The sequence below is a fragment of the Mytilus californianus genome, unplaced genomic scaffold (assembly GCF_021869535.1).
Source record: "Mytilus californianus isolate M0D057914Y unplaced genomic scaffold, xbMytCali1.0.p SCAF_14, whole genome shotgun sequence".
Taxonomy (NCBI): domain Eukaryota; kingdom Metazoa; phylum Mollusca; class Bivalvia; order Mytilida; family Mytilidae; genus Mytilus; species Mytilus californianus.
In genome coordinates, this window is record NW_026262626.1 from 5,366,267 (window position 1) to 5,510,445 (window position 144,179).

The 144,179-nt window shown below is 33.3% G+C and overlaps 5 protein-coding genes and 1 long non-coding RNA gene across 8 annotated transcripts; 4 read left to right on the plus strand and 2 right to left on the minus strand.

The window, feature by feature from the left end:
- The first annotated feature begins 2,874 nt into the window (after positions 1-2,874).
- On the plus strand, positions 2,875-11,445 carry LOC127724072 (uncharacterized). 2 transcript variants are annotated; one of them, XM_052230918.1, is made up of 6 exons: positions 2,875-3,308; positions 4,473-4,595; positions 5,517-6,017; positions 7,268-7,425; positions 9,165-9,331; positions 10,362-11,445. In XM_052230918.1, exons 2-6 carry the CDS (start codon positions 4,568-4,570, stop codon positions 11,428-11,430), a joined length of 1,923 nt encoding a protein of 640 aa, XP_052086878.1. In that variant the 5' UTR covers positions 2,875-3,308; positions 4,473-4,567; the 3' UTR covers positions 11,431-11,445. The 2 variants fall into 2 exon arrangements, with proteins under 2 accessions (XP_052086878.1, XP_052086879.1); XM_052230919.1 differs by lacking the exon at positions 2,875-3,308 and having other exon boundaries at positions 4,522-4,595; positions 5,522-6,017.
- A 10,696-nt stretch (positions 11,446-22,141) lies between these two features.
- On the minus strand, positions 22,142-39,895 carry LOC127724075 (myosin heavy chain, striated muscle-like). Its single transcript, XM_052230923.1, has 26 exons — positions 39,624-39,895; positions 36,905-37,048; positions 36,478-36,662; positions 36,085-36,202; positions 35,791-35,883; positions 35,476-35,539; positions 35,058-35,260; positions 34,253-34,654; positions 33,573-33,920; positions 33,162-33,356; positions 32,787-32,874; positions 31,991-32,366; positions 31,202-31,667; positions 30,211-30,566; positions 29,772-29,919; positions 28,972-29,550; positions 28,476-28,672; positions 27,930-28,062; positions 27,356-27,572; positions 26,381-26,621; positions 25,697-26,150; positions 25,052-25,291; positions 24,456-24,656; positions 23,380-23,559; positions 23,047-23,085; positions 22,142-22,435 (listed from the first exon to the last, which is right to left on the minus strand). Exons 1-25 carry the CDS (start codon positions 39,822-39,824, stop codon positions 23,080-23,082), a joined length of 5,835 nt encoding a protein of 1,944 aa, XP_052086883.1. The 5' UTR covers positions 39,825-39,895; the 3' UTR covers positions 22,142-22,435; positions 23,047-23,079.
- On the minus strand, positions 22,142-74,068 carry LOC127724074 (myosin heavy chain, striated muscle-like). 2 transcript variants are annotated; one of them, XR_007992317.1, is made up of 27 exons: positions 73,792-74,068; positions 72,200-72,343; positions 71,773-71,957; positions 71,381-71,498; positions 71,087-71,179; positions 70,775-70,838; positions 70,361-70,563; positions 69,558-69,959; positions 68,902-69,249; positions 68,491-68,685; positions 68,136-68,223; positions 67,320-67,695; positions 66,537-67,002; positions 65,883-66,238; positions 65,412-65,559; positions 64,629-65,207; positions 64,110-64,306; positions 63,585-63,717; positions 63,020-63,236; positions 62,522-62,762; positions 61,836-62,289; positions 61,089-61,328; positions 60,660-60,860; positions 59,469-59,648; positions 58,969-59,011; positions 58,327-58,563; positions 22,142-22,200 (listed from the first exon to the last, which is right to left on the minus strand). XR_007992317.1 is itself a non-coding variant. In XM_052230922.1 (26 exons), exons 1-25 carry the CDS (start codon positions 73,990-73,992, stop codon positions 59,006-59,008), a joined length of 5,835 nt encoding a protein of 1,944 aa, XP_052086882.1. In that variant the 5' UTR covers positions 73,993-74,068; the 3' UTR covers positions 58,270-58,563; positions 58,969-59,005. The 2 variants fall into 2 exon arrangements, 1 of the variants encoding a protein (XP_052086882.1); XM_052230922.1 differs by lacking the exon at positions 22,142-22,200 and having other exon boundaries at positions 58,270-58,563.
- LOC127724076 (uncharacterized) lies at positions 42,681-46,919 on the plus strand. Its single transcript, XR_007992318.1, has 2 exons — positions 42,681-42,958; positions 46,292-46,919. It is a non-coding gene; the product is annotated as an uncharacterized LOC127724076 (long non-coding RNA).
- Positions 74,069-92,232: 18,164 nt separating the features above from the next.
- LOC127724077 (uncharacterized) lies at positions 92,233-103,921 on the plus strand. Its single transcript, XM_052230925.1, has 8 exons — positions 92,233-92,330; positions 93,707-93,838; positions 96,244-96,673; positions 96,890-97,194; positions 99,833-100,022; positions 100,706-100,900; positions 101,658-101,930; positions 102,169-103,921. The coding sequence occupies exons 3-8, from the start codon at positions 96,259-96,261 to the stop codon at positions 102,447-102,449; spliced, it is 1,659 nt and encodes a 552-aa protein (XP_052086885.1). The 5' UTR covers positions 92,233-92,330; positions 93,707-93,838; positions 96,244-96,258; the 3' UTR covers positions 102,450-103,921.
- A 20,158-nt stretch (positions 103,922-124,079) lies between these two features.
- On the plus strand, positions 124,080-140,492 carry LOC127724083 (protein yellow-like). The gene is made up of 2 exons (XM_052230934.1): positions 124,080-124,122; positions 139,323-140,492. Exon 2 carries the CDS (start codon positions 139,394-139,396, stop codon positions 140,483-140,485), a length of 1,092 nt encoding a protein of 363 aa, XP_052086894.1. The 5' UTR covers positions 124,080-124,122; positions 139,323-139,393; the 3' UTR covers positions 140,486-140,492.
- Positions 140,493-144,179: the final 3,687 nt, after the last annotated feature.

The following is a 144,179-nucleotide window of genomic DNA, read 5'->3' on the forward strand; positions in this document are numbered from 1 at the left end:
CACTTCGAAGGCTCGACAAAAAATGATGGTTTCTTTAAAAATAAAACTAGCTATTAGTCTTTGATATTTAAAAAAAAAAAAAAGGGAATAGACAACCTGGGACCAAGAAACTGTATTATTCATGCAAGTCCCAGATGCGAAAAATTGTCATTAAATAAATAGATAAATAAATAAATAAATAAACTGTAAACTGTTTTTTGGCTATTTTCTTGCAAAGTATTATAGATTTGAAGAAAATGTTAGTGGAAATAGATCAGCCATATATATATAGTCAACACATATGTTAAGATAACTTTATTGGAAATCAACTCCTTAACATTAATAATAAATTGTCCATAAATAATGATTTTTCTCCCTTTCTGCGTTTTTGGTTTTATTCTAAGAACTATTCAAGTGTGGACACAGATCAGTGTGGATAGTATGCTTGGATGTTTGACAGTGTTTTCTAACAAAAAGAGTTCTCCGTTTTTCCCATAGGGTTCTATGTTAAACTGTGTTCCACAGTGACAGCCATCCTGTACCAAACACTAAAAATCATCAGTGTCTTTTATTTCATATTTAGTTTTAATGTTCAAGACTGTAATGGATGAGACACTAATATATGGATTACCTATGATTCTGATAAAATATGTTCCACAACTTTGATTTTGAATAGCAACAAAAACTCAAAATTAGGAGAGGAACACATTAGGTCATTTCTGCATGATGTGATTTTAATATGCGAGATGGTATCTGAGAACCTGCATGCATGTACTTCTTGTATGATTCTTTTTATGTTCCTTTGTGGTGGCCATTTCTTACTTGGGGTTGTCCACAAAAACTGTAAATTAGTTGAGGATCTTCCCAGTATCATTAGTAAAAGATTTCATTTAAATGTCGAAATTGTTTCTTAGAAGATATCTAATGTTTTTTTTTTATATCCAATGGTTTGAAGTAATAACAATACAACCAAATTGGGAATGGGAAGAGAAAGCAGATGAAAGATGCAGTAGATATTGTTAAATACTTAAATAAATACAACACATAAATCAATGTATGAGCTTTTTCAAAATTCATTTGAATATATAAGCCCCTACCTGTCATATATATAATAGGCATCCGACCCTACCTGCAATTATAAGAGGGTAATATTTCACATGTAAGTTAAAGTCCTGTCGCAGTATTACTGTATAAGGTTTCAAAACCTAATAAGAAACTTTAGTGGAAATCATCTTTTCATTTATAGACATTAATGATTTTGCAATTTTCTAGTCTCCTTCGATTAATTCGATATACTTTTATTTCCTCTGGCAGTGAGACAAATTCCAACCAAACAAGATCAGTCATTTTATTATTATTTTTATGATGTTCTCCTTTACTCAAAGGGGAGCGATAATCGACATACATTTTAAATCTAATCTTTTTCTCATATATACAGTTTTTTTATTTGCCATGTGCCAAAGGTTGGCAAAACATTTTATAAGAAAGATTTTCAAATATATCTTAATCCTGTTTTTTTCATGATTTTCTTCAGGTCTCTCTTCATCTTATGAGTTTTAATTTGTCTGCCTATTTTAAATATTAACATTTTAATGTAATATTTCTTGTAACAAAGTTCTTGTAAATGTTACATACATGACATACAAATTTATATTACTGATCTTTATTTTGAAATTTCATATGCTATTTTTTGTTCTAGTCTCAGCTTTGTAATCATGCCAAGAATATTGCTGAATAAAATAGTTTAGCTTATTGTCAACTGCAAATAAGACAGTTCAGGGACTAAACTTGGGAATTTCAAGCTGGGAGCCCAAACCAGATATTTCATAATTAGTTTCTACATGTTCAACTGAAATTTACCAGAAAGTTTAGGGGCCCAGCTCAAAATCTAGGAGCCATGGGCGACTGGGCTCCCTTTAAGTTTTGTACCTGAGACTGCATGACCAAATTAGATGCATGTTACATTGACACATTTTGTGTTTAATTAACCAGTTACATGCACATCAATGATTGTTGTTTCTTGCTGAGAGAAAATTACTTTTTAAGTTGTTTTTTCAATAGTTCACCAATTTCACAAAAATGTTTATATCGTTTGATAGTTCATAATTTCACCAAAATGAATAACTTAAAACCAGTGACGGATCAGGGGGGAGGGGTGGGTGGGGGTCCAGGGGTTGGAAACCCCCTTTTTTTTGACGATCAATGCATTTGAATGGGGACATATGGTTGGACCCCCCCCCCCCCCCCCCCCCCCCCTTTTCTCCTGGGTTGGAAACCCCCTTTTTTTTGACGATCAATGCATTTGAATGGGGACATATGGTTGGACCCCCCCCCTTTTCTCCTGGGTTGGGAACCATCCCTTTAAAAAATGGCTGGATCCGCCCCTGAAAACCATCACTGGTTGAAGTATTTCTCCCAAATTTATGACTTAATGATATGGCTCTCCTAAGTCATACAAACATTTTTAGAAAATGTATTTTTTTCATCAACAGCCCGTTTAGAAAGCAAAAGGTCATTAAGCATAGATTTAAGTTTATTGGATTGCGCTGCAATGTGTATTTTTTTAATACTACAAATGTTACCTGCACGTGTAAATTTCCACTTCTTTATAGTAGTTTGACACTGAATTGATTTTGTAGGAAAGTTTTACTATTACATAAAAATTATGTTTGAACATATTAGCACTATTAATCAGGTAAAATAAAGCTAAATATAGATACATAACAAATGAAATGCACAAAATGTCACACTTTTTGTTACATACAATCCTTTAAAATGTCAAAGATTAAAAATTGTAACTATATGATCTTCATTTCTCAGTGAAAATAATTTACATTGTAGTTCATTTTTTTTTACACAAGCTAGATCAATAAGCTTAAAGATCTTTAGATATCATCATCACGTCCAATCAAAATATTTATATTGTTTTATATGTAAAATGAAGATCCTATAGTTATTTATACAGTAATAAAATTGTTAAATATTATAATAGACTAAAACAGCCAAACCAGCTCTTAAAAATATTCCCATCTACCACTCTATAGGATTACTGTGTTTGTTGTCTCCCTTTTCGCATGTTTTAGCATTTTGCATGGACAAATGCTTGGTTTATTGTTATTATCAAATCAACACATAGACGATCAAAGATCACCATCCATAATCTTGTGTTCTCTGTATAAATGTAATATTACTCTGCTCCTTTGAGTGTTATGACAGATGAAAGTACACAAAAACTGGAAGGGAAAGAAACCAGTGGAAAATATTGAAAGTTCAATATCCAGGACGATCATTTCTCTTACTCTGCCATGTCTACCGAGTGTCATTATACGGTAAGAATCTTGACTCCAAGACTGATGCGAGGATGAACCTTGTGGAGTTTAAGGATAAACAGATACTAATGTCACAGGAAGGAACGGACACAAGCTGGATGATAGGACAAAAAGTCTCTTTAATGACTTTATGTCAAATGAAGATCCTTAGTAACATTCAAAATTCATATGGTTTATGTCAAATGAAGATCCTATAGTTAACAATACAATAATCAAATTGTACATACTTTAATAGAAAAGAAGGAGTACTATTGTGAAAATACAAAGATGGTACCCATTTAAGGCAGCGCTCTAATTTATTGAGCCAAAGAAAATCGTCCCTAACTCAACCAGTTAGACTACCTTTGAATCTCCAGTTATACAATATTACTTTGGTTGAAGAATAAGGAATAATAACGGTCTCAAATGCAGTTTTGCTGGCAACATGAATAGACAAATAATACACATCGCTATTTGGAAATCTGCGCCGGTTGACCCGAGAATCTGTGCTGCTTGAACTTAATTGACGTCAAACAACAATCACTTTTCCATTGTGGCGTCACTTATTTTCTATTGTGACGTCAAAATTTACGGGAACTTTTGTGATGTCCAGTAATGGCGGACAAATAGCGATAAGGGAGCTACCATTTGATTTTTATGGGGGGGCTAGGATGAAAAATTTTGTCCTGCATTTTTTTTTTAATTGTAATCTCTGTCCTGCTTTTTTATTTTTCACTCTATTCGGTCCTGTCTTTTTTTTTAAAGTTTATCTTGACTTTTTTTTTTTTGCAAGTGTCTCATCCTGCCTTTTTTTTTTTTACTCAAAACTCCTGTCCTGCCTATTTTTTCAAATTTCATCCTTTGATAACATGGTAATGCCTGATGGGTTTTTCTACTGTTGAAAAGAGAATGACATTTGACCACATTTACACCAATGAAAAAGTTGGAGTTAGATCCAATAGTATTAAATTTTTCTGAATCTCAGTATGCTCATTATTATGTATCTGAACAAATGTAGTTAATGAAACAATTTTCCTTATATTTCAAATCATCCTTGAAAATATATGTGCTTTCAGTCTTCCCTGAAATATGAAAATTTTTAGAACATTGGTTATATATACAACATTACATGTTCATAATTTTCTGATATGGATTACCTGTAAATCATCCTTTTCTATTTTTCAGGTCTTGTTTATGTTATGAGTTAGACCATTATGTGCTGACCCAATGATATCCCAAACCTGAAGATATTAATGCCAACTTGATAAGAATAGGATAACATGGATCATACTTATAGTGTTAAATCAGGTATAATCCTTGTATAATTGACTATATGGTATTGGTTTTGCTCATTGTGGAAGGACATACAGTAACCTATAGTTGCTTACAAGCACATCATTTGAACTCTGGTGAATAGTTGTCTCATTGGCAATCATACCACATCTCCTTGTTTTTATATTGATAGCAGAATTATCAGGAAAGAATATCATTTTTGAGACCAATAATAACAAAGGATGTAACAATTTTACAGATTTTTGAATTTGTATATTTTTTCATTTTATCTTTTTCCAGAGTCATTTAGAGTAGGCCTATTCGATTTTATTAAAAAAGAAATTTGTGTTATATGTTAATGAGACAGCAACTCAATAGCAAGTAAAAAGAACCAAAAGGAATCTAAAGGTCAACATGAGGTCTTCAACATTAGACATAAGTGTCTTATACAATATGTCAAGCTCTAAAACTTAGTCTGAAAAGATTGCGTGAAACTATTAAAGCGTAGACTATCAAATGTCTGCTATAAACGCCAAATTCTATTTAGGACAAATATTTTTTCCTTTTGACCAAATATGCTCTATAATACAACCTCTACTACTAGTATTTATTTTGAATCAAAGGTTTTTCTGTTGATTCATTCTTATATGTGGGGTACCAATTTTCATGGATGATGAAGGTCAAGATGAGCCACAGATTTGAGCCTTTACCTTATTCCTTAATGGCTTATAAACTTTTTATGTTTGTAAATTTGTCAAAACAATGAAATCAAGTATCCATGAAAATTGGTAACCACAAAAATGATTCAATCTATGGTATTTGTTAAGGTAACGGCAAACTAAAAGTTTAAAAAATAGATTTGGTTTTTTTATGAAAGCATATATGTATATTTGAAATCTCCCTTCCTTAGTATTCTAAGATCAATTGATTTGAGCTTTCGTATAAATATTATTTTAGTGCAGATATCTCCAAACGAGTGGACATCTGAAGGTTTTCACCAACTAGACCAGATCATTGTAGACTTCATGCAACAACAGGACATCACTGGTGGGTCTCTTGCAATCTGTTTCCATGGAAAGCTCATATACACACAAGGATATGGTGTAGCTAATTCTGGACTAAAAGCACTGTCAACATCATTATTTAGACTAGCAAGTATTAGCAAGACCATCACGGCAGTGGGGATTCTAAAGTTAGTAGAAGATGGGAAATTGAAACTGGACCAGAAGATCTTTGGTCAGAATGGTATTTTGAAAAAATATAAACCTTCTGGTAAAGGTGATAAAAAACTGTTGAAAATAACTGTGAGACACTTACTACAGCATTCTGGTGGATGGGACAGGGACCAAGTTGGAGATGCTGTGTTTTGGAAGTTGCCTAAGAAAAAGAGGGTGGATCCATATAGTGACGAAGCACTCATTAAATATATGTTGTCATGGAAATTACAATTTACACCTGGTATATACATTTACAGTTTAAAGTTTAGGTCAATATACAGTTGTCTCATTGAAAAATCCATTAATGCCTATTAGTGTCATATGACGTGGATGTAATTGGATAGGTAACCATACAGCCTTCTAGTTTTCTTTATGAATAGACGACTTTCGAATTTGTGCACTTTCTCATATATTTCCTATGTCACAATGCTTTTGTTATCACGTCCCAGTAAGAATCAATTGTTTGATGACATCGTTTCTGCCGATGGACCTTTGATCAACCGGTGTAACAGATTCATAAAAAAACAACTCCAGGTTGGTGTGGGTAATCATTATAAGTTAATTTTAATTTAACTGAAGAAGGGCACTAGATTTTCAAAGACTTATTGGAACATTGTTGAAGGGTTAAGTTGTTGTCTTAATTTGTTGATTGTTTGTTCATTAATGTAATTTTTATTCCTTAATATATTTATGAACACTAGAGGTTTTACATTTTTGACTCTGATATTGGAACAAATGGGAAATGCATATCTATTACAAGTAAAGTACCAGTAATTTATTTTCTTTACATTCCTGCATCAGAAACCCTCTTTACTTTATTATTTGAAAACTTAAAAAAAGATAAAAACATTAGGACAATACCAGAAAATTTAGGGTTGAATAATATAAATCCACCAGAAACATGTAAATTGTCATAAAAAACCTTACCGGTAATTTTTCAATATTTGTCATCATTTGTCTTATTTATCTGGTCCGTCTGTCAAAGCACTGGCTTCATGGCAGATGATACAACAAAGGACAAGTTGAAGTATTTAAACATTGTTTCTCATATTCTAAGCTGATTTATACATTCCTGGATTGATTATATTTTTGTAATCAAGTGTGGTCAGATTGATCTCAATTGTTCAATTGTTGGGATTCAATTATGACCTCAAATTTTCTTGCCTACCTCAGATTTTGATATTGTGACATCATGTAAAAAGGCGACCATGCCTGATTACGTCACCTTGAAAGAACACATTTTTTTAAAGATTATTGAACAAAGAAAGATAAAGATTGCCTACATATCATCTTAAAGTCTTTAGAGAAACAGCTGATTCCAGAATCTATCTCGTGCAATATCATATTTCTCCACCCTCAACAGTTAAATTTAAATTTTTTAAAAAGCTCGGCAAGTCTCACATTTTTAATTTGAAAATTTTACTGTCTCGAGTGGAGAAATATTGTAAAACACTAAATACAGTGGTAGAATCTATATGTATACTTTTTCAGGTAAAAGACATGCATATTCCAATCTTGGATACTTGATCCTTGGTAAAGTGATGGAAGCAGTGACTGGCATGCCATACATAAACTATATCCAAGAAATTTGTAGATCATTCAATGTACTACCAGGATATGCTAAACAGATTGATTCTTATCCTTTGGAGGCAAGTTTTTATATTTTGTTTAATTTGTGTTTACCTTTTGTAATAATTCTTTTTGTGTTTTTCACATGATAAAATCATTACACAAACCTGATGTAATTTGTTCAATGGAAATTTACCTGAAGTAACCCTTATCTTAAAAGAAATAAAATAAATTCAGTCATGATTAGTAAAGCAGACGAGACCTTCCAGGGTGATCAAGTTTGTTTTATTTATCTGGATACATGTAACTAGTAATTATTCTGATTATATGTATTACCGGTACTGGTGTCTTGTAAAATATGAATAAACTCATCAGAGATACCGGAGACTAATCATTTTGTACGCCAGATGGTTTCATCTATAAATGACTCATCATATTTCTCTCTTCATGGTATCCAATATAAAATTTCAGTTAAAAGTATGACAAATTAGATTATGAACAGTTTTATAATGATGCAATATAATGGATTCTTCAAAACTATAAGTGTCTAATGCTAACATAAATGGCTTGCATCTTTTTTATATTCTACAGTTATTAATATCAATTGCCTCTAAAAGAATTTCATGTTACATCTTATTATTATGAGAAGTATTAGCATGATTATCAAAGGAAATTGTTAATAATATTGGTTAGCAACAAAATCCTCCAAGGACTTCTATGTGGGTCTTGATGAGAGCCTTCAATTTTTTTAGCCATTTTTCCCAATCCTTTTATTTTAACCACCCAATTATTGTCTATTCTTTATAATGTTTGTGTATTTTTGTCTATTCTTTATTTTTGGCCAAGCTATAATATTTTTTCCTTTATTCTGCAAACCCCATCCAGACCCTCTTCTATAGAATTATTTCACTGGTAAATATGGATATTATTTGAGATAAAAGAAATATATATTGCATGATCATGTTACCATAGACAATATTCATCAATATTGATGTATTAAGGTAAATTAACTGTATACCACCATTTTGGATTTTAAAATAGCAATACACAATCTGTCAAGTTATTTGCTTAAATCTGCAAATATTTAGACAGATTGGCAATTAATGTGTTAGACTGTTCGTTTTAATTAAGATTTGTTGCATTATTTAGACTGTTTTAACAAATATTAAATATGTGTTTTTGTTCTTTTCAATTTTTCAACATAGCCATATAAGAGGAGATAATTCTTATAATAATTTTTTTCATACTGGAATGATAGTGAAATTTTTCATTTTTTACTTTCAGCAAAAAAACAAGTTCTGTGACACAATTTTTCCTTTTTACTTTCTCAAGGCACATTATAAAACCTTTCATCTCATATTTTTTTTCAAAATTCTGTCTCATAGATTTCTTTTTAATCACAAAAAAGTGTTTGTCCATGAATATAAATCTATGCAAAATTGGTCAATTTTGGATGACATGTAGCTTGAAAAATAGCATGGTGATGCATACATTTGATTATATTTTTAAAAAAACATAGCAAAATCTCCATTTTGGCAAAGTATAAGAAAATTCAATCTGAGCAAATATATACTGATGATCCACCTTTAATAATACATTTATTGTGTGACAAAATTTTTAACATGTTGTAAACATTGCTATCGTAATAGGAAATTGTATTCATGAATATTACACACTTTAGATTCTACAAGTATTGAATACTTTTTACAAAGGGACATAACTGAAAGAAAAAATTTTAGGCATGAAATTTTGTGACTATGCCAAATGTGTTGAATAAGATTTTGATTTGCAGATGAATAAATTTAAAATGTATTTACAGGTAAAATATTTTAACAACCGTGAGAATATATTGGAGCCATCTGTGTTTGAAGAAGAAGGGTCTGTGCCAGCTCAGTATGGTGGATTCAAGATGGAAGGAACCGAATCCTATGGTGGTTTAGTTATGTCTGTTGTAGAACTATTGGCGCTATTTAATCAAATTAACAGGTATTGTGAAAGAATTACAATCAAAACTATCTTATCTTACACTCAATTTTACTCCTTTATGCAGACAGATATATCCATAATTCCTTGTGATACTTTTCAAACGATTGTAGCTGTCTAAGCACTCAGGCTCTAGAGTTTCATTGAAGGATTTCCAGTTTTTGAAGATGTTCTTCAGTAAAAATTTAGAACGGAGAAACAAAATTTAATTCATAAAGTCTTGAAAAACAAGTTTTAAAAATAGTATGAATAATGGTGTCATACCAATACAAACCTCATTTAAGCATCCAGGGGATGTGATGGATGAGGATTATTATCTGAATAAGCCGTAAGGTTTCAAGGGTTTAAATTCTCTCCCTAGTAATGTGGACCCTCCCATATGGAACAAATCTTTACTTTAAATAAGTATGTGGCAGGAGCATGCTCTGGGTTATATATTACCCGGATGTTTTTATTTGAATTAGTTCTTTAAATAGAAAGGCATGTGGCTACCTTGTTGACACAAATTCCCAATCAAACAGGGGATATGCTGGAGGCTATATGATAGAGAATATACATGTCTTAATTTTTTTTATTCCATTAATAGTAAAAAAAAATTCTGTTAGAAATCTTCGTGCTCAAATCACAGCATTATGCTCTGTCTGTCAATTAATATGTCTAGTCATCCATTAGTACATCTGTTCGTCTGTCTATTTAAGTTGTAGTCACATCAACTTGAAACTTAATAATAATACACATGTTCATTTTAATTCAAAATTGTTAGAATATAAGGTTTTGACCGAAATTTCGTGGTATATTGAACATGGAAATGAGATAGTGTGAGCAGAACATTGTGTCTTATGAACACATAATCTTTTTTTAATACATTTTTCTGAAATTTGACTGTCTGGTCCTCCTAATTGTTCTGTGGGCACTTTACCCCCTTCTCATTCCATTTTACCCCACCCCACTGCATTTATTGCTAGAAATTAAAGAGGCTGTCTTCAAAATGTAAATCTGTTATATCAACATTTTTTTCAATATATTCTTGCAGTGGAGATAGACCATTAGTAGCAGAAGAATGTTTCAGACTTATGATTGAAAGGCCAAGTTATGAATTGGGAGACCAGTGGTATGGGTTAGGACTTGATGTTCAAAATAATGGACTAAGTTGGGGTCATACAGGAGCCATGGAAGGAACATCAACAACTGTTCATTGTCATAAATCTGGACTAAGCTGGGCCTTGTTTTTCAACACTTGGGCCAAAGACATGGACCTAGATGGACTTATGAAGTATGGGCTGTCCAAAATTTTACATCTACCACTATGGACCAAGTCTCTTTCAAATAATGAATATGTTGTTCATTCAGAGGAGCAAATTGTTTATTTATTGTTACCTTTGTATAACTTACAGAGTTATGTAAAGTCTTTCACAGGTTATTACTTGTCACAGGTGGACATTACTGAATATAAAGATTCACTGTGTGTGAACGCTATCTGGAAAAAATCAACGAGCAGGCATCTAGTTTTTATCAACAAAAATATAGGAAATATTCATGATTTGGTTCAAGACTGTAATTTATGTAATGCATATGTTTATATGTTGGAGTCGTATTGTTATGAAAATGACATTTATTATATCATTGGATTAAGAGAAAGTTATAAAGAGGTACAGCAAGAGATTTGTGTAAACTTAAATGCTGCCAAACATCTTATTAGAATGAAAAAAATGAAAAATAGTGGCTTTACAATGAGAGCCCAATCAGTTGCAGGAAAACTTGATAATTTATTTGTTTCATCTGTATTTGACAAAGAAAACAAATTAAATTTTGTATCCTGGTTGCAGATAACTATGGAAAACTTTGTTTTTGAACTTGGAAAAAATTCTAGAAAAAACTTAGCTCCTGTGTATGTTAACTGTTTTTCTATTGGTGGAGAACCATTTGTTTCAGCCATCTGGATTCCAGGAGAGAAAAAGCAATATTTACAAAGACATGATGTATCCATATATGGATTTTTATATGAGCTACAAGAAAGTGTTAAAAATCAGGTGTCTTTAGAAAAAATATGCAGTTATTATAATGATGGAGTTCTTAATTTTCTTGCAGTTTGGTCACAATAAAATTTAAAACAATTGGATTGGTATCGATGCAATGTTAGTTTAAACAATATTTATTCTGATAAATCATCACATCACACTATAATTCACTTGAAATAAATATCTGGGATTCAAACCATGTTAAATAAACTTCTGCCTGTTATAAGTTGTAAACATGTTTCAAAATTTATAAATTTTTGCAAAGGGAGACAATTCTTTGGTAGGATTGACTCTGTTAACTGTCAATGCAAACTGTATGGAAGAAGCAGTTCTGGATGCATGAAAGCTTGAAAGAATTTACATTTCATAACCACATGTCATAACCACATACTTTGCAATCCTTTATTACCATATTTGCAATTACACAATCAAAATTATTGCCATTTTTCACACAACACACAATTGTATTAATAGAAACATGTAAAAAGGTACACAACTGTTGTAATTGAGCCTTAATTTGCTTGTGAATGCAGCGACTTATTTTGTCCTACATAAAAGCTACCCTTTTTAAAAAAAAATTGTAAACAACATCAGTAATTTGAAAATGGACTGCCAGTATTTTTTCACTGAAAGGGACAAAATCGGAAGTTTCTAATCACAGAGTTTGAATAATGAATTTCACACATTTTACAATTGTCATACATACATCTTTTACATATAATTGATTTTCAGTGCTTGTGAAGATCATTTTAATGCACTATTACAAATTTTGTATGTTTTTGAACTATTTTTCATCTAGGGCCTCTATCTCCAAAATGTATTAATTTGTAATTTGTATGTGAACGTGAATACATATTGTTTTGATTTGCTTACGACAGAATTTTTGTTTTGGTTAAGAATTTATTTTTCCTTTTTTTTTATTGGGAGGGGGGAGGGGGGATAAATATGCTGAAAATTGTAAATAAAATAAGACTTAATACTTAATTAGCATAAATTTTTATACTCATGATTTCCTTAAAGACACCATAACAATTAAAAATCCATAATTATACTGTAATGGCTAACAAATATTGCCATAATTTACAATGTGCATACTAAAAATGATTAAAAATGAATCAAACTACATATATACACTGGTACCTACATTTAAATGACACATATGTTCCAACTTTGATAAATCCATTGAAAGTAAGGTCCAAAAAATATGTCAACTTTTATTTGAAATACTTGTTTAGTAAAAATGTATGCTGATGATAGGAAATAAAAGAAGCAAGGAAATCTCAACTCTGAGTTAAGGTAGATGATAGGAAATAAAAGAAGCAAGGAAATCTCAACTCTGAGTTAAGGTAAAATATGTTTATTGAGAAATTCCTAGTAGGTTCTTGCATTGCTTGAAGTAAAGGTTAAAGGTTGTCACACCGAGTTCCAACATATAATACTCATCCAACGTTTCTGTGTAACATTATCAAAGGATCTAACCTACATTATTTAGTGTTTATGCTTAAAGAAGTAATGAAATGAAATTCCTATGTTGGAAAAGATTGATAACACTTTTTCTTAGACGTTATTTTTACCACCACCCCCCACCACCCCCCCCCCCCCCCCCTTTTATTTTACCATTGCAAATTTATCTCTCCTCTCAAATGTCACAGCATCAATGCTATTTAAACAATTTTATCAAACAATAATGCTCCAAAGAGTATCTGAAATCAAATACATGTTGGAAAAAATATTACACACTTTTGACAAGCCATGGTATTGTGACAGAAACACTCCCCCTTTTACAATGACCCTTTCACCCTTTTAAGTCAGAATTTGAAATCATGAAATTAATTGGAGCTACTTAAACAAGTAATTGTGCTCTGAAAAGTATCTGGAATCAAAAGCTTCTTTTCATAGCAGTGGTATTTTAAATCTTTACCATGTAAAATGTATCCCCATTAAGGTGTCACAATTTTAAATCTAGTTATTTAAACAATCGTTTTAATGTAATAATGCTCCTAAAAGTTATAAAGTAAATAATGCTCCAAAAAGTTATAAACTAAATAATGCTCCAAAAAGTTATAAACTAAATAATGCTCAATAAAGATTTGTTTAAAAAGCTATCATTACACCTTTTCTTTACAATGTTTTTTCAACCCCACTACCGATCAAATTTGACCCCCTTAGATGTCAGGATTTTAAGTCATAATCGTAATTCTACCTACCTAAGTCTACCTAAGTGTTTCCAAACGCAGGAGATCAGCTTGCTCCTCTATATTTGGCTCTATTTCACTGTCACTATCACTGTTGATTACTGTGCTACCTCCGATCGTGAAGTTGTAATCTACTGTGTAGTCATAAATCATAGGATGTTCTTTCCAATATTTATCTAGTCTTCGTTCGAATGTTTTAACGTTTTTGGCAGTAACAATTGTCTCAGGAAAACTGTTCCAGACTTCCACTACTCTGTTGGTAAAATAGTACTTTCTAACATCCAGCCTACTCCTGTTCTTGACTAACTTCAAAGAATGCCCTCTTGTTGTTGAACCACTACTTAATGTGAAAATACCACTTGATGCCCTTTCATCATAGATGTTATTGAGAATCTTGTACGTCTCGATCATGTCGCCTCGTAGTCTACGACATCTAAGTGTTGGTAATTTCAGGAGTTTTAATCTGTCTTCGTATGATAGATCTTTCAAGTTTGGAAGCATTTTTGTAGCCCGTCTTTGTACGTTTTCAACTGATTCAATATCCTTTTTCTTATATGGACTCCAAACACTGCTGGCATACTCAAGATGGGGTCTAGCTAGTGCTTTGAATAGTAAACAGAAACTCTTGTAGTCTAAGTACTTAAATGACCTTCGAATTAGTCCTACTAATTGGTTGGCTTTGTTAACCTGTGTTTGTATATGCTTGTCAAATTTAAGCTTAGAATCTATGTTTACACCTACATCTTTCTCACATTCCACAGTTTCTAAAGTTGTTTCTGCACCATCATATGTTGGCATCTTGTATCTCCCATCTTGGTTCTTCGTTTGTTTCGTGGATATTGGCAGCACTTTACATTTATCAGGGTGGAACCGTAACAGCCATTTCTCACTCCATCTGAACAGCTTATCTATGTCTTGTTGAACTATGTCTATATCATTTGGGGTTTGTATTTCTCTATATAATTTTGCATCGTCTGCGAACATAAATACCTCAGAGTCCACACATAAGGGTAAATCGTTTATAAAAAGAACAAACAGTATTGGTCCGAGAACTGACCCTTGTGGTATGCCACTAGTTACATTATGCCACTGTGAGTAATTTCCATTAACTTGTACTCTTTGCTTTCTACCATGTAAGAAGCTCTGGACCCAGTTACATGTTTGGTTACTAATTCCATATGATCTTAGCTTGTTAATTAAACGCTTATGTGGTCTGGAACCTTGTCGAAGGCCTTCATAAAATCAGTATAGATAGCGTCAATAGATCCTCCATTATCTAGAATTTCAGTCCAATGGTCTAGTACTTTTAATAGTTGTAATCCTGTTGATCGTCCCCCGATAAATCCAAATTGTCTATCACTAAATAGGCCGTATTTGTTCATAGGGTCAACAGTTCTCTTTCTTATTAATTTTTCCATGATCTTACATATAATACTTGTAAGGCTAACTGGTCTGTAGTTCGACGCAAGCTTTTTATCTCCCTTTTTAAACAACGCTGTTATCTGACCAATTTTCCAGCCTTCTGGTACAATACCGGATGAAAATGAACTATTGAAAATGATACAAAGTGGAATGTCGATTATATCTGCAAGTTCATATAAAACTTTAGGATGTACCTGGTCAGGCCCTGGTGACTTTGATGTATTTAGGTTTTTTAGTAATTTGTTAATTTCTTTTGGTTTAAAGACTTCATCACTAGACGATTCATCGTACTTAATATCTTTTAGAAAAGTTTCATCCTCATCATCTTCTTTAGTGAATACACTTGTGAAAAATTCGGCAAGTATTTCAGCCTTATCAGTATCATTGCTTGCAATAAACGTTTTGCCATCTCTTTTATCGTGAAGTTCAGAAATACCACTTTTCGACTTTCTCTTTGAGTTAATATATGACCAAAAATTTTTACAATTTGTCTTTGCTGATTCAGCAATGTCTTTTTCACGGTTTTTACGTTCTCTAATTACAGTTGATTTTGCCTTGTTCCTAGCTTTAGTATACTCCCTATAACTATCATTGTCTTTCTTATTTGAATACTTTTCCCATGCTCTATGTTTTTTTCCTTATTACTCTTCTAGCTTCTACACTTAAAGGTTCTTTATTATACTTCTTTTTCGATATTTTCTTTTTAGGAATATGGTTGTTCATTGCTATTTGTAATCTATCCATAAAAGCACTAACCTTTTCTTCAGTGTTTTTGTCTGCTAATAATTCTTCCCAATTAACATTTAAATCTTGACGTAACATTTCAAAGTCTGCTTTAAAATAATTAAACTTTTCCAACTTAGATACTTCTTGTTTAATATAACATTTATACTCAAAAACTAAAAACGTTGTGATCACTATGCCCTACTGGCTCTTGATATTCTATATTGTTAATAAAATCTTTATCATTTACCAATACTAAATCTAATAGTGATGGTTCCTGGTATATGCGATATCTCGTAGGTTGATCTACCATTTGTTGGAAGAAGCAGTCTCTTATACATTCTAAAAAGTTTTCACTTACACTATCTTTGGCGGACCAACTTTCCCAATTTATAGACGGAAAATTAAAATCTCCAGTTAGAAGTATATGTGTATATTTTTCTTCTAAGTTACTTATTTTCAATAATAGTTCATTTAATAATCTATGATTCTCTTCTGTTGATGACGGACTTTTGTATATACATCCTACTAAAAGTTTATCATTATTCATTAGATTAATCTTAGCACATGTGAATTCCTTAAAGTCGTATTTAAAAGTTATCTCTACTGCTTGCAGCTCTTGCTTGATGTACATTATTATACCTCGACCATTATTTGGTGGAAAATTTTCTGGGAAATTGATATAAATTCTTTATGAAATCCGAAGCGATTTACTGAATTTACCTTTGTCTTTAACGCTCAGTTCCGGCTAAACATTTGAAAGCCAGAGATGCGTAACTTGATACGCTGCAACGTTAGAAGCTATATGACCAAATGGACCTAAACAGAATAGCCAAATTCGTCTACGGTCAAATTTGACTGAGGGAGTTGGAGCCTTAGTTTCTTAATAATTTTCTTTATTAATGAACTGGAAATTTTAAATAAGTATATGTTGAATGTAGGACAGAAAGTTACAGGACAAAAAGTCACAGACAAAAAGGCAGGACAAAAAGTCACTGGACTAAAAGTCACAATTCAGTTTTGAGATATTTTTCTTTGAATAAGATAACACTTATTTAAAAAAATATTTTTGTATTTTTCTTGAACTATTATATATAAAGCAACTTTGATATTAAAATGTATTTAATAAATATCAATAATGATCAAAATAATTGTTAAGAAAACAAAATGGCAAAGTGGCTTGATACTTTTAAAAACGGCTTCTTCTTCTTCTTTCGTAATTCCCTCCTGTTTAGGAGCACTCGGATGAGACCGATAAATTATAAGAGTATCTGTACATTAAAACACAATAAATCCTCTGTAAAATATGAATGAACAGTATCCTCCACCATAATATCTAGTGCATATACAACAGGTCGTGAGTTTATATATAAACATTTATATAGGGACTTTAAAAGTAATGTAATGTTAAAATGGCAAGAGACAGAAATAAATTACATGTTCGTTAGGCTTGGGAATCATAATTTTAAAAGTAAGTGTTTTATAAATGCAATATTCAAATCAGAAGCATGACTAACTTTGATGTTTAGTAGTATTATTTAAATAGGCTTAACGTTAGTTTAAAATGCCAAGAGATAATATAATTAGCATGTTCGTTTAGCTTGGGAATCATAATTTTCAAGGTAAGTGTTCTTATTAGATGTAATTTATAAAATCTAAATCATGACTGTGATGTTCATGGTGCCAAGAAATATATTCTTTGCTTGATTAAAATTCGATAAATTTTCATTTTACAAGGCTAATGAACAATTTCCTAAACTGTAAATTGAATATATATGTAATAAACTTGACAAAATCAAGATTTTTCTCTTATATATTCAAACAATTGTTTACAAATCATTTGTGACTTTCTGTCCTCTGTGACATTCTGTCCGTTTACCGTAGCGGAGGGGGCATTAAGTTTTACCCTTGTCCGTCTGTACGTCCGTCCGTACGTCCCAAAGTTGGTTTCCGTTCTCTAACTTAAGTTTGCCTCAACCAAATGATATGAAACTTATTCACAATACTTATTACCACAAAACTCAGATCAAGTACAAATTTGGGTAGCGTCACTTTTACCGTTCTTCAGTTATGCCCCTTTATAACTTTATATGATATGCAAACTGGTGCATCATCTGTGTCCCATGGACACATTCCTCATTTATAACATAAACATTTGGATCAAAATACCAAACGAAACCGGCAGCTACTTTTTGACTTGGCAGCCGTTTCCTGGAAGCTGCGTTGTGTATGACTACCAGTTTTATGATAATCTGTCATCCTGATAACAACAAAAACCTGGCTAGTAAATATATTAAGGGTATTCCAACTTATAAAACCACAATACTGGTGATGTATATTGGTACAAGTGCTAAAATGGTTTTATTGTTAAAAAGACTGGAATGTTGAAATTTTTCGAAAGTAGTAAGAGAGAGAAGATATGTTTACATTGAGAAATTAAGAAAAAAAAAAAGAAATCTTTAAATGTTGAAGTTACAATATAGTAGTGCTGTTCAAGTTCCATTATCGGCGTCAACAATTTGATAAAGCTTGAGATTATGTTAGTTAAAGGGGAACGACTTATGGCCGTTAGTCATGATATTTGGTATGCAGTTGTGTTATTATTGGCACATCTCATTCCCATGGAGATTATTTGGCCCTGTCCCCTCACTCACGTCCTATTGATTTTGAAACATTTGCAAGGTTAGCGATTAAAATTAGTTATTGTATATGCAGTTGAAAAAAACATTAGCATGTGTAGATTGTCTTGCGCCGTCAACTCAGTCATGGTCTATGCCGTGACTTGATTAATTTGCATAGTTAACTTATTTAACTCTGTAATTATGTCAGTCTAAGATCAATTACAACTAATGGTAAAACCCACATCTCTTTTTACTCACACTGAGATGAAATCAGATTGCAAATAATCACATGACAAACAATTGAAGATTCCCGAGGCAGATCTTCCAAGTAAAGTATACTGGACCAACATCGAAGCATCAACAGTTAATTCTCACATTTTTTTTTGTAAGAGCTTCTGATGAAGATCTGCAAAAATAATATTTGCTATTTTCGTTTGTACCTCATTTGGTCTCTGGTGGAGATTTGTCTCATTGGCAATAATACCACATCTTCATTTTTTAGCTCACCTAGCCTAAAAGTCAAGTGAGCTTTTCTCATCACTTGGCGTCTGTCGTCCGTCATCGTCGTCGTCCGTCGTTAACAATCATCATTAGGGTATCTTGTTTAAAAAATATGTCTGGTGACCCTGCCTGCATGCCAACCAAAAAGGCCGACATGGCTAAAAACAGAACATAGTGTTAAAATGCAAGTTTGGTCTATTATCTTGAAAACCGCTAGCCTATGAATGGAGAAAATCTGTCAGGTGCAAAAATGTTCAGAATGATGAGATCTACATATTGTACGGTTACTTCAAATCTTTTAGACGACTTCTTACAGGTGTTATTTCCCTTCAATGACGAATTTTACCAATTTTTCATGTTTGCCTAATATCTGAAAAACTATGATAAATAGAGAAAAACTTTATATACCAACAATGGTCAACAAGACAATATCTAAAAATAAGTCCCATGGTCAAAACCATCAGACGACTCCTTAATGGAGTTATTGCCCTTTAAAAGACGATTTTTATATTTTTTTGTGCTTTTTTGCCTAATATCTGAAAACAAACTTTTATAGATAGATAGATACTTAAATATGCAAAAGTGATCAGCAAGCCAAAATCAACAAATTATTTTACAATCTTGAAATTGCCTGACGACCCCATATTGGAGTTATTGCCCTTCGATAATGATTTTTAACATTTTTAAGCCTTTCTGCCTATATTTTAATATTTTAAAAACAATAATAGATAGATAGAAACTTAAAATGATCAGCAATACTTGATCTATAAATAAGTCAAATAACCAAAATCATCAGTCGACCCTTGAAGGAGTACTTGTTCTTTAGTGGCGATTTTTACCAATATTTACGTTTTTACCTACTATCTTGAAAACTATTACAGATTGATAGCCACTTAAACCAGCAAAAATGATCTGCAAGACAAGCTTTACAAATAACATCAACCATCTAAGTAAAATTGGTTTACTCTTTATAGGAGTGATTGCCTTAATTGTTTTGTTTTGTTTATTGTTTTTTATGTTTAGGACAAAAACTAAAGAAAAAAGAGAAAAACAGAAAAAATATCGGCAATACACAATCAAAAAAACAAAAAGATTTCTGTCATGAATTCTATTCTAGTCCACAATGTTGCAGAGAGTCCATTGTTGAAGATGATCATAGACTTAGGTGAGCGACACAGGCTCTTTAGAGCCTCTAGTTTCATATTGTACACCATTTGACTATTCTTGTCGGTAATTTTGCGGGGGCAATAGTTTCGTATAACACCCCTACCCTACGAAAAAATATAATGACACCTTACAGTTTATACTGTTCTGGGTGGGGTTTGTAGAATAGAGAATAATGGGCAAAAGGGGCAAACGGTAAAAATATAAAGCGTAGAGAAAAATAGACTTAAAAGTACAGAATAGAGAATAATGGGTTGCTGACATATAAGACTTAAAAGTACAGAATAGAGAATAATGGGTTGCTGACATATAAGACTTAAAAGTACAGAATAGAGAATAATGGATTGCTGACATATAAGACTTAAAAGTACAGAATAGAGAATAATGGATTGCTGACATATAAGACTTAAAAGTACAGAATAGAGAATAATGGATTGCTGACATATAAGACTTAAAAGTACAGAATAGAGAATAATGGATTGCTGACATATAAGGAATAGAGAATAATGGCCAAAATAAATAAAGAATAGAGAAAATGGTCGTAAACATTAAAGAGTAAAGAAATGAAGGGAAACAATCCAGACCCACGTTTATTCCGTTGGGGGATGCCATATTGAACTTTTTCTTCGGACACGTTTATGTCGACTAGCTTGTGACAATTGGCCGAGACGGACTTAACTACTACTTGCAGGTCAGATTGATTTGATTGATTAATTGATTGATTGATTGGTGATTGCCTTACGCCGTATCTTATCAAAAAGGCTATATCGCGGCGAGGATTATTTTCCAGGTCAGCTTGTGACAGCTAGTCAGACTGGCTATTTAATACCCCCATCACACTAAGACCACGATCCCGCTACGACCTCAGAAATTGTGAAAAGTTTTAGAAGTCGTAGTAAGATCGTTGAGGTCGTAGTAAGAACGTGCCAAGTCTTCATGATCCGACCAACTTTGAACATGCTCAAAACATTCGTAGTGCAGTCGTGGCCAAAACTAGTCGTAGTAAGGACGTAGTAAGATCGCGATGCATGGGAGTAGAAGCATCGCATTGGAAACGTGGTGCAATAAGGGAAGCCAATGGAAAATATTTCGCTGCGACCTTAAGCCCCCATCACACTAGACCAAGACCATGAAGATCACACTACGATCTATAAAAAAAAATAAGATCGCAGTGATATCGTGGTATGGTCGGCTTGAATATTCAATATTTCATAGTTTTCACGTTCAAACCATGACCTTGCTACGATCCTTATAATATCCTGCTACGACAATAACAAGTTCTAGTTACGATCTTGTCGCGCTCTTGCTACGTCTGACAAGACCTTACCACGACCAACATGATCTCTGTACGCTTCTACCAAGACCTTCCCGATCGCATTACGATCTTAATACGAGTCTACTACGATCGAACCACGACTCCACTACGTTTCCACAACGTTGACACTACGCTTTTCGTCCCTATGCGAAATGCGATCGAGAAGGTCTTGGTAGAAGCGTACAGAGATCATGTAGGTCGTGGTAACAAGAGCGCGACAAGATCGTAACTAGAACGTGTTAATGTCGTAGCAGAATCGTAGCAGGATCCTATAAGGATCGTATTTTTATATTAACTGTATCCTATATTGCATCACAATTCATCAGTTTGTACCTCCACACGAAAGGAAGTATAATCAATAAATCATCATTCATTTTTCGCAAAAAATATCATTATTTATACATCAGAGGTTTATATAGAGCACAGGAGAACATCCCCTGTTTTTAGTGGTGTTCGTATTGCTCAGTCTTTAGTTTTCTATGTTTTGTTTTGTATACTGTTGTTTGTCTTTTTGTCTTTTTACACAGGAGATCATCGCCGGTTTTAGGTGAGGTTCAAGTTGTTCAGTCTTTTGTTGTCTGTATTTTTTTTTTGTATACTCGTCTGTTGTTTGCCTTTCGGTCTTTTTTTCGTTTTTTTTCCCCAAGGCTTTGTCAGTTTATTTTCGACTTATGAAATTGAGAATGGAAATGGGGAATGTGTCAAAGAGACAACAACCCGACCATAAAACAGACAACAGCAGAAGGTCACCAACAGGTCTTCAATGCAGCGAATGTCCCTTTGGTATCTTTCGCCTCTTTTTAAATTGTTGATTCATTAAATATTAAATCAGGTTGTTTGACAAAACACAGCAGTTTTATCATGTATATTTATTTGCAGGAATAACAAAAAAAATATCGTTGTAACACAAATCCTAGAAAGGTCATACAGACACTAATTACATATTTACATGCCAGTGATCGCTATAAAACTAGACTCATGAATGGAATAAATAAATAAATAAATAATCCAATAAGTTAAAAAGTTCAATTATACAAGTTCTCATTAAAAACGTTCATTCCACATGTAACTACATAACAGTCTTCTTCAATCACTCCCTGGCTGAGTCACAGGATAAAGGGTAAATTAAAGTTGTCTCCCGTCCTAGTCTGAAAAAAGAAGAAAAATTATAAAAAAAAAAGCACTGATTTGTAATGTAAATACAATTATTTCGATATTAATGTACGATATGGATAAAAGGAGATGTATATATAGGTATGCTTTTATAGCTGCCTATGAGGTGTGGGTTTTGCTCATTGTTGAAGGCCCTACGGTGGGTGACCTATAGTTGTTAACGTCTATGTCATTTGGTCTCTGGTGAAGAGTTGTCTCATTGGAAATTCTACCACATCTTCTTATTGATACTAGTATATAAAAAAGACGGCAAACCAACAACACAAAAAAATGCAATAAGGTTTTTTTTTCTCATCTGTTTCTGGAAGAACCTTACATCAGGTAAGTCAGTCATAAGTTAACATAAAGAGAAATCAAATTTTTAAAGCATTTGTGGATATCAAACCAAGAGCTTAAACAGAACTGCACAAAACCGTCAATCAACTTTGCAGTGTTCAGTTGTTTATTCACCAAACACAAGTGTTATTTTTTCATATATTGTTTAACAATAACTAAGCATCTGTAGTACTTCTATTGGCGTGTAAAGGCTAAGTTGCTTTATAATTGGTCAAATCAACGTCATTGTCAATTAATATTTCACAGTTACCTTTATTCTCCATATGTCACTGCTGCATCTTGATTACTTCTGTAAAAGAAGAACGGAATGTAACAATTTGATAAAAAAAAATCACGACAAATTCACCACTCTCCAGTTTTATATAAGTCATTTCATGTGGAGCCAAACATTTTATGTATAAATGCAACAACAATCAATGTTAATAATAGCCATGCTATTGTTTCGAAATGTTTAACTTCAGTCATTGGTAATAATTATCTTCTTTTCGATTCCATGATCGAATGTTTATTGCATATTTATGGACGGGTAACTTTTTGAATTTAACAATATTCAAAGATAAAATAAACTAAAAATACTACTTACTGATGGGCTCATTCTTCGAATAGATACACTTTTGATTGTTCTAGTACTGGAAACTGAGCTACGGTTTTTGGAACGAAGTTTTGTCAGGGAGGTTTCTGAACTCTCTGCACGCTCTTCGGCATCTTCAACTTCGCTTTGGGCTTTGCGGTATTTAGACAGATTAATTGCAGCAATTTCTTCCTGAAATTGAAGAGTAAATGTAAAAGTAAAAATCTATTAATCATGTATTCATGTTGCACTTTATAACCTATGAATGTAATCAAGGAGGTTATATAATCTCCTTGATGTAATATAACCGATCCGACAATTGATACCAGATGACCATTAATTAGCCATGATGGTGAATACACTAATTGTTCTATGTTAGTAACAATCAAGCAGCCACATGCGTTAATGTAGATACAATAATTAGTTACCAGATAATTAATTGATGTCCAATATACTTATTATATATATCATCAGTACCACAGTATGTGCTTGTACTGCATAACGTACTTGTATAAACATTGCCTTTTGAGGACCACACTGCACGATCATCAATCAGTAATGACTGACCTTTTTTTCCGAAACACTTTGTGTTTCTGTGTTGTCGTGCTTTCGCACCTTTCTTGTGTGCAAAGAGACACTTGCATAGCATATCATTTATATATTATATGAAAAAGAGAGGCGAAAGATACCAAAGGGACATTCATCAGTCGAAAATAAACTGACAACGTCATGGCTAAAAAAGAAAAAGACCAACAGACAAACAGACGAACAACAGTACATAAAACTCAACATAAAAAACTAAACTTTGAGCAACAAGAACCCCAACAAAAACTTGGGGGGATCTCAGGTGTTCCTGAAGGGTATGCAGATCCTGCTCCACATGTTGCACCCGTCGTGTTGCTCTGAAAGTTTGTCTTAAAAACCATTACGTTGCATGGCAAAAAAACTAGAAACAACGAAAAGACAATCAAGTCTTCAAAACTCTGCCAATAAAACAAAAGACTGAGCAACACGATCTCCACCAAAAAACTGAATTTGATCCCAGGTACCCCGGAAGGCCTACAAGGGTAAGCAGATAAATAACTTACAGCTTCCTCGACTTGACGTTTGTATGTCTTGACTTTGGATTGAAGTTTGTCCATCATGTCCTGAAGTCTTTCTTGCATCTTGCGGTCTTCATCACATTGGAAGGCCAGTTCCTTCATTCTGCGGTCAGCCTTGCGCATGTTTTTCTGTGTTTCAGCATGGCGACGTTGTTCATTGTCCAATTCGCTCTCCAGATCACGGACCTGATGAAGAAATAATCATCATAATAATTTACCCCATTCCAATTGTGTTAACATTATTTTTAATAGCGGTGAAGTATTGCAATCTTTTTTTTTCTAAGAATTACAATATTAAAGAAAACGACTTGTTATATTGTAAAATGAAAACAAAATTATGTTGATGAACAGGGGCGGATCCAGGATTTTTGAAGGGGCGTAATTCCATAAAACAGATTATAATATAAAAATGTTTTGGCAGATTTTATGTTAAGAAATCATATAAATCGTGAAAAACATGATATAATTATGTTTTGAGGCGATCAAAGGGGGAGGCGTACGTACTCTACGCCCCCTGGATGAATTATTCCTGGATACAAGATTCATAATATCCTCCTTTTTGCTAATGAAATGTGACTTACTCTCTGTTCCAATTTGGCGATGACTTTTCTACCTCCTTTCACACCACCTGACTCGGCCTCGTCGACACGGACATGTAATTCCTTGATGGTTATTTCCAAAGTCTTTCTGATTCTCTCGACCTGAGAACTGTGTTCCTGTTCAGCTCTGAGTTCATCAGCAATTCTTGCGGTATCCATAAGGGCTCTCTTAGCACGGTCGTCAGCAGCCTTGATCTCGCTTTGAAGTTCATCAAAATCAGCCTAATCAAGCAAGTAAATGAAACATATGAAGTAAATACATTGTTTGGTCGAATTCGAATGTAATTTTAGACCTCAAGCATAATTGTCTTAGAAGTTTTAATTTGAATATTGAATATCGCTCACTTATTATATTATGATTTACTTTGATTTGCATTTATTATAAACCTTTCTATTTTGTACGAGGTAAACCACTTTTGTCTTTTGAAATAATTAAATAAAATAGTAATATTAAATTTTACATTCTAAAATAGTGATATTATATTTTGCATTCCAAAATTAATAGCAAAATTACATTTTACATTCCAAAATTAGTTATGTTATGTTTTATATTACAAAATAGTTATATCAATTTAACATTCCGAAATTACTGGCTTGTATTTTAGATATAAATACAAAAGTCCTTACAGACATGGCTTGCATATCTCCCTCGACCTTTCTCTTCTGAGCTTGTGCTGAACTGACTTGAGCGGCCAATTCGTTGATGCGATCTTGTGCCTCATAGAGTTCACCTTCAGCCACCTTTCTTGCTCTCTCTGACTGTTCAAGAGCTGACCTGACTTCATCGATTTCGCTGATTAGAACGTTGCATCGTCTCTCAGTCAGAACGTAAGATTCACGTGACTCATCACGTACGTGTGTTTCTGATTCAACCTTTCTATGGAGTTCTTGAATTTGAAGGACATATCTCTTAACATTCTTTTCAACCTCGGCCTTAGCTCTGGTTGCTGAATCTAGTGCCATCTCGAGTTCGTTGATGTCTTGTTCAAGCTTCTTTCTGATTCTGTGGGCCTCAGCTTTGCCCTTAGCCTCTGCCTCCAGACTGATTTGCATGGATTCAAGAGCTCTCTGATGATTGCGTCTGCAATTAAGCAGTTAATATGCATTAAAGATATGAAATATTCTTTAATAGCTAGTTTAAAAGCATAAAATATCCAATTTCGATATTAGTTTAAAAATGGCAAATCGAAAAAGTTCATAATATTAAAAACTTTTTATCATGAATTATCAAAAGAAACTACTCTTATGACAAAAAGTCGGAAATTCAGAGCAACATTTTTTTTATATATCAGATTTTTTTTAATGACATACCGAGTATTTTCAAATTCTTCCTCTTTCTCTTGGATTCTTCTGTCAATATCTTGTCGGACGGTAGAAATTTCCAGTTGAACACGCATGACCTTAGCCTCTTCCTGTTCCAAAGAGGACTCGGCTTCTTCCAAAGCAGCTTGGAGCTCTTCTTTCTCCATCTCTAGACGTCTCTTAGCCTTCTCGATCTCGTGGGAGCTTCGGCCACCATCACTTAGTTGGTCAGTCACCTCTCGGATTTCATCTGTAAGCATATAAGTTATACCCATTATAATCTTCTATACTTTTGCATATATTCTAAGAATTGGTTAAAGGACTAATCGGGTACGAAATGAAATAATAAAAACAAACGTCTGGAGCTGGCATGTCAGTAACTGCTAGTAGTCCTTTGTTAATTTATGTTATCATTGTCATTTTGCTTAGTTTCGTCTGTTACTTATTCTAACATCGGACTCGGACTTCCTTTAAACTGAGTTTTACTGTGCGTATTGCTATGTGTTTGTTTATTCTACATTGGCTAGAGGTATTGGGGGAGGGTTGCGATCTCACAAAACATGTTTAACCTCGCCGCATTTTTGCGCCTGTCCCAAGTCAGGAACCTCTGGCCTTTGTTAGTCTTGTTTTTTTTTTTTATTTAATTTTGGTTCATCTATGTTTCGGAGTTTAGTGTGACGTCCATCTTCTCTGAAATAATACATATTTTGTTAAGGGGCCAGCTGAAGCCTGCCTCCGGGTGCGGGATTTTCTCGATGTGTTGAAGACCCATTGGTGGCCTTGGGCTGTTTTCTGCTCTTTGGTCGGGTTGGTGTCTCTTTGACACATTCCCCGTTTCCATTCGCAAATGTATTACAAATATGCATAAATCAATGAACATTCAAGTATGAAATTAGAGTTTGTGATTAAAATTCAAAAGATGCTTACTCCATTGATAGATTAATCATAATATATTAATAATAGAGGTGCATTCGTATAACTTACCAGCAAGATTTTTGTTTTCTCTTCTCAGAGACTCAATTGTGTTATAGGACTCTTCATACTGAGATTTAATTCTAAAGAGTTCAGCAGAGTAACTGCGGGCCTCGTTATGAGCAGTATCAACCTCGATTTGGAGTTCCTTAACTTTAACAGTCCATTCTTGGATTGTCCTGTCAAACTGTCTTTGCTTCTTTTCTACAGTGCTGGAGCTAACATTTGACTGTAAAGGTAAAATTAAAATACAAATGATTTAACAAAACGTATCCATCCATTTGATTTCAAAATAACAGTCAATTATCAAGTATCGATATAACACATTTTTGAGCTGATGCGTAAAGAAAGCAAATATCAATCGATCAATCAATCAATTATCAAGTACAAATGTATATGCATATAGAAATAAGAATATGTGGTATAATTGCCAGTGAGACAACTATAGGTCAACCTACGCCCTTCAAAAATGAAGAAAACCCCTACCGTAAAGTAAGCTACGAAAAAACATGTTTATTTTATCAATTTTTGTATTTTGCTTCTGTTAAAAGAAATATTTTACTGAAATCTTTGCACTTATACTTACACGTTCAACCTCAATAAGGAGGTCGTCAAGTTCTCCTTGCAGCCTGTTTTTAGCCTTCTCCAATCCACTAGCTTTAACATTGGCCACCTCAGCAGCCTGTTCAGCTTCTGCCAATCTTGCAGCAAGTTTGCGTCTGAAAGGACATAAATCTTAAATGAATAATGTTCGCTTGAGAAGGGATTGTATTTCTCTATATTTTTTTTCGAGGAAAATAATAATTAACAACAGACTGTTTCTCTATAGTTCTTTCAAATGACAAATAAACAAAATGCATGACTGCTTCCATGACAGTATTAGAAAATGTTATTACAATGAAGCAAGATGGCTGTCACTGTGGAACACAGTTTGATATAAGGCTCTATAAGTGAAACTGAGAAAAAGATCAGAAAGCATCTGATAGGGCACAACAATACAACTCAGTGGAGAAAACAATGTCAAAGATGCTAACATTTATAAAACAATTACTATCCACACTGATCTGTGTCCACACTTGTTACAATAAAATAAAAACGAAACTCATTCGTCCTATTAATTAAAAATACCTACTTTGCATCTTCTAAATCGTCTGTTTTTGAGGCACCCTCACTCTCGTATTTAGATCTCCATTGTTGTGTTTCGTTCTTTGCTCTTGAGAGTTGGCGTTGGAGATCACTCTTTGCCTCCTGCTCTTCTTCAAATGCTTCCCGAACTGCATCATTGTCAGCACTCAAGTTTCTAATCTCACTCTGGAATTTCTGGCGCATCTATATGAATAATAAGTTTCATAAGTTACCAGCAAATATTCAAAATAAAATCAACCATTCTAAAGTAAAACAACACAATTCTAGCCGCAAGTAGATTGTGAGTTCAGATAAAGTTTGAAAAGTAGAAAAATACTGTAAAAGAAAGCAAGGTTGACAGTTATTATTTGTAATAAATAAACTCATCATAGATACCAGGCTTCAAATTTTGAAGCAAAATAGCCAATCTTAAGCACCCATTTGTATGGTGACATGAAAAATGACATAATTTCCATGTTTTATACATGTAATTAAAAACTTACCCTTGTTTCATCTTCAAGTGAACGTCTGGATTCTTCCAATTGGTGGGTAAGGGAAGTTTTGTCCTTGGTCAAAGTGCCAATGACATGTTCAGCATCTTCCAGTTGTCGATTGACTTCAGAAACTTCACTCTGAAGTCTGGATTTTTGTGTATTGATTTCAACAATGGTTCTCTGGGTTTCTTCCACTCTGCTGTTCATTTCAAAGATTTGGGTTTCCATCTGTTTGGCAACCTTGTCTGACACGCCCTTATTTTTCATGGAATGAGAGACTTGACTTTGGATGTCATCAAGTTCGCGTTTAAGATCTTTTTTCTCCTTTTCTAATCTTGATTTCAGTTTGTTCAATTGGTCGATCTGGTCAGCCATCTCGTTGGCAGATTCTTGTTGTTTCTTTCTAAACTGAGCAACTTGAGACTCATTTTGTAGTGTCATTTCCTCCATTTCACGGCGGAGTCTTATCAATTCTTGTTCACGTTTCTTGTTGAGGTCAACTTGGGCCTGAGTAGCACCGCCTTGTTCTTCCAGTTGAGAACTGAGCTCGTCCAATTCCCTAGACAGTTCAGAGCGTTGTTTCTCAACCTAAAACGAAGGAATATTGGTAAAATATAAAGGCATGCTCTGATGAATAGATAACGTATCTTAAAGATAAGACTTTTATTTACTTCTTTGAAGAAACGAATGACAATCTGTTTTTGTATCACATGGATAGAAATATACCTATTCAAAATGAATAATTTAATTTGAACCCCTGACTCAAAACATGATAACTATAATAATGTTAGAATTCCATAGTGACATACTTTAGCTCTTGTAGCTCTCTCGGCCTCCAATTCTTCTTCCAGTTCCTCAATGATTTGTTGTAGATCCTTAACTTTCCTATTTTGTTGGGCATTAACTCCTTCACAGTCCTCGATTCTTGAATTCAAACTGTTGATCTCGACATCCTTCCTAAAATTTAAAATAATGGCACAATCATATAAAATCTAGAAACAGAACTAAAACCAAACTTATTTGAAATTAAATTTTATTCCGAAAAAAGACCAAACCAGAGTCATACACTAGAATGCCGATTTTACTGTATGAATAGCAGGGCCCAAAAATGTATAAATACGTGTGAAGGTAGAAAGAATAACCGATCTTTGCTTAAGGCAACCTTCGCCTAAGGGTAAGGGTTTGGGACCTTATATACTATTATTATCATCATTGAAATGTAGGTAACAAAATATATTATGTACAAACCTCCTGTTGGCTTCTTCCATTTCTCTCTTGACACCTTCAAGTTCGTCTACAACTTCTTGTGTTGCCTTCAAGTCCTGTTCAACCTTACGCTTAGCTTTCTCAACATCACCTCTGATTTTCTTTTCTCTCTCTAAGTTATCTTCGAACTCGTCAAGAGTCTGTTCAAGTTTTGTTTTCAGTTTGTTCAGATGATTGACTTTGTCTTCTTCCTTCTGGAGATCTTCCATTGTCTTTTTGTTAACCTCTTCCAAGTGTTTCTTTTCTTTATTCATTTTGCCAATTTTTTCATCTTGCTGTGCCATCTCACCTTGAAGAGTCTTGATTTGGCTTTCTTTGTGAGTATTATCTTGTTCAGCCTGTTAAAAAAATTCAATATACGAATCAATATACTAATCGGACCAAGAAAGCTGAATCATTAGATATCAGCAAAGACAAAAACAGTAATGAATTTTCGGAGTTATATTAAGAAAGCCTTCTCATGCCTTCATACTGCAAAGTATGCTATTTTCTACATTGCTAGAGGTATAGGAGGGTTGAGATCTCACAAAACATGTTTAACTTCACCGCATTTTGCGCCTGCCCCAAGTCATTAGTCTCTGGCCTTTGTTAGTCTCGTATGTTTTTTTTTTAATTTTAGTTCATTTATAAGTTTCGGAGTTTAGCGTGACGTCCATTTTCACTAAACTAGTACACATTTTTGTTTAGGGGCCAGCTGAAGCCCGCTTCCGGTGCGGGATTTTCTCGCTGTGTTGAAGACCCATTGGTGGCCTTGGGCTGTTTTCTACTCTTTGGTCGGATTGTTGTCTCTTTGACACATTCCCTATTTCCATTCCCAATTTCATTTTCAATAATTCACTATTTATTGTTCCGTTGGTTGATATAGTCGAGATTTTTTTTTTTGCCAGGTTATATGGAATACCCCTTTTTTTCAAATTTGCATTGGAGTTAGGTATTTTTGTTAAATCATTTTAGGAATATAAATCATGGTTACCTTGGTCAAGGATGTTTCGAGATCTTCCATGTCTCTCTTCAGCTCGGAATTTTCACCTTCCATTTTCTTCTTCAAACCTTCTAGCTCAGCAGCAGCATCTTCCTCATCAAGCAGACGTTCGTCCATCTCTTTCATTTGTGATTCGAATTCAGCCTTCTGTTGGATAAGTTGTTCTACTCTTTGTTCAAGGTCGATGACATTATCTTGCTCAGATTGCAGTTGTAAGTACATGTCATTCTTCTGTTCCAACAATTCAACGTTCTTAATTTCAAGTTCTTTCTTGACCTTTTCAACCTTGGAAAGATCCTCTGCCATTTTGTTCATCTCTTCGAGTTTCTTCTGCATTTCTTCCTCCTCACGGGCAATGTTCAACATAGGTTTGACCTTGGCATACATTTTCCACCAGGTCCAGTTGCGGAGCAATAACCATTTTCTGATGTTACGCTGGATGACAGACAGACCAACTCTGATATAAAAGAAAGTATGTGTGTTAAGTGTTTTGTGAAAAATTGAAAATAGGGTAGACAGGAAGGTAAGGATATTTTGTTGATAACATTTTTGTCTTAAATGTGTCAATAAAAACTGTAGGTATTTTGTAAAAAGCAGACACAGAAAACTTATCGAAGCATTAACATATTTTTGATGACTTTCATTACAATCTTTTTAACTTCAAAATACTAATTATAAAGAAAGAAATAGTTTAAAATAATGATTTAATAAACATTTGTATGCCAGTATTTTCTTTTATTTCAATGATTAAAATGATATAATACAACCGTTAGTACTAACCTCTGATCCTGCAGTTTCTTGTAGGCCTTCCTGATCAAAAAGGCTCTGACGTGGGCTTGCATCATGGAAATGATTGCACCTAGACGTTCATCACGCATGCCTTCTAGGTTTCCAAGAACACCGGCTTTGAAGAAGACCTTAGTACCCCCAAGTTTGTATTCTGCTGGATCAAGCTGCAAAGCCAATAGTACTTTTTCTGTGACAACTTTTCCGTCAACAAATCCTTGTGGAACGGCACTTGCAGCGAGAATTGAGTATCTTTGTTTGAACTCGGCATATATTATTCTGCTTGGGAATCCTTTACGGCAGATACGGATACCTTCGAGTACACCGTTACATTGAAGCTGGTTCAATACCAAAGAAGCGTCAATAAGACCTGGAAAGAATTCAAAATACAAGTGTTAGCTTTCCAAAAAAAAAAGCGCAAAACGCTATATGGTAATAATCTAAATAATTATTAAATTCCCCACTGAGAAAATTTAAGCATTTTCTGAAAATATTTCAACGTTACTTTATTATATCTTGTCATGAAATTCATTAAATACGTATACATGATAATTTTCTGTATCAGTATTTTTTTTTTAATTATTCTTATACTTAATGCAGTTTGACTCTGATATTTTTGAATATTAGTTTGCCGGGTGTAGGACGTAAAAGCACCAATTGATATGACCATTTAAGATAATCGACACAGATTTGGAATAACTGGTTAAGAACTGATTTTTCGTTGCTATAACTTTGGTTGCTAGGCAATCAATAACCACGTTAAATGGTATATTGTGTGGTACACACTAACCTGGCTGTTTCAATTCGTTTGGAATGATACATCTGACGAAATGAGGATGGGTAGCGTACAAGTTCTTCATCAATTTGTTCAAAGATTCCTGTGAAAATGAAATTGATATTGTCAAAAAACTATAATGCTATTTCAAACAAGTTGAAAATATTTTATCAAGATATTTTATCTCATAAAAAAAAAAAATGGCTAAATTTCAAGTGTTTTTGGATGGTTTTGATTTATAATCAGATCTAAATAGATGACTTAATAGTACAAATAAGTATAAAATTCTGATTGTAAAATAACATATACAAATAAAAGATCTCCAATCAATATTTGACATTTCAAAATTAAGGAGTGAATTGCGCACACCATTCATATAGACTGACTTACCCTGTGTACGGCGGAGATGGTCTGGAAAGCAGATGACTTCTTCTTCTTCTTGGGTCCACCAGCTCCTTCAGCGGGTGTTTCTGCTGCAAAGAGGGTCTGGACTAAGTGCTCCTTTGATTGTTGCAACAATGCTACTACAGTTTCGTTGATTGGATCCTTGTTTTTGTCCAACCATCCCTTGAGGTTGTATGGTACCTTTGATATTAGAGATAAAATAATAACTTTATTTCAATAAATGTATCAACTGAAGATAGAAAAGAAGACAGATATATTTTGTTCTCCATAAAATTAGTATGTCATTAAATTTTGATTTTCTTTTTTATATATACATGTAAATGGTATGTCATTTAACGTTCTCATTAAAGGTTTTGCAGCTTCACAGAAATGTTTTGTTACTATTTTTATACTTACAACTCCGGCGTAATGGTGGAGTTCAAAGTCGCCATTCTTGCCCTTGGATGCCTTTCCTGGTTTTGTGAAGTTGGGTGATTTACCCATGTGCTGGCCAAACATCATTTCTTTCAAGGACTTGTCATCAGCCTTAGGGAACATGCACTGTTCTTCAAGGATGGACAAGATACCCATAGGCTTCTCGATGAGATCGATGCAGGCTTGCAAATCCATACCAAAGTTGATAAACTCCCATTGGATTCCTTCTTTCTTATACTCTTCTTGCTCCAGTACAAACATGGTGTAGTTAAAGAACTGTTGAAGTCTCTCATTGGTGTAGTTAATACACAACTGTTCGAATGTGTTGAACTGCAAAAAAAAGTAAATTCATAAAATACTTTCGTATATGCAACCGTCTTCCATTTCATTTCATTTAATAATCAAGATGTAGACTAGAAATAAAAAAGCTTTTCTTTTGATATATTTGGTTATCTTTTTAGTATTTCATGATGTTGTTAATATATCCTTTACTTTCTATGTTACTATATGGACACAATACAAATAGCACGACATACTTTTCATAAAACCCGTTCCATTTTAGTTTACTTCAATCTGTAATGATTTGTTGCTGTGAATATCAAATTTAGATTTAAAAATTTTTTGAAAATATGATAAACATCACAAAACAATAAAACACTTACATCAAAGATTTCAAAACCTGCAATATCCAGTACACCAATATAGTAGTTTCTCTTAGCTTTAGTATCAAGACTGGTGTTGACTCTCTTCACTAGCCAGTTGAACAGACGATCATACAAAGATTTAGACATAGCACTGACGGAGTTCACGACTTGATCTTTGGTACGAGACTGGGCGACGACCTCTGTGCCGACCTTGATCTTTGGCTTGACAAGAGATTTAATGAAATCGTTTGAATTAACTCCTAGGAGGAATGAAACTTTTTCAGCCTCGGTGGTGCCGTCAGGTTCAGCTTGTTCGCCTCTCTGTTTGAATTTCATTTCACCCATGTGCAATATAGCGGCGGTACACTTGTAACAACTCTTCTTCTCCTCACCTGTGAAGCCCAGAATGTCGAAAGCTTCCTGAACAAAAAAGAATGGAAGTTTAAATGTTTTGAGCCATATTCCATTTCTTTATAATTTCCTGATTATGCAAAAATTGGCATGGAGGAAATTGCTTCAAAACATTACCCTATGCTATATGATGCTTATAAGAACAAGTTCTGAGAAACCATTTCAATTTGTAAAAGTATATTGGGTAAGACATTGAATAAACTCATGTTCTATGAATGATCCCCCGTAATTTGCTTGTATTTCAGATCAATAACAGTGGAAGATAAATTTACGAAAAAAAACTCTTCATTTACTGAACTACATATAAGCCTGCTATCCAATTTGAATGTATAGATCTTATAAATAATCTTGAAACTATCCGCGGTAAGAATAAAAGCGCATCGGTTTTGAGAAGTATTATTTATGTACTCACGTCCATAGCCTTCATTTCCTCTGTATCATTAATGGAGTCTACTGTAAGAGCACCTTGGTTGATAAATGTATAAAGAGCTGGATCTGGAGTAACCAACATCATTTCATGATTATCTGCCATGGCGGGTGTCAACAGTTGGTAGAAAACGTGGTAGTTTCTCTCGGCAGATAAACAGAAGGTGACACGGGACTTCTCCAGCAGATCTATTGGAGAAAAAAAATAAGTTAGTGTTACAGAACAGGTTAATGTAAAACTACTTTAGAATAAGTATAACCAGCATACTTAAGAAAGCTGTCTTAAATGGCTTATGTCCAATTTATGTTTTCTAAACCATTCTAAATTTATTAAGGAATAACAACATGAAATTTTCTGATTTTTTTTATATAACAAAGTATTTCAGAAACAATTAATTACTTACAAGTTTCAATATCAGCTCCAGCAATTTTACCATCAGGACCAAAGTGAATTCGGATAAACTTTCCCTGTAAAATAGAAAAAAGATTTCTTTTCAAACACAATTTCAGCATCTCGCAAATCAATTTAAACCTAGTAGAAAGGAAAAAACTTTATCAAGTACTCTTAATTTTTAGACACAGAATTCACTGCATGTTTTGGATAAAAGCATGAAAGGATAAATATACATATCACTTTTATTTATAGGTACTATACGATTTTTAAAGTTTCAAAGTCGATAATAACAAATTCACACTGCATGAATTTCGAAAATACTTACGAATCTAGATGAGTTGTTATTTCTGGTAGTCTTGGCATTACCGTAGGCTTCAAGTACAGGGTTAGCCTGTATAATCTGATCTTCTAATGAACCCTTCAAATATACAAGCACATCGTTTAATGTATAATGAACACAAATCTCAATTCAAAAATTGAAAGATCAAAACGAATTAGATGCTTATTAAATTCCATTTAAAAATTGTCTCATTTTACTGTATTTAATGTGCAACACTTTTAACACATTTACATTTCAAACTGACAAATAATATGAATGATAGCATGTATGACTATTCACCTTCTTGGAGGCTGCTGATGCTTCCTCATCAGATTTCTTTCCAAGAGAGGCAGCGACCTTGGCGAAGTACATGATAACTTTTTTGGTGTTTTCTGTCTTTCCGGCACCAGATTCACCTCTGTAAGGGAAAGTGATTTGAATGACATGAAATGGATTTTGTTTTATTCAGAGCTAGAAATCATTTTATGGGAAGTAGAAGGGAGAATTAAGAAAAATTAACAAATGGCCGTTTATGTACACGAAAAAGACCTCATTCAACAAAAAAGATTTGAAATCTTCACATAAGAGTTTTATTTTCAGCTGTACTTTACTATATTTTATTTGTAATACATCAATGATTTTAAGGCTAACCAAATGACAAAAGGTACAGAAAAATATAGTTTTAGAACTTACGTTATCAAACAAGACTGGTTTTCACGATCTTGCACCATGGACTGGTAAGCATTATCAGCAACAGAGAACAGATGGGGAGGCATCTCAGTCTTCCTCTTTCCCTTGAATTTAGCAACAACGCTGTCTGTGTAGATTGGGAGACGTCTGTAGGGATTGACGGCAATACAAAAGAGTCCAGAGTAAGTCTGTAATTCATAGATAAAATATTATGATTTTTATTTAAAGTATATTTTACCCATATATATATCCACGGATTCATTCCTTTTATTTCAATATTCAAATGGCCATTACGTATGAAAAAGAAATTCGCAGATTTTTACATATTTTGTCATTGAAATTAATTAACAGTTAAAAATTAATATAAAATGCAGCAGGAAAGAATTTATAACGACAATTTTCTGGCATACTCATAAATTTGCAAACTTACGTAAATAAGTGAGTTTGAATATCTAGCTCTAAGATTGTGAAGTACAGAAGCTTCGTTCAGAAATGTCATGTTTGCCATATCTTCAATCATTTCATATTTTGGTGGATTCATCTGTTGGAGGTCATCTTTCTTAACTGTTCTGTCCTGTAAAGAAGGGAAACAACACTGGTTAATATAATTTGTAGTACCATGGTAAATTGTTGGTTGGATGAGTAACGTCTAGTGGCAAATATTACATGTATCTTCAAGACAATAATAATTTAAAGTGGTAGAATCATGAATATTAGCGCATTACGTCTTATTCCAGAGTCTAGTATAGACATATCACATCTTCTTATTTTTATAATTCCAATTTAATTTATCGTGTGTAATTATCTTCAAGCAGTTAGCATTTTATGTTACAGCGAAAAATGCACATTTTCTTAACATCAAATCTCATCCAAACAATTAAAAAATATGTGAAAAAAACGTATGCGTATTAAAGTATTAAAGTTTTTTGGACCTTTTTTTGGCTAAAAAACATAAAATAAGTGTAAAATGCATTTTATAGTTAAAGTGTAGGGGTTGGACATTTTTGGTGTCGTATTCTCTCCATTAATTGTCCATTATAAAATGATTGGATGGATCCAAAGCTATGTACTAATTAATACATTTGATGTGGGATTTGTCAGTAAAAAATAGACATGGAAAATTCTCGTTTGTTGTATGGTTGGTTAGCATAACCTCACAGATTTCTTGTTGTAAACAAGATATACGGTTATTCAATGAAATTTACAATACGACCGACACGAAGAAAGACAAACAAGAAATTTTTATTCAAATGTTTGGTTGAAATGTTCAACCAACAAGGGAAGTGAGGGGTTCCAAATCAACCAAAGTCTACGAATGAGTCGGAAATGACAATGAAGTTGTGAATGACGGTCGACACATGGAGAAATATAGGCCACACCCAGCAGGCAGGTTGCAGTCGTGCCTTGAAAAAAGTATTCAGTATATCAGTTCGGCGAAACAGACATTCCGGTCAGATATGGGATTCACATGCAACCCCCCCCCCCCCCCCCCCCCCCAAAAAAAAATTACGCCCGTTTTTTATTCATCATGTTCATTTAATGCTAAATAATTTCGTTGAAAATTTTTTTTTCTAGTAGCAAAAAAGTGGACAAGATTATTGTTTTCAATCCAGATACGGTCAGAATTTTTGTTTAAGGCAAAAATCAGGGTCAGAATTTTTTCTCTCAAATATCTCAGACTGCCCCCTCAAATCAAATGGTCCGTACCTTAGACTTTAAATCTATATCTAGAGCTTACTGACTGGGGATCACTATTCAGCAATGTTATTAATGGGCTGGGGCGTGTGGGGTTAAACATGTTTTCGTAGGTAAATAATATTGCTGTGGAACTTTTTTTTTCATGAGAGTGTAATAGAGTATTACTTTCTGTTGCCGGGTGGAATTGTGAAATAGAAGTCAATACGTTCTTGCTCAATACTTTGTCGCTTTGAAGGCGTCATGCTTATCATCCTCAGCCTAAGCAATGTGTTACTGTAATTTGCATTTCAAAATGACTGAGTGAGGTTTTTTTCGACGTACTGGTCAACTCCACCGTAGCGAATCACATTACTTTGACATAATCAATAATATATTACAGTAAATACGAGCGAAAAATATCTTTATAAGTAAAGAATTGTCGCATGAAAATTAAATACACGGGAAATGGCAAAGTTCGCGAATTCTAGTCTGATTAATCATTTCACAAAAATAAATGCAAGCAAAAGGGGGGCGTACGCCCTCTACACCCCCCCTCTGGATCCGCCACTAGATACTGTGTGTGATTAAAAGATAGATAAGCTAGCATCAGTCATACTTGATACTGTGTGTGACCAAAAGATAGATTAGCATGAATCAGTAATACTTGATAAGTTTTTGGGTTTTTTTTTTACATGTAATTTCATTTTCACTCCAAACAAAAGATAATAGATATAAGAAGATGTGGTATGAGTGCCAATGAGACAAATCTCCATCCAAGTCAAAATTTATAAAAGTAAACCATTATAGTTCACAGTACGGTCTTCAACACGGTGCCTTGGCTCACACCGAGCAGTAAGCTATAAAGGGCCCCAAAAATTACTAGTGTAAAACCATTCAAACGATAAGCATGGTAATATGATCTTATTCGCTGGTTATTTTTTTTTACATCGTCCTTTTTAATGCTAACTTTAATCTTATCAGAACTTCAAAATTATGAATTACAAATAGGATGGAGATTTCAAAGTTTTTTAAATGAATATTTACTAAAATAAGTCTAAATTGAGCATCAGTACGTTTCATAATTAAAGACAAATTGAATACTATCTTTATGATTACATGATTATGTAGATGGTACATTTCTTGGGCTTAAGTGTCTTACGTCGGAACAAAATCCAATAACAAGCAATTAAAAAAGGCATCCAATGATCAAATCTTGAGTATCCTTTTGATAGGTATGATTAGAAAACTTATACCTTTTTTCTGCATCTGTATATAAAAATAGATAATGTGCACTCTTTAATAAGTTCGAAATAATATTTAAGTCTAATTAAGCGTTAATGAAAATAAACTTTAGTCAGTTGTGGAATATTAATCCGAATAATTCTGTCACCCTACGCAAGTAGGAGAGATCGATTACAAGGAGGGGCTGAATTATTCGGGTTAGTGGGATATATAAGAATAAAAGACTGTACCTGGTTAGAGTCGATACATTTCACTGTAATATCATCTCCTTTTGTGGACTGAATTTCAGCCTTAACAAATCCTTCTTTGTCGTCGGGAATCCAGCACATTTTCTTGCCATCGAATTCCTTGGTTTGTTGTGCCATTAACTTCTTCCTATCCACCATTAAGTATGGATAGTCAGGATCCTTGGGGTCAATTTGAGACGCCATCTTGATATAGCGAAAATGTAAAGGAGACTCTATATACTCTGGACAAGTCCGTTTAGAATTGCCGACACAGCTCTAGCTCTGCAATAGAATAGCTCTAAATTTGAAGGATTGGTTAGAAGAAAATAGTAAACTCTTAGGGTGTTAATAGATTAATTCTCTGTCTATCAGCCGCTGGAGTTTATAGAAAAACGAGTTTTCTCCAAGGGGTATCACCAAGGAAAGCAGTCATTTCAAAATGGTATATAACATTCGTTCATTAGTTGTCCTTTCTAATTTAGATGCAAGGAAAAATAGAAATATTAAAACTTCGGATTCCCGTGATTAGATTTAACATTTCTATTCGGTATTTATGACAAAGACATTGCATCTTGACAATACTTAAGCTTCAACATTTTAGGTATATGGTACACACTAGAAAGTGGAAAGGAATGAAGGGAAACACGCTGTAATACTTACAATTCTACAAACCAAAAGCTGTTCAGATAAGAGTTTCTGGAGTTTTTATCCTAAACTTACTTTACTCATTAATTCTCTTCTATCTGATTGGCTGATCATTGTCAATGTCGGTTTTTGGAAAGCGATGATAATAATACATGGCCAAATTATGCAACGGGGTGCTAATTACCTCCAGATATTGATGTTTCATCTGGCACTCAATCATTGATCATATAACTATTCTAATATTAGTATGCAACCGTGTAACATTATGTACTCTGGCTGTCGTATTTTTGGGGATATTATTTGTTTTTAATGTATTCCACTTGATTGACGTTTGAGCTTTGCATAGTTTAAACGCAATTTGATTAAAATACAAATAGTTGGACAGATGCTCTGTATTTAATTCGGATTTAGTTGACATGTTTAAGGAGACGTGATACAATTTTTTCTTCTTCAATAAATTGATAAATATAATTAATTTCATGCTTACGTCACAGCTGAAGATTGACCAATGAGAAGATTATATCATGCAGATAGTGATTATCTATGTAAATAACAGAGTTGAAGCTGTGACAAATCCTCGGGATTTACATTAATTTTTTGTTGAATAACTAAAATTTTATTTGAGATCGATTTTGCAAATCTCCGGATCATATAAGACATGCGTATAAAACGCTTTTGTGATATCTTTAATCATTTTACTTTAAATTGGAATTAAAATTTTTGAATTCCTAAACAGTTTGAGGTAAAACCTTAAGAATCTCACCTAAAAATTTAAAGTGAAAGGGTGTTCGTAAATATGTATTAGTCTTAAGAAATGTTTCGTACAATTTTGCCGGTCAAAACCTGACAAATCGGCATTTTTTAGGTCAAATAATCCAGCGCTTGTTAATATAAATGATTTTTAATTAATGGCGTATGACATTTGTGTCAATTTTGAAAATATGATTTTTATCATTTGCGCAAAAACAAAGTTTTCATTTGCGCCAATTATTAAAATTTCATTTGCGCCAATTCAATTTGAACACTTAAAGATCTGATACATTTTAGATAATTTCCGTTACTTAGGTTAACCTAACGTATAGTACAGATTAAAGGAGAAGTCAAGTGAAACTGGGAAATTAAATAGAGAATGGAAACGGTGAATGTGTCAAGAGACAACAACTCGACCAAAGAGCAGAAAACAAACAAAGGTCACCAATGGGTCTTCAACGAATCGAGAAAATCCCGCACCCGGAGGCGGGCTTCAGCTGGCCCCTAAACAATAATGTATACAAGTTCAGCGAAATGGACGCCACACTTAACTCCGAAACATACAAATGAACCATTATTTTAAAAAAACACACAAGATTAGAAAAAGCTAGAGGTTCCTGAGTTGGGACAGGCGCAAAAATGAGGCAGCCGGTTTAAACATGTTTTGTGCGATCTCAACCGTCTCCCTATACATCTAGCCAATGAGGAATAAACAAATACACAGCAAAAGCAGAGTAAAACTCAGTCCGATATTAGAATAGTTTCAGAAGAAACTAAGCAAAATGACAATGATTAACATTCATTAACAAAGGACTATACTGGCAGTTACTGACATACCAACTCCAGACTTCAATTAAACTGATTGAAAGATTATGTCTTCATCATATGAAAATCAACCACAATCCCTCCCGTTAGAGGTTTAGTATCATGCCATCATAAACTTTTGAACAGATATATCATGTTAAGGAGGGGTATTTGCGAAAAATACCAGTCGAGAGAATGTTAAATTTCACGAGCCGTAAGGCGAGGAAAATTCATTCTCAAGACTGGTATTTTTCGCAAATACCCCTCAAGAACATGCTATATCTGTTTAAGGTGGCTCACCCCAATAAGGACCCCCGGTAGAATTTTTTTATTTTCACATATTTTGTAGATTTTTTTATGCTGAATCCAAAAATGCAAAGAAAAAAGGGGGTCACCAGGCTCGTTTTCTCCTCAAATGGAAGCGAAATGTGCGATTTTGACCCTATTTCCAAACTTTTACACCCTTTCAACAATAACGACTACATCAAATTCAAAGACTTTAAGAACCATGTCAGTATGATTATTATGTGAAAAAACAATTAAATTTGAAATGTAAACGTTCCCCTTGGTTGTTTTAGACTTAAAAATCTTTTTATTTTCAGATTTATGTCTAAATTTGGCATTTTTTAATTTCAGTTTAAGGCTAAAAATATTGGTTAAATCGATTTTTCGTAAAATTTCCCCGGTAGATTTTTTTTAAAAACGGATATGTCAAAGCTATGGACTTTTCGAGCATTTTAAGGTAAAATAAAATGGGGGTCACCTGGCTTTTAAAAAAGTTACGAGCTTTTGTTTAACCCCTCTACCCCATGAGGTCTGATTTCAATGCACTCCATTAATTACTTTATTGTGATTTTTTTGTTAATGTCTTTAAATAAATAATGTTTGTAATTATATCAATGGACGAAAGCTGAATATAAATGTGATGAACATTTTACTGTTTGTTATAAAAAAGCGAAATTTTGATTATTTTGTTGAAATACGGTAATTTTGTCTGGCGCGAGTTGCTTCCCTCTAATCTGGCGTCATAATCGGACAACAGAAATTTCAGGGTCGCCATTGCTGAGCAGCATACTGCACTGATAAATACGACCATGTGCATGAATAACAGACATAGTGGCGAATAGACAACGATGAAGGTAGAGTCATTACATAAGAAAACATAGATTTTAATATATTAGACAGCCAAATGTTATCAGTATCACGAAAAATACAAAGTGGGGGGTTATCTCAAAATACTCGATACTGTAGAAAATCACTGCGGCTGAAACCTTGCATGGGCTAAATTTCTGTTCTATGTATAATCGTTATGGCTGGTATCTTATTTATGTGTTTACTTGACCCTTAACCTGTTAACTGGCAAGTTTTGAACATGTATAGCCTGTTTTGAAAAAATATTCGTGTCAAAGAGGAGGGGATGGTCATTTTCAGCATCTCATGATCATGATGATCTGCGCTATCGTTAGCGTCAAATCAGTCTTGATTTTATATCGTCATTCGTAAAATCTAATTCGTAGCCACGTTAGGGAGCTACCATTTGATTTTTATGGGGGGGGGGGGGGGGGGCTAGGATGAAAAATGTTGTCCTGCTTTTTTTTTTTAGTTGTAATCTCTGTCCTGCCTTTTTATTTTTTTACTCTATTCGGTCCTGCCTTTTTTTTACTAGTTTATCCTGAATTTTTTTACACAAATTGTCATCCTGCTTTTTTTTTTTACCTGTGTTGCTCATCCTACCTTTTTTTTTTACTCCAAATTCCTGTCCTGCCTATTTTTTCAAATTTCATCCTAGCCCCCCCATAAAAATCAAATGGTAGCTCCCTTAGGGTCAAATGAAGTTAAATATTTATCGTTAGCGTCTATAATGACTAGTAAAACAGGTTGGGAACAAACCCTCTACATGGTGTTTATACCTGTATACTGAGAGGAATAATCCTTCTATAGAGGGATAAAAGAAGGGTATTTTTGTGTAGACTGGATTTAAAGCAAAATAGGGCAGAATGGCATTTTCTAGTTATATTTGCTATAATCTATAGCACTATATATGCATCAATTATTGCACTTTACTGTATTCTGTATTTCTTTACCAAAAAATGGCCTGGGATGCCCAGTTTTCTGCTAAAGTGACAGAACTTGCAATCTATTGTATACCTATCTGAACACCTGATCAACAACAAAAGGGACATGCAGTTGACCTTTAAATTTTATGTTAAAACTAACAATAGAAATTCTGTTCAGTGAGGCATAACTGAGTGGAATTTACCTGATCATCACAGCTTTCAATTATGGTGTACAATAGATTGTATATTCAGTCAGTTTAGCAGTAAACTGGGCATGTGAAATGAAATTAAGTACATCAATTGGTGCATCAAATGTAGCAGGTTACTGCCATAATAAGTAGAAAATGCCATTCTGCCCTATTTTGCTTTAAATCCAGTCTAAACAAAAATTCCCCTCTATAGAAGGATTATTCCTCTATACAGGTTTAAACACCAGTGGCAGATCCAGGGGGGGGGAGGGGGGGTTTCCGGGGGTTGGAACCCCCCCTTTTATTTGACGATCAATGCATTTGAATGGGGACATATAGTTGGAACCCCCCCTTTATCCTGGGTTAGGAACCCCTCCCCCCCCTTTTATAAATGGCTGGATCCACCCCTGAAAACCATATAGAGGGTTTGGTCCCAACCTGTAAAATGGGGTACCCCATAACTTCCCTCGGACAGGGGTTCATGATTACCACTCCCTATCCCCAACTCCCAATTCTCTTCCCTTTTACTCTAAAATTTTCTCACCTAACTTCTACTTCCATCCCCCTTGCTCCCAGACAAGAAAATTGCAAAATATATTTCCCAGATTATTCATCCCCCCCTCTTTTCGAATTCTTGTCCTTTCACCCAAAATCATGTTCGCTCCAATTCACGTTCATCCCTTTTACATTCCCACCCTGAGTCTGTTTGTATTCTTCCTTTCATCTAAATCATGCTTTTGTTAGTATAGTTCTATAACAATAAAATAAAGATATATTAAGTTTATTTTTATTGTTTAAAAATAAAGTGACTCACACGAGATCTAAGGTTTTTTTTCTATTTATAATCTTCATAAGATTTACTTCTACCAAATTGGTTACTTATATTTTCACTCCGACCAGGCTAATTAACGGTAATGGACCTGCACATGATACCCCCTTTTCTCGCTTCCTGATCCCTCATTCCCATGTTCCCTTATCCCTGTCCACCCGCTCAAGTAATCCTATAATATATGAACTCAGGGGCATTATTTTCTATTTCTGTTTTCTTTTTACTGATTTTGCTATTTTTCTTTTTTTTTTTATTGTCAATGTGCCTCAAAAAAAAAAAATGAAAATATCAGCATGAAAACGTTAAATAGTGAATATATAATGCGAAGGCATATTTTATAGGACTACCCGCTCAAGGGGTTCGATTGTTTTGTTTGTTTTCTTGAGAATATATAAATGGCCTGATTTGTAAATTATAACCACTACAGTACGAGGCAATACATTTTATTGATGGATTCATCTTGATCACAATTTGTTTACAATTAAACACCCCCCCCTGTCTCTCTTTTGTATAAAAAAATTCATAACGTCAAGTATCAGGTTTAAACATACACGTAGGGCTTATCTTGTTTACCAAATAACACATACATTTGAGTTGAAAAATTCATTATTGTTTTGTGCTTAGTATTTTTAAACACAAAATTTGTTTATCCCATATTCCAAACAGGTTACAAGACACCTCAGCATAATTTGGTTGACGAGGAGTACAAATGTAGCTCAGCTGCATTTTAGAATTTTTAGGCATAGAAATAACTTGTCCCTGGCATCGAAACAGCATGCCCTGAGAAGTCTGTATTCAACATATATATAAAAACAAAATCACTATTTACACTTGCTGTGCATGTAATTTTATTTTGTTTGCTCATTATTGTTGCGACAAATTCTTCATTTTTTTACGCCGTAGTGGAGTGGGCATTAAGTTTTACCCTTGTCTATCTGTACGTATGTCCCAAAATTGGTGTCCGTTCTCTAACTTCAGTTTGCCTCAACCAAATGTTATGAAACTTATACACAATGCTTATTACCAACAAACACAGATCAAGTTTGAATTTTTTTTGGTGGTGTCACTTTTACTGTTCTAGAGTTATGCCCCTTTAAAAAAATGGAAAAATTGCTGAATTTTTTGTTTCTGTTCTCTAACTTTAGTTTGCCTCATCCAAATGTTATGAAACTTATACACATTACTTATTACAACAAAATTCAGATCAAGTAAAACTTTGGGTAGTGTCACTCTTACTGTTCTTTAGTTATGCTCCTTTATAACTTTATATGCAAGTGGGGGCATCATCTGTGTCCCATGGACACATTCCCCATTTATTTAAAATATGAACTACATTATGCTTTTAAATGTCAATCATGGTTGATTTTCTGACAGAATTACTCTGACATTTAATTTCAGGCTTCAAGTACATGTAAGAGGAAGGAGTGATCATTTGTTGTGAAAGATCCTGGAATGTTCAACTTAACTTGGAAACTGTTGGCAAAGAACTGACAGAATTTACACGAGAAGCCAGTATCATCTTGTCTTGCAATTGGGAACTATATGTAAAGTGCAGAAACTTAAGAACAACATTAGAAGCCAAGATCAACAATACTTAGAACTACATGTATAATCAAAGTACTGTCAGAATCCATATGAGAGAACCCAAGATCATCTACACTTGGTGTCTATATGCAAAGTGTTGTCAGAATCCACTTAAGAAGCCAAGATCAACTATAATTTGGAACTATATGCTTTAGTGCTGTCAAAATCCATAAAAAAAAATCCAAGATCAAAAGGACCTACTTTACCTACCTGTCCCAATGATGAATACAGATTATTGAGTCTTATAAAAAACACTGATGAAGAATATTGATATAAAAATAATGAAAATATAGAGCTGATCAGCTAATGATTGTACATGTACATGATGTATACATGTCAACAATTACTAGTATATTAAAATTTACAATGCTAATAAATGTTTTATAAATTTGATCTCATAGACATTTTAGGAATAAAAATCAAAAATGTTTCAAAAAATGAATTTTAATAGAGCTTTTTTGGCTGTCTGTAGTGAATTTTGCTGCAAACACAATTCATGATATGCAAACTGCAATATATGCAGTTGTCTTTAATACAGAAGGTAGCTATGAGATTTGGGAATTTTGGAAATCATAATACCAAGTGGCAGTTGTGGTAAATGCACATGCCTTTGCCTCATCTTTTACCTCACCAACCCCTGACCTAAATGGCCACTTGAATTATTTTACATCATTTGGCATTTGTTTTCCATCCATATGCTATTCAGTTTCTATTTCAGAAGTTATATTTTCTGGATAAAAGGAGAAATAAAATACAGTTTTGTTCAATGAGACAGCAACCAAACAAAACAACCAAAAGAATTATATATTGTCTGGGAAAACTTGTGTCTCACTATTAACTGACAACATTTTTTACCTACTGTAAATTCAGAAATTATTGCGTGCATTTATTATTGCGATTTTTGACAAATGGACTAAATTGCGAGTTTAATTATTGCGATTACAAAAAAAATCTGCATAAAGATCTATAATTCAGTTATCAGAATGCAAGTTCTTATTATAATTTTTGCGATATTCATCCTGTCGCATTATTTGCACTAATAATAACCTCACAATAATTTCTAAATTTATAGTATCACAATAATCCAGATTAATTTTGTTTTGTAAATTTAGATATGCACTCAAATTAATACAGATTGCTACAAAGATCTCAAGCACATTTCATGGATCAGTGATCAAGGTTAAAGTTACCTGATTAGGGTTGTTTATCAGATACTGTTAGCAATAGGTCATTTGTCAATGTCATATTTTTGTGTTTTTGTCTGTTTTTTCTAATACTAAAAGTACATGTAGTAGATAAACTATATGTATGCAATGATTCACAAATGTAAGGAGTACATGTCTGTCTGGCAATTGTCATTGACCACATTTGCATGGTTCATTGGTCAATGGTAAGTCCTCTTTTAACATGCTACATTGTGTAATCAATGGGTTATTATATTTGGTGTATGGTATGATTATTAAATGTATATATTGAAATATTAAGTAAAAAGATGTGATATGATTGTAAATGAGACACTCCACAAGTGACCAAATGACACAGAAATAAACAACTAAATGTCATCATACGACCTTCGACAATGAGTAAAACCTATACTGCATAGTTGGGTATAAAAGGCCTCCAAATGACAAATGTACAATTTAAAACAATTCAAATGAGAAAACTAATGGCATATTTATGTAAAAAATAATGAATGAAAAACAAATATGCCTGTCTTGCAGGGTCTATCTGAACTTAACCTTATGTTCATGGTTTTGTCTGTTACTGGCATACTATATATATGTTTAAAATATTTGGTTGATGGGGTGATTGTAACAGAGGCGGAGGGCCCATTGGTTGATTATATAGGGAATGACTGGAGCAGGCCTCTCTTAGACAGTCACCTCCCCCCCCTTTTCATGAAAAATTCTGGCTCCGCCACTGTGTAAGGCTGGCTTGGATTGGTTTATCTGATCATTTTTATGATCATTGATAATATTAAGTTTTTCTGATACTTGTAGTGAAACTTTATCTTCAGGAATATCAACATAAAACCAATCATGAATGATGATTAGTAAAGCAGGTGAGACATTTCAGCTTGTGCACTCTTGTTAACACAAAAATTATATGGACTGTCGCTAGAAAATGAATGGACAATGCATGCTTGGTATGGACAAAATTCCTCCTTTTTACCATACGAGGCTGCATATTTATCTCGGGTGGGGGAGGGGGCACTTCCTATATTCAAGGTGATGGGACGTGCCGCTGGAATAGGTCACCTTTTCAAGCTTGAAAATATGTGAAAAGGTCGGGAAAACTATCAAAAATATATGATAAGGTCAATAAAGTTTCCATAACTTCTTCGTCTGTCATCTTTCTTGGTGTTCCCGGGTGTGATTTTATCAACCAAATTTTCTCTTTTAAGACTTTGGTATTCTAGTCTTACATTACACTACATGAAACCCAAGCATAATAGGGAAAAGGTTACATTTTTACCTACGCAATATATGAAAAGGTATACATTTTTGAAATATAAATTTTTGAAAAAGGTGGGCCCCAGCGGCACCCCTTATCAATTAAGTATGGAACTGCCCGATAGACTGCGGATGTGTGTCCTAGGCAAAATCCCGACTTGGTCAAGCCAAATATTTTGCGCCGCAAAGCATGTGGTATTGAGGGATAATGGCATATACCGATATATAAGGCCGGAATACTAGTAAGGTCCCGGTTGCTATTGACCAATTTTCTTTCATCTACATGATCAAAGGTTGAAAACTTCAAATTATTGAAATGTCCGGTTTTTTTTCTGCGTAAAACAAAAAATGTGTTGCTCGAGTTCCGTTAGTCTTTTATAATAACTCATTCTTAATCAATTATTTAAGTTTTTACGCTGATATTTCCTCTTTCTTTTTTTAATGCGAATTCTGTTGGCATATTGATAGATACAACAGAAAATAGAAAATTAACAAATAGCAAAATAAGTAAAAGGAAAATATTATAAATAGAAAACATTGGCCACATGTTATAGTACTAGAGTTCCAAATTTCATAGAATCATGATACGAGAAAATTTGTTAGATATTTCCGTGCCCATTATTTGATAAAGTATATAAATCTTTAAATAAAAATGTTATGTGTGACTGTCAAGTATTTAGTCTTTGTTTGAAAATTGTAATGTCCAAAAAAAATTTTGGAAAATAAAAAATACTTAACTATTATCAAAATTTTGCAGTGTTAAAATATTTCCCATACTCCGGAATTGTTATATTCAAAAATCTTTGGCAAATAAAAAATACGTAACTATATATATATTATCAAAATTTTGCAGTGGGAAAATATTTCACATACTCCGGAATAAGATCCCAGCAATACATGGAAATGAAGATATTTCAAGTAAAAAATAGATTTATGACAATAACAAAATGTTAAAAAACGCCAAACGGATACAACGGTTAAAAGCTCATTAGAGCTTATGTTGACTCTGTTTGTACACTTTGCCGACTCTAAATAAAGCTTATTTATTATTTTTTTATTTATTTATTATTTATAGCGTGCAGATGAACCCCGATGCCGTTATACTATAGCATACTATATGGGTTTTACTCGTTTTTGAAAGCCGAAAGGTGACATGCAGTTCACATCGCTATCCTTTGTTTACGGTTAAACATTGCGTCATTGGCAAAATATTTTCATATATATACTAATACATCTAAAAGACATCTTTTGATATATTCAACCAGTATTTAAATGAAAATAGGGTGCGAACGGATCCAAGGGGCGAACGTGTAGGGTGAGAATGTGTTTTTGGAGCGAACGCACCAGATACCGTCGTACAAGTCAATATTTATATTTTCTTTTTTTAAATGTTATGCTTTAATATATCATGTATAATTCTGTCCTTTTTATGTGAAAAATGAACAAACCACTCTGTAGTCCTGACCGTACGTATTGCCTGTTTTGTGGCTTTTGTAGAACGTTTTGCATGGTTTGTTGACATCGGGAAAGGGTGCTTTCATACACGCCCGCGTTCCAATGTCGTCAAAACTATTTTTGAGAAAACCCCTCAAGGCGACCGTTTCCAAGGCGCTCGTCGTTAGTAACATGCGTTAAAATATGCGCACTGTTAAAGGGCCGAGCCACCTTAATTACACCGAATGTTAACGTTCAAAAACGCATTGATGATCGTGACGTTACAAGCGTCCAGTCGGATAGAGTATTTTTTGGCAAATACCATGGCAGAGAGGGTAAAAAAGGCATATCCTTTTTGCATATACCCCGGCGGCGTTAAAAAATGAACGATATTCATTAATAACAGTAAATTGGTGAAAAATACACTGGCTATCAACCAATCAAAACCCAGGATTCTAACATAAGGTGTAATTATACAACAAACTTATCCTGCTCGAAATCCCACTTCCACCTCCCAGTTGTGAGCAGGGGAAGATGGCAGACGGAAGCGGTGTATTTGTTATTATATCAATAAATTATGTACAACTTATATATCTCATGTCTTGTGTTTACCTATACATTGGCACTAATGAAAAAAAAATTGGCGCAAATGAAATAAAAAATTGGTACAATTGAAAAACAATTGGCGCAAATGAAATAAAAAAAACTGGCGCAAATGAAGTGGAGATTGGCGCAAATGCAAAAAGCCGGTCCAGATTTATTCGCCCGTTTATTTTCGAATTATGAGTTCGAATGTCCCTTTGGTATCTTTCGCCTCCCCTTTTTAAGTGCTAAAAATTATTCGGGAGAGAGGCGTGGAAATATGTGAATTTATTATTACTTAGCCTATCTTTTGGAGTCAGATTTATAAGGGTCTAGATGGAATTGCATACTTTAGAAAATGTAGTATGACTATATAAATTATTTCAACATAAGATATTTTTCTTTATAATGTATGTTTTTTTACAGGGAAATAAATTTACACGTGGCTATTGGGCGCATTACATTTGCGCGCATATGAGGATTAAAATGTTTTACGTTTGCGCGCAGCTTTTGATTACATTTGCGCGCATTCATTTTACAGGTATCACATGTAAAAATAAAGATAATTCAACATGAATATGACTATAGTTATTAATTTTGAACATATTTGTAAATTTAAATTATATATTTTTTTCATATTGAATTCTAAAAGAAATATAATGTGATCATGAGAAATTCCTTAATAGCTTAAGTCATACATGTAACTTAATTGCGAATATTTCAGAGGGAATAGCATTCTGATTCCTAATTTTACCAAATAGTGATTGCTTTAGTAAATGATTTAAGGGCCGCTTTAAGTCAGTTTGTAAAGTTACGTAAAGGCACAAACATGGAGTTTCGTTTGCCAGAAACATATCGGTGTGGGGGATCATCAGTGTACGATGGATTTACTTTCCGTATCGACAGAACACTAAAGTCTAGGTATATTTAATGCCGTTGCACCGTAAATTGGTGAGCAGGGGACTTAGACTAACGGAAGGGGTACTTGTACTTGTAAATAGTTGAAAAAAAGAAATAATAGTTCAATGAATAAATTAATAAATAAGTATAATCTACCTGCATTTACCTGTATTAAACTGGGTTTACTATTTAAACTTTAAACAAATGCGCGCAAATGTAATCAAAAACTGTGCGCAAACGTAATGATATTTACGCGAAAATGTAATGCTCCGAAATAAACTGACAGCGCCATGGCAAAAAAAAAGGGGGAAAGGTCAAAAGACAAACAACTGTACACAAAACACAACAAAATATTTCCAACAAATGATTCTCTTTTTGATGTATGCCAAAACATTTCTTTAAATATGGTTAATTTAAAAAATGTTGAATTTTCAATCGGGGCTTAGCATGAAAATGTATACATGTAACATGCTTCAGTCTGAGAGAACACGATTTATTTATTAGTTGTAATTGGCTTTGAACTATCTTTATGTAACTGCGAGTACTCTTATTTCGGTGCTTTGTGTCTATTGTTTTTTAGTAAGTGGTTTTTTGTACATCGTACCGATCTTTTGAGTTAAGCCAATTGCATCAGATTTTTACAGTTTGTTCTTTTGTTGTGCTGATACAATGTACACCACTGTCCTACGGGTAAACGATAAAGAAACTCACAAATTTGGTAGAAAAAAAAAATTCACAGGAAAAAACGTCACACATTTGATAAATGTTTGGGGGGGGAGGGGGGGGGGGGCGGGCGGAAATCACAAATCTGATAGCAAATGATGTAAAAAGGTGCCGCTATAATCTGCCCTGACAGCTGATTGACAGCATAATTTATGTAAATAATATATTGAAGCCATTTCAATATTTTATAACTCTTCTGTTAAATTGTTATAAAAACTTGACAAATACTCTAAAAAAATATATTTTATTTAAAAAATTCAATATATGTACCTTTTAGTCTTAGATGCATGATTTTTTTTATTATTTGTTTAGTGGTTTTGAACTAGCTGTCAGTAACTGCGAGTTCTCTCAGATCTACAGTATATAATTTGTTATTTTCGGAAGGTTGACGAGGGGGCGGAAATCACAAATCTGATAGCAAAGGATGTAAAAAGGTGCTATAATCTGCCCTGACAGCTGATTGACAGCATAATTTATGTAAATAACATATTGAAGCCATTTCAATATTTTATAACTCTTCTGTTAAATTGTTATAAAAACTTGACAAATACTCTAAAAAAATATATTTTATTTAAAAAATTCAATATATGTACCTTTTAGTCTTAGATGCATGATTTTTTTATTAGTTGTTTATTGGTTTTGAACTAGCTGTCAGTAACTGCGAGTACTCTCAGATCTGTACTTAGTGTCTTTTTGTTGTTGGGATGTATAAGTACGCGTCCACGTCCACTCTGTGTTTTTGTTAGATGTATTTCTATTTGTATCCATCTGATGAGGTTAGCCTTTTTCAACTGATTTTTATAGTTTGTTCTTATGTTGTACTGTTACCTCACTGTTCCAGGTTAGGGGAGGGTTGTCGCCTTCAAACGTGGTTAACCCCGCCACATTTTGTATGTGCCTGTCCCAAGTCAGGAGCCTGTAATTCAGTGGTTGTCGTTTGTTGCTGTGTAACATGTTTGTTATGCGTTCATTATTTTGTACATAAATAAGGCCGTTAGTTTTCTCGTTTGAATTGTTTTACATTTGTCATTTCGGGGCCTTTTATAGCTGACTATGCGGTATGGGCTTTGCTCATTGTTGAAGGCCGTACGGTGACCTATAGTTGTTAATTTCTGTGTCATTTGGTCTCTTGTGGAGAGTTGTCTCATTGGCAATCATACCACATTTTCTTTTTATCTTTACTACGTCTTGTTCTCATAATTGTGACTTTTTTTCTTATGACTTTTTATCCGTGACTTTTTCCGTGACTTATTTCCTGTGACCTTTTTTCCTATATTCGTCCCACATTAGGGGAGGGTTGAGCACTCACAAACATGTTTAACACCTCCACATTTTGTATGTGCCTTGTGGCACCGTTAAAGTCCACAATTCCTGTAAAGTCCACAACACCGCTAAAGTCCACAACAAATTTCCGCTAAAGTCCACAACGCCGTTAAAATCCACAAACTATCCGCTAAAGTCCACAAAATGACCTCCGCTAAAGTCCACAAAAAAACACCGTTAAAGTCCACAATAACAAGTTCCGCTAAAGTCCACAAAAAACACCGTTAAAGTCCAAATTGCTTTTTTTTTATTAATCCCGATGGTATAGATCTAATAAAAAGCATGGACCTCTGTTCTTGGAAAGTATTTCTTATCCGCTTGAATTATATTTTTGATAAATGAAAAGGTTCTGATTTATATCCGCATAAAAGATCTTTGTATTGTGATTTTCTATGAATCAAACAGGCAACATTTCTGAAAAGTTATCTAGCTATGGTGCTCTTTTTGTATTTTCTTTGATAACCATTTATACACACTGACATATCTTGGAGTCTATATTTGACATTGAAATTTCGTTTGCAAATATCTTTGCAAATATCTATAAAACATAAGAACGAAATCCATTCAGTTTCTGTTATGCTCCACAGCAGCCAAAACGGTCCCTTATTCCAAAAATAGACTTTAAACCATAATGTCAAATAATCAATACAAAAAAATTGGATGGAGAGTGGTCTCATTGGCACTTATACCACATCTTATTTACACAGGTACATGGGGTCATGATGATGTACCCTGTCCTCCCCATTTTTTACGAGGCAATATTTTGTCAAAGTTCTAATTTCAAGCCATTTGTACAAATAACGTTTACCTATCTATTCCTGGTCATCTATACTGATGTTTTTACTTATTTGTGCTGTTTTACTATCCAGCTATTTTTATATCGGCAAACTATATAAAAGTTGAAAAAATAGCTGGAGGGGAGTGCAGGATACATTATTATGACCCCATGTCCATGTGCTTATGTTAAGTAACAATTTAATTAAAACTAGCAAATTCGAATTATATGTCGAATTTCTTGTCGGTGCTCATGTTTTTAAACATCAACATAAAAAAAAACATTATTAATAACATGTCCCGAGACTTTTGCTCTATATATTTATAGTGCTGTAAAAAAAGTGATTATATACAAAGAATAAGAAAAAAAAACAGTACTTGAAGAATGCAGTAATTATGTAATAACTAACGAATTTACTATGACTAGATAACTTTTTAGAAATGATGTCCAAATTGGCCTGTTTGATTCATTGATCGGATTATCATAATACAAAGATCAAATTAATGGAACAAAATCTTCTACAGATACTGTACTTTTTTTTCATTTATCAAACTGATAAAAAATAACTACCAAGAACAAAAGCCCATGCTTTGTATTGTACTACCGGGATAAAAAAAAAAAGCGAATTGATATTTTAATAATAAAAAAAGTTGTGTGGACTTTAACGGTGTTTTTTGTGGACTTTAGCGAAACTTGTTATTGTGGACTTTAACGGCGTTTTCTTGTGGACTTTAGCGGAGGTCATTTTGTGGACTTTAGCGGAAAGTTTGTGGACTTTAGCGGCGTTGTGGACTTTAGCGGTGTTGTGGACTTTAGAGGACTTGTGGACTTTAACGGTGCCACAGTGCCTGTCCGAAGTCAGGAGCCTGTAGTTTAGTGGTTGTCGTTGGTTCATGCTTGTCATATTTGTTTTTCGGAAATTATTTTGTAATAAATTATGGCGTTAGTTTTCTCCTTTGAATTGTGTGATTCTGGCTATTCATCCTCTTCGTGTCAGTACTGTCGAGCAGTAAACCAGGATACCAGGCGAAATGATATTTGAACTGCAGTTGTATAAGCATAGGCATATCTTATTTCCAAGGATATTATTTGCACTTTCAGTCATGGTTCATTGGTTTGCATGTTTTAAGTATTGTCATTTTAATTTCAACATTTTATCAACATTACATACAGGCGAGACATATCTCTGTGTGTCAACATTCAGGAGCCTAGTATTGTGTTTTAAAGGCTTTGGGTTTTTTATGGGGGGGGGGGGTTAATTCTTGATTTCCTTTAATGTAATATTTAATTTCCTTTCACCCAGGATGAAATAGTCCCGTAATGAATTTGGCTATTTTCATATATTGTTAAAGAATATATTGTTGAGCTCTAGATGTCATATTGTTATTTTTGTAACTTGGGTTGACGTCTCATTGGCGTAAACCACACATCTCCTTTCATTCACATTTATATGGAAATCATTTCCGATTGCTGAATGAAAAAATTACATGACAAACAATTGAAGATTCCCGAGGCAAATTCACTCCCAAGAAAAATATACTGGACCAACATCGAATTTTCAACAGTTAATTCTCACATTTTTGTTGTAAGAGTATCTGCTGAAGATTGAAATACATGATATGTGCTATTTTTTTTCTACGTCATTTGGTCTCTGGTGGAGAGTTCAGTCTCATTTTCAATCATACAATACCACATCTTCTAATTTTTATATTGTACACCATTTTATTTTTCTTATCTGTAATTTTGAGGTCAAGAGTTCCAAATAACACCACCACCCTACGAAAAATAATGATGACACCTTACAGTTTATGAGGGATAGGGCTTACAGAATAGAGATTAATGGACAAAATGTGCAGAATAAAGGGCAAAAAATATAAAAAAAAATATAGAAAAATAGACTTAAAAATACAGAATAGAGAACAATGGACAAAATAAATAAAGAATAGAGAAAAATGGCCGAAAAAAATAAAGAATAAAGAAATGAAGGACCTCCCTATCCAGACCCTCGTTTATTCAGTGGGGGATACAATATGGAACTTTTCATTGAGCACTTTGTTTTATCGACCGGCTTGTGACAACTAGTCAGACTGACCACTCCCAGATTAGGTTAACGGGTTAAGTTTGCTGTCCCATTATTTCAACAAAGTTTGGTTTTTTTTTGTACCCATCTTTTGAGTTAAGCCAATTGTAACTGATTTTAACAGTTTGTGCTTATGTTGTCCAGTTACACCACTGTCCCAAGTTAAGGGAAAGGTTGAGCGCTCACAAACATTATTTTTGTGCATGTCCCAAGTAAGGAGCCTCTAGTTCAGTGGTTGCCATTGGTTCATGTCTGTGTAATATTTGTTTTTCATCAAATTGAGAATGGAAATGGGGAATGTGTCAAAGAGACAACCCGACCAAAGAGCAGAAAACAGCCCAAAGGCCACCAATGGGTCTTCAACACAGCGAGAAAATCCCGCACCCGGAGGCGGGCTTCAGCTGGTCCCTAAACAAAAATGTGTACTAATTCAGTGAAAATGGACGTCACACTAAACTTCGAAACATATAAATGAACTAAAATTAAAAAAAACATACAAGACTAACAAAGGCCTGAGGCTCCTGACTTGGAACAGGCGCAAAAATGCGGCGGGGTTAAACATGTTTTGTGAGATCTCAACCCTTTCCCTATACCTCTAGCCAATGTAGAATAAACAAACAAGCCAATGTAGAATAAACAAACACACAGCAGTAAGCACAGTAAAACTCAGTTTAAAAGAAGTACGAGTCCGATGTCAGAATAGGTAACAGAAGAAACTAAGCAAAATGGCAAATGATACATGAATTAACAAAGGACTACTAGCCGTTACTGACATACCAGCTCCAGACCTCAATTAAACTGGTTGAAAGATTATGTCTTCATCATAGACTGTTTAGTTATAAGTTAGGCCGTTATTTTTCTCGTTTAAATTGTAACTTGTTTCATATTTTTCATGTCGGTGGGGCCTTTAAAGCCGACTATACGGTATTGGTTTTTTTTCATTGTTGAAGGTCATATGGTGGCTTATTATTGCGCATATCCACTTCATTTAAACTCTGGTGGATAGTTGTCTAATTGGCAATGATACCACATTTCCTTATTTTTATAAATTAACTGTATATCACATTGCATACACAGTTCTTTAGTGAGTACCTTTATACAAGGGAAGTACAATCAATAAATCATCATTCATTATTCGTGAAAAAGACATTATTTATATATCAGAGGTTTTTTGGAGCACAGGAGAACATCCCCGGTTTTTGTGGAGTTCGTGTTGCTCAGTCTTTAGTTTTCTATGTTTTGTTTTGTATACTGTTGTTTGTATTTTGGTTTTTTTTTTTCGTTTTTTGCCATGGCGTTGTCAGTTTATGTTCGACTTATGAGTTTGAATGTCCCTTTGGTATCTTTTATTGTTTTCCATTCGTTTGATGTGTTTGAGCTTTCGATTTTGCCATTTGATAAAGGACTGTTCGTTTTGAGTTTTCCTTGGAGTTCGGCATTTTTGTTATTTTACTTTTTTCTCCTCTCTTTTATATCTTATTTCTTAAATATTCCATCAGGTTGGTGAACGAAAACACAGAAGTTTGATCATGTATATTTATTTGCAGGACTAACAAAAAATATCGTTGTAACACAAAACCTAGAAAGGTCATACAGACAATAATTATACACTTACATGTCAATGATCGTTGTAAAGCTATACTCATGAATGGAATTAATAAATAAATAAATAAATAAATAATCCAATAAGTTAAAAGTTCAATATACAAGTTCTCATTTATAACGTTCATTTCACATGTAACTACACAATAGTCTTCTTCACTCCCTGGCTGTGTCACAGGATAAAGGGTAAATCAGAGTTGTCTCCCGTCCTAGTCTGAAAAAATAAAGAAATTTAAAAAAAACACTGATTTGTAATATAAATACAATTATTTCAATACTTATGTACAATATAAACAAAAGGAGATATAGGTATTTGAAAATAAGACGGCAAACCAACGACACAAAAATAAAAAAAAAACACACTGCAATAAGATTTTTCAACACCCGACGCTGTTTCTGGAGGAACCCCATATCAGGTATGTCGAAGTCTTAAGTTTAGAGAAAAAACTTATATGTCAACTTTGCAACGTTAACTTGTTTACTCATTTAAACAAGAATTGATTTTTCATATATTGTTTGATAATAACTAAAAATTTATAGTACTTCTATTGGCATGTAAACTATGTTGCTTTATAACTGGTCAAATAAACGTCATTGTCAATTAATATTTCATAGTTACCTTTAATATCCATATGTCACTTTGAATGCAGCACATCTTACTTCTGTAAAAAAAAAGAACGGAATGTAACAATTTGATAAAAAAATAATTACAACCCCGTTTATAAATCATTTCATGTGGAGCCAAACATTATATGTATAAACGTATCAACATATAATGTTAATAATAGCCATGCTCTTGTTTCGAGATGTTTAACTTTAGCTATTGGTAATAATAATTTTGTTTTCTTTTTCATGATCGAATACTCATTGCATCTTAACCCATTGGCATTTTTTTTAATTCAACAAGTATTATCTAAATGTTATTTTTCAATGTATATATATTACTTTGATTTGTGATTTTGTTTTTGATTTTGGTTTATCTTGGAAATTACAAATCAAATTTCATTGTCGACGCCCGGCGAATAATCTTCAATTAATAAAGGATCGCTAGAAACTGAAATAAGAAGAACAATTTTCAAAGATAAAATAAAATATAATATAACTAATAATACTACTTACTGATGGGCTCATTCTGCTAATAGATACACTTTTGATTGTTCTAGTACTGGAAACTGAGCTACGGTTTTTGGAACGAAGTTTTGTCAGGGATGCTTCTGAACTCTCTGCCCTCTCTTCAGCATCTTCAACTTCGCTTTGGGCTTTGCGGTATTTAGACAGATTAATTGCAGCAATTTCTTCCTGAAATTGAAGAGTAAAAGTAAAAATTTCAGTAAAAATCTATTATATTGTTTCAGATAAACTTTGTGGGAATCAACTTGACATGACTTGGTGTAAAATAGCATGTATACATGTTGCACTTTATAACCTATGAACGTAATCTAGCCGATCCGACAAATGATACCAGATGACCATTAATTAGCCTTGATGGTGAATACACTAATTGTTCTATGTTAGTAACAATTAAGCAGCCACAAGCGTTAATGTATATACACTAATTAGTAACCAGATAATTAATTGATGTCCAACATACTTATTATATATATCATCAGTACCACAGTATGTGCTTGTACTGCAGAACGAACTTGTATAAACATTTCCTTTTAAGGACAACTCTATACGATCATCAATCAGTTATGACTGACCTTTTTTTCCGAAACACTTTGTGCTTCTGTGCTCTCTTGTTCTCACACCTTTCTCGTGTGCATAGAGACACTTTCATAGCATATCTTGTTTATATTCTTAATAAACCATTACGTTACATTTACTTGTGAATCAGACCTGGGAATCGCACATTTTTTACATTTACGTTGTCTTTACAATCTGACCTGAGTTTGGAAATTACCAAATATACTAACTTATAACCTTGCACTATCGATAAGTTTTTAAACTTGACAAAAATTTGATAATACTTAAATTGTATACCTTAGTTTTTCTTTGGAATGATTTTAGAATTGAAAACTACAACATTCGGAAACCACAAAATTTTGTTTTTCATTACAAATGATTTAAGATTCAAAGTTGAGAAAAACATGTATCAAAAAGGCGAAAGATACCAAAAGAGTCATTCAAAACTCATAAAACGAAGTAAATCGGACAATGACAAAAAAATAAAAAACAACGAAAAGACAAGCAAGTCCACAAAAGACTGCATAGAAATCTAAAGACTTGGCAACATGAACTCCACCAAAAACTAGGGGGAAGGGGGTTGATCTCAGTTGCTCCGGAAGGGTAAGTAGATAAATAACTTACAGCTTCCTCGACTTGACGTTTGTATGTCTTGACTTTGCATTGAAGTTTGTCCATCATGTCCTGAAGTCTTTCTTGCATCTTGCGGTCTTCATCACATTGGAAGGCCAGTTCCTTCATTCTGCGGTCAGCCTTGCGCATATTTTTCTGTGTTTCAGCATGGCGACGTTGTTCATTGTCCAATTCGCTCTCCAGATCCCGGACCTGATGAAGAAATAGTAATCATAATAATTTATCCCATTTCAATTCTATTGACAGTATTTGTTTGATAGCGGTGTAGTATCACAGTCTATTTTTTTAGTTACATTAATTAAGAAAACAATTAACTTGTTATATTTTTTAAATAATGCAAATTTGAAAAAAAACACGTTGAATTATGCCTGGTTTCAAAATTCCTTATTTCCTGCTTTTTGCTACTGTGATGTGACTTACTCTCTGTTCCAACTTGGCGATGACTTTCCTGCCTCCTTTCACACCACTTGATTCTGATTCGTCGACTCGGACGTGTAATTCCTTGATGGTTATTTCCAAAGTCTTTCTGATTTTCTCGACCTGAGAACTGTGTTCCTGTTCAGCTCTGAGTTCATCAGCAATTCTTGCGGTATCCATAAGGGCTCTCTTAGCACGGTCATCGGCAGCCTTGATCTCGCTTTGAAGTTCATCAAGATCAGCCTAATTAAGCAAGTAAATAAAGCATATGAAGTATATATATATTGTCTCATCGAATTCGACTTCAAGCATAATTGCTTAGAAGTTTTAATTTAGATATTGAATATCGCTCACTAATTACGCTATGATTTACTTTGATTTGCATTTAAATCATTTTAGTTTGTACAAGGTAAACCACTTTTTGTTTTTGAAATAGTTGAATAAAATAGTTATATTATATTTTACATTCCAAAATAGTTATATTATAGTTAACGTTCCAAAATAGTTATATTATATTTTACGTTCCAAAATTGTTATTTTATATTTTACATTCCCAAATTGTTATATTATATTTTACATTCAAAAATAGTTATATTATATTTTACATTCCAAAATTGTTATATCATATTTTACATTCCAAAATAGTTATATTATATTTTACATTCCAAAATTAATACACATGTAGTTATATTAATTTCACATTCCAAAATAACTGTCTGGTATTTGAAATATAAATACAAAAGTGCTTACAGACATGGCTTGCATATCTCCTTCGACCTTTCTCTTCTGAGCTTGTGCTGAACTGACTTGAGCGGCCAATTCATTGATGCGATCTTGTGCTTCATAGAGTTCACCTTCAGCCACCTTCCTTGCTCTCTCAGACTGTTCAAGAGCTGATCTGACTTCATCGATTTCGCTGATGAGAACGTTGCATCGTCTCTCAGTCAGAACGTAAGATTCACGTGACTCATCACGTACGCGTGTCTCTGATTCAACCTTTCTGTGGAGTTCTTGAATTTGAATGACATATCTCTTAACATTCTTTTCAACCTCGGCCTTAGCTCTGGTTGCTGTATCGAGTGCCATCTCGAGTTCGTTGATGTCTTGTTCAAGCTTCTTTCTGATCCTGTGAGCCTCAGCTTTGCCCTTAGCCTCTGCCTCCAGGCTGATTTGCATGGATTCAAGAGCTCTCTGGTGGTTGCGTCTGCAATTAAACAAATATGCATTAAAGATATGAAAATCTTTGTTTGCTAGTTTTAAAGCATTGAACTTCTAATTTTGACATTAGTTTAAAAATGACAAATCAAGAACATTCATAATAATTTAACTCTTATCATCATAAATTATTTTAAAAAAACGTACTTTTATGACAGAAAGTCGGAAATCCAGAGCAACAATTTTTTTAAAATAAGTCAGATTTTTTTTTTATAACATACCGAGTATTTTCAAATTCTTCTTCTTTCTCTTGGATTCTTCTATCAATGTCTTGTCGGACGGTAGAAATTTCCAGTTGAACACGCATGACCTTAGCCTCTTCCTGTTCCAAAGAGGACTCGGCTTCTTCCAAAGCAGCTTGGAGCTCTTCCTTCTCCATCTCAAGACGTCTCTTAGCCTTTTCGATCTCATGGGAGCTTCGGCCACCATCGGTTAGTTGGTCAGTTACCTCACGGATTTCATCTATAAACATTTTAGTAATACCCATTATAATCTTTTTATTTACTTTTGCTTATTCTATGAATTGATTTAAGGTCCATTCGGGTTCGAAATAAAATAATGAAAACAAACATTACAAATTTGCATACATCACTGAACATTTAAGGATGAAATTTAAATGACTAGTGGTTAAAATTCAATATGCTTACTTTAAAAATAGATTCACCAGCTTTTAAATTCATATATTTAAAAAAAAAAAGATGTGCATTCGTGTTGCTTACCAGCAAGATTTTTGTTTTCTCTTCTCAGAGACTCAATTGTATCATGGGACTCTTCATACTGAGCTTTAATTCTAAAGAGTTCAGCAGAGTAACTGCGGGCCTCGTTATGAGCAGTATCAACCTCGATTTGGAGTTCTTTAACTTTAACAGTCCATTCTTGGATTGTCCTGTCAAACTGTCTTTGCTTCTTTTCTACAGTGCTTGAGCTAACATTTGACTGTAAAAGTAAAATAAGAATACAAAAGTTGAAAAAAATGTATTCATATAATGTTTTCAATTGTTTTCAAAATAATAGTCAATTATCAAGTAAAAATACATATGGATGTGGTAGGATTACCAATGAGACAACTATAGGTCACCATACGGCCTTCAACAATGACCAAAACCCCATACCGTAAAGTAAGCTATGAAAGGCCCCGACATGACAAAACAATTCAAACGTGAAACACTTTTTTATTTTGATCACTTTTTTTTTCAAACGGGAAAATCATGTTTATTCTATAATTTTTTTATTTGGCTTCTGTTAAAATAAAAATATTACACAAATCTTTGCACTTATACTTACACGTTCAACCTCAATAAGGAGGTCGTCAAGTTCTCCTTGAAGTCTGTTTTTAGCCTTCTCCAATCCACTTGCTTTAGCATTAGCCACTTCAGCTGCCTGTTCAGCCTCTGCCAACCTTGAAGCAAGCTTGCGTCTGAAAGGACAAACATTGTCAATAAATAAAGTTCGCTTAACAATGGATTGTATTTATCTATAGTGTTTAACAATGGATATAATAATTTACAACAGACTGTTTTTCTCTATAGTTCTTTCAAATGAAATTATAACAAAAATACATGACTTCTTCCACGGACACTATTAGAAAATGTTATTGCAATGAAACAAGATGGCTGTCACTGTGGAACACAGTTTAATATAAGGCTCTAAGAGGGAAACATATAACATATTGTGGGGCACATCCAATACAACTACTGTAAGAGATACTAACACTTATAACACAATTACTATCCACACTGATCTGTGTCCACACTTGTTACAATAAAATAAAAACGAAACTCATTCGTCCTATTAACTAAAAAAACATACTTTGCATCTTCTAACTCGTCTGTTTTTGAGGCACCCTCACTCTCGTATTTAGATCTCCATTGTTGTGTTTCGTTCTTTGCTCTTGAGAGTTGGCGTTGGAGATCACTCTTTGCCTCCTGCTCTTCTTCAAATGCTTCACGAACTGCATCATTGTCAGCACTCAAGTTTCTTATCTCACTCTGGAATTTCTGGCGTATCTATATGAATAATAAGTTCTTTCATTTACCAGCAAATATTCAACATAAAATCGATCATTCTTAGGTAACACAAAACAATTCTAGCCGGACGTAGATTAAAATAATGAATTGGGATAAAGTTTTAAATAGTTAGTAGATAAATGCTATAAAAGAAAAAGTTTGGCAGTAATTCATTGTGATAAACAAACTTATCATAGATACCAGCTTCAAATTTTGTAAACCAGACGCACGTTTCGTTTAGAAGCAAAATAGCCAATCTTAAGCATCCATTTGTATGGTGACATGAAAATATATTTTACATGTTTTATAATTAAAAACTTACCCTTGTTTCATCTTCAAGTGAACGTCTGGATTCTTCCAATTGGTGGGTAAGGGAAGTTTTGTCCTTGGTCAATGTGCCAATAACATGTTCAGCATCTTCCAGTTGTCGATTGACTTCAGAAACTTCACTCTGAAGTCTGGATTTTTGTGTATTGATTTCAATGATGGTTCTCTGGGTTTCTTCCACTCTGCTGTTCATTTCAAAGATTTGGGTTTCCATCTGTTTGGCAACCTTGTCTGACACGCCCTTATTTTTCATGGAATGAGAAACTTGACCTTGGATGTCATCAAGTTCGCGTTTAAGATCTTTTTTCTCCTTTTCTAATCTTGATTTCAGTTTGTTCAATTGGTCGATCTGGTCAGCCATCTCGTTGGAAGATTCTTGTTGTTTCTTTCTAAACTGAGCAACTTGAGACTCATTTTGTAGTGTCATTTCCTCCATTTCACGGCGGAGTCTTATCAATTCTTGTTCACGTTTCTTGTTGAGATCAACTTGGGCCTGAGTAGCACCGCCTTGTTCTTCCAGTTGAGAACTGAGCTCGTCCAATTCTCTAGACAGGTCAGAACGTTGTTTTTCAACCTAAAACAAAGAAATACTGTAAAATGTAATGGCTTGCTCTGATTCATAACATAGTTTATCTAAAAGTTTATAAATATATTGACTTCTTTGATGAAACGAATAACAACCAGTTTTTATATTACCTTTAGAGAAATATGATTATTCAACTGACTTAAATCTTAAACATAATAACTATTATAATGTTAGAATTCAACATTGACATACTTTAGCTCTTGCTGCTCTCTCGGCGTCCAATTCTTCTTCCAATTCCTCAATAATTTGTTGTAGATCCTTTATTTTCCTGTTTTGTTGGGCATTAACTCCTTCACAGTCCTCGATTCTAGAATTCAAACTGTTTATCTCGGCATCCTTCCTAAAATTTAAATTAATGGCACATTCATTTAAAATAAAATACAGAGAGAACTAATTTGACATTAAATTTTATTCTGACAAAGAAGTAAGACCAAACCAGTGTCATATACTAGTAACCCAATTTTACTGCATAAAAACACCTTCTTATATTAACTTATATGAATTGTAGGAGCCAGAGATGTATACAAAAAACTATACATACAAATGAAGGTAAAAAGAATAACCGAACATTGCTTAAGGTCATCTTCGCCTAAGGGATTGGAACCTTATATATTATTATTATCATCATTGAAATGTAGGTAACAAAAGATATTATGTACAAACCTCCTGTTGGCTTCTTCCATTTCTCTCTTGACACCTTCAAGTTCGTCTACAACTTCTTGTGTTGCCTTCAAGTCCTGTTCAACCTTACGCTTGGCTTTCTCAACATCGCCTCTGATTTTCTTTTCCCTCTCTAAGTTATCTTCGAACTCGTCAAGAGTCTGTTCAAGTTTTGATTTCAGTTTGTTGAGATGGTTGACTTTGTCTTCTTCCTTCTGGAGATCTTCCATTGTCTTTTTGTTAACCTCTTCCAAGTGTTTCTTTTCTTTATTCATTTTGCCAATTTTTTCATCTTGTTGTGCCATCTCACCTTGGAGAGTCTTGATTTGGCTTTCCTTGTGAGTATTATCTTGTTCAGCCTATAAAATAAAATCAATATCAAAATCATTATCCGAATCGGACCAAGAAACCTGAATCTTATGATATAAGTAAAAACAAAAACTTTAATAAATTTTTCGGATTATACTAACAAAGCCTAGTGTCATGCCTTCATACTGCAAAATATGCTATTTTCTATAATTCAGCATTTATTGTTCCGTTGGTTGATAAAGTCAAGCGTTTGATTTGTCAGGTTCTATGGAATTCACCCTTTTTCAAATTTGCATTGGAGTTCGGTATATTTGTTAAAACATTTTCAGGAATATAAATCATGCTTACCTTAGTCAAGGATGTTTCGAGATCTTCAATGTCTCTCTTCAGCTCGGAATTTTCACCTTCCATTTTCTTCTTTAAACCTTCTAGCTCAGCAGCAGCATCTTCCTCATCAAGCAGACGTTCGTCCATCTCTTTCATTTGTGATTCGAATTCAGCCTTCTGTTGGATAAGTTGTTCTACTCTTTGTTCAAGGTCGATGACATTATCTTGCTCAGATTGCAGTTGTAAGTACATGTCATTCTTCTGTTCCAACAATTCAACGTTCTTAATTTCAAGTTCTTTCTTGACCTTTTCAACCTTGGTTAGATCCTCTGCCATTTTGTTCATCTCTTCGAGTTTCTTCTGCATTTCTTCCTCCTCACGGGCAATGTTCAGCATAGGTTTGACCTTGGCATACATCTTCCACCAGGTCCAGTTGCGGAGCAATAACCATTTTCTGATGTTACGCTGGATGACAGACAGACCAACTCTGACATACAAGAAAGTATGTGTGTTAAAGGTTTTGTGAAAAATTGAAGATAGGGTATACAGAAAGGTAAGGATATTTTGCTATATCATTTTTGTCTTGTTTAAAATGTGTCAATAAAAACTTTAGGCATTTTTTAAAAAGCAGACAAAGAAATCGTATAGAAGCATAAACATATTTTTGATGACTTTTATTACAATCTTTTTAACTTCAAAATACTAATTATGAAGAAAGAAATAATAATATAATAAACATTTGAATGTCAGTATTTTCTTTTATTTCAATGATTAAAATGGTATAATACAACCATTAGTACTAACCTCTGATCCTGAAGTTTCTTGTATGCCTTCCTGATCAAAAAGGCTCTGACGTGGGCTTGCATCATAGAAATGATTGCACCTAGACGTTCATCACGCATGCCTTCTAGGTTTCCAAGAACACCGGCTTTGAAGAAGACTTTAGTTCCTCCAAGTTTGTATTCTGCTGGATCAAGCTGCAAAGCCAACAGTACCTTTTCTGTGACAACCTTGCCGTCAACAAATCCCTGTGGAACGGCACTTGCAGCGAGAATTGAGTATCTTTGTTTGAACTCGGCATATATTATTCTGCTTGGGAATCCTTTACGGCAGATACGGATACCTTCGAGTACACCGTTACATTGAAGCTGGTTCAATACCAAAGAAGCATCAATAAGACCTGGAAACAATTCAATAAACAAGTGTTAGCTTTCCAAAGAAGAACACAACGCTAAATGATTTCTCTCTTGGTGATAATCTTAATCGCGTATATATATTTCCAACTGAGAAAATTTAAAACATTTATGAAAATATTTCAACATAATCTTATATATTGTCATGAAATTCAATAAATACGTACACATGAATAATTTTCTGTATCTGTAAATTTTTAAATTATTCTTGTATTGTGCAATTTGATTCTGATATTATTGAATACTTTTTTTACTGGGTATAGGACATAAGAAGCACAAATTGATATGACCATTTAAGATAATCGATACAGACTTTTTGAATTACTGGTAAAGAACTGATTTTTTTGTTGTTGTTTGAACTCTGGTGGTTAGGCATTCGGGCAATCCATTAAGACGTTCAATGGCATAGAGTATGGCAAACACTTACCTGGTTGTTTCAGTTCGTTTGGAATGATACATCTGACGAAATGAGGATGGGTGGCGTACAAGTTCTTCATCAATTTGTTCAGAGATTCCTGTGAAAATGAAATTGATATTGTCAAAAATCAATAATGAAATATTTTATCTCAAGAATTAAAAAAAAACCCTCAACAATGGCTATATTTCAAGTGTTATGATGGTTTTGATTTATAACTAGATCTAAACAGACGATTTAAAACGTACAAATTAGTATAAAATTCTGATTGTAAAATAACATTTACAAATAAAAGATCTCCAATGAGTATTTGATATTTCAAAATTAAGGAGCGAATTACGTACACCGTCCCTATAGACTGACTTACCCTGTGTACGGCGGAGATGGTCTGGAAAGCAGATGACTTCTTCTTCTTCTTGGGTCCACCAGCTCCTTCAGCGGGTGTTTCTGCTGCAAAGAGGGTCTGGACTAAGTGCTCCTTTGATTGTTGCAACAATGCTACTACAGTTTCGTTGATGGGATCCTTGTTTTTGTCCAACCATCCCTTGAGGTTGTATGGTACCTTTGATATTAGAGATAAAATAATAACTTTATTTCAATAAATGTATCAACTGAAAATAGAAAAGAACACGGATATATGTTGTTCTCCATAAAATTGGTATGTCATTAAATTTTGATTTTCTTTTTTATATATACATGTAAATGGTATGTCATTTAACGTTCTCATTAAAGGTTTTGCAGCTTCACAGAAATGTTTTTTTACTATTTTTATACTTACAACTCCTGCGTAATGGTGGAGTTCAAAGTCGCCATTCTTGCCCTTGGATGCCTTTCCTGGTTTTGTGAAGTTGGGTGATTTACCCATGTGCTGGCCAAACATCATTTCTTTCAAGGACTTGTCATCAGCCTTAGGGAACATGCACTGTTCTTCAAGGATAGACAAGATACCCATAGGCTTCTCAATGAGATCGATGCAGGCTTGCAAATCCATACCAAAGTTGATAAACTCCCACTGGATTCCTTCTTTCTTATACTCTTCTTGCTCCAGTACAAACATGGTGTAGTTAAAGAACTGCTGAAGTCTCTCATTGGTGTAGTTAATACACAACTGTTCGAATGTGTTGAACTGCAAAAAAAGTAAATTAATGAAATACTTGCGTATATGCAACCGTCTTCCATTTCATTTCATTTAATCATCAAGAAGAAGACTAGAAATAAAAAGGCTTTTCTTTTAATATATTTGGTTATTTTTTTAATATTTTATGATGTTGTTAATATATCCTTTACTTTCTATGTTATATACTATATGGACACAATACAAATAGCACGACATTTTTTTGTTCAATCAGAAATGATTTGTTGCTGTAAATTTCAAATTTAGATTTTTTTAAAATAGAAAATATGATTAACATCACAAAATAATAAAACACTTACATCAAAGATTTCAAAACCTGCAATATCCAGTACACCAATGTAGTAGTTTCTCTTAGCTTTAGTATCAAGACTGGTGTTGACTCTCTTCACTAGCCAGTTGAACAGACGATCATACAAAGATTTAGACATAGCACTGACGGAGTTCACGACTTGATCTTTGGTACGAGACTGTGCGACGACCTCTGTGCCGACCTTGATCTTTGGCTTGACAAGAGATTTAATGAAATCGTTTGAATTAACTCCTAAGAGGAATGAAACTTTTTCAGCCTCGGTGGTGCCGTCAGGTTCAGCTTGTTCGCCTCTCTGTTTGAATTTCATTTCACCCATGTGCAATATAGCGGCGGTACACTTGTAACAACTCTTCTTCTCCTCGCCTGTGAAGCCCAGAATGTCGAAAGCTTCCTGAACAAAAAAGAATGGAAGTTTAAATGTTTTGAGCCATTTTTCATTCCAATATAATTTCCTGACCATGCAAAAATTGTCATGGAGGAAATTGTTTCAAAACATTACCCTATGCTATATGATGCTTATAAGAACAAGTTCTGAGAAACCATTTCAATTTGTAAAAGTATATTGGGTAAGACATTGAATAAACTCATGTTCTATGAATGATCCCCCGTAATTTGCTTGTATTTCAGATCAATAATAGTGGAAGATAAATTAACGAAAACAACTCTTCATTTACTGAACTACATATAGCCTGCTATCCAATTTGAATGTATAGATCTCATAAAAAATCTTGAAACTATCCGCGGTAAGAATAAAAGCGCATCGGTTTTGAGAAGTATTATTTATGTACTCACGTCCATAGCCTTCATTTCCTCTGTATCATTAATGGAGTCTACTGTGAGAGCACCTTGGTTGATAAATGTATAAAGAGCTGGATCTGGAGTAACCAACATCATTTCATGATTATCTGCCATGGCGGGTGTCAACAGTTGGTAGAAAACGTGGTAGTTTCTCTCGGCAGATAAACAGAAGGTGACACGGGACTTTTCCAGCAGATCTGTTGGAAAAAAATAAGTTAGTGTTACAGAACAGGTTAATGTAAAACTACTTTAGAATAAGTATAACCAGCATACTAAAGAAAGCTGTCTTAAATGGCTTATGTCCAATTTATGTATTCTAAACCTTACTAAATTTATTAAGGAGTAATAACATGAAATTTTCTGAATTTGTTATATAACAAAGTATTTCAGAAACAATTAATAACTTACAAGTTTCAATATCAGCTCCAGCAATTTTACCATCAGGACCAAAGTGAATTCGGATAAACTTTCCCTGTAAAATAGAAAAAAAAAGATTTTTTTTGAAACACAATTTTAGCATCTCGCAAATCAATTTAAACCTAGTAGAAAGGAAAAAAACTATAATCAAGTACTCTTAATTTTTAGACACAGAATTCACTGCATGTTTTGGTTAAAAGGATAAATATACATATCACTTGTATTTATAGGTACTATACGATTTTTAAAGTTTCAAAGTCGATAATAACAAGTTCACACTGCATGAATTTCGAAAATACTTACGAATCTAGATGAGTTGTTATTTCTGGTAGTCTTGGCATTACCGTAGGCTTCAAGTACAGGGTTAGCCTGTATAATCTGATCTTCTAATGAACCCTTCAAATATACAAGCACATATATTAATGTATAATGAACACAAATCTCAATTCAAAAATTGAAAGATCAAAACGAAGTAGATGCTAATTAAATTCCATTTAAAAATTGTCTCATTTTACTGTATTTAATGTTCAACACTTTTAATACATTTATATTTCAAACTGACAAATAATATGAATGATAGCATGTATGACTATTCACCTTCTTGGAGGCTGCTGATGCTTCCTCGTCAGATTTCTTTCCAAGAGAGGCAGCGACCTTGGCGAAGTACATGATAACTTTTTTGGTGTTTTCTGTCTTTCCGGCACCGGATTCACCTCTGTAAGGGAAAGTGATTTGAATGACATGTAATGGATTTTGTTTTATTCAGAGCTAGAAATCATTTGATGGGAAGTAGAAGGGAGAATTAAGAAAAATTAACGAATGGCCGTTTATGTACACGAAAAAGACCTCATTCAACAAAAAGATTTGAAATCTTCACATAAGAGCTTTATTTTCAGCTGTACTTTACTATATTTTGTTTGTAATACATCAATGATTTTAAGGCTAACCATATGACAAAAGGTACCGAAAAATATATTTTTAGCACTTACGTAATCAAACAAGACTGGTTTTCACGATCTTGCACCATGGACTGGTAAGCATTGTCAGCAACAGAGAACAGATGGGGAGGCATCTCAGTCTTCCTCTTTCCCTTGAATTTAGCAACAACGCTGTCTGTGTAGATTGGAAGACGTCTGTAGGGATTGACGGCAATACAGAAGAGTCCAGAGTAAGTCTGTAATTCATAGATAAAATAACATGATTTTTATTTAAAGTATATTTTACCTATATATATATCCACGGATTCATTCCTTTTATTTCAATATTCGAATGGCCATTACGTATGAATAAGAAATTCGCAGATTTTTACATATTTTGTCATTGAAATTAATTAACAGTTAAAAATTAATATAAAGTGCAACAGGAAAGAATTTATAACAACAATTTTCTTGTATATTCATTGATTTGCAAACTTACGTAAATAAGTGAGTTTGAATATCTAGCTCTCAGATTGTGAAGTACAGAAGCTTCGTTCAAAAATGTCATGTTTGCCATGTCTTCAATCATTTCATATTTTGGTGGATTCATCTGTTGGAGGTCATCTTTCTTAACTGTTCGGTCCTGTAAAGAAGTAAAACATCACTGTTTAGTATAATTTGTATTCCCATGGTTGATTTTTGGCTAGATACTTTTGTCCAGTGGCAAATATTACATGTATCTACAAGACAATATGTTAAAGTGGTAGGATCATGAAAATTAGCGCATTACGTCTTATTCCAGCGTCTAGTATAGACATAATTCCAACTAAATTTATCGTGTGTAAATTATCTACAAGCATTTTATATTTTATTTTACACCGTAAAAGTACAATTTCTTTACATCAAATCTCATCAAATAAATTAATAAATACGTGAGACAATATTTATTTTGGAGGGTTTTTAATTTTTTGGGGGAAATGTCGATGTAATGGACATAGAATTATGTATTGAAGTTTCTATTCAGAATTTAACCTCGATTCTTCAAACGATTGTTTTATTGGATTGAGAGTCAAACGTTCGAACGACTGTGTGTGAAGAAATGCTAATTTAGATTTGCACGAATCAATCGTTAAATGATTTTTTAACATATAATTTTACTTTCATTCCAAAAATAGATTAACATGTAAATATGATTTTTTTTTCGCTGGACAATGTTTTACATGGTCTTTTTGAAGGCTTACTTTAGTCTTATTAAAACTTCAAAATTATGAAGTATACATAGAATGGAGATTTCAAAGTTTTTGAATTGAATATTTACTAAAATAAGTCAAAATTGAGCATCTATACGTTTCATAATTTAAGACAAATTGTAAAATATCTTTATGATTACATAATTATGTAGATGGTACATTTCTTGGGCATAAGTCGGAACAAAATCAAATAACAAGCATTTAAAAAAAATCATCAAATGATAAAATCTTAAGTATTGTTTTCAAAGGTATATTAAACTAAAAAACGTATTCTTTGATCTGAATCGGTATATAAAAAATGATCAAGAGCTCTCTTTCTTTTAACACATCTAATTAGTTCGAAATAATATTTAAGGATGTTGGCTTCTCTTGTTTTTGACATTTTTGTCAGATATTCGGAATACTTTAATTTTTTTCATTTAGTGCCAATATTGAATTTGCCCGCTAACCCCTACTTTTCTTTTCATAGTTTTATTACTTATAGTTTGAAAAAAATATATTTTTGAAAATTGTGAAAATACTTGTAATTTTTCATAGTTCTTAAGAGAAAATAGGTGCCAATGTTTATTGTATGAAAAATCTAAAGAGAATCAATTCCTGACAAATTTTAAATTGATTATATATCCCAAAAACAAGGCACGGACCTTTCATTTTTTTCTGCTTTTTAAGTAACGTTGTTTATAAACTATCAACTTATAAAAGTCTTTTAAAAAAGGTTTTTTATTTAGAAACAGAGTAGCGAACATCCATAAGTCCTATTAAGCGTTAATAAAAATAAATCAGTTCTAAAACCGTAAGCTAGAACAACGATAGAGGAATGTATTTTGATAAAAGACTGTACCTGATTAGAGTCGATACATTTCACTGTAATATCATCTCCTTTTGTGGACTGAATTTCAGCCTTAACAAATCCTTCTTTGTCGTCGGGAATCCAGCACATTTTCTTGCCATCGAATTCCTTGGTTTGTTGCGCCATTAACTTCTTCCTATCCACCATTAAGTATGGATAATCAGGATCCTTGGGGTCGATTTGAGACGCCATCTTGATATAGCGAAAATGTTAAGGAGACTTTATATACTCTGGACAAGTCCGTTTAGAATTGCCGACACAGCTCTAGCTCTGCAAAAGAATAGCCCTAAATGTAAAGGAGCGAAGAGAAGAAAATAGTTACAACTTCGGGTGTTAATAGATTGATTCTCTGTCTAGCAGTGGAGATTATAGAGATGCAATGCTTTAAAAAAAAAAAAGAAGCACCAAGGAAAGCATATAACTTTCAATAATTTGTCCGTACTATAGTACTAATTTAAATCCAAGAAAAATGAAATATTATTCAAAGTTCAGCTTCCCGTGATTACATTAGTCATTTCGGTTCAGTATTTATTAAAATAAATTGCATCTTAAAAATCTTAGGTATATGGTACACACTAAAAAAGGGGAAAGGAATGAAGGGATACACGCTGTAATACTTACAAGTCTACAAGTCTAAAGCTGTTTAGACAAGAGTTTCTGGAGTTTTTATACTATACTCATGGACACCGATTAATTTACTGTAATCTGATTGGCTGATCATTGTCATTGCCGGTTTTTGGAAAGCGATGATAATAATCCATGGCCAAATTATACAAGGGGGTGCTAATTATCTCCAGATATTGATGTTTCATCTGGCATTCAATCATTGATCGTATGACTTCCAAATATTAGTATGCAATCGTGTAACATTGTGTACTCTGGATGTGGTATTTGTGGGGGATATAACTTGTTTTAATGTATTCCACTTCTGAATTATGGATTTTAGATTTTTCATTTTAATATTTATGGTACACTTCTAATGTATGAAAATAAACTAAGAAGAAATAAATTTGTATTTTGCATAAGAAATGTATACTACTAAAAAAAGGTTTAGCATCACAACTTCTGAATGAATATAAAGTAAAACAAAACATCAATTTATCTTTAAAGTTTGTGTTTTCTTAATCTGCAAGCATTTGTGTTTTCAAAAGTACTATAGGTATGCTGGTAAAATTTCAAACAGCTACACAGTTTGACAACTTTGAGGGAAGGGGTAAGAATTGAAAGTAACAATTTTAACATTTTTGGTATATGGTCTAGTTAAAAAATACATACAACGCACAAAATTGACGAACTGGTGAATTTGATGGCATAATTGATTACACATGGCCAGAAACTAACATTTCCCTAGAAAAAAATGATTTTTTTTTAAGGGTACTTTTTCATCCCCCCCCCCCTCCCCCCCCTCGTTGTTTTTTTGTTTTTTGTTTATCACATTGAAGTTGTTTTCCTCTTTAATCAATGGAAGTGTTGCTAAACTTTCTTTGAGTAGTATAGTATCTGTTTTACCAGATTTTGGAATCTCTTATATTGGTTAATAGTTTACTTGCTTTTCTTGTATTTCATTCATCAAAAAACATCTTTAAGAGATTAAATACTTTGTAAACTTTCATAATATATGATATTGCAAGTTTTGTTTTTTGTGCTTCTAGCAATCTTCGTATATTTGATTTTCTACAAGAATAAACTCTGCTTTTCAAACCATGTATGAAAAGTCTACAAATTAGTTACTTGAATTTTGATTTCAGCTTTATGTTCGTCAAACTTCTTTGCAATAAGTTTGTGATATTTATGCTTTCATGACAATTCTTAGATAATGAAATACTCAAGGATTATATGTTAGTTCAGGTTATATTAGAATAAGATATAACCTATTGGTTAGTTTGACTAAAAAATAAATGTTTGCTTTTCTTGGGTATATACATTTTCTACTGTTTCTAACATCATTTGTGTTACGCGTCTTTGTCTTTTGTCTTTTCTTTAATTTTATACAAAAATAAAGATTTTCACCATTTGAATAAAAGAGATTTCGGATTTTACTTTTCGTGCTGTCAGACGTGCCAACAAAAACAAATCTGCTCTCAATTAGTAGGACTTGATAATGTAAATATATTGTAATAATTAATGATCTATCAATAAGATGGGAATAATTTACACTTTAGTACATGTGGTATTAATAATATGTATTTCAGAACTTGGGAGGTTGCTAAAAAAGGCATGCTGCACAATATTATCCAATGTTGCGATATACATGTTTACATGTTTACATATTCAATAATATTTAATTATATATGATGATCTATGATCAGGCGGGGTACCAGGATTTGATGTTTTTTTTTTGTTAGAGCCTGGGAGATAGGAGTAAGAGGACCATATTTTGTCCAAAAAATATTCTTTAATTTTAACTATAAATGACTTTTTTTTTCTTATTTTAGGGTTGCGCCTCGTCTGAGTCCGTGACTAGTGACTCTGTAACATGCAAAATAACAAGAGCGACCAGAAACGAATGATAATGTTCACTAAGATCAGACTGACCCTCGGAAAATTCAATAATTCGCATCAGATCACTTTCCTTCTCTAAATAAATCTGTGTATGTGTAGAAAGATCACGCAAAAATGAAGACAACTAAAATCAGAAGCAAGTAATTGCAATCAATCTGCAGGATGTTTTTGTTTATTAGAATAAGGCTCAGTGGCTTATTTCGCACCAACAATAACTAATGAGCTGCGTCGGATAGAAACCGACCTTATGCAAGTGCACGTATACATGTACATGTATAAGACTTTGATTGATTTTGGAACATTCAAATACGAAATAAAAGATGAGGTTTTGGTCTGTTTTGTAGGGTTCTTATAACAACTGAATTTTCAAACAGTTATAGACTTTCCGTAGAGATTTTTTCAACCCGAAATAAGTTAACAGATGTTTTGATATCATTTGCATAAGGTCGATTTCTACCGGGCGCAGCTCATTAATGTTGAAGCATAATCGCTTGAAAAGGGTGGTATAGGATACCTTTCTTCATTAGTCAAAATTAAATGATTGCAAATACTACAGTGCATCAAAATGCAAATTTGTATCTATTGAACATGAGTTAAGGTGTGAAAATAAGATATATAACATATCCGTGAACCCCTTTAAAAAAAAGTTAAGGTATGCTCAAAATAGCATATATTTTCTACGATACTAAAGGTATAAAGCAGAGTTTAAAATCAACAGAACTGCTTTACAGTGGTGTGGGCAGTTCCGAGAGACCGCGGTCCATGAAGAATTTAAAACCACAGTAAATGCAGATAAATTGATTTAATAAATAGGTAGATGATATATGTAAAGATCTGCATTTTATTACAAATACTTTATTGCATCGCAGTCATATTTCGAATTTGATATACCGCAGTTTATATGATGTTGTTTAACGTTCAGAGGAAAATGTTTCATGCATGTTCAGGACGATCTATAAAATATTTACAACCAAAATAAATGGTGTCATTCGTGTGTGTTTAGAAATATGCATTTTCTTGACTATATCAGTATAATATTCGTCGGTTTCTGAATGAGAACAACGTTAAGTGTTATGTTGTTGTTTTTAGTTCAGAAGTTGTAATGGTAACATATTTTATATAAGATACTTGTCTCTTGTCAAAGACTGTATGTTGACCAATAAATGTCTTTTGGTTACAGTACAGGATACTTTTAAGGGAGATAACTCAAATTAAGAAATAACTCTTTAACAGTATAAATAATCTTCCTAACTTCTCCCTAACTCCTCGGGTGTCCATTTCGCACACGACATCTCAGTTTGATACTACTCGAGCACGTCGAAAGATGTCGCGATGGTCTTAATGTGTTAATTAATTAATCAGTGGGAATCTTAACATGCTCAGTATCAGCAGGACCATATGGCTAGACAATGGATTTGCATAAAAACGTTAAAATAAAAGACCGAATTAAAAAAGCAAGATTGGGATTAAAAGAAAGTTTCAAAACTAGGTTCACAGTGGCGTGCATATCAATCATTTCAACTATTTAATAGTTTTATTTTTCACTCTTGTTTTACCTTCTTTCAAGGGAATTTTCTTTAAAAAACCTTTTTTTTTCTGTAAAAATCATGACGGGTATTTCACTAAATGATATATAAGACTCTCGTACATACGACTGATTTTACAATATAATAAAATGAAGAAATTTTCCAAAGTCCCGAATCGTCGGTAAACGGACAGAAAGCTACAGGACAAAAAGTCACAAGACACACAGTCACACAATCGGTAGGGCCATAGGTACTATTTATAGTACTCCCATGGTAGGACAAAAAATCACATTTAGAAAAATTTTGAAATACTTTCTTTTTATGAGATAAATCGGGATATTGTCAATTAGAATTGATAAATCAAGATTCATCTTATTTTATTTAATATTGTAAATGGATATATTTCATGTCACCAGAAAGCCAGCACATTTTCAACCTAATACTTTCTAAGTAAATACTTGATCATTATAAAATTTATGATAATCAATTTTATTTACAAAGTTGTTGTATAAATAATGGTTCAAGAAAATTACAAAATAAATCATAAAAATAAGTCATTCACAGTGTTAATCAAAGACCAAATTGTCCTAAACTGAATTGTCTTTTTTCTGTACCCTTTTATCCTACATTCGAAATGCGCCCTCTTGATTTTAGTATAAATGGATATAATATTGGCTGATAAATAAGGAAACGGCGTATGACTGCCAATAAGTCAACAATCAACCTGATACCAAATAACATGGATGTAAGTAACTATAGGTTAACTAACGACCTTCATTAAGCAAAATCCATACTGTACAGTAAGTTTTAAAAGACCCCGACATGATACAATATAACACAATTCAAAAGAGAAAACCAACGACCTCATATGTTTTCAAACTTAGTTCAAAAGATGTCTTAAAATCAAAACTGAATACATTTTATTTTTTTGAAATCTTAAAAATTGCAGTTTTCGGAAAGTCGAATTGATAGGTTTTGAAAGTTTTAGACTAGTGTGTAATACTGCATGTTATATTTCCTATTTTTCGTAATATTCATCGATATCATGTCAATTTTCGCTGCAACTGTGAGTATTTATTCACTAAGAGATGTTAATACATAACAAAATCCCATATTATATAGACATGATGTGAGTTTTATGCCCTAAAAAGACAGCAATCCATACTTAAAGAGAATTAATTTATTCATCTTATCAAGAAGGTTATAAAATCTTTTATAACCTCTTTGATAATATGCATCGTTGGCATGTAATCTATCACATGTGCACTATGTATACATGTATTATAAGTATATGTATCGCAGTGGGATCATTTACTTTATTATTGTTAACAGAATAATGTAATATTATTAATTCGTATATTTTAACTAATTTGATTCGTTCAGGGATAGTCACATGATAAACTATATTTTCGAAGGTAGAGAGAAAGCGGCGGATAGCAAAAAGCATATTGCACAGCAAAAAGCATATTGCACGGTTATTTTTAGAATATCTAAAAACCGATATACTTTGTGACGTCATGTAATGAATTTCATGATATTGTTAAAAATTTTATAAAAAATATCTATGATCGATTATTTGAAGAAAAAAAATCTTCAAATACATAACATGTGAAAAAAAACCATCAAAAAAGTAAATGAAATAACAAGTAATCTGTTGTTATTGTCAAGGAGACAATATGATTTCTATAAAATTACAACAAAATAAAATGACGATTTTGATACAAATATGGTCGGGAATTAATAATATAACAATTATAGCATATTTATGAGGTCAATACAGGATATATCGACCCAAAGAAGTATATCGACCTCGGACTTCGTCCTCAGTCAATATACTTCTTTCAGGTCAATATATCCTTGTATCGACCTCCTACAAAGGCTATAATTGTATAATATACAACTCCACATGACATACATAGATTTGTAAAACATATATATGAGAGGCTAAATTTTACAATAAACTACAGCTTTTTCTTCTTCTGAGTATACATATCTTTATTACCAAAGTCTATATAAACTATAGGTGCACATTTGAAATACATCCACATCAATAATACATATATAAACATAAAATATGTGACAGAATAGCAGGAGGTGTTGTAATTATAAATAAACACTATTTTAACATATCGGTTCTAAGCTTAAAAGATCTAAAAATAAATTTACCTAAATTACACAGCTCTTTTACATTGTTTGTACTCATTAGTTTAATAAATTTGTACATCGATGGTTTTTTCCAATAATATGGCTCAATATAAAATTTCCGAAAACCTAGAAAAAGTGGACATTTGAGGATGAAATGAAACTCATCCTCTATATTATTTTTACAAAAAGTACATATTCTATCATTTCTTGCTATACCTTAAAATCTTCCACTTTCTATAAATAAGTTGTGGCTACTAAACTAATTTTCGTAATACATGTTTTGTAAACATTAGGAATTGGTCTGCATAAATAAAATTACAGACAAAAATTATCTAACATATATTTATAATAAGAACATTTTGGAGAAGTATGCAACTGAGCATCAAGTTCTTGTTTTAGACAATCATATAAACGTTGCTTTATGACAATGAGTATCATCGGTTGTGGTGTTTCTCAAGCAAGTTTAAAAAGCAATTAGTATTGACGAAGAGAACACATATTTTCATAAAGATTAACTACAACACAATCGGTAATTAGTTCCTGAAAAAGCATGAAAGATTTGCTAAATACAAGATTGTTTGTGCAGCAATGAAATGCTCTCTTTTTCATTAACAAATGGAGGCCAAAACAAAACATAACACATTTGTTTAATGCTCGTTGTGATCATAGGTGGGTAGTATGGTTGCATGTAAGTGAGGGTAGATAGGCAAAATCATTTTTCAAAAATATTTTTATATATATCTTTGTTTTGTTTTTTTTTGGGGGGGGGATTCTTAAATTGGAAAGCAGCAATTGGGACATTACCGGTCATTGTCGAAAATGTATAACATGGCATAGAATAGGACATTTTTCTCTTTATCTGCCCTATTTGCCCATTATTCTCTACTCGGTAAACCCCACCCAGACCCCCTTGTATATATGCCTGTCTATTGCTGAAGATTATATGTTGCGCTTCAGATGTCTTTTGTGTATTTTATCGTTGGGTTGATGTGTCATTTACGTAAACTCAACATGTCCTTTTATTGATGATTGTGTTTGGCCTTATAGAAATGATTAAACTGTTGTCCAAAGGCAAAGCAATGTTATGTTTAAAATATCAGAAACTTTGATGTACATATCAAATGATATGTCAAACAATGTGTCCAACTGTTTGTGAATCTGCTATTAAAATTTGATTTTAAACTGAGAGCACGTGGGTACTTTTATTGTTTAAAAATAGTGTTTGTTTTTGGATCATTGGTCCTTTGGATTTTCTAAATTCACAATTTACAATAATATCTAAGATTCTACATTTTGGTTAAATCTCTCGTGCAAACTAGAATTAGGGCCTCAAATGTATGTATATCCATGAGAACAAAAGGGGGCGGGATTATAGCCGCGATAAGTGTACATTAAGCATTCAATACTCTTAATTGATATTCAGAATCAGCATGCATGTCCGTCTTTCGTTAATCAAATAGCTGGATGATAGCACAACAGGGTGGTGGCTGTTTCAATTCACACCAATATGTGATTTAGATAAGAACACTGCATGTAGACAGTTCTTTTAATTAATTAAGATTTATCTACACTAGGGACACGATAACTGTGTCCCCGTACCCGATGTGTACTGCAATTATGTACATTTTTAGTTACTAAAAGTATTGAAATAATCCGGTCAAAGTTCAAAATTTCAATTTTGTTTTATCAGTACTTAAATTAAATTTGAACATTTTCTTCATCGTGAATTTATCTATTTGATAACGAAATACTCGTCATATTCAAACGTCATGCAAAATGTAACTTAAAATAAATATTTTGCACATGTAACTAGTTGTATGGGCCGTTGCCAATTATTGTAATTGAGTTTGTGCCTATAGAATATTTGTATTTATTTATTTGTATTTGTAAAAACAATTATTCAGAAATATTATGAGACGTGGCAATATAATGTCCCTCCAATAACAAATGTTGTATAACTTTTTCCTTACCACGGTGACTACTCATTATTGAATTGTGTGTTCAAATTTTATTTAGGAGAAACGTTTCATGAGAAATTTTCAATCCGCTAGAGGCACCACTTTAACATAACATAAAGTGATGTTTTAACTCCAAATTAATGATTTTTTTTAACTTTATAACTTCACGTGACAAAAATTTATGATTGTACACATAAAATGCTGAAAAATCATGTTAAACAACTGTCATATTTTTTGCCATATGAAACATTGATTTATAAGTCCGATAGTGCTCTCTTGTTGGTAAACGATAACGTAACCCCTCTTAGCTGTCTCCGATTCTTGTGCATGTATCACTGTCGTTTTGTTGCTGTCTCATTGACGTATAATCAGCACCTCAATTTGCCATATTACTTAGATGTACATGCAAATAAAACTCCTGTTATTAGTAACATGCACATTTAGTCTCTTGGTAGAAATGATTAGTATTGTAATAAAATTGTACTATATTACTTTTATAATTATTTTAAATATCTTACTTGTACTTCGCAATGTGAAGTTAAAATCATTATATTGGAATGAACTCGGAATTGAAATAGCCAAGGCTCCGTGTTGAAGGCCGTACTTTGACCTATAATTGTTAACTTTTTATACATTGTGACTTGGATGGAGAGTTGTCTCATTGGCACTCATACCACATCTTCTTATTTATATTAAAAGTAAAATTGAATAAGACGTTACTTTCCTCAAAGCCCAATTAAAATCCAACAACGGCCAGTAAGCGCGAAATGGTGTCTATATAACAGAAAAGGCTGTTTGATATCAATTTAGTTCAGACATTTTTCGCTGTTTTTCAATTTGAACACAAGAATTATACATAGATCTATTTGACTATCTATTGTTACGCATGCCCATGTATGTTTAATAAAATAAGGAGATGTGTTATGATTGCCAAAGAGACAACTATTCAAAATTTAAGAATAGGCCACAGGCCATCTTGCCGCCTTCAGCAATGAGCAAAATCCATTCCATATAGTCAGCTGTAAAAGGCGACATGACAAAATGTGAAACAATTCAGCATTTTATTTGAAAATTGCCCAAACATGTACATGTATGTACTTTTTCAGATTATGATGTTTCAAGTCTAAGATTACAAATACATGTATCTAATAAAATGATAAACAAAGTTAATACCCCGTTGGTACATTTGTAACTTACATTATGGAAGTATTATATTGACTATTTTATATAATACTGCCATGGTTACATGAAGATCAATTGCTGCTCCCGACTGTGAACTGGCCAAGCTTTCAACTTAATATGGTTCCAAAAATGGTAAACAGTATTTGATTGTTCTTATCATGCTAATTGATTAATAAAAATTCAGAAATTAAGAAAACATAACACAAACAAATGTGCCATTAAAAAGTGAATGAGATGATTATTGATATAAAACAATATAAATTAACAATTACATGCTTTAATTACTTTAATGAAATGTTCCAGGGAAAAATCTTTCTGACCTTGAAAAAAAAAAGAAAAAAGAAACACGAAAATACACTTTTTAAATAGGTGCTTCCGATGTGTTTTTATGGATTCTTGTTCTTTATCTCATGAAACAAATTAAAAAAGAAATCTCCATAGTCATATTTACAAATGTAGATGCAAATTGTATCTTTTTAGTAAAATCATTTCAAAATTTAGATTTTCTGGCTCTTGCAAAAACATTTTAAACAGGTCGGGTTTTTTTTTTTACAAAATCTGTAATACTGTGGATGATGAATACCATTCATATTTGAAAGAAAAATAATAAGTTGACAATTTTTTAAAAGCTTATATGCTTAAACAAATGCACATAATTACAAGGGAAAATGATGAAAACGGCACACCCCTTTATCACACCAATATTCTCTAAAAATAAATGATAAGAACTATAATATATTCCAATCACAGTTTTCAATCATCATTATCTGAAACAAACAAAAAATTAATCTATATCATTCCCAGCATGAAAAAAAAAACAACAGTATTACATTCATACTATCCCAATAATGATACATCATTAAACTGACCACCCGCTGATTGACGCTCCGCCACAAATTTGCAGCAGACGTCCTGTTAATACATCATGTCACTCACTATCTTATTGTCAAATTAAGTGGTATTCATCCGAAAAAATATGATATATTCTCACAAAATTTACGTTAAAGTTTTTTTTTTACTTTTATTCAATTTGTGAGTAATAATCAGCCTATACCAATAAACACCGATAACTTCTAGAATGTTTTTAATTTTAGTCAAATAAATATTGGTGTCTTCTGTTATCACTTCGACATTTCGAAAACTATGGAACGCCATAGCTGTCTTGTGTGTCTTTTTTATTGCTTTTCTATTATACGAAGGTGCTTTTCTATTATACGAAGGTGGTTTTCTATTATACGAAGGTGCTTTTCTATTATACGATGGTGCTTTTCTATTATACGAAGGTGCTTTTCTATTATACGATGGTTGTTTTCGATTATACGAAGGTGCTTTTCTATTATACGAAGGTAGTTTTCTATTATACGAAGGTGCTTTTCTATTATACGATGGTGCTTTTCTATCATACGATGGTGCTTTTGTATTATACGAAGGTGCTTTTCTATTATACGATGGTGCTTTTTTTATTATAATAAGGTGCTTTTTTATTATGTGATGGTGGTTCCCGTGATTAACCGGAAGCGTGGCGTGTATTTGAATCTCACCGAACCAACATGGCGGGCATGGCTGTGAATACTAAAATGTTAAATGTTTTACAGAAATTAAACTTGCAGCAAGCATTTCCAAACTTTGAGAGAGAGAAAATCACTCCAGACATTGTATGTAGGCTTTCGACACATGAAATGGAAATATTAGGTGTATCTAGTAGGGCAGATATGATGAAGTTAAGAACTGAATGTGTAAAATATGGAACGTCTGCCCCTTATAAAATAAACTCTGAATGCGGCCCTCCGAAATTTGATATTCCAAAGTCTGTTCTAAAAAATGTTCTGGAAAATGGATTTAAAATATCCGACATTTCTAAATTGTTGTCCGTGTCTGAAAGCACCATTTACCGAAGAATGTCACAGTTCGGATTAAGCAAAATGAATTTTACACAAATTGATGACAGTTATATAGACTTGACACTTGGACAAATAATGAAAGAGTTTCCATTGTGTGGCGAAACACTATTGCAACAGATGCTTCTATTAAAAGGCATAAGAGTACAGAGATGGAGACTGAGGGAGTGTATGCATCGATTGAATACCTCCGGTGTACAGGCGAGACGTACTGGTAGGCTTCATAGGCGTGTTTACAATGTAATGGGTCCAAATCACCTCTGGCACATAGATACAAATCATAAACTTGTCCGGTGGAGATTTGTTATTGTAGGTGGTATTGGCGGGTTTAGTCGATTGATAACATTTTTAAAATGTACCGACAACAACACATCAAGAACAGTTTTGGATTGTTTCTTCTCCGGTGTTGCAAAGTATGGGATACCCAATAAAGTTAGGTCTGACAAAGGATTGGAAAATGTTTCTGTGGCAAACTACATGTTGATTCCAAAAGGGCCAAACAGTATGGTAACGAGAAAAAGCACTCATAATCAACGGATTGAGAGACTATGGAGAGATGTGTATGAAGGTGTGCTTAGTTACTTTTACAACTTATTTTATTTCATGGAAGATGAAGGTTATCTAGACCCACTAAAACTGACAAACTTAGCTGCTCTCCACTTTGTTTTCATGGACGAAATAAACAGGAAGCTGCAATTTTGGGCAGAGGCATGGGCTGGTCATAGACTACGCACTGTTAATTCATCTCCATTGAGCTTGTGGACTTCAGGTCAACTTTAAAATGCCGTAGGAATTACCGAAGGAGAAACAAATTTGCAAGATTATGGAATAGAAGGCTATGTGGATCAAAATGATGTAGAAGAGGGCGAGAGACCAATATTTGGACCCCTTGCACACATGATAAGTGATCAATGCAGGCTGGATTTAACTCGACAATTGATAAGAAGCAATACTAATTTTGGAATAGATTATTATCTTGAATGTTTGGAAGTCATTGAAAGAAATAACTAAACTGGTTATTAAAACTTATTTGTAATTTACTAAATTGCCTTCATATCTTGAACGTAAATGGATAACTGCATAACTTCTTTATATACTTAATCTTATGAAACCCCATGACTTTTCAACAACTTCAAGCTTTAAAGTGGTATATTGGTTATATGAAACTGTATCATTTTGTGTAGAGGTAGTACATGTACAATGTACAGATCTGTATATCCTCTAACTATTTTAGTATTTTTTATAACCAATTTTTCTAACTTATATGGATGCTGAGTTGGCAATTGTATTGTGCAAGCCTTTTTGCTGCGCGTCTTTCGAATCTTGATAGGAAGTCGAGTAGATTGAGGGGCAAGGTTAGTGTACCCATAAACATGGTTCAACCCCGCCACTCTGCCAAGTTTTGCCTGAGTGCCTGTACCATGTCGGGACTTCTCTCTACCTTCTGTACATTTTCCTTTTTGTGTTGTCGCTGTATGTCTCTATTTTGATGGCTTGATTGGTGGTGTTGGTGCTGTTTGATGTTTTATATCGAATTATTGTCATTCCCTGTTTTATCTTTATTTTTTTATATATAAAGGTTGGCTACATGGTTCAGCTAAATGAATTTCTTCGGTAATGCTTTAAATGAAAACTTATGTAACTGTGACTTTTACATGCATTAAAAGAATTTGGCCGATAATGAACTGTGTCACAAGTATTGCGGGAGTACACAAGTCCATTGATTTTAAAAAAAATGTGTCGGCAAGCTTTAGCGAACATGTCCTTTTCGAAACTGTCCGAGGTACTAGTATGTAGCTGAATGTAATTATTTTTACTATTAGACTTGGGTTAAAAGCATTTTTAATGTAATGAAATCAATGCTAATATTTGCGAAAATGCTTTCCAGTGATTAAATTTGGCTATATAGGAGTATCACCTATCTTGAACTTGAGCTAAATTTCATTTCAAGGCATCTTCTACCGTTCTCCTACTAAGAACAGTCTCCAACTTGTGTGGTCATGCTCATCTATAACGCAGAGGTGTTTATCTAAAGTTAGTCTATCAGTAAAATTTGAATGTTCTCAGTTTTTTTTAGTAGTATCAGTGTTAAGGGCCAAATTCGAGAAATTTTCTAAGAGGGTCTGGAGGGTATGTCCCCCCCCCCCCCAGATACCTTTTTAAAACTTAGAGTCATGGTATGAAGATATCAAACACAGAAAATTCAAATTAAATAGATTTTTTTCTACTGAAAATCCTCCAGTCAGGTTTACTAAAATAAATAAACTGTTATCATAGAGATATGTCTCCCTTTTTGGTAATATTTATAATGCATATGTTGAAATTAAAATAGCAACACTTTAACATGCAAGTTTTGCAAATATTCAAAGTCCATGAACCATGACTGAAGGTACATGGCTAAACAATCTCCATGGAAATGAGATGTGCCAATGCTAATACCAAATACCATTGACTTATCATAATTCCCTTTAAACAAACTTAAACACAAACTAATACATGTAAACTAAGCAAAATGTCAAAGTCAATAAACCATAACTGAGGGGCAAGGTCAAATAATCGTTGTGGTAATGTGGTGTACAAATGTTATGACAACTGCATACCAAATATCATTGACCTACCAATAGTGGTTCCCGATAATTACAAACTAATGCACGAAAACTAAGCAAAAGTTTAAGTCAATAGACCATGACTGAGGGGCGGGGCCAAATAATCTCCATGGAAATGACATATGCCAATGCTTATACAACTGCATACCTTAAAAAAGCTTCTTATTATAATAAAAAAAGCACCATCGTATAATAGAAAAGCACCTTCGTATAATACAAAAGCACCATCGTATAATAGAAAAGCACCATCGTATAATAGAAAAGCACCTTCGTATAATAGAAAAGCACCTTCGTATAATAGAAAAGCACCATCGTATAATAGAAAAGCACCATCGTATAATAGAAAACCACCTTCGTATAATAGAAAACCACCTTCGTATAATAGAAAACCACCATCGTATAATAGAAAAGCACCTTCGTATAATAGAAAAGCACCTTCGTATAATAGAAAACCACCATCGTATAATAGAAAAGCACCTTCGTATAATAGAAAAGCAATAAAAAAGACACATAAGACAGCTATGGCGTTCCATAGAAAACCTACAAAGAGTATATTCTTGTTGTAGGGTGAATTACTATGATACACGAACAATAAGGATAATCGATTAACTGTTAAGACATAATAAGCATTACGAGAAGTGCATGACCTTGTGCAATTCCAGCACATTTCTGTACTTATATCGATTTATCTTTAGTGGCCTTGACGTATTGACTTCATCATAAATAGGAATCTTCCTGTCATAATCGTTCTGTTTGGTTCCAATCCAATGTAACGTTCTGTAGTTACACCTGGAAACCACCTATTACACTAATTTTAGTATATTTTTAGTAACCTTTACCTTGACATTGGAAGCAATAATTGATAAATAATTGATAAATCTTCTATCATTATATGTGGCCAAAAATGCAATCTGACTAAAATAATTAAGATACTGTAATTTGTAAGCAAAGTTTGAACACAGGATCTGTATTTGAATCAGATTGCCAAAAATGCATGTTCGTTGCAATCCTATGCAAGTTAAAGAGTTAAAACATCTGCCTGGAACACTCTTCTCTGCACTTGATTCAATTTGTTAAACTATGACCTTGACATTTGACATATGAATAGTGTCCATTTCCTCTTTGTGTACACATTTGACAAAAAATTTTTGTCCATCTACTCTTTATGTTACCATACATTTATCTGATCAATCCCATGTAAGATTCTAGAGTTATAATCTGAAACTCATTTTCTGTACTAATTTCTGTCTTTTTTTTTTATTAACTTTGACTTTGACCTTTTGGACTTAGTGACCTCTATTTCGTAGTGTGGGTGTTATAATTATGGTGGAAAAACAATCTTTTTAATTGGTACTTTAACCTATCAACTCAATCTCAATCCAGAAACAATGTATGCATATGTATATACTAGTGAACAAATATATTAAAACCAGAGAAGAATTTTAGCCAATTTGGCCATGTAATATGTATAGATTATTACATGGCATTTTTCATATCAGACCCTTTATCGGCCCTAGGTCATGATATCAGCCCAAGAGCCGCAGGCTCGAGGGCTGATATCATGAACAAGGGCCGAGAAAGGGTCTGATATGATAAATGACATGTAATTATCTTTTTATCATATACTTCAACAGAAGAAATACAGACAAGAACTATTAATTAAAATTTTGTCTTTCCATGAATTTTTAGATAATAATTTACAGACAACCAAATACAAATGTCTTAACTTTTATTGTTTTTATTGATATTATAAGTATTTTATTTATCTTGTCACAACAATTAACATGTTCTTAGTTTGAAATTTGCTCCTCAACTATTTTGTGGAAAGTCTTAAATCACTTGCGGTTTTCCGCACTGTGTTGTCGTTTTCGAACAAATTTCCGGAAATGCACGACGTTGCATGTGATAAACGTCACGGAAATTAACGGAAAGGCATGTGATAACATTCCGGAAGCAGTCAATAAAGGTTCCTGTATCAGCCCGCTGTTGAAATTCTTAGGAATCTGATAAATAAACCTAGTAATCCTTTTAATATTTTTAAATGTTATTGAACTGTAACATTTTAGTAATATTTTATACAAGTATATGATAAATCAAACTATAAATCGACACACCTGATTTTAGTAATGTTTCAAACAGTAAATAGGAGAATGAAACGGAAGAAGTTAGTGTAAGTCTCTGTAAAGTTTGATTACAAGATACAGATACAGATAATTTCATTGACCAATCAAGGTGCCCTTTAAAAGGCAATATGATTACAATGTGATTCATAACATTATACACAAACTAAACAATAAACTAATTGAACAATAATGGTTCATTTGGATAATAATTATATTGATTATAGCAATGACATTAATGGGTTATGTATTGATGACATCATACTAGATTTGGACAAAGAGAGACAACTCCACCATTATCATATTTCAGATGCTGGTTTGATTTATGAAACACAATTTTTTATTACATAACTATCTTCATTAGTCATTAACCATACAAATTTAGTCTCTGGTTAAAGCTTGATAAAATTGTTATGTTTATAATTAAGATCATTGATGAATGGTTTTCTACAGTTTCCAAGCCCGACCAGGACAGTCACATAAATGATTTTCATCTTCAACTGTTCCTTTACATAGGTTACATTTTCTGTCTTGAATTTTTTAATTCAGATATCTACCCCTTTCTATATTTAAGTCATGATCACTAAGTCTAAAGTAGGTAAATAATTTTCGTTACTCCTCTGAGCCTATAGTCAAGCAAGGTTCAAGTTCATATACATATTTAAATTTGCTGTATGTTTTTAACTTATTTCTAACTTTGGCTCTGGTTTCATTATCATTATTTGGTTCTTAATTCCAAAGACTTATCAGTTAGATATAAAATATAGACTCGGGACAGTTTATAGTTTAACAAATTGTATAGACACTTGTCTACAGTGTTGTCAACAGTATGTTTACCTCCAGATGTCCTTCTAGGTTTTATGGTATCGTTTGATTGCTGTCTCATTGTCGTTTACCCTCATCATCCTTTATTCGTATTGCTTTTTTACTACTCTAATGGTTCTCTATGTAAGCGCCATGTCTATCAATTAAATCCCTAATTAAAAAATAAACAAGAGTGCACACGCTTAAATGTCTCGCCTGCTATACTGACCGTTGATTTTATGTTAATCGTCCTAAATATAAAGTTTTACTAGGATTATCACATTTACATAAACATGATCCAAGAAAATGAGGTCAAGGTCAGATAAACCAAGCCGGAAATAGATGTTCACCTCACAATCATTCCATACACCGAATATAGTTGACACATTGCTTATAATAGAGGAGAAACAGACCAAACCATGACTGAAACTTCATATTGACCAATAAACTATGAGAATGAGGTCAAGTTTAGATGAACCCTACCACACCGATATGTACACCTTTAAATCATTCCATGCATCAAAAATAGTTGACATATTGCTTATAGTATCTAAGAAACAAACTTAACCAGGAAAACTTAAAATTGACCAATGAACCGTGAAAATATGGTCAAGATCAAATTAAACCTGCCAAACTGGCATGCATGTATATCGTAAAATATTTCCATACACCAAATATAGTTGACCTATTGCATACAGTATTAAAAAAACAAAACACAAAAACTTAACTTTTACCACTGAACCATGAAAATGAGGTCAAGGTCAGATGACACCTACCAGTTAGACATGTACACCTTATTATCCATCCATACACCAAATATAGTAGACCTATTGCTTATAGTATCTGAGATATGGAACTGACCACGAAAACTTAACCTTGTTCATTGATCCAGGAAATGAGGTCGAGGTCAATTGAAAACTGTCTGACAGGCATGAGGTACGCACATACCAAATAAAGTTATTCTATTTCTCATAAGAGAGACATTAAAATAACAAAAAAATCTTAACTTATATTCAAATAGTCACTGAACCATGAAAATGAGGTCTTTTAAGTAGTTATTTAACGCCGCCGTCGCCGCCGCCGCCGGATCTCTATCCCTATGTCGCTTTCAGCGACAGAAGTCGCAGGCTCGACAAAAACTGTATCCTAAAGATGTAAAAACATAAAACTAGCTTAAACATAATTCTTTTTTTTTCAGGAAAACTTAAATCGAGAAATGTATGTATGGAAAGTATAATAAGCGAAAAGTAGAAAAAAGTTGACAGAAGACAAACCGATATTGAAAAGTTGAGAAAATAACGGAAAATCAAAATGGTCGCAACAATAAAAAACAGAATATCAGAGATATAAATAAACTTCCTTTTAGAAAAAAAAAATAAATAAAAAGATAAATAAAAAACACAAAAAAACAACCACAAAAAAACCAACATGAAGCTATGTACATATCCCATCTATTGTACCACTTAACAAAAGATGAAAATATACGAATAAGAAATAAGATACCAAATGCAAGGAAGTAATTACAAATAAGTATTATAAGTTACACAGTGTGCTAGTGACCTAGCTAATACAATATACATGGTGTCAGTAAATTCCATATGGTGTGAGAGCGAAGCTATACTTATACAGTGACTTAACCAAGTCAATAAAGATATTTAAATACTTTCTAAAGATATAAAAATCGGGTATTTCCAGTGTCACCTAACAATGTACAGACTTCCTGTTTATACCTTGCAGATGGAGAGCCGGTACACTAGTTTTGTGCTGCTGAAAATATAACCGACATATGGTAAGTATGAAAATCACCGTACTAAATGAAATTTTAGAAAAAAATAAAAGAACTTGTAGTTTTGAAAAGCAAACAGAAAACTTTTAATACATCAATCGAAGCTTAGCCACGTATAATCAAAGTCATTTCAGTTTTTGATACACTGAGCAAAGTAGAGTCTAAGTGATCACTCCGGATTTTTAACGGGTGCAGAATTCTGAATTAAATGCATATGATTGAGTTTTATGACGTGTAAATGACATGCAGAAAGTATCTACTACCATCTTTTGACATGCGATTTGCCCTACAACAACAAACTGAAAGAGTTCGAACAGCTACTGAGTTTTTACTAATTACATGTTCACTTGATATATATTGTTCCTTTGTAAATCTTTTTTTTTTAAATATTACTCTTAATGATTTAATGCACATCATGTAATGTCGTTTTCACATCATATATACAGGTAAAATCACATCATTTAAACGAAAAAGCACATCATATAATGGTGAAAGCACTTCATAAAATGGTAAAAGCACATCATATAATGAAAATAAATATATTAAGACAGTTTGTGCGTTCCATACTTCTAGGTAGTGTGGTCATCATGTACCGGGTATCACCTATCGTATTAACATGATCAGAGGTGTTTCTCAAACTTTACCTTTTATAATATCTCTAATTCCTTTTTAGGGACGACTTAACATTGATGATTTATAATTCTTGTATTTACGCAATACTTGTATGTAAAATCTAACATTTGAAAAGTCGAAAAAGTTGACAGTATACAAACTGATAACGAAAAATCGAAATAGACGCACACCGAAAAAACAGATTAGCGTTCTTCCCTTCTTATATCACCCTGCTAAGTAGTTCCGTAATTCTCGTATCACGAAAGCAGGCATTATCAGCGACGTCACGTTGTCTGAGGAGAAATTATCAGCGCGACATCACAATGTGTTAGACGTTTTCAAACTTGCTGTTGTCAAGCGTAAAAAACTATCTAAGGAAGGGGGAAATACCAGTACTAGAACGATACACAGATTATCCGGTTTTCTACATATAGATATCGTGAAATATCAGTCGTTCGACACATTGTGAAGCTGCGCTCACTCTCCAAAAAGGTTCACATTGTGGCTCGCGGCTGATATTTTACGACATCAATTTGTGGAAAATCCGATAATCTATACATATCAGCAATATCAATAAACTTCCTTTGCAAAAAAAAATCAACACAAAGACACGAAGTTATGCACACATGCTATCTTTTTTTACTTCTCCACAAAAGATGAAAATATAGGAAAAATGAATAAGATATACAAGGAAGTAATTACAAGTACATTTACTTATACAGTGACCGGCATACGAATAAATAAAGACATTTAAATACTTTTTATAGATATAAAAATCGGGTATTTCTAGTGTCAAGTAACCATGCATGCATGAAAAAACTTCCTGTTTACCTGGTAGATAGACATAATGGAGAGCCGTTAAAATAGCTTGGTGCTGCTTAAAGTATACCCGGCATATGGTAAGTATGAAAATCATTGGACGACTGAGTAAAACAAAAAAATAATTAGTTTTTTTACATGACTTAGTAATTTTGAAAAGAGCTGTTTGATACACGAGAAAGCAAACTGAAAGCTATTTCGATTGAAGCTTGAATGTCCTATGTATTTATTTATTTTTTTTTTTGATTCACCCAAGCAGGGTCTCAGTGATCACTCAGGATTTCAAACTGGACCAGAATTCTGAATTACATGCACACCAAGAGAACATGGGTGACGTGTTAATGATTTGCAGAAAGTTTAAAACACAATTTCAATCATCTTCTACCAACTTTAGACATTTAGTTTTTCCGAGAACTAAAAAAGAGAGTTCGAATAGCTACTTTATTTTTAATAAATACACTGGCATATATAGTTCCTGTGTAAATCAATATTTATAAAGTATTTCTCTTACTGGTTTAATGTGAAAAAGTCAGATAAAGTAGTTGATAAGAAATTATGAAAGTATTTTATCAGTATGCCATGCTTGTGCATGTTTTGGTGGTAAATAAATTTTGTACAAGCTGGGAATGGATATTATAATGGATTTTCCACTCATGTTTCAAATATACAGATGACTCACTTGTAATTAAGGCTTCTTTCTTTAAATGATAATAACTCTCTGGTATTTTTGGGGTGATATATTGATTAAGATTAATTCAAGCTATACTGTTGACGTCCTTAATTTCAATCATTTTTTTTTGGGGGGGGGGGGGGAGGGGGAGGGGTCTTATTAAATTATACTATTCAAAACAGTCCATATATATCTATACCGCTGTAGTTTTATAATACATGTATAAGACATCTCTACTTATTTTTTTTTACATTCAACCAGAAAACGCCCACGAAAACGTACAATCACGTCTAATAATGAGTATATCTTTTTTAATATTCATTTTGTCAACTGATAATATTATTAGTTACATATAGTGTGCTAGTGACCTAATACGATATATATGGGGTCAGTAAATTCCATATGGGATGATCCCCATATGGAATTTACTGACCCCATATATGCTGCATTTGGTCACTAGCACACTATGTAACGAATCTATTTTACCGACTATCTTAACATGTGGTATTTAGACTAGCAGCCTATCAAAGTGATCAAGTCTTCATACCATTAGTATTAAGAACCTACTTCCGTTAGTCTATACAAAAACAAATGCCAACAGAAACAACTTGTTAGCTTTAACTGTGTTTTATGAATTTATTTCAGTCTTTCATCATTAATTTCTTCGTCTGTTGAAACCTTTTTGAAATATTTTTCCTCAACACTGTGTTGTTTTTATAAAGGGACGTAACTCCACTACTAACCGTGTATTGCAATAAGCCCCGCCTACTAACCCAATATGGAATATACACGGTCTCCACGCGGTTGCTTTTATCCAATCATATTCATAGAAATGTATAGGAGGTAAGATAAACGTAATTATTGCTTATTTTTAAAAATGTTGAAGGAAGTAAGTTAACCATGTTAACGTTATATTTTTGTCAATCCAAATTTCATGCTTTTGCTCTGTAAGTCGTAAGCTCAAAGTTTTTCTATCCGAATTTATTCATTTGTATATGTAATTAAGTTGTGGGGCGTTGGTAATTAAACGATTCAGGCGATCAGGGAAAGATGAAAAAATAGATTCGTACAGGTTCACAATACAAAACTTAGATAACTTCGAAAGAAAAAAAAAGATTCTGAATACAAACATTTAGAAAGTACATCACAGGAGTTGCTTTCAGTCCCTGAACGTAATATTATAAATTGCAATCATACTTAACTTTTGTAACTCTTATATCAACTTTCAAAATTTCATCTTGTATATTACCGTATAATGTGTGTGAAAAATAATTTGTTTGTTTGTTGGTGTTTAAACGTTATGTCATATATATTAACTGAGTTTATTGGTGGAGGAAGCCAGAGTACCTGGTGAGACTCATCAACCTTCGCCAGAAAAACTGGCAAATTGTCAATGCTTTTAATTTAAGATCGAACTTTCAACCTTAGAGTTGACAGGCTAGTGATGACTGTAGATGAACTACGAAGACCACTCTACCTCTAAGGGACTGCTACCATTTGATTGTTATGGGGGGGGGGGGGGGTGAAATTTAAATAAAAGGCAGGACAGGAGTTTTGAGTAAAAAAAAAGGCAGGATGTCAATTAATGTAAAAAAAGTCAGGATAAAACTAATTAAAAAAAGGCAGGACCGAATAGAGTGAAAAATAAAAAGGCAGGACAGAGATTACAACTAAAAAAAAAATGCAGGATAAAATTTTTCATCCTAGCACCCTCCCCCCATAAAAATCAAATGGTAGCTCCCTAAGGGTCTGAGAACAATTGCGATTTGGTACACCGGTTCTAAATCATTAAAATGACTTCCCATTTCATTTTAGATTAAAGAACATTAAATGGTAATGGAGGGATGCGGTAACTTTACCATATATTTGTCTGACAGTGGAGATGAAGATGAAAGAAATAAATCAAAACGAATTATCGAACGCTTGGAGGGTTCAAATATTGGAATTATATATGGAGAAAGAGATTTTATACCCGGATGTCTGATACTAGATAACAAAAGAAATGCAGTTCTGAAGTCAGATTTAGTAGTGGTACTTTTGTCCGATAGCTTTATAGACTCGACTGAATGTGTTTATGATGTTGCTTTGGCAATTTGTTTAGAAAGACACATTATCGTAATAGACAACAGAAAAACAAGAAAGATGCCACCGTTATTAAATGAACTGCCAAAGATAAATGGACGTACAAACTTTGTAAAAGTGTTACAGAAGCTGAAACGAATGATTGATGGATATTACGTAGAGGGTCAGTAGTATATTTTAGACTATACCTTCTGACTTTTGTTTTTTTTTGGGGGGGGGGGGGGGGGGGGGGGAATGGGTTTATAAAAACAAAAACAAAAAAAGACTGATTTTTGTATGGGTCAGGAACATATATATTGATATACTTTTTCCAGTATGGGTATATAATATAAAGAAAGAACTAATTTGAACTCTATACATTTTGTTTAAAACTTTACAGAAAAGAATCAAACAAGGAATAAGAAAGACGATGCACAGATATATATCAGGGAAGTGGAACGAACGGCTACTTTAGAAAATGAGCAAGGATTTCAAAAACAGATTCTTCGACTCCAGGTTCAACTAACACAAATCCATAGAGACAAGAAAATAGCTAAACACATTGCGATTGTAGATGGAGATAAAGCCATTGACAACTTTCACCATGAACAAACAATTAGATACCAGTTGGAGAAAAGGATAAGAGAAATGGAGAACACTATACAGACACTCAGAAGGGAAAATATTTTGCTGAAGCATCCAGTGGTAAGTCATTATATCAACTATTGACCTGTTCTGAAAATGAGTATTTTCTCCTCGTATAGCATGTTTGCGCTGCCTCAACATCTTCGCAATTTAAATTTGACCGATGCAATACTATTTCTGAAATGGTCATTTGAGCTTTTCGATTATTCCATATGATTATTTAAGATAAAGTTTTTGACATAATGTTTGAATAGGAGTATGGCAAGCCGTTCTCGTCAAAACTATGTTTAAACCTTTTTTTCGAAAAAAATTACATACTGAGAATTAAAAAAACCACGCTGAGATTTAAAAACCTTATATAACACACTGATAAATCGAAATTACACACTGAATTTTTTTAATTACACACTGAGATTTAAAAAAATGAAAAACACACACTGAGAATTTAAAATTACACACTGAGATTTTAAAAAGACACACTGAGATGAAATAAGTTGAAAAACACACACTGAGAATTGTTAATTACACATTGAGATTTCAAAAATACACACTGAGATTAATATGCACATTACTAACGAATATTCATGAGATGAATAATTCAACAGATTAACATCTTGGTCTCCCGAACGCTCGTCATTATAATGAAATGCGGTTCCTTCAACCAACATTTGTAATAAATTTCAAGACTTAACATCGTTTTTTGTAACTCATATTCATAAGTTTGTTGCCTATAATTCAGATTATTACTAACAGTGTATCGGGATTTTTTGCTTAAAAATGTTTAAACGTGGGTCCCTTTTCAAAAGTCTTTCAACTTTTACCCTGATTTCTCAAGGTAATCTTTTATATTTTTGTTACGTTTATATTCTAAAATAGGCACTTGGGTAAACATTTCACTGCATTGTTTGTCTTTTTGCAGATAGTTCCAATGTTTTCTTATAATTTTAATAAAGTTTTTCACCATTTGGTTATATTTTGTAAAGAGAGTAAGGGTGTATTTGTCTTGTTCAATTGGTCTTTAATAACGTAGTTTTTCTATATGTTGTATTTCTAATGTTTTTTTTATAAAACATTTGGCGCCAAATTGAAGGACTAATGAGTTCTGTCCCCTAGTAGTTTTAAGCTTGTAACAGATTCAGATTAGGTATGCTAATTAGATATGTGCGCATAAAAAGTGCGCACAAATCTCAGTGTGTAATTTTAAATTCTCAGTGTGTAATTTCAAATTATCAGTGTGTGTTTTTCAGTTTATTTCATCTCAGTGTGTCTTTTTGAAATCTCAGTGTGTAATTTTCAATTCTCAGTGTGTAATTTTCAATTCTCAATGTGTAATTTTCAATTCTCAGTGTGTGTTTTTCATTTTTTTGTAATCTTAGTGCGTCTTTGTGAAATCTCAGTGTGTAATTTTTAATTCTCAGTGTGTTTTTAGGTTTTTTTAATCTCAGTGTGTTTTGTTTTTTTTAATTCTCAGTGTGTAAATTTTTCGAAAAATGGTTTAAACATAGTTTTGACGAGAACGGCTTGCCATATAGGAGTTCGTATTGCTCAGTCTTCTATGTTGTTTATTTAGGCTGTTGTTTGTCATTTGCTCGTTTTTCGTCTGAAGATTTTGGCTATCCCTTTGGTATCTTCTGTCTCTCTTTTGTCCATTCTTCGTCAAGGTATTTCTTTTTTGGTATACATAACAGACTGATATATTAATGGCATTCCAATTTCTTGACCTATTTATGATATCATGATAAAACAGTATTACAACTTTTTAATATTATGATGTAAATATTCTCTTATAATTTCATTTTCCATATATTACACTACGGTAGAGGTTGGGGAAATATTAAAATTGTAGCTCACGAATGAATAGAAGGGGGATTTATTTCTCCCATGATGCATGCGTTTTTTTAGTGTTCTTAAAAATGTTAAAAACCCGTGCTTGGACAAGACAACAGCGAGTCATTTGTTTTTATACCAACAAACATTACGAATAAAAGTACATGATGCAATTAAAACACTTGAAAATACCGGTGTATTGAGCCTTGCTGAATGTTGAGAAAAGTGCCCACCAATTGGGAATGCACAGAAAAATCCGAAGGTGATCTCAGGTGCTCCAGAAGGGCACGAAGATTCCGCTTCACATGTGGCATCCGTCGTGTTGCTCATGTAAGTATAAACCCGGTGATACGTCTAATTGGGTAGGTCAGATTCGAGGACAAATGGAACATATCCATCCATCGTATTCTGTGAAACAGATATTCAATATTACACAAGCTGCGTAAATAGCCTTACTTGGCCCTAAAACTATACAAAAAAGTAAAATTCTGACAATAAAGGTCGTATTATAAAAAATACTAGTAGTATGCCAACTCATTCGTCAACTATGTGGGAACATCAAACATTTCGTACTGTATACAATTTCAAGCTGCACTTCAATATCATTGTTTGCTAAATCTATAAGGTTTGCGGAACTATATTCATGCATGTATTCGGGGACACTATCTTTGCCTAGTTGATAAATATTATTATTTAAAATGAACTTAAACTATATGCATTAAAACGTAACGATATGGACCTTTCGGAGTCGTCTCCTTCGCAATTTCTTATACGTTAAACATAAAAATATGTCATAAATTTCCTTGCTCGCTTTTAAATATCAATATGCCAAACAGAAGGCACATGTCTAAATTAAAACATTTACTTCTAGATATCTGTAAGTCAGATGGATGATAAACCTTCACAGCAAACCCCATTTCAAGAAATCCAAAAACAGATAAATCAGGTTTTGATTGAAATATCAAATCTGAGTCATAAAGGTGTAGACAACCTGGATACTACATTCTACAGAATGCCGTCTGAACTGAAATCCTTTTGTCAAAAATATGAGGAAATGATTGGTGCGTATACAAATTTGTAAACCGTTTAAAGCCTAAGGGGACGACCATTTTATTTTCTGTGTTGGGGGAAGGGGCAGGAGGATTTTGAAAATGAATAATATGGCCTGGTAAGAACTGAAATAGATAACTTTGCACAAGACAGGATGAAAATACATATTGTGCAACAAAAAAAGCAACAAAAAAAACCTAAATAAAGTCGAGAAACCTAAAAGAGGTATAAGACCCCTGTAGTTGCATGAATAGGAGACTCCTCAATACATTTTCAAAACTGTGTTCATTTTATTGAAAAATCAATTGGAATATAAAAAAAGTCTGGTCACTTCAGTTTAGAAGTTTTATTTGAGATGTCGTCGTGACGGATTTAACATGTTAAGGTCAAGGAACACTAAATGGGCTATGTCACAGATTTTGGTAAAATTTTGCATACAACTTTAGTTCGTTGAACTGTAACTAAAAATCGAAAATAAAATACTGCCTTTATCTCTTTTATTTTTTGAAATATGACTGATTGAAATCTTTCAAAATAGGTGACCATTTGTATAGAAAGCACATAAAATCGGCGAAAAACGTTCTAATTTGTCTATAAATCATAAAAAAAACTCCAATTTCAAAAATCCATTGATTTTTCTGAAAAAACTATATGTCTTATAATACATTTGACCTGAATAAACTTTGTCACCCAGGTCCAAATATATGTCGACTGGGACGATTACTACATTTATCAAACCATCAAATAGAAAAGGTTGAAGAATGTAGGGAGTATGGTTATGTTGAAATGTTTTGGCAGACGATCAAGTTTTGGCAGTCAAATGAAAGCTCAGACGAAAGCTTTGTAACGTTACTGAACGCATTAGAAGAAATTGGTGTTGATATCGGAGGTAAGTTGCCCATCAGAATAAAGGAAACTACACGAGAATGGAAGAAAGACTACGCATACACTTGCAGAAGAAAAACCCAACAATACACAATTTAGTTAATGCCAACCAATTAATCAATGATGAGAGAAAACTAAAAAAAATATGGTTATCTCCAAAACTTAAAATTTACAAAGTAAGAGAAATTTTAAGACTGGTTATACAGCTTTTAGCAACAAATATGAAATGATATATGGTTATTAATTGAGCTTGAGATCAACATCTTCTTTATATTCGAAGACGACCAGGTAACCAAAAACCAAAGGCAAAATGACCCCCCCCCCCTTAAAAAAGAAAGACACACGCTCAAAACACAACTCTATCCTATCCCCCCCTCCCCCCAAAAAAATGGTGTCGAAAAACGAAGTTATAATCGTTTCGTTACACCTTTTGTAGTATTTTGTTTGTATGTATGTGGCCAATACCCGTCGTATGATTTCATTTACAGCGTATTTCTCTTCTAATCATTGAAAAGAAAAAAGGAAATTACTGAAAGTGAAAGGAAAACTATGTTATAAGATTTTGATGTACGGGGAGGGGAGACTATGTGAACGAAAGAACGTCAGAAGAAAAGGAATGAAAAAATGATTGATTTTACATTTGCTAATAGAAAAATAACTATGTGCATGGCATACACAAATTTAAAACACGTTTAATGAAAAAAAGCTTAACAACTTTTACAGAAATTAAATATTCTACACCCCTGCTTACTGTCTTTTAGGAAAGCCAATGTCAAAGACACAAGTGAGAATACTCCATGAGAAGATTCCATTCATCTTAAACAATATTTACCAAGTAACTGATTTGATACCATACCTTATATCTCAGCACGTTCTAACACACGTGACTGAGATGTTCATCAGAGAACCTAGGAATAAGGAGGAAAGACTTTTGCGTTTAATTAATGTTCTCACAACGAAACACTATGGAATAAAGGCCCTCTGTAATGCCCTCACCCATACCAATCAGAAATTTATAGCAGACGACATATCACGTGAGTGTATAATAATCTCATACATGCAACTTGATTTGCAATTAGAAATAACATTAATTTGGAGGAAGAAATTGTGTAAACCTATCAGTTATTTAATTCCTTTTATGAAAAAAATAAAACACATTTGCGAGAATGAAAATACAATAGATATCAAATGGTAAAGCTATAATCGGGATGAAATATTAATAACTTTAATATTAATATTGCATGTGTGCTAAAAAATATGATTTTATTGTAGGTTCGATGCCAAACATTTCCACAAGCCGTTTCCCTGTTGAAGTAACTGATGAAAGTTGCGATTCTCAATGGAGTTCAGATGAATCAAAACTACAAGTAGCACGTGTAACCCCAATCACCGCTACAGTAAATTCAGCAAATGCAAATGTGCACTTTGAACAAAACCATCAGTGTCAGAACATTGACTCAAGTATCACATGTGTTGATGGAATTGAGCAATTAACCAAGAAAGACTCTAATGACAAAACCAGAAAATCCCGTAAGGGGTGTAGTATTCAATAGTACAAATACCCTCACAAATGTTGTACATATAGTAGTCAGAGGCATATAGTTACAGTGCAAATTTTAAAGACTTGAGGAATCCTTTGTGTCATGAACTAAATATAAAAGTAGATTTATGTCATATTTTGAAAGGTACTCATAAATAAGACATTGAAGAGCAGATACCGTACAGAAAACAGATCATGGCGGTCGAAATCGATTTTTTGTAACAACAAATATATATTCTTTATTCCTCAGTTATCCTGTTACAGTCATATTTCACTGTTCAAGCTGCAGTGAAGTATCCTTGTGAAAATCGATTTTTCATTAACAACTTAGCCAAAATACCAGTTTTATTTAAGAAAACATTTCTGTATATATATTGTACTCTAATACATGAATATGGAATAATTGCCTTTGGAGGTAACAATTTTACTGCACCAGATGCGCATTTCAACAATTAGAAGAGTTGATAAAATCAAAACAATGCAGATCAATATACGTATTTCCATACCAGTACAAAGAGTAGTGTTTAACAAAATACATATCAGTTATTCCGCTTTGACCGACGAATATCGAATATCGCTTTAAACAGCTAAAACTGACGAAATATGCAATATTCCACATTTTTTTTTTTCGTCGCCTCAACCCGCCTCAACATATATTTATAAAACGTAAAAGAAAGTAAGATCACGATGCATGGTTAATCCTGAAATAAGCTTTCCATTTGAGAACAGCAAAGAAAAACTCTCAAAATTTACACCAAACAATCGCACATCGGCGAAAAAAAGTTCCGTTATAATTTTAATGAAATCATCAATATAATGCCAACCTTATAAGCCTATTTCCGTCACATGCCACTTGTCTTCATCATTCACTGTTAAAAAAACCTACGACATACTGTTCCACAGAATCAATGATAACGATTCAATTCAATAAAACGATATGTCTTTAATTATTATAAACACTCTGTGGTCAAGGAACCATGTGCTAATGGCCGCGAACAGATCGTTGTACGATTGTGGATACAACTTGGATTTGCTGGACTAAAGGAATATCTAAAAAGTAGTTCATATGAAAACAGTTAACTGAGATGAAAAAAAATAAAGATGATCTTTTAGATAGATGGAGTTAAATTCGACAGAAAAGGGTCTAAAATTAAAAATGTCATGAAATCTTTGTTCCTCTAAAACCAGTCCAAAGATACATATCTTAAAACTTGATATGTGTTGCAAGATCAAGAGGTAATTTATTTCATAAAGAATAAATGCTTTTCAATGCTAAATTTTGTCACCGAAGTCGTTTTGATTTTGAATTGGAAATGTTGCACGCTTCTTGAAAAAAAAAGATTTTCAGCGCTAAATTTTACCGCCAAAGCCATTTTGAAACAAAATTAGGAATTTTGCATGTTTTTTTGTGTTTTTGTTTGATTGTAAAAAAACAGAATGAATTGATTTGTTTCAGAAAGACAATATATAAAGTTACTTCTTTAATATTGTTGGTTTTGGTTGTGAATGTCCCTCATTTCAAATGTTGGGATAGACACATAAAACAACTTTGTCTCATTTTTTAGCGTCCCCTCTCCAAACAATTTTTCTCCGCTTTTTACCTGAAGTAAAATAAATGTCACAATCACTTTTTGTTTACTGGCTTTTTAAAAAAAAGAGAAATTTTTTACTTGCGTGTAAAAGGTATTCAATAATTGACCTCAAATCTAATAAAGACCACATCTTCTTATTTATAATAACCTGGTAGTGACGACAGCTTTGTGCTACTATAGCAAAATTCAGAAATGAGTCTATGGATTTATGATTATTACCAATTTCATATCAGGATATTACCCTTTAAAAGTGATTATTGATCAGTAAAACTGATATTACACACTTGACACGATTTTACTTCCCTTTTTATACTGAACGGTTCAAGTATTATAAAGTGAATCAAGTGTAAGCAAATATAAAGTAACTCTTTCCTACTGTTTATATCTTTATGATGTTATATAATTTATAAAGTCGGTAGACCTATGTTGACTTGGGTTGAAGCTGTGGCTGTTAAGGAAAAAAATCACAGCGTGTCATTACAAACAATGTTATATTGCTACATGTATATGTCTGCCATGTGCTCCACGAAACCTCTATTCAAACACAATAAACATCTATTTTATCAGCAATCAAAACCCGATTTCCGAGTCAATGTGAAACGATCTACTATAAGGTCGGCGTGACTCAGATGTAGGTACTAATCTTTGTATATAGAGTATATATAATCAACGACTATCTCCTCGTGAGGTTTTTACGATAAAAGAGACTATTTCAATTTTGCTATTTTCATATTTTCATTTCTATATGAAGCAACCTTCAAACAGCATCTGCTAATGGAGTAAATATAAATTGCTTTTGATACGATATGCAAGAGCTTTTGTTTTCTTTTTTCTCGGTAGGAGTTTGTTGCTTTCAAGTTAAGCTTCTTAACTAATGGTTCTTTGTGGTAATTGAAAATAAGGAAAGTTTTACAGACGCCATCATGATTTGGTAACCATTTTGAAATATCTGTGTTGCAGATGATCATATATATAGATAAGGTCTTTCCTGTCCTCTTTACGTCGTATATACATCTCGAAAAGCGAATAGACGAACATCGGTTTTTAACTGGTAATGTAAACGCTACAGATGCCCCTTGTGGAGCAGGAGTTGCTTACCCCTCCGGAGCACCTATGTTGTGTTTTGTGGACGTTTTAAAAAGCTGTCTGTTCATTTTATTTATTTTTCTATGGTTGTGTTTGTCTATCTTCGACTCTATGGTTTTTGGTTGCTCCCTTGATATCTTTTTTCCTTTGCTATCCATGCTGATATCAATTTTTTAGTTGCTCAATGTGCACCATAGTACGTTGAACAATTACTACATAGTAACTCTTTCACATACAGGGATATGATATGTGGTGAACTGAACGAGACTTCAACCCAATAACACAAAAACACTTATATAAAAGAAGAATAAATTGTTCTAAATTACTAATGAACTGTGTGTTCCTATGCTCTGACAAAAAACGATCAAAAGTTGTTGATCCTCAAACCGGATTCAAATTTTCAACGGGTTTACGACTATCTAGAATTTCTTTTGAGTTATTTCCCGTTGACCGTTCCGAAAATTACTCGGAGCGACATCATCCACTCTATTGGAGACAGATTAGAATAATCAATTAATGTTGCTTGTTTCTGGATCCTATTTGTTCATTATGTATTTTCTTATATAATATGATTTATTCATTTGCTAAAATATTGTGTAAACCAAATGACACACAGAGGCTTGGTTACTGGACTTCCTTGTTTCGAGTCCAGTTTTATCAAAAAATTACTACTACCACCGAGCTTTAACATATGGTACATTATCCTCTGTTGTATTTATGAAAACAATCCTATATTCACTATACGAATATAGATACCATATCAATTGCCCAGTCTTAAGTTTTCTATGTAGTGTTTTGTGAACTTGTTTGTCTTTTCGTCGTCTTTCTTTCTTTTTTTTGCCATGACAAAAGCAAAACGGACCAAAGGCAAAAGTGTCGGACAAAAAGCAAAAGTGTCGGACAAAAAGCAAAATTATCCGGACAAAAAGCAAAACGGACAAAAAGCAACGGACAAAAAGCAAAAGTGTCGGACAAAAAGCAAAAGTGTCGGACAAAAAGCAAAATTATCGGACAAAAAGCAAAACGGACAAAAAGCAACGGACAAAAAGCAAAAGTGTCGGACAAAAAGCAAATTTATCGGACAAAAAACAAAACGGACAAAAAGCAACGGACAAAAAGCAAATGTGTCGGACAAAAAGCAAAATTATCGGACAAAAAACAAAACGGACAAAAAGCAAAAGTGTCGGTCAAAAAGCAAAATTATCGGACAAAAAGCAAAACGGACAAAAAGCAACGGACAAAAAGCAAAAGTGTCGGACAAAAGTGCAAAATTATCGGACAAAAGCAAAACGGACAAAAAGCAAAAGTGTCGGACAAAAAGCAAATTTATCGGACAAAAAACAAAACGGACAAAAAGCAAAATTATCGGACAAAAAACAAAACGGACAAAAAGCAAAAGTGTCGGACAAAAAGCAAAAGTGTCGGACAAAAAGCAAAATTATCGGACAAAAAGCAAAACGGACAAAAAGCAACGGACAAAAAGCAAAAGTGTCGGACAAAAAGCAAAAGTGTCGGACAAAAAGCAAAATTATCGGACAAAAAGCAAAACGGACAAAAAGCAACGGACAAAAAGCAAAAGTGTCGGACAAAAAGCAAATTTATCGGACAAAAAACAAAACGGACAAAAAGCAACGGACAAAAAGCAAATGTGTCGGACAAAAAGCAAAATTATCGGACAAAAAACAAAACGGACAAAAAGCAAAAGTGTCGGTCAAAAAGCAAAATTATCGGACAAAAAGCAAAACGGACAAAAAGCAACGGACAAAAAGCAAAAGTGTCGGACAAAAGTGCAAAATTATCGGACAAAAAGCAAAACGGACAAAAAGCAAAAGTGTCGGACAAAAAGCAAATTTATCGGACAAAAAACAAAACGGACAAAAAGCAAAATTATCGGACAAAAAACAAAACGGACAAAAAGCAAAAGTGTCGGACAAAAAGCAAAATTATCGGACAAAAAGCAAAACGGACAAAAAGCAAAAGTGTCGGACAAAAAGCAAAAGCGGACAAAAAGCACCGTATCACTCGACATATGAGTTTTGAATGTCCCCTGAGTACCTTCCTATATCTTTACTCACAGACCGACACTTTGGACGGTAGAGGTATTCAGTTCCGACCAATACAACTATCGATATCTGTTGTTCTGTATAATTTTGTGTTGCAGTATTTGTGCTATTGAATGAACAATAATAACAAAAGATCGAAACTCTACACAGAAAAATATTTACTTACTTAATATATAGTTAATTCATTAAGTAGTAGTATATTTGCATTGATTCACGAATGATGTAAACATAATAGCATTATATGCCGTGCATGCAACATATAAGATGAATTTGTCTTTGAACTGGCGGATAACATTATCCTATTGTCTTTCTTATTCATAGTATAACAGTATGATATTGTCGTTGTTATTCATAGTATAACATATAACAAGTAGCTATGATTACACTATCCCCGAATGGTACAGTCACAGAAGTGTGTGTATCTGTAGAGTCATTCCAAAGACATCTACTTCCAACAGAAATTGTAGCGTTTTCTTGAACAATAGTCACGTGAACAATTATTCTAAAACGGCTGTTAAAGTACTCCGCTTTGATTCGTTGTCTGATGTCATCACTCAGTCTCGTGCAGAGAAAACCACGCCCCTCTGTATCCAAGAAATCCTCTTCCTCTTCGGAAACCATCTCAAGTATAGTATTTTTCATGATGCTGTTAACAATTTTGGTTGCAATAGAGTCATCTGGTGCCATTCTGTATGTATTCTCATAACGAATTTTAGGTTCCTCACTTGTTTCAGTCCGACTGCTGTCATCGTCACGTTTAAAAATGTGAGGAGACTTGATACCATTTCTCACTAAATTAGAAAATCTACTTAGCCTTGGAAGACGCGTTTCCATTTTGTCTTGTTGAGATATACACGCATTCTGTACTTGGGTTGAATGTACCTAGTAATTAACGCTTAACAGGCAATTAAATCTTTTGTTTTCGGTGTGAAAGTTTAATGATTGAAAAGATAGAACAATGATTAGTCAAGCGATGAATTTAGTTTGTGTTCCGTTACTAAACAAACAACAATAAAATATCGTGTTCGACAGCAGACCATGAAAGTAAAGAAAGCCTGTTTTCTTTTGTAGCGGCAAATTACACAGACGTTTGGGGATTAACCCTTTTTTTCTCTATATTTTTTTACTGTTTTATTTTTTGTTATGAAATATTTTTTTGTAAATGTTTTAACCTTTTTCAATAACTTAATGTATTTTGGTCTCTTGTGGATAGTTGTCTCATTGGCAATCATACCACATTTTCTTAATTTTATGTCTTCCTCTTATCCATACGCTATTACAATAACAGTACTTTATCGAGTAAGATGACCCTATATAAGAATAGAGGGTCATCATATTATGTAAAGTACTGTAATGTTAATATCGCATGGATAAGAGCAAGAACACATTAAATAAGTGAAAAAAGTTAAAATATTAAAAAACAAATATTTGCCAAAAAAATAAAACACTAAAAATAAAAATTAGAGTAAAACCAGGGGGGGGGGATTCTCTAGGAGCCTGTGGTAAATAATGCATGTCTTATCATAAATATTCTGTTTGCCTGGTAACATGTTAATGTCTTAATTCTTTTAATCTTACGAATTTCTGATGAAGCATGTTTTAATATTTGACAAGAATAATGACACATTTTACGTGAAGGGTTTATTATTTAAATAACATGCCGATTGTACAACGCATTACATGTTACAAACTATTTGGTAGTTTAGTATCTATTTAGTTAATCCGATTATATAACATATTTGCAAAAAAAAAACCACAACCTGCACGAACTATGAATAAAATGTTTTGCCTTAAATAAAGTTCAATAAGTTCGTCGTATGTGTTTTAAAGATACATGTACAACTAGACACAATGGACCAAGTCACATTTCGAAACTCCTCTGAAACCACACAACAGACTTTATTGAAACTTTGTAGATAATAGGAAATACTATGTAGATGTGCATATCGACAGGAAATTATGATTCAATTATTTTCTAGGAGTTATGCCCTTTGAACTTAGAATTTTTGGCCTATACTGCTGCAGTAATTTACCATCGCAAATCCTCTAAAACCGCACAACAAAATCTCATAAAGCTTTGTATATCCACAAGAAATTTTTATCAGTTGACTTTTTTAGGAGTTATCAGTCTTTGAACTTAGGAATCTGGTGAGATTTTCTTTGCCCAGAGATAATGTGGAAGCGTGGGATATGTGAGTGTGCTCACATAGGTTCTTTAATTATGCATTTAGTATACATCTAAATCTACTTCGCTGAAAAAAATGTATAAAAGACTTCGAAAAACTCCAATGAAACAGAACGCCAAACTATTTGTCTACAATCTTTGATAGACTACTATGAAATACTTTTGGATCTCAAGTTTCATCTAGATATTTTTAACAGATGTCAAATGAATTTCATGTATTTCTTTCCTATAAGATAGTATAAAATCTTAATAATTCCTATGTACTAGATATTTTGGGGTGTTTTTATGACGTTGGGTTTCTGTCTCATCGAAGTATAAAGCACGCCCTTTTTAGCTCACGTGGCCAAAAGGCGTCTATTAACTTTTACAAAAATCTTCTCCTCTGAAACTACTGGGCCAAATTTAACCAAACTTGGCCACAATCATCATTGGGGGATCTTGTTTAAAAAGTGTGTCCGATGACCCCGCTTGCCAACCAAGATGGCCGACATGGCTAAAATTAGAACATAGGGTAAAATGCAAGTTTTGTCTATCATTTTGAAAACCGTTATAAATAGAGAAAATCTGACTGGAACAAAAATGTTCAGAATGTTGAGGTCTACCAATTTTCTATATACGTCAAAACTGTCAGACGACTTCTTATAGGAGTTATTGCCCTTAAATGATAAATTTTACATTTTTTTTTTTATTTTAGCTTATCTTGAAACGTATAATAGATAGAGAGAAACTTTAAAATGCAAAAATGATCAACAAGACAAGTTCTACAAATAAGTCTGCATGGTCGAAATCGTCATTCGATCCGTTATTAGAGTTATTGTCCTTAAATGACAAATTTTACCATTTTTTTTTGCGTTTTTGCCTTATATCTTAAAAATTATATTAGATAGATAGAAACTTAATTAGGCAAAAATGATCAGCAAGACACGATCTACAAATAAGTCCAACGTTGTTCGAAATCGTCAGTCGATCCCTTATATGAGTTATTGCCCTGGATGACGATTTTACCATTTTTTTTGCGTTTTTGCCTTATGTCTTAAAAAATTATAATAGATAGATAGAAACTTAAATAAGCAAAAATGACCAGTAAGACAAAATCTACAATTATGACTATACGGAGGAAATCGTCTGACGATTTCTTATTGAAGTTATTGCCCTTTAATGAGGATTTTTTTTAACCCTTTTTTGTGTCTGTTGAATATGCACACAGACCAAGGTGAGCGACACAGGATCTTTAGAGCCTCTAGTTTATTTACAAATGTAATAAACAGTACTATCTTAGCCCTCTGTTATACTGAAGGAGAGTATAAATAAGCATTCTCGCAACTATTGACACTACTCCTTTGAAGCAATAAAGGCTCTAAAGACCTTCTTCTTGATCTAAACCGAAATCAAAGTGCTTCATATGAACATCAATGGCGTAAATATATCTCAGTTGTTACAAAATTCTAATGCATGCATGGTTTCCTTGATGAATGATTTCTTCTTACAAGGAAGCTATTGAAGCAAGGAATCTTAATTGTAGAGTTGAAACAACCTCTTCGAAACTTTTACGGACGCCATCATGATTTGATTGACCATTTTGCCGTAACAGATAGAAAAACTCAGGGTTAGAATTCATAGAACAGACAAGGGGCAGTGACAAATATTTCATATATAGTTTGAACACAGAGAGGATTACCCAGGCACCCTTTGCAAAAAAAAAACGAACTTTTTCTTCTTTGTGCCTATTTCCTTCTTTTAGGCGGGGACTCCAGGCAGACAACATGCATGTGTATAACGGAACTGTAGATTTTCTTATTAAATAATGAGAGTTGCCGGTCCGGTACATGAATAGATCGGTTAGAAAGCAAGGTTTTAATTTCAATTAGATTGGTAAGCTTAAATCGAGGGTTCAAAATGCAGAACGCCAAAAAAAAAAAGGGGGGGGGGTGTTCACAGGGAATAATTTTATTTATGAGCTCTACATTTGAAAGGTTTATTTTTTTTTAAATTTAATTAAAAGAGAGAAAAAAATGTTTAACAAATTGTGAATGGTCTTTCTTCCTTTCTCCCGGCAATATCTTTATCACAAATTTTACATTATATTTGTTTTAGCTAAATTAATTACCCTTTCTTGTTTATTGAATGCGTCTTGTCATTGGATCTATAATTGTCATAAGCAATACAACGAGATCCCACAGGCACTTGTCGGTGAATCCCCCATTTCTACCTTAATATCAAATAAAGGTATATATGGATTTTTTTTAGCAACAGGTGCCTGTGAGTTCCAATAGTCGGTTATTGACTTGTTTAGGGGTAATGCCACCATTGCTTTCCCCTATTAGTCGTTGTTAAATTGGCATTAAAAAAAATTGTGCAGAATTTATTGTTGTTTCAAATAAAGAAATACTTGGCATGAATAAACTTTTATCTTGCCAGTACTATTGTAAAAATGTCACACAACCTTTCATTGCATATAAGAAAATAACCATCACCGGAGGTAAACAAAGCAACTTTTCACCCTTTTTCTTTCCTGTTGACAAGCTTTAGTAACCAGGTCACCTGAAGTTTTCCAAAAAAATATTGGCAAACCTATTAAAAAAGAGTGATGCTTTGAACACCAAAAATATGTTTATGACTCAGAAAAAATTTCTGCAATGAAATACAGGGTAAATTTCCTACAGCTGTCAAATTAAAGGGAATATTTTGTTCAGCCCTCTCATAACATGAAATGCTTGGTTTTGAGGGTATTACAACTTTATTCTTAATTGCACCAAGATTTACCCTTTCATTTTTCTTGATCGACCAGTTTTCATACCGGCGGTCAAATGATAACACTCCATTCGTTTCCAATCTATAAAAAATAGCTGTGAAGCCATCGATGTAAGGGAGCTACCATTTGATTTTTTTTGGGGGACTAGGATGAAATTTGAAAAAAGGCAGGACAGGAGTTTTGAGTAAAAAAAAAAGAAAAGGCAGGATTAACTAATAAAAAAAATGCAGGACCGAATAGAGTGAAAAATAAAACGGCAGGACAGAGATTACAACTAAAAAAAAATGCAGGACAAAATTTTTCATCCTAGCCCCCCTAAAATTAAAATGGTAGCTCCCTAAGATAGAATAGTATACAATAGCGACACGAATTTTGAATTATCTTGGCAATACGAATTCGTCTCTTTCCTTGGGGGTTACCAACATGTCATGGAAAAATATAGAATTTAATTTAGTATTTACATTAAGTTTTAATACTATTGACTATTTAACAGTTTTCACCTTCTGTCCGACTTGATCTTGCTATAAAAACTCTAAAAATAAAAGAAAACAGGCTTTGTGTCAATGGGATATCCGATAGCAATATGGCAACAATGAACAAAAAGAAAAAAAAAATACAAAGGATGAGATACAACAATGAACAAGTGTCTGCACTTTACATCAAGCTCTAAACTATCTCGAGTCCAGAAAAGTTGTGAAAGGCTGACAGAATAACAGACTATAAAAACATCTGTCATCTATACTAAATTAGTGTAAGGGTTAAAACATTAAGATAAATCCTTTGTTATAACACTCGATATAGAATTTAATGCTGTTTGTTTGGGTTATTTTTTCGATTTACTAGTATACGAAATGAAAGCATCGCCATGTGACCTTCACATTTTTTTTCTGAACGATAAAGTGCATTTGTTTCGTATTTTCATTTAAGGGCACTAACTATTACAAAGAGTTGACCAACGATTTCAGCAACTTTCACTTATTTGTAAATCTTGAAAAATATTTACTATTTAAAGATTCTATCTATCTATTATAGTGTTCAAGCTTTTAGGTAAAAACGCAAAGGAGACAGCTGACGATTTCGGCCATGTTGACTGTTATTGGTGATCATTTTTTATATTTTCTCTCTATCTATCAAAGTTTTCAAGATAGTAGACAAAACTTGCATTTACCCCGTTGTTCTATATTTAGCCATGTCGGCCATGTTATTTGACAGGCGGTGTCATGTTATTTGACAGGCGGTGTCATGTTATTTGACAGGCGGTGTCATACACTTTTTAAAACTATATACTTCAATGATGAGTATAGCCAAGTTTGGTTAAATTGGCCAAGTAGTTTCAGATGAGAAGATTTTTGTCAAAGTTAACGGACGACGACAGACGAGAAATGCCAAGTGCAAGAAAAGATCACTTGACCCTTTGAGCCAGGTTAGCTAAAAATAGTGTTGATTTTACATTAGGTTGACGGAGCTAATAATTATAGAATCCTGATTTGTTTTCAAACAAATTGGTAACATATGACGGAATCAAATATTTGGTCTTTCAGTCAATAAAAGACCAGTTTTTGTGTAAATTGAACACTTTCTGTAAATATTATAGTATTAAACAATTTTTTTTAAAGAGGTTATTTATAGGTAAACTGGGAAGGATTAACTCACAAAATAAATAATTATTAGTCTGAATGACTTCTGTGTAATGGTTCCGAGCAAGCGGTCCAAATTCAACTTTTAAGGAGCCTCAGATTTCCATTCATATGTATGGCGCATGAATATAGCACAGTGAGCGGATTGACACAGTGTTTACATAGCTAACAAAAGTAGTTTCGGCAACATGGTCTATCGAATTTAAACCAAGGGGAATAACTCTAACAAATCAATCACAAACGCAGTTTTCCTGAATTTTTAAAGAGTCCTAACATTTCTAACTATTTTTACTCAAATTGAATGAAAAGCAATTTTTATTCGTCAATTGTAACATAAATAATGCCAAATTGATAAGTAGTCAGTTTTCGACCATTCCAAATAAAGATACAACGTATCCTAAACTGAGAGCCTGAAATACCTAGTTGTCCCACTGCATGAAATGCACTGGAAAGAGAACTTAAGTTACATATAAAGTATCTTCATAGTCCAATACACATAATACAATAAAAAGAAGGTTACATTCAAAAACATTGAAAAACTTATCTGAGTATTCGAAGAATTCAGAAATGATTTCAGAATATAGGCATAGAAGAACACAGTAACGGTTTTATAATTCACTTATTCAAAATAAACTGCATAACACGTTGATACAATATAACTGTCACCAAATGGTATGGACACTGTCATGTGATTGTCTGTGTTATCGTTCCATAAACATCTACTTCCGATGGAAAAAGTGGCAAAATCTTGAACAATAGTTACATGAATTATAAATCTGTACCTAGTATTAGCGTATTCCGTTTTAATTCGATGCTTGATGTCATCTGTTAGTTTCGCACATAAATGACCCCTTCCCTCGGTCTCAAGAAAATCTTCGTCTTCACCAGCAATAAGTTCTTTAATTGCCTGTCGCATAGTGCTTTGAACAAGATTTTCCGAGAGTAAATTGTCTGGATCCATTTTGTATGTATTTTCCCACTTGAATTTATTAAGTTCGTCTGTAGTTTCAGATCGACAGTTGCTTTCATCGTCTCGACGTCCTGACGGTGTTTGGCTCTTCGTGGCAGCACGAAGCTGGGCTGCTCTGGCTGTTGGTCTCTGTAGATATGCTTTATCCATTGATAAGCTTGTAAAATCCGCAAATTTTTGTTTATAATGTACCTCAACAAAAATAAATTGTACAGAATGTTGTATAAAGTAAAAAATGAATTTGCAGGTTTTGAATTAATGGAACTAGTGAATCGAATTAAGGACTTTCTAAAATGACTTTGAATTTTCTATTGTTTCATTGAACTTGCTTGACAACCAATCCATGACAGTTGAATGAACACAATTGCATGTAGTTAATTAAATCTTGTTAAATGCTATGAATAACTAAAAATATAATGGCGGATGTATCATTGACTAATGTTTGCATTTAAATCAATTTTATTATTAGAAATGAGAAAGATCCAAAGTCTCGATTAATTTTCAATTAAATGCATATAATGCTTTGTTATCAATCAAGTTGCACTTATCCCTAGCTATAATGGTATCATTATTTTCAGTGCTCATTGAAAGTATTGAGATTTTTATAAATTATGTTTTGTGCCATTTATTTTGAAGCGAAAGTTCTTCTTGTTCGTGAAATTGATTTAACTTTCGGAATAATAAAAATCGATTTGCAATTGCCTTTAATAAAGTCTAATGGCTTTATCTAATTTAACTAGTATATGGTTGATATACTTTGTAGTGCAGTTTAATACAGACGTGAAAAACTTCGAATTTCAATGAAACTAATCACTTGTTTATGAGGTTGATGAGAACACTAATCTGAAGTAACCGACTAAGCGTTCGATCCTCCTCTGTCAGTATATGATAGTGCTAAAACACCCAAAAATATACCCGGAATTTTAACTGTTTGATATCTATAATCTGTAAGTCATTTTTGTATCTAATCTGAAACCTGTTCCTTAAGCCACACTAAAAAAAAGGGGAGATAAGCAATCAATAATCACTCAATATACTCATGATGTTCTGTTGATTAATTTATTGTTGCATATATATTGTTAATAAACTATTGAATCTGAATCTGAATCTGCATAAATAATAAATGAACAGGTTAATGTAATCTGGACACTTTAGTACAGAAAGGGCACTTGCATTGTCACTATGACGTCATAAACGTGTTGAAATTTAAGTATTTGATCTAAAATGAGGGATGGACAGGGATCATGGGAATGAGGGGACGGAAAGCGGGAGTCAGGGATGAGGGAACCCGGCGGGGGGAGAGGGGAGTAAAAATAGGGATATTCTGAGAGAAAAATTTTGACACATTTTCGTCTGGGAGTAAGGGGGCTGGAAATGAGAATAGGGGAAGGAATTGGGAGTAGAGGTGGAGAGAGTAGGGGAAGAAATTGGGAGTAGAGGTGGAGGGAAGTTGGAGAGTGTAGGAAAGTAGGATTCAGAGATACCCCTGCCCATCCCATCTAAAATGGCCATCTCACTCATTTTTATATCAAAATATATGAGTTAAAGCTTTGCCCAAAAATTTTGTAACACATAAACATCCATTTGTCATAAAAAGTCTTTTTGGGTTAAGCTGTTGCTCATACCCTAAATTTGAATGAAAAGATCTCAAAATGAGGTTACTTTGGTAGCCATAACTTCTCCTTGGCTTGGGACGGACTCACAAGAGCGACAAAAGAAACAGAATTGCATTCGCGTGCCAAAAATCTTGCTTTGGTTCCTCTAATATATTTATTTTTGAAAATTCTGCAACTGAGCCATCACTACGCAAAAATAATCAATTCGATCTAGAGACGAAGGTTAAGACAAACATGTTTGTTATTTGATAAATAGATGAATACGACAAGCACATCATTGTTCTGTTAACTGATTGTTCAAACTATCAAGTGGTTTTAATCCGGAAGTACTGAGGAGACCAACACAAAAATCTTATTAAATTTATACGTGTATTAGCTCTTTTGTGACATACTTAAAGTTTGCAGCGTATATGAGATTCGAGGTAACGGAGTTGCTGTATGGAACACACAAAAAAAAATCATTAAATCAAGAGGAATATATAACTCTCTCAAGAAGGAAAAAATCTGCAATGACTATTTTTATGATACAAAAACACCAACAGTTAAAATTATATAACTATTGAAAAAAGATTTATTGCATTTAATAAAAAAAATACGTTAAATTTAAATGTTTGTTAGACATCTTAAAGCAAACTTTCTAATATTATAGACATAGATACACAAAAATTAACGACACAATGCATTTGACTTAAAAGGGACTCGGGGGCCCCTATCCCTCTTGAAACCCCTTCGGGTGTCCATTATGTTAACACGTCTCCACAGGAGGTTAAAATGCATAATAATGTTTGGTTTTATCAAACTTACATTTTTTCATTGCTACGTAAATAGATTCATTTTTTCAACATGGATTTTGTAATATCATTAATATTACAGAATAACTTGAACATATACATTAAACTTAATTCATTTGTCAATCTGCATGCATATGAAAACTTGTTATATCAATAGAAATAATTCAACTACTAGGCAAGCAGGTTCATAACACAAATATACACGTAATACCAACGTTTGTCTCGTATAAAGGATCCATTATATATGAAGATTTTAACTGTCAGCAGAATATTGTACTTCAAAGAAACAAAAACATGTCAATATTGTTTAATAAAAAGTTTATTTTATGTTTAATGTATTTAACTAAAAGATTAAGAACGAATGTAAAATATAGCACGACAGTTCTGATTATAAAGAAATTAAAGCATTCGATAAGAAGTTTTTCCCCACCGTGAATGACAGATGGATAATTTTTAATTAAATCAATTTTTATTTTTATTACTTAATGAAAAGGAATAACAACAGTCTTCAAGAACCACTTAAAAATTCGTTTAAATGTTAGTCCTATTATATATTAACAATACCATAAACAAAGGCAATTGTAAAACAAAACATTGGGTTTATATTGTTCCTCTCGAAGGAAGGTATGTAATTTTAAAAATCCATAAAATTTATCAAAGAAAACAAAGACGATACAACAAAGGGTAATATAAATTTCATTACGACAATAAGTTACCATGAATTCTTAAATTTTCTCTTTGTATCTGTTATGTTTAAATTTTGCCATGGTCACACCAAACAATCATAAAGTAACACAGTTTCGTATATTTGTACATGCAATCTATCATGAACAATTAAATAAATCTGCATAAACATATCCAATTCATGAATTACATATTGTTCATCGACCATATCAAACAAAAGATTTACTTTGTATTTATTTATATTTGAAATTTCTTTTACTCGCTCAGTTTGGTTTGGATATATATTTATTTCATATGCTTGATAATTTAAATCAATTATTTATATTACCATTAATAACGTTATTTAAATTGTTTAGAAAAAAAGCTAAATCCATTTGTAATTAAAATTGTTCCTACATTCAGTCATCGATTTTATGTACCAACAATCATCTTTCATTAATTGGTCTGTCCGTCTGTGTCTGTCATCTACTCTATAAGCATAGAATGAACGAATTTCAAATCTGAAACTTATAATTTGAATTAAAGGGTTTGGTAAAATTGCGATAAGTCAATGAGACAGCAAACAAGCAAATAATCAAGACAATCGCCAACAATAGACAGGTGTCTATACTATTGGTCAAGCCCTAAATCGTCCACCGTCTAGAAAAGTTGGAAATAAATTATACAGATAATATAAAAGATATTCCATGAAAACCCAATTCCTCTAATAAAAAAAGACCCAACAAAATGCGATAAACGACAACTACTGTTTAGACGTACAAGTGGGTGTGGATGCCATGGGAGTTTACAGAATAGAGAGAATAAAGGGCAAAAATATAAAGAACAGAGAAAAATTGATAAAAAAAATAAAGAATAGAGAATAACGAGGGTATGAATGCCCTTTATCGCCAGGCGTCAAACGGTCATTTTCGACTACCGTTAGCGTCAAATTGGTTAAAATTTTATCGTGATTCGTCACAGGTCTCAAATAATTTACCGTTACCGTTATTTTTAGAAAGAATTTAACGTTATTCGTCAAAATCAGTAAATTTTTTTTTATCGTCATAAAGAAAGTGTACCTTTTAATCGTCATGCACCAAAAATTACCGTTAACGTCATTTGGGCATGATTTTTTACCGTTATTCGTCAAGAAGGTACCCCCATTACGACCCTCAATAATGCGTTGCTAAAATATAAAGAATAGAGACTAATGCGTACCTAAAATATAAAGAATAGAGAATAATGCGTTGCTAAAATATAAAGAATAGAGAATAATGGGCTAAAAGTATAAAGAATAGAGAAAAATGGCCTAAAAAAAAAAAGAATACAGAAATGAAGGACCCCCCCCCCCCCCCCCCATCCAGACCCTCATACACACACTACATTTTCTCCACAATTTTCGTTAGTCTTTAACATAGAACTCAGAGGACGAACAGTTTGATTTTAGTGACCAACATTATATATGCTTGCTATTTCTGATCTAAAAAGGAAAGAAAAACGTACCTCAAATGAATTCCATTTTCACTAACCTGTGAATCTAAACAAACATTACCCTAGTACACTGAAAAAACTGCAATATTTCTCAACTACAAAAATCCCATAGAATCCTTTTAATACTAATTATGACAAGTTTTCCTACATTAAATCATTCTAAATAAATCCCGTAACATGCAGCAACGGCGAACACCGTTTTATTTTTAAAAGTTACACATGCAAAACTATCGTTCTTTTCATCCCATATACAACGGCTGCCTATCTGTACTGCTTGATCAGAATTCTGTCCAACTACAACTTGTACTACGTATCTGTACCGTTTCCATGGAAACTCCTTTGCTCGTTCTTTTATTAATGATGACAAGTTTGCAGCAACTGTCGGGCAGATTTTCCCGTTATAGTCCGTCTCGGATAACTGTTTGTCTAATATTTCTTTCATTGCTCTTTCCATCTGTTTGCTAGAAAACTTATAATCCTCGCATGGATTCAGCTGAAATGTATTTTCAAGTCTGACATGTTCATGAAAATATTTCCCTCTATCATGATCAGAACTTTCAGATTTACTATCATTTCCTTTATGATCTCTTAATGTATGCCCATGGGCTTTTGTAAGCCTGCCCGGAACAGTCAGGTTTTGTCCATGCCCAGGTATATGTCCACCGCCATGTCCGTGTGTTCTCCTCATCCTCCTACCATCCATCGCCATACTTTTCCGCAATAAACAAATACTTAGTCAATATTCACTTTATAACGGAAACCAGAATGAACTTCACAATTAGATAATTTTATCTAGAAGCGTGTCAAACATTGATTAAATCCATCCATTCACCGTACCTTCGTTATATCTGTGGATTACTGAGAATTCTACCCGATAAATATCCTATGGAAAAACTGGCGTAAAATCATCGATTCTGATCCTCAATTCGTGATCACAACCTTCTATTTGCCGATACAAATGGGTTTTATGAAGTATTTATGAATGACAGCCTTAATTATATTGACTTAGTTGAAATGTATACATAATCTTATTTTACAGATTGTTTCTTACTGTTAAATCTTATTTTCTACGCAGGTAAAGAGATAATTATAAGAATATAGATTTTTTTCGTGTGTGTACAATGACAATTGTTATTTTCTGAATTGGCTGGTAATTAATAAACATAACTTTTCCATTTTCTGCTTTTTTCATAGCAATACGTCATTCAACAACATTTTATTGAAGTTTTATTGGGTTTGTTGAAGGAATGGTTCAATAATGCACCATTTTATTTTGAGTTTGTATTGTGTAATTGTTAACCCGAAGCTGCATGCCTGAAACAAATACTTGGAACTTAATGCAGACTAAGGTATATATCCATTGCACAAATGAAGGGAATGGGGTAGGTCCTTTCCCTTTTGTTTCAAATTTCTGTACTGTTGCCTTATATTCCTTCATTTCGTGTGATGTCGCCAGATCAGATCAGTTAGTTGAAAACAACAGCGGATTACAATGGTGTTGAACAGGCAGGGATATATATGAATCTAACAACTTCAAGTGTTGACAGAGGGGGTCTAGGAGCTTAGGCGATTTTATTCATATTTTTATCTGATTATTTTTATCAATATTTTACGTGATAAAGGAAAGTCCAACGAAAAAATGATTTGTTACGACAATCCCCGGTACACCCTTTAATCTCCCACTGTCGAAACTGCAACACCATACTGTTACTGTCATACGATTGAACCAGTGATATCTTTACAAATATTACAACGAACTTTTACGATGAGATCAGGGAAAAGGGAGGGGGGTCATTACACATATTGTTATTGAACAAAATCCTATTTTGGATTTTACATCAGTAACATAATTCTTAATTCTTGATAAAATAATTTTAATTTCCAATTCTTAATAAAAACAATTCTTAATTCTTACTCAGTCTTTTTATCGAATCCATACACGAACATGACTATGTTTGTTTCCCGAGTCTGCCATCTAGACCAAAATTCTTTAAAATATTTAAAACATCGAACAATTATGCCGATCAATTATTTCTATTTAAGGCAAATTAGATTTAATTGTCTTGTTATACTATGTCTATATTAATGAATTCTGAATGTATTCAAATAACAATGATCATAGTCTCTATAGTGAAATCAGTCTCTATAGTGAAATTGATTTTTAACCCCCTGCTTCGAACTTTTGATTTGAGATTCCTCTATTCCGTAGCTATTATTAATTAAGTTTATTTCATGCCTCAGACATTATTGACAGGTTAAATGTTATATTGTCCTCGGGTAGAATAACAAAATACGCCTTGGGACTATAGCTGATACGTTGTTACACATTGTGTAAATAAACCATTGAAAGCAAGCAGCTTAGCAGCTCAGTGGCGGATCCAGAACTTTTCATAAGGGGGAAGGGGGGGGGGGGGAGGGCGCTAACTGACCTAAGGGGGCCCCGCTCCAGTCATGCTTCAGTGATTTCCTATATAATCAACCAAATTTTTCCCACGAAAGGGGAGCCCGGGCCCCCAGCCCTCCCCCTGGATCCGCCTATGTAGCTTGCAAGCATATATCACATTATTATACTTTACTTTACTGGTCCCCACAAAAAGAAAGTGAATGAGTTATTTGACAGATGTGTGAACGAATGAGGTATTTAAACGACGAATGAATGACTTGCCTTTTTATGATATTTAATACATAAAGTTAGTTTAGTAAGTTGGTTAGAATGGTTCATTGGTTTATAACCAGTAGAAGTCAGCTATAGTAACTGTGAATTTCATAAGATTATGTTATATTCAACTTTCCTACATCTCTGACAGATAATTTAAAATGTCCTCTGTCCGACAGTAATACTTACAATGCCACTTATAGTCAAAATTAGATTTGTAGATTAAATGTTGAAGACACATTCAAATGTAATAAAAGTATAATTGCTTTCATAAATAGGTTACTGTCAAATATCTCCAACAATTGATCTCGTAATCGTCTGATTTGAATCTATGTTTAACATGACCAGTGAGAAATGATTTGAAAATAGAATTAAATGTAGGTCTAGAACCTTCCAGTTCAGAAAAGTCGAAGAGAAATTGTTTCAATTTCAGTCTCTTATCATTTTCATATGAAATTTTAAAAAAAATATTCAGCGCTGCATGTTTGGTGTTATTTCAGAGTACAACATTTTCTGTTCTGTTAACCAACTGTCAATTTGCTTATAACATATAAAATCAAAGAAGACCATTTTATTCCTTTTTAGATGCAATGGTTAATTGGAATTTTTGTTTGATCGTTTGTTAATCCAGTGGCATATAGTTCATGCATTTTCATCTTTTTTGTAAAACTTTTATAAACGGACTATCAAGAAGTACATAAGGTGAGGGTCTAGAAGTAAACCTACAAGCTGGTGGTCCATTTGGGACTGAATCAGTCGAATGCAACTCTTACATTATCACTCCAACGCCACAATATCGTGTATCTATTTTAATTTATTAAAGTATGCTTTTGGTTGTTTTAAGCTCATAACAATATCATAATATTTACATATCTCAAAACATACAGATTTTTCTTCAAATATCCCAAAATGATGTGCACGTCTTCTTTTATTATTTGTGTTTTTCTTTTTTTACTTTTGATTACTTTTGATTAAAGTAATTGTTACAAGATTTGCCTCTCGATCAGATATAAACATCACAATACGAAAAGTTTCGAAGCCGATGATCAAATTCTCCATTTTAAAGAAAATCTGTTTTTCGATGCAGCTTTTTGACATAATACAACCAGAGGCATATACAAACATATGTCTCTGATACTACCATATTCTACAGTCGCGATACCATTTTTGTCCATGTAACTCGTGAAAAAAATTGAAATAATCAATCCAAATAAACTGCAAAGCATGTTGCCATTGCAAATATTGTTTTGTTCTCATATGAGGCAGAGGCAAAAGTATCACGATGTTCATCCCATATGCATCTGCTCCCAACTTTTATTGATGTATTCGTGTTCTGTCCTAAGATAACATGAACTATGAACCTATACCGTTTCCATGGAAATATTTTGGCTCTGTCTTTAATTTGATTGGATAAAGTATGCACTAGAGTATTGCAGGTGACGGAGTCGTAAGTTGAGTCGCCGATTACTTCTTCCATAATCTGTAGCATTGCTTTTTCCATCTTAGAGCAGGAAAATAGTTCGTCGTCCTTTGGTTCTAGTCGGAAAGTATTTTCGTACTTAACTCCACGCTTAAGTGACCTCATCATGTCCATACTATCCAAGTCAGACGACATTGACCTTTCTCTTGCCTGAGCATGGATACTCAGTTTGCTTCCTGTCCCTCTAGCTCTAGAGTTTTTACCTGTAGACTTTTTCCAATCTGTTTTTGTTAAAGATTTTGATCCTCTCCGTTCTAACACAGTGTCCATTATATTGTCTGGTATTTTGTGATTCGACATTTTTCACTACTCAAGATTCGAAACTTAAGTTTAATGTACTAAATCCAAGTAAAATCTCCACAAAATGAGTAAAATTCAGTGCGATCTAGATTTTAACAAATATAATCTGCCTTAAAACAAACATAATTATAATGACGCACAGAAAACAGATAAAATGCTCACGAAAAAGTGTTTATTTGTTGTCTAACAATATTAGAAGAATATGCATTGATCCATTCCAGTAAGTTTGACTTGTATGTTAAATTAGTTACCAATACAGATGTAATCTGAAACCGTGCCATTTTGATTTTTCTTGTTAGCAATATTAAGGTCTTTTGATGGTAATCAATAACTCCAGCAGTTACTTGTAACAGAGCATCATCAAGGATATATATTTAAGAGGGGACAAGATCTAATCAGTTAAGGTGTTTTAGGCATTTTAAAACTTTTTTTAACTGTTATTTTGAAAGTATATGTGCTGTTAACTGTTATTGCCTAATTAGCTGTTATCTATTTTCTTAAAATTGACACTGTTGTTAACTGTTATTGTGAAAAAATGACCCCTGTTAAAACTTTTTTTTTTTTATTTACTGTTTTCTGTTTTCTCATTTAAGATGATTTAAATTGCTGTTATCGGTTATCAGTTACTGTATTTTAAATTAACTGTTGTTATTTGTTTTGAGCAAAATCAAAATTATTAACCTGTTTATTGACCCCCTCTTGCCCCCCTCCAATTTAAGTACAGGGGCTGATCCAGGATTTTCGAAAGGGGTCGGGAATTTTTTTGGACGAATTTTGTTTTATCGGGAAAACATGAGATTTTTTTAGGGCGATCAAAGGGGGTGTACGCCCTCTACCACCCACTACCCCCTTGGATCCGCCATTGAATTATGTACATTGTATAGAAACATAGAACAATCGCTGGGAACGCAAGATGCTCTAGGGAAACAAGTCTGGTAGAAAGTAGCATTTGTGATTTCGATCGGCTTAAGAACGGATAGATTTTCTCCCAAAGAAGTAACATCGAGTCACACAAATTCTTTCCTTTTATCAAAAGTGAGAATAATTCCAATAATAGCTTGGAATGACCCACGTTTGTGATCAATCCAAATATTTTATCATTCAATGTTTGTTTTGGTAACTGATATGAACATTATCCATTCTAACAGTACGGATTACAACGTAAGGTTAAAATTGTTCTAATTATTAATGTTACGTATACATTGCTATGAGTTTTTCAAAAAAGGACTTCACGGGTAGTAAGGTTGTCATATCGAGGAGCGTTTAGTACAGTGATATTGTCATAGTTTGGTTAAGTTGATCATGGTTTGGTTAAGTTACTTCCCAGAACGAATGCCTAAGTTCTTTTCAAATGAACAAAGAAAAAGCAAATAAGATGTTTGAATCTATATTGTAAGTCAAACGATCTACATTGAAATTGTTGTTTTTAAGAAATTAACGCAGGATAACCAAAATATCGAAATTGCTATGGTTTGGTTAAACGATTTACAGGGTTCAGTTAAGAGTCTTGAAATTCGTCATGGTTTTGATCAAATTTGTCATGGTTTAGATCCAAATAAAAACATATTTGTTTCACCTTAATATTAATAGTTTGTTTAAAGGCGCTTGTGAAAAAACGAAGTTACACAATTTACCAATTGAATAAGAAGAAAAAAAAACCTTTTTAACCAAATTTGGTGGGCATAATCGGCAAACCGTACATTTTACATATTTACTTTTCGTGTGTTTCCTAAGATAGAATTAATATAGCCGCTGCTCTTTTTAAACTGGCATTCAATCAAACAAGTTTCTTCTGTTTAACCTAGAATCTTTTCTCCGTGTGTCCATAATGGACTGTTAAAAAAAGATGTGGGGGTTGTATGCCTATGATACAGTAACCCAACTACAAAACTAACCAAACGATATCGAGAGGGCACCAAACAGTCTTCAACTCCTCTCCACGGGACACAATGTTAACATGGACAACAGTTAAAACTTATTTTTTTAATAAACTATAAATGAAATAACTATGAAAACTACTTACAAAGTTCCGAATCTAAATATATGAAAGATTACAATTTCGAATTAGAATTAGGTTGATATAATGTCCATTTTTATAAATTATTATTACCAATGAATAAAAATGATTATGTTTTTGTCATATTGTAAAAATGTATTGTGTGGTCATGATCACTTAACACGTTTAAGCTTTTTTCTTTCATGCAATATAGTTTCGATAATATCAGAAAAAGCGCTGTCGATCCAGTATTTGGTATGAGAAATTGTACATTATTAAATGCGATTGAAAAAAAAAAATTATTTAAATTCCAAGATGCACGTGTTATTTTGTTTGGTACAAGTACATTTAAACTATTTGACCCGACAAGACAAGAAGTCATCGTTCTTACTAGCAGAGAATAAGATGGATGAAGATGAATATTGGCAGCAAAATTTCATTCTGAAATTAAAAAAAAAAAGTAATATATTGTCTTGGATTCATGATTTTTTATTAGTTGTTTTGGCTTGGAACTAACTTCCAGTAAATGCGAGTACTCACAGGTTGGTTATTTGTGCCTTTGGTGTTTATGTTACTTGATTATTTTGCTTTGTAACGATTCGATGAGTCAAGTCCTTATCAACTGATTTAAGGTTAAGGCGAGGAGAGGTTGGTAGCCCGCAAACATGTTTAACCCCGCCATATTCTGTATGCGCCTGTCCCAGGTTGAGAGTCTGTAATGAAGTTGGCTGTCTTTTGTTACTGTATGTCATGTTTATTTTTCGCCTATTGTTTTGAACATAAATCAGGCCATTGGTTTTCTCATTTGAATTGCTTTACGTTTAATTTGTCGGAGCCTTTTATTCCTTTCTAAGAAGTATGGGTTTTGTTTTTTGTTGAATGGCGTACGGTGACCTATAGTTGCTAACATCTACGTCATTTGGTCTTTGGATGATTGTCAGATTGGCAATCATACAGGTTGCAGTCTTGTAATTGACTGCTCCATAGGCTTACATGCAAAACAGCTGACCTTAATAAAATACTACATAGAAAATTGTTTTCATGTACTTATCATGTATGTATTAATGTGAAATTGTGATTTAATCGAAAAAAAGTTCCTCATGCCACGAAGAATAAAAAGTTATGAAACTCTAAAGTCAAAACTATTTTTTTCTTCTTTCTGTTTGCTGTTTTTACTAGGCCGCACCACTTACAGTAAACAAACATGATATCCTTCCACTTTCCTGGTTTGATATCCCAAAAAAGATGCAATTTTTTTTAAAATCTAAATATATGTTTCAATTCAGCATAAACTTTTAACCAAACAGAATAAATTTAGTCCAGAAAAAAAATCAGAAAAAAATGGACTATCTTATTTCACTCCATGTTTTGACATGCACCGGAAACTGGAGTTGTAATACAAGACTGGTACCTACAGCATTTACTTATTATATATTACTATGTACTTTCTTAGGTCCCTTGTATTCCAAATAAAATTACTTTTAAAGAAAATTGCCTTTGAAATGCATTAATATTTTATCCTCGTGATTTCTTTATACATGCTTGTTCTATAATGATAACTATAATGATGATATCTTGAATTAACTGTAGACACCTTATTTTCTTGGGCGATGTATTTTCGCGAGTAGAATATCAACGTAAATATGTGAAGCTTATATCTACTCGTATGGGAACAAAACAACAACATTAGAAAATGGCGACAATATATTGCCTCAAAATAGAATAGAATGGGTTAAACGCGAGAAAAATTCAATAGTTGTATAATGTCTGTTTATTTTGATAGTTACTCTTCCATCATACACGACAGGAATCACAGAACTAAACCATGTCGAACATGAACTAAACCATGACACTACTGAACCAAACCATGACACCATTTTTCAGTATTCTTAAATTGTGTGCAAATGTAGCTATTTTTCAGAATAATTGACGACAAGTTTAAATATGTGATGCAACAGACAGTAAACAAATCGCCCAGTTTCTTTATGCATAAGAAACGAATAACAACTTTTAAATTTTGACATACGCAAGCTTTATTCAGTGTCAAATTATTAACTATATGATACAAATTTTAATGTACTAACATATTAGTTATAGTTAAAGATACTTACCAGCTTGAATTTATGTTCAGAAGTTCCTTTAGCAAAAAATCCGAATGTTCATATTGTGTCATTGTTTGTCAATAAAAACACTTAACACAATCATGTCTAACTTAACCAAACTATAACAAAATCGCTGTACTAAAAGCTCCTCGATATGACGACCTTACTACCCGTGAACTTTAGATAGAGGTTGAGAGGAGCATAGTCTTCATGGTTTTTTATTTTTTTTTAAATACCTCTTTTCACTAGAAGTTGCATTTTATGAGGCTCGGATTTAGTCAAAATTATTGTATTTAAGTAGCTCCTGAAATATTCCACCAGCTCCATAATTATAATTCAGGGTATCCATAAATCATTGAGGTCCTCCTGAAATATTATTGAACCTCCATAATTCATTTTAGGTATTCTTATATTGTGGAGTTCCAGTAATATGTGTAGACCTCCATAAATATTTAAGGATATCTTGAAATAGAATTGTGGAGGTCCTGAAATATATAAGTATGCAGCTCCATAAATATTAAGAATATCGTAATATATTTAAGGACTCCCTGAAATATTTATGGATGTCCTAAATTAAAGCAATTTAGACCAAATATTTGTTAAGGGCCTGACATATTTTAGGATATCCGAAAATCGAATTATGGAGGTACTGAAATCGATCGAATTATTGAGGTCCTGAAATGTTTCAGGATATTCTGAAATCATATTACATAGGTCCTGAAATATGTCAGGATATCCTAAAAATCGAATTACTGGGGTCCTGGAAATATTTCAGGAGGTCCTCAATGATTTATGGATATCCTGAAATTGAATTATTAATGTCCTGAAATATTTAAGAAGCTCTTTACATTTGATAATTTTGACCTAATCAGCGCATCATATTCATTTGACTTCAATGAAACGGTCATGTATCTGTCACCGGTATATTGTTTTTTTTTTAAATTTGAACTTTTACATTAAATATTAACAGAAATTGGCAAAATTGCTATGAAAAATATCAAGGTGAAGAAAATTAAGTTAGCATAAAGCATGTATCTGTAGTATTATTGACGGTCTTCTTTTCGGTATCTTTGGAAGATGCAGTTTTTAATACACGAGCGCGCCCGGGGATAGTTGTATAATCTTCTCAATTTCCTTGACAGGCCAATAAAGATGTTTTTAAGTATACCCGTATAAATTATTTAGTGGGTTTTTTGGATCATCATAGTAAAGAACGTTATCTAAATAGTATATTATAGATTTATCAAAGTTACCGCATACATCAATCATTGATAAGGGTAAAAGGGGAACGACTGCTGTAATTTCTTGATGCGTAAAAGTACGGAATTTAATGGAGAGAAATAACTCACGGCTAATTTTGGTCTTGTTTTGAAAGATGAATATAATACCCTTTGATTAAGGCATGTCGTAGAGTGCCAAAGTGGTGCACATTTTTGAAAACTGGTCAAAGGTCAAAAGGAGGATTTAAAAAAATATTTAATATTTAGCTATGCAATAATATCTGACAACATATAAAGATATTTTTTGAAAGCTTTGTTAACATGCCATAAAGAACAAAGGAGAATTAAGTACAGTAAAGTTAACACCCGTTCCATGATTCAATGAAAAAATGATGAAATTCACTTTTGATTATTTAAACCCAAAAGAATGTTGGAACTATAAAAAATAGTCTTGATGCATAAATGTCAGCATGAACACGATAGTATATGAAGTTTTTTTTATGTTAATAGGCCAATCAGTACAAGAGCAATAGCATATTGGAAAATTGTATCCCCCTTTTATAAAACAACACAAACAATGGAATCTATAGCAGAGATTTGAAAGCCCGATATATATGTGAATTACAAACAAACCCGATTCACAGAGATACTATGCTACAAAGGAAGCTGTCTTTGTATATATTACACTAACACTAGACATCAATATGCACATCCGTTTGAAAAGGTAACGGAATACAAAGAAAAAATTATGTGGATGTCATGGTATGTAATACTTCCGAAATATTCGATACAAAAATATCTCCAGTTGGTTTGAAAGCGCACCAACCTCGCAAAGGTCCGAGACCACTGTCATGGTTGTATGTTTGGTTTTGGTTTGTTTTGGGTTTTTTTTAGAGCGAAAAAGAGAGATCCCCAACCACATAAAGTCGGAAACCATTAACAGCAGAAAACATGAAATATTAAGCATTGAGATTAATAGTTCATTCATCATTCTTATCGTGGCAATCTTCTAAAAAAATCTGATAAGTAAGCTGGTTTCTACAATCACCACTGCCGTGGCAACAACAAATGCTGGTGCACGACAAATTCTGTTTGTAGTATATGCAAGATTTGCAACAAATAGTTTTGCCATGTACAAACAAGGTCCTGTAAAAAGTCAGAGGACATTGGATTCAAAATATACTAAAACTATGGAGCTATTCCCCATATCCACATTCCAAAGGTGATATAGGTGGTGGTTTGGCGATATAAGATTTTATTCAGACGTACATTTATTACAATGAAACTCGAAGAATGTGCTGTCTGAATGATGCCTCTGAAGAAGGCAGTCTCACGAAGGAAGCACCCTTAGAAAGCGCCGACTTCACTCTTGAGTTTATTTAGATCACCATGTACTGATTGAGCACTGCTTCTTGGGTCGTATAGATCCGCGATGAAAAGACTTTTCACTGCAACAGATGTGTTAATAACAAGCTAGATTGACAAACTTTGATACATGCATGGGTTTTGTTTTGACGCCTTATAACTTTCTTTTTTGAAAATTCCGATTAAAGAAGACGAGTCTCATCCAGTAAGATCGTGAGCAGCTGGTAGTGTTCCAGACATCAGTGGTCCAATAACTAAAAAAAGTTGCATATGTCGTGAACAGGTATTAAGAATCGCCTTGCGTCTTTGGTTGAAGAAATGCTTCCAGTCTGAAACCACAATTCATAATGTTTTACATGTTTGCTGATTTTGTAGAATGTTCCTCATCATATCGATCAAACACGTCCACGACACACCCGAAGTTTTCAAAACAAGCTATAAGGGATTTAAAGGCGTCCTTGTCCAAATCTCCAAAACTGTTTTACCTTTTAACACAAAAAAGACTTTGTACAATACCCGTACCATCTGTGATCAGGGGTGTACTGGTTTTTAATGCAGGGATATCAAATGCACACTGCTTAAGGTATACATTTCCGTACAGTATCACATGAGAGTACATTTTAATCATTCTTCATATGAAAATAATTGTCATCTATTATTAACCAGGCAAAAATATTTACCAGAGAGGTAGGAAAAAATTATAAAGCTGTAGCAATACTTAATTTTGACGGAAATAGATAGTAATAATTTGAAATTTCGAACGATCGTAAACTGCTTTTCACAATTTTTTCCGCATCATGAAGAGTCTGGATGAAAGGAACAATATGTAACCTAGCAAATAATACTACAACGAAAATGCTATTTTTTCACAAACAGATGATCAGGTAGACTTCTGTTTGTTATTGGAACGCAACAACATGCTCCGACTGATTTGAAGCATCAGAAGCAAGTTAATTTTTTTCATTTTTTCAGCCAGTAGTTAACAATGCATGCTGAATGATGCAGCCCCTTGTCTTTGAAGTAATCTATGTAGAGTAAACTTACCACAGGATAGTCTGAAAAGTAATTTGCGTCATTTAAAACATAATCGGCACGCTCAAATGACTCGACATACCTTAATTGCTTATCTCGTTGTTTGACTTTGTCTGCAGAATAAACATTTGGACCAGTCTAATGGTAAAGCCATTTAGCGTGTTTTAACGCAAGATGACTCATCATCACACGCTGTTGAGCATAGTTTTTCCCTAATTCAAATGTGTCAAAATGTATTCTTCTTGTACATGTATAGGCTTTATAGCATTTTTTTAAGCTGATACATTACTCTTTCATTTCATAGCAAATATTTGCTGATATCTTCATTCAGGAATTGATTATTAGCGTTCCCGTGTTTGATAACGAAAGAGAAAAAATCGGAAAATCACGTTTTACCGCGATTTTACAAAAAAAAAGCACCGTGGGAAACTCTATGAAAGGACTAAATGATGGTATAATGTTTACTCTATCATCATGTGGATTTTCAGCAGTGAGGTATGTCGGTCCATTAAACTCTTAAAATAAGCGACTTTTTCTTTATTTGCCACTCTACTACATATATATACTAGAACACACCCGCGATATCGCGGGTATTTAGAGCTTGGTTGAAAGTATGTAAACTGTTATAGGGTTAATTTTTTGTAAAAGATTTTATGTCTGGAGAAATTCAGAAAAGGTATCAAACTGAGTCATAGGCACTTGGAGACAGGACAATTATTTTAAGCCCTCTCCCTTTTTTCCAAAGTCCGTTATTTTTTGCTCTCTGTTAAATTGCATGATTTTCGCGTTTCTGTATACTATGAACATAGATCTACATATAATATAAATAAAGTGTATTTGCTATTAACTATCAATTACATCCACGGCGATCACTGATATATTATATAGAGAGTCTCTATATATTATAGGATTATAATCATAGTATACATGCAGAATAACGCGAAAATAATTGTCCTGTCCCCGAGTAATTATAAAAATTATGTTTAAAGAGGGGAGTAAAGGGAGGTATCTGCACGAAAGAACGCGAAATAAAATTGCCATTTCACGATGAGCGAACAATTAAACAATTCTTGCACGTTGATCTTTTTATCGATTTCAAGAAACACGGTGAATAACGAACCTTTTCCACGGCTGCACGTGAAATAAAAATTGGCAAAACACGTTGCTCGAAAAAAAAACCTTTACCCCCTCTTTTAAAGTTTAAAATCGGAAGTCTTGGGTATGACTTAAAAGTCGGTCTGATGACGGAAATAATATCCGGACACCTTTTTCTTCGTTTTTCTCCCAAAATAACCCAAACTGAATAATCATAAGAATGGATGACAAATGCGACTATGCATGGTACCTATAGGACAAAGAAGCATGATGATTAATTTATTGGGGAAGAAGAGAAGCGACACACAAAATAGTAGTCTGTGATATTGAGTGTATATGGCTCGAAGTTAGATTCAAGACCAAAAAATATCTTTATGGGACCTTTTACGTCCCACCTAACAGTAGTCCACAGGTATGGGACAACATAGAACAGTCTATCGACCTTGCCTTATCTTGTAATTTAGATATCATAGTTACAGGCGATTTTAACACCAACCAGTTAAGGAACACCACTAATGATAGAATTAGTATGATTAAAGCACAATTCAGTCTACATCAACTTATTTCCGACCCAACTTATATTACAGAACACAGTTCTTCACTTCTTGACCTTATTTTAGTAAATGACCCAGTTAACCTCCTATTTTCTGATATCGGGGCCCCGTTACTCGATCAAATACGATATCATTTACCTGTAATAGGTATCCTTACCCAGCCTTGCAAGTTACATCAAGTTTTTAAGCGTAAAGTATACATGTACGATAGAGGTGATTATGACTCATATAGACACCAGCTATCACTTGTTGATTGGGATGTTTTATTTATTACAAATGACGTTGATGCCATAGCATGTGCTATAACGGACGAACTTATTGACAAGGCAAATAAAAACATTCCTAACCGAATTATTACAGTCAGAAAAGATAAACCACCATGGCTTACCGCTGATATCAAAAGGATGATTCGTAAAAAAAATCGTATCCATAAAAGAGCCAAAAATACAAATTCTGCTCCGGACTGGGCAAAATTTCGATTTTTTAGGAATAAATGTAATAAACTAGTTTTAAACTCAAAAACTGATTATTTTTCAAAATTGTCAACCAAAATTATATCTGAAACTCATGGTGGCAAACAATATTGGAGTCTTATTAAATCTTTGATGAAATGTGACTCCAGTGACAGTCGCAACATTCCCCCTTTACAGATAGACGATGATCTGATCTGTGACGATACAAAAAAGGCAAAAATATTTAATGATTATTTTTGTGGTCAATCAAATCTTGATGACTCTAACACACATCTGCCAGACATACCTGACACACGAACAGAGGGACTCGGTGATATGATAATATCTGAGAACGAGGTAGTGGACATTTTGAAGATTTTGGACGTATCAAAAGCATCGGGACCAGATCGAATAAGCCCACGACTTCTAAAGGAAGCATATGGAATTCTGAAATACCCTTTGTGCAGGTTATTTAACCTGTCTTTATCAGTTGGCAAGTTTCCTTCTGACTGGAAATGTGCTAATGTTACCCCTGTATTTAAGAAGGGCTCTCCAAGTGACTACAGAAACTACAGACCGATCTCACTGATAAGCGTTATCGGAAAAGTCATGGAAAGATGTGTTTTTAAGCATATTCATAATTATCTACTTGCTAACCAGATAATTACACCCAACCAATCAGGTTTCACTCAAGGGGACTCAGCCATTAATCAATTGCTTAATATTACAAATGAGTTTGGGAAGGCATTAGATGACGGGAAAGAAATTAGAGTAATTTTTTGTGATATAAGTAAGGCATTTGACAGAGTTTGGCATAAGGGGTTGTTGAGAAAATTAGAAGCTATTGGCATTAAAGGTTCTATTTTGGCATGGGTAAAAAATTATCTATCTGATAGAAAGCAAAGGGTTGTAATTAATAATGTATCATCCGAGTGGGGCAATATAAAGGCTGGAGTACCCCAGGGGTCGATCCTGGGACCTCTTTTATTTTTGATATTTATCAATGATATCATATCTGATATACAGTCCACTATTAAGTTGTTTGCTGATGATACAAGTTTATATTTGATAGTAGATGACCCCCGAGAATCGGCAAACAACTTGAATAGTGATCTTGCAAAAATCCATAGATGGTCTTCAAATTGGCTAGTGACCTTTAACCCTCAGAAAACAGAGACCATGACAATTTCACGGAAACTTCACAAACCTGATCATCCAAAACTTAACATGAACAACGTAACTGTAACTGAGGTATCTACCCATAAACACCTTGGATTACATATTTCAAACGATGGCACTTGGCATAAACATATTGATGTAATAACCGAAAAGGCATACAGACGACTGAATGTTCTACGAAAATTTAAATTCATCCTTGACAGACGAACACTCGAGACAATATACCTAACATATATAAGACCATTATTAGAATATGCTGATGTTATCTGGGACAACTATACACATCTTTTGATCGATAAAATTGAAAAAGTACAAGCAGAGGCTGCCAGGATCGTAACTGGGGGTACTAGGTTGGTGTCCCTAGAGAGATTATATCTCGAAACGGGTTGGGAAAAGCTTAAAGATCGAAGGGAGGGCCACAGATTAATTTATTTTTACAAGATGAAAAATCATATTACTCCGGAATATTTATCAAACTTAGTTCCAGAATCCCATGCAACCATACATAATCATAATACGAGAAACTCGTCACTAATCCCCCCTGTTCGAACAAGAACAGCCCTGTATTCGAATTATTATTTACCGGCAACTGTACGTTCATGGAATCTCCTCCCTGAGAATGCTAAGACCAGTACTTCGGTGGGGGCATTCAGGAATTGTGTCCAGTCTCGGGTGACTAAGCCTCCAAATTATTATTACATTGGTAAGCGATTAGGTCAAATTTATCACTCAAGACTTCGAATGCAATGCAGTTCTCTAAATCAACATCTTTTTGTAAAAAATATAGTGGACTCACCACTTTGTTTATGTGGTGCTATAGAAACAACAGCGCATTACTTGTTGCACTGCCCCCGATTTCACATCATGCGTGAACAGCATTTTTATAACATCAATATCATACATTTCTTGTCAGAAGAAATTTTGCTACACGGTTCAACGGATTTCAGCTACGAACAAAACATTGAAATATTCTTGGCAGTTCAAACATTCATACTCAGTAGCAAAAGATTTGTCATATGATTACAATCATCTTGTTCAACAAGTAATACTTATATCTTAAATAATTGTGTCCGTTCAGAAACATACACTTTATTATTGTATATCTGATGTAAAAAAAAAAAAAATTTTTTTTTCTCTTTTGTGTTCACAACCTTATTACATGTATATGTTTTGTTTGTTTTCCATCTAGTGTAACATTGTTAATTTTTTTACACTCTACTCCTTGAGTATTACAATATGAAATGTTCTTATTTGAATTAGGAAACGGATTAATATAAGCTAACAGCTTGTTTCTGGATCCTATTAATTATTCACTTGTATTAATATGTAAATGCCAATTTGTGTACATTACTTAACCTGAATTTAATTAATAAAATATGTTTACACACACAAAATGAGGTCTTCTCGTTTAATAGTATAGATATATTTAAGTACCAAAATAGAAAATTAAAAACATACGACGACAATAAAAAATTAGGAAATAACAAGGAATAGTGTTTCAGTCTTGCAACGAAAAAGTCAGCGAAAAGAAAAAAAAAGAGAAAAAAAACCCGGAAGATTTCCTTGTCAACAACAACTGTCACATATATACTTTTAAAAATAGCCTTTACTAACGCTATTTTAATCAATTTCAATTATTTTACGTAGATAACATTCACGATGAATTCAGGCATCGGAGTGCACGTGTTTTGTGTCTGTGTAATGATGGTTATTGTTCAAACAATGGGAAATTGTAAGTGTTAATTTCATCTCATTTTAATCTAAATAAAAAATTCGAATGGTAATTTTGGAACGGACTGCTTATATTTACTTAGATATTTTTTATTGTTTAAATAATAAAAATAAAAACGGGATGAGGGATGCAAAATGTATTATTATTTTTATAATTGTATGAACGGCATACTATTTTTTCTAAGAAAGCAATTGCATATATATGCATTAGATCCAATTTAAAAAAAAACTGCTATGATCATAGTTGTGAAATAAAAAAAAAAAAAACGTTCAATTTTATTTTTTTGCCAAAGGTTTAGACCAAATGCTTACTACAGTTGTTTATGTGACAATTATTAAAAACTTTCTTGCAATGAAATTAAAATAAAATAAAATTATGATCTGGGCATTAAACGATATCATGTTTTCTCTCGCTTTTATGTCTTTGATGTTTGAAATCTTTATAGTACAGCCACCGATTAAAAGTGTAGGGCGGAATTAGTTCTTAAGTCTTCCAGTAAGTTCGAGCGTTGTTTAATAAACATGGTATAATATTGTTGTTTGTACTTTTGTCTGTGTTATCTATTGTACCTTTATTTTACAATTAAGTTCTTTTCCTGATGAGGGTTTTTTTATTGTGCATTTTTATGTAGCTTTTGTCAATCTAATTTAAAAGGCGAGGGTTGAGGTTTTACCCTTTTTAGCTCATCTGGCCCAATGGGCCAAGTGAGCTTTTCTCATCACTTGGCGTCCGTCGTCCGTCGTCGTCCGTTAACTTTTACAAAAATCTTCTCCTCTGAAACTACTGGGCCAAATTTAACCAAACTTGGCCACAATCATCATTAGGGTATCTAGTTTAAAAAATGTGTCCGATGACCCCGCCTGCCAACCAACATGGCCGACATGGCAACATATAGAGCATACGGGTAAAATGCAGTTTTTGGCTTATATCTCTGAAACTAAAGCATTAAGAGCAAATCTGACATGGAGTAAAAATGTTCATCAGGTTTAGATCTATCTGCCCCGAAATTTTCAGACGAATCAGACAACTTGTTACAATAAATATAGATTATAACATGTCATTTTTCATATCAGTCCCCTTATCAGCCCATGGTCAAAATCATCCCTCGAGCCTGTCGGCTCTCGGACTAATATCATAACCTAGGGCTGATAAGGGGTCTGATATGAAAAATGCCATGTTATAATTTATATTTATTCATACTAGTCTTTGACATTGGGTTCTGAAGTTATTCGAATCAAATAAATTGTCACAGTTAACAAGTTTGTATTTCTTTAAAAAGCCATTGCATTTTACGTTATACGTACTGTGCACATATACTATACTGTGAATTCAGTAGTTTATGTGATGTTTTTATCTAATAATGTGAGAAATGCAATCAGATGTCGCAGTTATTAGAACAAGCATTCATAATTCTGCCAAATAGGTTTGTTAGGTAACAAATATTGTCTGGTTTACACTTATTTATTCTGTTTATTGTAACCACAATTTAAAACCAACATAAATAAGATCAAGCATAATTTCTGAATTTACAGTTTTGACCACTACATTTCAAAGCAGTACCAGAAATCAAGTGTAAAAATATGAAAACAGGAACCATGTCATTTTGTATTTCTCCAATGGTATTGTGGTATATACATGGTTTTCATCACTACCCTGTTATTTATTCATTTGTTATTTTTGTTAATGTTTTATTGCTTCAATTTGAAAATTAAAAATGCATGCTCTCCACTTTTTCTAAAATAAAGAAATCTCTGTCCCCTCCAGGCTTTTCCAGGTTCCGAATTTTTTTCTGACCCCCCTTCTTTATTTGCCACCCCCTGGAGATAAATAATGACCGGTCTCTAATATTCGTAACATATCTAACTGTACAATACACATCTTTCTTAAAAAGATGAAACTAATTTATAAAAGCGCAAGACAAGGATATATGCGCATCGTAACTGCATCTTTTATTTGTAGTTTTTATCCATATTTGATAAAAAAAAAACAACATAATCCTATCTTTCAAATGTATAGCTGTTAATTTGTATTATCCCCTTTAGAAAGGAAATGACAATGAAACTTACTAAAGGAGATAGGGGCACATGTCAGTGACACTTACTTAAGGAGATAGGGCCACATGTCAATGAGACTTACTAAAGGAGATAGGGGCACATGTCAATGACACTTACTAAAGGAGATAGGGGCACATGTCAATGAGATATAAACTAACGACAATAACAACCAACAAACATCAAGTGAGCAGCATATACACTGTAAAAATTGTGCTTAGAAATTAAACACTTGTATTACATGTTTAGGATAGTGTTTAATATCTAAACACTTTTCTCAGTAAGCACATTAAATGTAAACATGTCTTGAATTTAAACACTTTTAAATGTGTTATAGAATGAAAGTGTTTAGGAATAAAACACTTATTTCTAAGCTAAACACGATCCTAAACACAATCCTAAACACATTGTACTGAGACACGTTTAGATCAAAACGTGTAAAAAAAGTGCACAAAAGATGTGCTTAGAATTGTGTTTAGGATCTAAACACCATTTTTACAGTGAAGTCTTCAAAAATAGACCCGTGACTACAATATAGTCGCGAGTCTAAGCCATGAATAAAGGAAACAGAAACTATGAGAGATCTGTCATAAATGCAAAATAAGATAAAAAAAAAAACAACATGAAGGCGAGTCCTGAGTTGGAAAAGGCACATGAATATTTTTGGGTCTCAATGGCTTTGGGAATTAAAAGAAGCTTATTATTGTGTGCAAGTGATCGGTATCAAAACAATGACTTTTGAAACTGGCTTTTAAACGCGTTGAATTGCTTTTTGAGTGTTTTATATAATATCTAATGCTATTACTAGTATTTTATTTCGTTTCAGCACAGACTGTTGAAGGCGAGCGAGAGATTATTCATGAATGGGTGACTCTAGATTATGATTTTCCACAACCTATGAAAATGATGTTTAAAGATTTGAAACTGCTAATTCCAGAAAATCTTGCTTTATCAAATATTGATGTATTAAACGGAGAAATTTTCACACCTATAGATAGGACATCTAAGCCTGGAATTCCAGCATCTCTTAACACCGTAATAAAAAGAAACGGAAATTCCTTTTTGAAACCATTTCCCAACTTAAAGATGAATAGAGCTGGCGATTGTAACAACATTCAATCTGCAATAAGCGTTAAAGTTGACCCTAATACGAATCTTATATGGATACTAGACGAAGGAGTTGTAGATAACGTCCGATTCTGTCGTAGAAAACTACTGATTTTTTATATCAGAACGAGGCGAGAAGTGTTCCGGCATATATTTCCCGACTCGGTTATATCTGCATCATCAAAGCTCTTTGATCTGACTTTGGATAGAGATAAAGAATTTACTAGGTATGCCTATATTGCCGATTCGTTTGCATTTAAACTAATTGTTGTAGATGTAATTACAAACAAATCTAGGTGGTTTTCACATCCTTCAATGGAGGCCGAAGAAAGCGCGGGAAATATAACTGTAGACGGTGAAACTATCTTTAGCATAGGAGGAATAAATGGCATTTCAATTTCATCGGACTTCCAATTTGTTTATTATTTCTCCGTTGCTAGTTTCAAAACATGGCAAATACCTACAAGTATACTAAGAGATTGTTCCTCTGACAATAACACATTTGCTGCAAATGTCAGAATGATCGGTATTCGACCATACCATGCAGTTAGTTTGACTTCCGGATCAAGGAGCTTTTTTTTCCCTGCACAAGAAATCAATGATATACTGAAATGGGATCGTATACAAGACATCATTACTTACGGGAGCGAACAAGAAGTAAACCTTCGGTCATTACAGAGGCTGTCACCAACCACTGCCTTGACTAATTTGGTTTCTGGATTGCACATATATGACGGATATTTATTCTTCATCACATATAATTTACATGGTATCCGTTTAGGAACCATTGATTTTTCAGGCAACGATGGACCAAATTTTTCTATCCAGAAGATATTTGTTGGGGAAGATAGCTATTTGCTAGGCAAACAATATGAAAAATAAATTTGCAATATTAACAAAAATAGTATTTTTCTATTGTGTTTTAATCTGATCAACTGTTTATTGATGTGTTTTGCCTTCAGTTTCTGAGAAAATGTGTTTCCGATGGCCAAAGCTCATAATTTTAACGGTTGCAAAATATTTACGAATTCTAACACATTTGGCATATTGATTTTTAATCCATTTATTTCCTATGTATTAACCATTTTCTCTACCCAGACTTGCCATTGGTATACCTTAAAAGTTAACCGGTGCTTACCGCCCAAATGTATAACGTACTGTAAAATGCACGCAGCAAACATCAACGTTAGAATAAAGCAATCATTAATAGAGCTTTTTCGACCTGCTAGCCACACAGATTTCTCGACCAAAACGTAAACTGATAGAATCCGCTAGGCGTAACAAAAAATCGTTGAAAAACCTTTAAAAAACATAAATTTTGTAATGTTGTTGAAGATCCTACCCAGGTGTCCATCTGTATCTGTAACATACAATTCGCCAAAAAGAGAACAGGCGATGATAAGGATGGACACAGCATTAAACAAAAATGAGTGTAACTTTGAAAAAAATATTTGGAATTCACCTGTGTGTGCAGAGTCGGAATGTCAAAATCTCTTGGTTCAATGGGACAAGAGGAAACAATCGATGAACAATGAACACTCTACCAGCATGCACATATGATGAACAAAAATGTATCCAACAATTTAAAGCATACTCTGCAAAAAAAGAAAACAAACGCAAAATGTTTTTTATCAGGTTTACTTTAAATCGATGCTTTGGTATATTGAGTTAAAGTTTCGCACTCTAATGTCATATATATACATGATACAAAAATTTGAGAAAAAAAAACAGTCCCATACGATACATTTGTCAAATTCCGGTGACGTTTAATCAAATCAGTATCTATTGTATAACCACCATGTGTGGCTAACACTGTTCTGCTTCTCTCTGGCATGGATCGATCAAATTGTGTATTGGAAGCTGTGGTATACTTTACCAATCATATAACAACACTTGACTGAGTTGTTCCATTGATTGAGTTGGGGGTTGGGGTGACGCGTGTATCAAGTTCGTCTGCAAATATGTGCTTGGGGTTCAAATCTGGTGACCTTTAGGGCAATACATGAATGATTTAGAAGTTAGGAAATCAATGGTAACTTTTGCTTTATGGAGCCGGACACGGTCCTGCAGAAAGATTACCCGCTGTTCATCAATAACATTGAGCAAATGGAAATAAACAATTTCGTTTCTTTACATTAACGTTTGTCAGTTTTTCCTTATTAATTTTCCGTAAACCTGGGATACCAACAGCAATTACAGGCTCCTGACGTCAGACAGGTACATGAATAATGTTGTGGGCTAAAACGTGTTTGTGCGCGTGCAACCATCCCCTAATCCTGGACAGTGGTAATCGCACAACATAAGAACAAACTGTAAAAATCGGTTGGAAATGAAATAAATCAACAGATTGGTACAAGGCTTACGAAAAATAACACAAAGACACAAAGTAATGCTTATTTTCATTCTTCTTCCATCTATCTTTGTCATTTTTTTTTTTGCGTTTCTCTGTTTAACGCCTATTTCTAATTTCTGACACCAGAATCGATAATAAGCTTGACCATAAACAAGGATTTGTATAGTCTCACTATACAAATCCTTGCCACAAACAATATTTTGTTTCAAGAAAAGCTCATTACCTAATTAAAGAAATGCAATGCTCGCAGTTACTGAAAACAAACTCAAAGTTCGTAACCCTGCCTGTTGGTTGTGTGGGTGCTGTCTCATTTGTGTATTCCTACACCTACGTCTTAACTGGACTGCCTCCTCCGATCACGTTGAGGACTAGACTACTGTGGATTCATTATTATTCGTTGGACACCAATGTTCGTGGAATTCGTGGATACAGGTGAACAACCGTGACGAATTTCAATGTTAAACGAATTACAAAATTTTCTATAAACTTGTTTGCAGACTTTTTAAAAACCACGAAATCAAATAACCAAAAAATGCAACTTTTCCTCGATCCACGAAAATTGATACCCACGAAAATAAATGAATCTACATGTTTTGCCCGACTATGCTAGTTCACCAGATAAGGGACAGATAAATGCTACTTATTTGCCAAAATTGTTGATGCTGTACAGTCTAGAATGTGCATGTTAGTCAACTGGTACATATTGTACCCCTGTATTCATTTTCATAGGTAATAAAACCTTCTTCTTCCAATACAGTGCAGTCCTCTAATTGAGAATTTCGCACTATTGTCCATGATTGGTGTGACAACAAAGGTGAAAGACTTTTTCCAGTGCGATTAAGGGATGCTGCAGCTCAATAGCCCCTGCTTAAAAGCAACTAGTGAGGTACTGTCTTTCAAATGTTGTGGAAGGCTGTTTTTTTTATATCCGTATACTGTCTGGGAAGAAGGAATGCCTGTATATTTATGTTCTGGAATATGGTACAAGAAATCGTGTTGTGTTTCCTCTAGCTTCTGATGATGTATATGCAGCTCCAGCGTTGGTATTACTACGAGGCCATGTACTATTCTGCACATCACCACAGCTTTACATCTGGTCCTCCATTCGGCTAGTGGTTGCCACTGTAGTATTGATGTTACACTGCTGGTTCGTTGGTACAATGTAGTCGTTCATTTTAAACCTGGCTGATCTTCGGGTCCCAAACTGAGCATGCATACTTAAGCAATGGTCTTACTAGCGTTGTGTAGCATACAGTTTCTGTTTGTTGTGGACAGTGGTGCAGGTTTCTTTTGATGAAGGCCATTATTGAATTTGCCTTGTTAGCTATGCTTTCTATGTGTGTGTTTGAATTAATGGTTTTATGTATTTTGCTTAATCAACCAATTCTAAATTATGCCCATGAATGTTATAACATGTGGAAGGTGGTTTGCGGTTGTTGTTTACGCGTAGAAGTTGACATTTGCTGGGATTGAATTCCATTTGCCAATCAGATTCCCATCTTAGCAAGTTATTCAAGTCTTCTTCGAGTATAATTTTTTATGTAGTTTTGAGTCTGCATCATTTTGGACCCTTCTGAACATTACGCGGTCATCTGCAAATAAACAAACTATTGATGAATGTAAGGTCCGTGTAACACTTAACAATTAAAATATTTTAAAAGTTTTTGAATTTAGTTTTGTAGAATTTCGGTCAAAGTTTTAAAATATCAAAATTATAAATCTTATTTTTTTTTTAATTTTGAAAATTTCACTTAATTATAAAAATTCTAAAATTCTAAAATTCGTTTTAAAACTTAAAAGTTTAAATATTTAATCAAAATTTTAAAAATGCTCTTTTTAAAAGTTTGATTTTTCAGATTTTTGATTAGAATTTATGAAAGGACTGAAAAGTAGGTACCTGTTTAGTGTGAAACGGAATAAAAACGGAATGGAACGAAACGAACCATATTTACCAAAACGAAAACACAATAAACAGAATATTTTTTGAAAAACTAAATATAATATAAAACAAGAGGCTAACTTGTTTGATCTACATGGTGAAAATGAGAAACTTATTTCTTTAAATCGAAAAATTAATTAGTAAGTCCTGATTTTGACACACTTTGATTCTCTAAATAAATGAACCATATGCAAACATTACTTGCCGACTTTAAGATTACTTCTCTAAATGTGGTTAATAATAGTATATGTCTGTATAATTGACATAGATACCTCCACGATGGG

Coding starts and splice junctions, on each gene's coding strand:
- LOC127724074 (XM_052230922.1), bottom strand. CDS start 73,992: ATGGCGTCTCAAATCGACCCCAAGGATCCTGATTATCCATACTTAATG. Junction 71,180..71,380: donor CATCAGCAGCCTCCAAGAAG/GTGAATAGTCAT, acceptor GTATATTTGAAG/GGTTCATTAGAAGATCAGAT. Junction 64,307..64,628: donor CACTTGAAGATGAAACAAGG/GTAAGTTTTTAA, acceptor TTATTCATATAG/ATACGCCAGAAATTCCAGAG.
- LOC127724077 (XM_052230925.1), top strand. CDS start 96,259: ATGGTAATGGAGGGATGCGGTAACTTTACCATATATTTGTCTGACAGT. Junction 100,023..100,705: donor AAAATATGAGGAAATGATTG/GTGCGTATACAA, acceptor TTTGTCACCCAG/GTCCAAATATATGTCGACTG. Junction 101,931..102,168: donor TATAGCAGACGACATATCAC/GTGAGTGTATAA, acceptor ATTTTATTGTAG/GTTCGATGCCAAACATTTCC.
- LOC127724083 (XM_052230934.1), top strand. CDS start 139,394: ATGAAAATGATGTTTAAAGATTTGAAACTGCTAATTCCAGAAAATCTT.
- LOC127724075 (XM_052230923.1), bottom strand. CDS start 39,824: ATGGCGTCTCAAATTGACCCCAAGGATCCTGACTATCCATACTTAATG. Junction 33,921..34,252: donor CAGGTTTTGAAATCTTTGAT/GTAAGTGTTTTA, acceptor TTTTTTTTGCAG/TTCAACACATTCGAACAGTT. Junction 28,063..28,475: donor GACGATTTAGAAGATGCAAA/GTAGGTATTTTT, acceptor ATGTCCTTTCAG/ACGCAAACTTGCTGCAAGAT.
- LOC127724072 (XM_052230918.1), top strand. CDS start 4,568: ATGGATCATACTTATAGTGTTAAATCAG. Junction 7,426..9,164: donor TTGATTCTTATCCTTTGGAG/GCAAGTTTTTAT, acceptor ATGTATTTACAG/GTAAAATATTTTAACAACCG. Junction 9,332..10,361: donor CTATTTAATCAAATTAACAG/GTATTGTGAAAG, acceptor ATATTCTTGCAG/TGGAGATAGACCATTAGTAG.